The 144,179-nt window shown below is 40.8% G+C and overlaps 12 gene segments (V, D, J or C); 8 read left to right on the top strand and 4 right to left on the bottom strand.

The window, feature by feature from the left end:
- Nucleotides 1–865, top strand: part of LOC139634479 (Ig kappa chain V-III region MOPC 63-like) — a 4,192-nt gene extending 3,327 nt beyond the window's left edge. The window contains 1 exon segment of the V gene segment in view: nucleotides 101–865. Coding sequence covers nucleotides 101–429 — 329 coding nt within the window.
- A 15,009-nt stretch (nucleotides 866–15,874) lies between these two features.
- Nucleotides 15,875–26,598, top strand: LOC139634476 (Ig kappa chain V-III region MOPC 63-like). The segment is given in 4 exon segments: nucleotides 15,875–15,968; nucleotides 16,076–16,396; nucleotides 24,626–24,661; nucleotides 25,523–26,598. Coding segments are annotated over 4 exon segments (738 nt in total).
- On the bottom strand, nucleotides 17,554–56,313 carry LOC139634465 (Ig kappa chain V-III region MOPC 63-like). The segment is given in 4 exon segments: nucleotides 17,554–18,046; nucleotides 18,908–18,945; nucleotides 55,830–56,139; nucleotides 56,247–56,313. Coding segments are annotated over 4 exon segments (729 nt in total).
- Nucleotides 40,498–43,708, top strand: LOC139634475 (Ig kappa chain V-III region MOPC 63-like). The segment is given in 4 exon segments: nucleotides 40,498–40,574; nucleotides 40,682–41,002; nucleotides 42,331–42,366; nucleotides 43,213–43,708. Coding segments are annotated over 4 exon segments (738 nt in total).
- A 9,066-nt stretch (nucleotides 56,314–65,379) lies between the features above and the next one.
- On the bottom strand, nucleotides 65,380–86,676 carry LOC139634477 (Ig kappa chain V-III region MOPC 63-like). The segment is given in 4 exon segments: nucleotides 65,380–65,866; nucleotides 67,027–67,064; nucleotides 86,164–86,482; nucleotides 86,590–86,676. Coding segments are annotated over 4 exon segments (738 nt in total).
- Nucleotides 81,322–83,862, top strand: LOC139634200 (Ig kappa-b4 chain C region-like). The segment is given in 3 exon segments: nucleotides 81,322–81,369; nucleotides 81,569–81,644; nucleotides 82,494–83,862. Coding segments are annotated over 3 exon segments (453 nt in total).
- Nucleotides 86,677–89,713: 3,037 nt separating the features above from the next.
- Nucleotides 89,714–93,628, bottom strand: LOC139634473 (Ig kappa chain V-III region MOPC 63-like). The segment is given in 3 exon segments: nucleotides 89,714–90,200; nucleotides 91,062–91,099; nucleotides 93,267–93,628. Coding segments are annotated over 3 exon segments (714 nt in total).
- A 5,848-nt stretch (nucleotides 93,629–99,476) lies between these two features.
- On the top strand, nucleotides 99,477–100,510 carry LOC139634481 (Ig kappa chain V region 120-like). The segment is given in 2 exon segments: nucleotides 99,477–99,571; nucleotides 99,679–100,510. Coding segments are annotated over 2 exon segments (384 nt in total).
- Nucleotides 100,511–105,399: 4,889 nt separating this feature from the next.
- On the top strand, nucleotides 105,400–109,357 carry LOC139634472 (Ig kappa chain V-III region MOPC 63-like). The segment is given in 4 exon segments: nucleotides 105,400–105,481; nucleotides 105,589–105,909; nucleotides 107,971–108,006; nucleotides 108,874–109,357. Coding segments are annotated over 4 exon segments (738 nt in total).
- A 7,266-nt stretch (nucleotides 109,358–116,623) lies between these two features.
- Nucleotides 116,624–126,305, top strand: LOC139634468 (Ig kappa chain V-III region MOPC 63-like). The segment is given in 4 exon segments: nucleotides 116,624–116,761; nucleotides 116,977–117,276; nucleotides 124,944–124,979; nucleotides 125,844–126,305. Coding segments are annotated over 4 exon segments (717 nt in total).
- Nucleotides 118,267–122,306, bottom strand: LOC139634466 (Ig kappa chain V-III region MOPC 63-like). The segment is given in 4 exon segments: nucleotides 118,267–118,755; nucleotides 119,620–119,657; nucleotides 121,823–122,132; nucleotides 122,240–122,306. Coding segments are annotated over 4 exon segments (729 nt in total).
- A 6,085-nt stretch (nucleotides 126,306–132,390) lies between the features above and the next one.
- Nucleotides 132,391–144,179, top strand: part of LOC139634471 (Ig kappa chain V-III region MOPC 63-like) — a 39,233-nt gene continuing 27,444 nt past the window's right edge. The window contains 1 exon segment of the V gene segment in view: nucleotides 132,391–132,754. Within this exon segment, the coding sequence occupies nucleotides 132,406–132,754 (349 nt within the window).

Genomic DNA, 144,179 nt, shown 5'->3' with positions numbered 1-144,179 from the left:
AAAGGAGAAAATCAACTCACACAGTAAAGGTGTCCAAGTGTCTGCTGTTTGATTGACAGCTGTGTGCTCCCTGTCCTCTAAGCTGATTGGTGTCTCCTAGGTAATACCCGTCCCATCCTGACGGTGCTGCCCCCCTCCCAAGAGGAGCTCCATCAGACGGAGGTCACGCTCATGTGCCTGGCCAACAAGGGCTTCCCCTCAGACTGGAGTCTGGCCTGGAAGGTGGGGGGCAGCAGGATCAGCAGCAGCTGGGAGGAGAGCAGGAGCCCCGTGGTGCTGGAGAAGGACGGCCTCTACAGCTGGAGCAGCACCCTGAGGCTCCCTGCAGACCAGTGGGGGAAGCTGGACTCTGTGACCTGTGAGGCCACCCAGGGCTGCCAGACTCTGGTCTCAGAGACGCTGAGGAGAGACCAGTGTTCCCAGTCCTGACCTGACTCACTGGGACTCTGCTACTGGTTTTACTCTGCTCACTGTGACACTGTCTCTCTCTCTCTCTGTTTCTTTCTCTTTTCTCTCTCTGATATGTTCCCTTGTTCTCTGTAATGTTTGTAATTTCATCATTTCCACAGAATAAAGATCTGTTCATCAAATAAATTATGCTTCCATCTGTAGTTTCATTACACCAGCAGGTGATTATGATACTTGCTCATTGACATGAAATTTTACTCAATTGATAACTCTCCCTGGTTTAAACTCTATGCTAATTGTGGGTTTTCAGGGACTTTTTACAAATTTGTTAAATGTTTTGGCCAATTGAAATTTTTTTCACCTCTACTCAAAAGCAGAGCTCTTAAAGTGATTGTTATATGTTGTCTGAGGGACAGAAATCTACTGAGTCTTTGTCTGACTTTCAGGGGCAGAAATATAAAGTCAGGTATCATCAGCATAAAGAGAAATCCAGTATCTCTGCACTCACTCTGCCACTCTCTCTCTCTCTGGGTCTCTGTTTAACATGGCTTTTATACATTTTAATAGTGCTATTTCTTTTCTAGTAATGCTGAAATATTCAATATTTCAATAAATATACTTTGATTACATGACTTTATTTCATCATTTTGTCTTTATTTGTGTGTCTTGTTTTCATCGTGATACATGTCCACACAGCTGATCCATGAAACCCAAAGTGACTACTGTCATTTCTGGATCAGGTCTCAGGGACATTGTCACTGCTTGGTGATGATCTGAGAAAAAGAAATGCAGGTCTGGACGGACAAATGAAAAGTAATTTTAACAGCAAGCAGTTCTGTGCATGATGTTCTTCACATGTGACCTTTGACCGTCTCCGTGCTGGATGCAGTGGTAAATTGTGAACTGTAGCTGCCCTGAACATACAATTGTGTTTCCCCTCAATGCTCAGAGAGAGGACTATTCATATTCTCAAAGACATAAGAGGGTATAAGGGTAAAAATGAAGGGTAAATTTAGTTTCCACCCAGCAGCTCAAAAGGATGATGTGAATTCTGTGATGTGAGAATTTTGATGCTCAACAGAATAGTTTTACTGTATTTGTCTTTCTGAGGTTTTGTTTTTCAGACATCACAGAACCTACAATGAGAGATGTGAAACCCGAGGTGCACCAAATGTTGAGAGATAAATACAGATGTTTTAATTCTATTTAAATCTGGTCAGACATGAGGAAATATCAATTCCAACTTTGCAACATCAGAAATCCTGATTTAGCTTCTGATCTGATTAACTTAAGCCAGTGAAGAAATGAAAACATCTGCGAGGAGGGTAATGCTGCTGCTGCTGCCGTGAGACGTCGCGAGATCCATGCGTAACCCAACATTGCGGCATCCATCTAAACGAAAACAACACAACTAGCTTCGATAGCCAGCTTAACTAAAGCCCAACAAACAAACTTACCGATAAACACTCCTCTGACGGTTTGATACCTCCATCAAACCGACTGTTTCTTCATCCTGGACGAAGAAACCTTGGAAAGCTTACAGGATTACGTGTTACCACCGGCTCGTCATGGGGAAAAAACAAACTCCCTCCTCGAAGAGAACCCGCTCGGAGTGTTCTTCCAATACACCTCCCTCACCCGATAGGGAATACGGGGATATCCTAGAGTCCATCGATAACAAACTAACCAGCTTTGATGCCCGACTGGCACTGGTCGAAGTCCTCCACAAGGAATTCCAAGCGCTGCGTGAATCTCTGGAGTTTAGCCAGCAACAGGTGGAATCGCTCGCTGCAGAGGACAAGTTTCTCAGAGACTCCGTCAAATCCCTTAATGATGGTGTGACGAAACTCTTCGAAGAGAATAAACGGATGAAAGAATCCATCCTGGATAGTCAAGTGCGCAGTATGCGGGACAACCTTGTTTTCTTCGGAATCCCAGAGCGCGCAGAGGAAGATCCTGAAACCACCATCAAAAGCTTTCTCCAGCAACAACTGAAGCTCCCGCCGGACGCCGTGGAAAACATCACTTTTCACCGGATCCACTGCCTAGGAGGGACGAGGCAAAAAGGTCAGCGCCCAAGACCTGTCGTCGCTAAGTTCGAGCACTACAAGCAAAAAGAGCTGGTGAAGAGCCGAGGCAGGGAGCTGAAAGGAACGGACTTCAGCATCAACGACCAGTTCCCGAAGGAAATCCTGGAGCGCTGCAAATCCCTGTTTCCCATCAGGAGGAAGTTCATCGCTGAGGGATCCTGGGCCGTCATCACGGTCGATAAATTTTACGTGAATGGCCAATTGTTTTGCGACCAGGAAATCACTCCTTGGCTCTACTGAAGTCACCTCTTCTTAAAAGGCAATCCCCGACTAAGGTAATACAATGTAGCATAATAAACAAAACTAAAGGTATGGGCATTTAATATAGGCTACTAACGCACGCCCCACATTGATGTAGTTTTGTTCACAGACTGCTAATGTTGGAATACCTGTTTCCCCTCACTACCTCCCATCACATTTGTCTTAAATTTAACTGTTGTCATTATTGTTGTTATTGTTATTACTGTTGTTGTTGTAACATATCCACACCGATGCTTAAGAACACTCTACATGTAAGATGCCCAACACATTCAACACGCACATACTTAGGCATACACGCACGTACACACACACACACACACACGTCCCCATTCAAACTTTAGATTATATTCAATAGCCACAAGTTAGTTTAGCATGAATTCATTATGCTTTGTCACTTGGAATGTGCGTGGAATTAACTCACAAGCAAAAAGACTTCAAGTTTTTGAACATCTAACAACATTACAGGCAGACATTGTCTTACTGCTGGAAACACACTTATCCAAAATAGGACATCATACACTTAGTTCATCACAGTTTTCTCATGTATATTTAGCCAACTATAATTCAAAACAAAGAGGAGTAGCAATTTTAATTAATAAAAGAATACATTTCACATGTAAGGATACCATCACAGACCCAGAGGGAAGATTCATAATTATCAACATATCAATAAATAATAAAGAGATATGTATCGCCAATATATATGGTCCAAATGGCGATGACCCATCCTTCTTTCACCGCTTCTTCACTGCAATTTCAGCACACTCAGACACAGCACTTATCGTGGGAGGAGACTTCAACTTGGTTCTTAATCAAGATTTTGACCGACTTAGTAGAGCAGCTAGTTACCGTAACTGCCAATCATCTGAAACAATAAAACAATATATGAACGATTTTGGTCTATGCGATGCTTGGCGCTCTTGTCACCCCATGCTCAAAGAATACACCGTCTTCTCACCAGTTCACCACTCTTACTCCCGTTTAGACTTTTTCCTAACCAGCAACTCTTTCATGAAGGATATATCTGATACACAAATTCACCCTATCACAATCAGCGACCATGCACCAGTCACTATGACAGTCATCAGGAAAATATGCACACCTCCAATTAGACACTGGAGATTGAACACATCATTACTTACAGACGTGGAATTTATTGATTTTTTCCAAAAAGAGTGGACAACTTTTTCTGAAACAAACGACCTGCCCGGCATCTCTCCTTGTGTTCTCTGAGAGATGGCTAAGGCTTTAATACAAGGCATAATAATTTCATACTCATCACACAAAAAAAAAGGATAAAGCACTTGAGATAGAACTAGATCAGAAAATTAAAACCTTGGAAGCAGCTCATGACGCCTCTCAAGAGGAACACCTGTTGAATGAGTTGAGAAAATATAAAATGAAACTAAAAGAATTAAGAGATATAAAAACCCAATTTCAGCTACAGAGATTGTGCCTGGAGAACTTTGAACATAGTAATAAATCAAGTAAATTTTTAGCAAACCAACTAAAACAAAACAAAGAAAAAGTAACAATCTTCTCAGTCTCAGTCCACTGGGAAAACAACTCAGGCCCCAGAGGAGATAAATAAAGCGTTTGGGGATTTCTATAAAAACTTATATTCATCTAACATTAACCCATCAAACTCTGAAATAGAGGAGTTTTTGAGCAATATCGATCTGCCAAAACTAAACAAAGAGCAAATTATGGCTCTGGAGGCACCTCTCTCAATTGCAGAACTCCACGATGCCCTCCAACGTATGCCTAACAGAAAAGCCCCAGGCCCAGATGGCTTTCCAGCAGAATTCTACAAAACATTCTGGCCTATGCTGGCATCAGTATTTCATAGAATGGTTACAGAAATTAATGAAACCACCAGACTTCCTCCAAACATGAACTGTGCAAATATTAATCTCCTCCTTAAACCAGACAAAGACCCTGCACTTACATCTAGTTATCGTCAATATCACAAATGCAGATCTTAAAATCATCAGCAAGGCGCTAGCTAGTAGAATTGAAAAAGTAACACCTTACATAATAGACCCAGATCAAAATGGGTTTATTAAAGGCCGTCGGTCCACTGACAACAAGCGGAGACTAATTGATCTAATAGACTTCTGCAACATCCAGAATAAGAAAGCTATAATTGTCTCACTGGACGCAGAAAAAGCCTTCGACAGGGTGAACTGGAAATTTCTTTTTGCAACCTTACAGAAATTTGGAGTCAGTGATAACTTCTTATCTTGGATTAAAACATTATACAGCTCACCTAGCGTTTGCGTCAAAACAAATGATCAAACTTCTCCACGCTTCAATCTCAAAAGAGGCAGCAGACAAGGTTGTTCACTCTCTCCCTCTATGTTTGCCATATATATAGAACCATTGGCAGCTGCAATTCGGCAAAACAATAATACTAAAGGTATTCAAACAGCAAATTTGATCCATAATATCAGCCTTTACACTGACAATGTATTACTTTTTCTTCAAGATGCACATGCCTCTCTTTCTGAGACTACAACAATCGTAGATAAATTCTCATCCATCTCAGGCTACTCTATTAATTGGAACAAATCGACTGTCCTTCCCATAGCTTTTGACCTCCAGTTCAACCCAACTATTCCACTACAACCTGGTGCAAACATTAAATACCTGGGCATCAACATTTCCACCAAGCTATCAGACCTGACACGATTAAATTACATTCCCCTACTTAAAAAAATAGAGGATGACCTCACTCGGTGGAGTACTCTGCCCACATCACTTATGGGAAGAGTAGCAACAATCAAAATGATGATCTTGCCAAAAATCAACTACATTTTCTCAATGGTCCTGACCCATCCTCCCAAGGCTTGGTTCAAATCACTGGACTCCATAATAATATCCAAATTTTTATGGAAATCGAAGTCACCACGAATAAGCCTTAAAACCCTACAAAAACCCAAAAATCGAGGTGGTCTGGAGCTTCCAAATTTCTACAATTATTTTCTTGCCAATAGACTACAATACATCTTAAAATGGACTACACAAAGTCAAATTGACCATACTTGGCTGGACATTGAACAAACTTTCTGCAACACCACCCAAATCCAAGACCTGCCATTTATTAGCCCCATCATCAAACAATATCCATGCTTTAAGAGTATCAATATCAGCACATCACTGATGGCCTGGTGGGAATTTCTAAAAATGAATGGGTCTTCACTGGTCCCGTGCAAACTCTCACCCATCTGGAACAATCCTGACATCCTGCAAAATAAAAAGACAATAAACTTTACAACATGGTATAGTAAAGGAATAAGATGCTTAGAACATATTCTCCAAGACAATCGTATGATACCATTTGACAAACTGGTAGAACTCTACGGCACTGACAAAAACAGATACCTAGAATATCTTCAGCTTAAATCCATCATTCAAGATAGGTTTAACCTTAAGCAATTAGACCTAGAACTCCCACCAAGAATAGCAAACTTTCTAAAACTTCCTTCCCAAAAACTACTCTCTAGAATTTATGTAAGTTTAGCCGAATTAGAGCCAACTCTCTCAATCCCGACTCTCAAATGGGAAAAAGACTTACTCATCAACCTAGACTCCAATTTCTGGACACAAATCTGCTCAAACACCTTCAGCATGACCCAAAACTCAAGTCTGCAGCTGATACAGTACAAAATCCTACACAGAACACACTACACAGGACAAAGGATGTTCCAGATGGGTATCAGAAATACTAACAGATGTATTAACTGCAAGAATGACTTACCAGATAACTATCTGCATGCTTTTTGGCACTGCACACCGGTCAGTAATTTCTGGCAGAGGATTTGTGAAGATCTATTGACACACCTCGGACATCCCATCCCTGTCTCCCCCTCACTTTGCCTGCTCGGTGACCTCACTAACATTAATATGGACACAAAAAAATCTCGCGTGCTTCTCACAGTCCTAACCTTGGCCAAGAAAACAATCCTCTTGAACTGGAAGTCAAAAGAGAACTCAAACATAACGCAGTTTAAAAATCTACTATTAGATCATATTTCCATGGAGAGGATGTCTGTCTGTAAAGAAAATCAATTAACAGAATTCGAACACATCTTGACTCCAATAATTAGTCTTAGTACATAGTGTTATTGAGGGTGGCGGGGCTCCGCCCCGTGCCTGCTGTGGCACTCTGGAGCAGTTGCGACCCCGGGCACTGTGGGGGTGGTGGGGGGGGGGGGGTCTCGGGGTATGGTGGGGACCCTGCCTCTCTGCCTGGGGGGATGCTGGGGGGGTGGGGTGTGCGGGTCGACCTGCCTGGCCGGACCAGCTCCCTGTTCGTCGGCAGGTCTGGATGTCCCATCCTGGACACCTGACTGGGGTCTCGCCATGCGTGGCGGGTCTGTGCCCCTCCAGCTTGTGCCTGCAGGGGTGGTGGCCCTACCACTTGGGCCGCCTCAAGGCATCTCTGGGCACCTCGGCTCGGCTCCCCGCTGGCTGGGCGGCGAAGGGATGGAGAACGTATTGGGGCCAGTCAGGGATCTGGCCCCACTGGGGAGGTGCATGCCTCGCCTGCCCTTGTTGCTCCACTACACCACATTCCACATGACTGTAGGGCCTCTGAGGGGCAGTGCGGGGATGAGGCAGGTTGGTTGGCAGGACTGCCCACCGGCCCTACTATTGTTGTTGTGCTGCTCCTCAATTTTAAATGCACATTAGATATCACATGACACTAGGGCCTTGGGGGGTGGGATGGGGCAGGTGAGACTCTGCCGTCTACCAGCGGTGGAGTACCCATGCCCTGTCTGCTCCCTTAATTTTAATACACCTTAGTCATCCACACGACCCACAAGCCATACGACACAAGGGCTTTGGGGGTAGGGAAGGGCAGGGAGGACCCAACCGCCTGCTAGCGGTGGGGCGCCCATGCCCTGACTGTTCCCCCAATTTTAAGGCACTATAGTCACCCACACATCCAACTCACTCACACACTCATACGCACCCACACATACACACCAGACGTAGGGTGGGGAGAGGATGACCCCCCCCCCCCGTCTATTGGTCCCTGATGCTGTGTGGACTGTGCGGGGAGCCTGCCATGTGGGGGAAGAAGATCCATTGCGGGGATGTCATGGGTGGCCCTGGTGGGGGTGGGCGGCCTCCTCTTGTGGGTGGCAGGCTGGGTGGGGGCTGTGGCCATTTGGCAGGGGTTCGAGGCTTTGGCGGGTAATCCGGGCATTTCTGGGATGCCCTGGGCCCCGCCGGCGGATTTGGGGGATTGGGTTTGGGGCTGGTCGGGGGGACCTGCTGTTCTCTGTCCCCCCAGGCTTGGCTTCCTGCCAGGGGGGTGGGGACTCCGTCTGCCCTTCTTCCCCCATTTGTCCTGCAGGGTCACTGGGGCTGGAATACCGGGCCGTCGCGGCTGGCTGGGGTCTTTCCCGCTGGGTGGGTGGGGGCTGGGGGGGTTGGGCCTCTCCGGTGTGTGGCGGGCTCTCCGCCGGGGGTGCCGGCGGGTCTGCAGTTGCCGGGGCCATTTGGCTCTGGGTCCAGCTCGCGCTGGGGTTGGTGGTCGCGGGCTGGCTCTGGGGCTTCCTGCCCGCTGTCCCTCTATGGGCCTCCTTGCGCTGGGGGCTGTTGCCTCTGTACTCCCTTGCGGGCTCCTCCTTGGGTCGGGCACGTGGGGGGCATGCTGCTGCGGGTCCTTGGGCTCTGGGGGTGGCTGGGAGTCTCAGTGGCCTGGTTTCTGGCCACCTGTGCCTTTGGTCTGGGGGGGCACTGTTACTGCAGCCCCCACATCAATTACCCACCACATCCAATGACAAATCGCTACACACTTGCATACACACATGAACACATACACACACATACACGAACACCTACCTACCCCTTCCCTCATACACACACACACACAGACAGATTCACACACAAACACACACACACACACACACACACACACACATATACACATATACACAAATACACATACGGAGCATCTAATAGTTAAGAACTATAGAGTGAACATAAATGTGGATATTATTAGCTATTGTTATTGTTACTGTGGTTGTTTTTCTGTTGTGCTGTTGTTGTTGTTTTTTCCCCGTCTCCCCACTCCCATTTTCCCTTTTCCCCATATATTCTCTCTGTTTTCCTCTTCCTGTCCACTCTCATTCCTGATGCGGTCCGGTTGTCTTAATAAAGTTAAAATATGCGATAGGAGGAGTATCCCACTCTCCTCCTTCGCACAGTAAATCTGCCCCAACAACACAAGGCATCCAGACCACTCATACTGCTTGACAATGATATTGGGACAGGACAAAAAAAAAAAAAAATTCACTTTCCCACACACTCTCAGACTACATTGTGCATATTCTCTCAAGGTCATGCTTTCCTCCTGGGTTTACTTGTGTTTATTGTCAACAGCATTAAAAATTAAGCAACCAAATAGTACTGGCAATCAAATAGTCGTCGGGCGAGGTGGCCGGCTTCTCAGCTGAGACAAACGTTTTTTTATTAGTGTTTCAGCCTTGCTCTCACAGGTGTACAATACTGTCACACAACAATAGGGGTCGCAAACTCAATTGATAGGAATTGAACTTCCTGGAAAAGTAGCAAACCGGCCTGTGTGCACCATCACTCTCCTGCAACAAAATGGCACCTGTGCCCACCTGACAGGAGTCCACCTGGATCTTAAAAGGCTCATTTAGCCACAGTGCAGGAAAGACAGGGGCAGAACACAGGAGAGATTTCACGTTCTCAAATGCACTTTGGCAATGAGGGAACCACACAAACTTTGTCTTGCCTTTCAAAAGACTTGTCAGGGGTGCAGCTACTGTAGAAAAGTTTTTTCAAAAACTGCAGTAGTAGCCTTCCATTCCCATTCTTTGTAGTAGGAGCTGGGTACTGTACCACACCCCTGATTTTAGCATCCACGGGACGCACCTGCCCATGCCCGACCACGTCATTGTCGCCCTGGCAAACTCACACTTTGCCAGATTGACAGTGAGACAAATCTTGTTGTTTAATATTTAGTTCACTTCAGCCTCCATAATTTTATGCTTGTGTGGTGCACACCTATAAAAGCGTTGTCTGATTGACATACTATCTCCAACGTTGATGTCATGTTCTATTAGGTGTGTGCGTGTCTGCGTATCACCAAACAAAACTGGAAAACCCCCAATTAATTCAGCCAATTCCATAGCCTGAGACTGCGTTAACAAACTGCACAAGTTAAGCAGCGTCTCAGAGTTCTTGAGCCTACTACAAACAACTGCATCGCGGGGCGCACCCAACTTAAAACCAGCATGTTTGCTTAGCAACCTGCAAGCAGGCCACAGCACAAGATCACATGGATGTGCCCCTGAGACAATTGCCCGAGGACAAGTGACACTAACCACGCTGTCACAACACTACAAATAAAACAAACTTACTCATCCCAAAGGAGAAACGCCACACAACCCGACAGGGGAAACTCCAAACCAGCGCACCAGGGCAGCAACACTTACCTTCTCTTCGAGCAAGAAAGACGCTTCCACAAACATTAACACATGGTCCATCTCCCAGGATCCATGTGCCAACCGAATAAAACCAAACTACTGACAGCCTCTAATGTGCACCAGGGCCCAATCACCTGATAGGTGCGCCATGTGCCACACAAAACATGTAACAGTTTCAATGATCAAACAAACATATCAGAAAGTCCGTTCACTTAACTATAGATGAGCCCCCACTTTGTCACAGCCTGGCTCTCACAGCCATGACAAGGAGGGAGACCAATGTCAACATTAAACAAGAATATTTACTGGGGAAACAGAAAAATTATAATTCCTAACAAATATGTGACACTCAGTAAGTCAGTGTGAAGTGCATGTTGTGTGAGTGGGCATGGGTGTAAGTGTTTTAAGGTGCATAAAATAAACTAAAGAATAACTGAGGACTTAAGGCAGCTCCCATCACCACCAGAGATGTTTACAAAGAGAGGGAGAGAGAGAGAGACATGAGTGACAGGGAGTGCCTTTTATAGGCTGGTGAACACTGGACCCAGGTGTCACCATGAAGCACTGATGACCAGAGGTGAACAATGATGTCACACAACAATAGGGGTCGCCATATTAGTGATTGGATGATGGGTTGAAACAATGCAAGTTCAGCATGTTTGTGACGTATAACAGGATGTCATCAGCATATGAACAGATTTCAGTGACTGATGCTAAAAAGGCGTCTGAGTGTGTGAACATCAGCAGCTGTCAGAAGCTGTCATGTGACTAGTGATTTCATGAAAAATGTAAAGATTCAAAACAACATAATAATAAAATATGAATGTCTAACAAACTGTATACATTTATTTCTAAAGATTCAAAGCATAAACTTTGTTCAATTAGAAATCAATGATCGTGTGTGTGTGTGTGTGTGTGTGTGTGTGTGTGTCCAGTGAACTGTATCAGTCACTTCAGTTTCTGCTCAGTGACTGAGGGAGGTTTTTGTACGGCGCTTTTTCACTGTGTGAACACATACTGACTGTCGATAACATGAAAACTCTGACAGTAGTAAACTGCTGCATCTTCAGCCTGGACTCCACTGATGGTCAGAGTGAAGTCAGAGTTTGATCCTCTGCCTGTAAAACGAGCTGGAATCCCTGATGCTCGAGTGGTAGCAAGGTAAATAAGCTGTTTAGGTTTTTCTCCATCTCTCTGTTGGTACCAGGCTAAACTGCTACCACCATAAACGTTCTGACTGGTCCTACATGTGATGGTGACGGAGGCTCCCAGAGCAGAGCTCACTGCTCCAGGCTGAGTCACTGTGACCTGTCCTCTGGACTCTGAGGAAACAGAGACACAAACATAAAGCAGAGTCATGGTTTTGTCGGCTTCATTTCAGAGGGACGGATGTTGATAGAGGAGAGGAGTTTGATTCTCTGGACTTTACCTGTGAAGCAGCAGCAGAGGAGAGTCCAGATGAGGATGGAGATCAAAGTCATGTTTTTGATGAGGAGGATTTGTGTGTCTTCTGTTGTGATGAAGGACAGTTGTCAGTCATCCAGTCTTCAACTCTCAGGAATATAAACTCTCCCAGAGCACTGGAGCATGGTGCTGCTGATGCAAAGTGGCTCTCTATGGAAATGCTCTGACTAAAATGTGTTCATCAAGTTAAAATGTCCCCAAAGTGATGGTTTCAAAAATAAAATGTATTGTCACAGCCATAGAAAAACATGTAAACACACTAACATACACACATGCAAACACACAAGTCAATTTTTGTATAATTATACAGATCTGTCTTTGTCATAAAATGTACGTGTATATTTTGATACCAATTAAATAACAAAATTCACTTGACATGAATGTCATTTTACTTTGGTTGTTTCCAGTCATCATTCAAACCTTAACTGCTTTTAACAGAAAATCCATCAACATCTCAGGAATTATTTCATGAACACATCATAAAATCAGCTTGTTGACTGATGATGTTTTGTTATACATCAAAATTGATTTCACTTGTAGTTTGTAATTGCCATATATTTGAAATTGCCTTCTTCCTGTTGTTCATCAGATGAGTTGAAGCAGGTTTTCTGGTGACTCGCTCCTGTTCTGAACATGGAGAAAATCCTGTAAATTGTTTAGAATCCACATTTCACCAAACTCAGGTAATGTAGTTAAATTCCAAGTATTTGTCTCATGTAAAAGTTGATCAAGATTTTGTGGAGGTCTGTTGGAGTCAGTCAGAGCATTTCCATAGAGAGCCACTTTGCATCAGCAGCACCATGCTCCAGTGCTCTGGGAGAGTTTATAGTCCTGACAGTTGAAGACTGGATGACTGACAGCTGTCCTTCATCACAGCAGAAGACACACAAATCCTCCTCATCAAAAACATGACTTTGATCTCCGTCCTCATCTGGACTCTCCTCTGCTTCACTCAGGGTGAGGAAAATCAGTTTTCATCATTTGGAGTGAAGCTGAGTTTAATTCCATCATCTCATGTCCAGTGTTTCTTTTCTGTCTTCAGGCTCTGTTGGACAAAATGTTGTCTTGACTCAGCCAGCAACTACATCAGTGCATCTTGGTCAAACTGCCTCTGTTGAATGTACGACCAGTAGACAAGTGGGCTCATGCTGTTCCCCCACAAAATACTACCTGGCCTGGTACCATCAGAAAACTGGAGAAGTTCCCAAACTTCTGATCTATTTCATATCAGATAGATTTTCAGGAATCTCCCCCAGATTCAGTGGAAGTGGAGCAGGGAATGGAGTTCACTTCACTCTGACCATCAACAGAGTCCAGGCTGAAGATTCAGGAGTTTACTACTGTCAGAGTGCACATTACATCAACAGTCAGTGGGTGTTCTCACAGTGAAAAAGTGTCATACAAAAACCTCCCTCTGTCAAAACAGCAGCTGGAAGCTACTGCAGGAACTGATACAGTTCACTGCAGATGTTCACAAACACACACACACACACACACACACACACAGAGAGAGACAGATGGTTTATGTTGTTCATAGTGTCTCTAGCATTTCTCCTCCTGAACTTCAAACGGTTCACCACCAACCTCAACTACCTGAAAGTTTCCTCAAATGAAGAGAACAGGTCCAGTTGAGAAGACCAATCAGACCAGTAACATCACAATATCTGCTCTATCTGTTGGAGTGATGAATGAAATGTCAAATGAAGAGTCATATTTCATCAGCACACGTGGAAAACATCGGTTCCACAATTCCTACTGTCAATCAACAGCAGCATCTAAAGTCAGACCAACAGAGGACCCAGGATGGAGCCTTGGGGAACACCAGAGTTTATACTGATAGTATCTGGTGAATGTTGAGCAAGTGAGTCAACATCATCTCTGCCTGACAGAAAAGGACTGAACCAGTTAACCACTGTGACACAGGAGGAACATATCTACAGTTTATATGTTAGTCTACTGGAGCTGACACATCAGTGGCTAAACTTAATTCTTTCTTTCATTCCTTTCACACATTTTCCTACATATAGACACAATTTCATAAAACACTTTGAAGAATAGTTTTAGCATTGTGCAATAGCATTGTGTGTGTGTGAGTATTGCAAGGTTATGATGCTTGCTTTTGATAACTATATGTTGGGGAGTTGCTGAAGTCTCAACAGGGACCAGGGTGTTACAGATAGTGAAGCCAAGGAGGCGTGAAGGGGTTGTTCTCTAGATGCGGGGTGGACATGCCACGGATAGACGGCATAGGTAAAGACGAGGACAGAAGTGTGCAAGGGCACGGTTAACTGATAGATGTGAGACAGCCCTGAGGAGGTGGGAGTGTTGTGTCTGTCTCTGTCTTCTTTTCTCTGTTTCATACAGAAAAAATCAGCTGTTCCCAGGCACGAGTGAAGGAGGTCAAATGGAGTCAGATAACCGTGAAAGAGGTGCCTGGGTGAAGGCCGGACGGGCAACAGCCAATGAAGAAGAGTTCAACCTACATTCTTTGCTTCCTTTGTGTAACAGTAATAAAAAGACAGGGCTAGGGGGAAGTTAATGTGTCAAACTTCGTGAACTGGCACATCTGCATGTTGTTGTCAGGGAAAGAGAGTTTGGCCCAGAGCTCTGTAATGATCTCCTTTTCTGAATGCTATTTTGCTGTTAGCTTTAATAAATGCTGGGATTTGAACTTTGAATGAGTTTCCTGTTTCCTTCATCAAACCAACATGCGAGTTCAGGTGACGAACACAACAACATTCCAGTTGTTTCTCGTCTCTGAAGCAGATGTCCACAACACTAAACACAATGCTTCACTTGTCTCACAGTTGTCATGACTTCATTACTTACTTACTAAATCTTGTCTGGTTAAACTCTCAACCCTACAGCACCACAGTGATCATTCAATGCTTTACCAATGGCCTAAAAATGTGAGAATAGTACCATGTGATACCATTGTATGCTGATGATGCTCTATTTCTAATCCATGAAACTCTATTCAGTATTAAATGTAAATGAAAAGGTTGAATTCACTTCATCCTTCCATTCACACCTTGTTTCTACCTGCTTTAGGAAACCACTGCTAAACACAGATAGTGTCAGGTTAAGAGTTTGTGGTTAAATTACAATACATGTAATGTAATCCCATAGTTCATTAATAAAATTGTTGAAAATCTGACTTTGTCATGAGTTACAATCCTGCAGCTACAGAAATATGGAAGAAGGCATCCGTTGTGGTATAAAATTATCCATGGAAAATATTTAATTTGAAGAAAATGATCTTTACTGTTATGAAGCAACAACACTGGTATCATTGTAACAGTGAAAATATCAGCATGAACTGAATAATGTGAAGTTGGTGTGATGATACAAACTTATTGAGCCGTTGTAGAAAAACCTCTAACTGTAGAGAGACATGGCTCTCTGTAATATTTTGTCAGGTGGTTGAAGAACTGACAAAAACACAGTTCAATCAGGAGAGACGAGTGAATGAAGTGAAAGTAAATATTTTAATTAGACAAGACATGTGATGATAGTGCTGAAGTTATAGACTTTGGTGCTTGGTCTTGTGGGGGGAGTAGTTTAGGGTTGGGATGAGCAGCAGCAAAATACTTACGTATGTATGTGTATATAATCCCCCCGAGACCAGACACTGGTGGAGGTGGTGGCTGACTATCCCTCTGATGCTGATGATGGCTGGAGAGCCTCTGATGCTGAAGATGGCTGAGAATGCTCTGAAACGGATAAATGATAGGCTAACGAGAAATTGTGTTGCCCTGCTATTGGTTTGTTGTGAACAGCTGTCTGAACAGCTGAAAGGACGGATGACAGCCATAGCCGGAAGGATGAGGGAATAATGTGTGAATATGTGAGAAGAGGTGGGCCTTAATTAGGATTATATACAGCATATGCATGCGAGAGGATAGGTCTTCCTGATTGAACTTACGCGAGAGCTTCATTACAACAATTTTAAGTTTGTCAATATTCAATATTCATCAATTTATCAAAGGAAAGATCAACCTTTTGCAGCAGCTTGTTAAAATATAAGAAAAGACACTCAGAATAAAAGTTACTCAAACATATAAACTGCATGAAAATAAGAATTTCCATAGAGAGCCACTTTGCATCAGCAGCACCATGCTCCAGTGCTCTGGGAGAGTTTATAGTCCTGACAGTTGAAGACTGGATGACTGACAACTGTCCTTCATCACAACAGAAGACACACAAATCCTCCTCATCAAAAACATGACTTTGATCTCCGTCCTCATCTGGACTCTCCTCTGCTGCTGCTTCACAGGTAAAGTCCAGAGAATCAAACTCCTCTCCTCTATCAACATCCGTCCCTCTGAAATGAAGCCGATAAAACCATGACTCTGCTTTATGTTTGTGTCTCTGTGTCCTCAGAGTCCAGAGGACAGGTCACAGTGACTCAGCCTGGAGCAGTGAGCTCTGCTCTGGGAGCCTCCGTCACCATCACATGTAGGACCAGTCAGAATGTTCATGTTTATAACAACAGGCACTACTTAGCCTGGTACCAACAGAGAGATGGAGAAAAACCTAAACTGCTTATTTACTATGCTACCACTGTAGCTTCAGGGATTCCAGCTCGTTTTACAGGCATTGGATCAAACTCTGACTTCACTCTGACCATCAGTGGAGTCCAGGCTGAAGATGCAGCAGTTTACTACTGTCAGAGTGTACATGTTATCAACAGTCAGGATGTGTTCACACAGTGAAAAAACGTCGTACAAAAACCTCCCACAGTCACTGAACAGAAACTGAAGTGACTGATACAGTTCACTGAGGACACACACACACACACACACACACACACACACACACACACACACACACACACACACACACACACAATCAATGATTTCCTACTGAACAAAGTTGAAATCACTAGTCACATGACAGCTTCTGACAGCTGCTGATTTTCGCACAATCAGACACCCTTTTAGCATCAGTCACTCTGTTCATATGCTGATGACATCCTATTATACATCACAAACATGCTGAACTTGCTCTGTTTCAATCCATCATCCAATCACTGATAGAAAAGTTTGTCTCAGCCAAGAAGCCAGCCACCTCACCTGACGACTGTTTGATTACAAGTAGATATATTCTGATTTCTTCACTGGTTTAAGTTAATCAGATCAGAAGCTAAATCAGGATTTCTAATGTTGGAAACATGAGACATATTTCCCCATGTCTGACAAGATTTAAATAGAATTAAAACATCTGTATTTATCTCTCAACATTTGGTGCATCTGGGGTTTCACATCACTCGCTGCATGTTCTGTATCATCAGATAGTGAAGGACATCATGCACAGAACTGCTTGCTGTTAAAAAGACTTTTCATTTGTCTGTCCAGACCTGTAGCAATGACCATGTCCCTGAGACCTGATCCAGAAATGAAAGTAGTCACTGTGGGTTTCATGGGTCAGTTGTTACGATAAAGACGTCAGCAGCAAGAAAGCAGACTTTTATCACAATGATAAAAAAACACATTGAAAATAAACTCATATAATTAAGGTATATTTATTGTCATAAAATATTGAATTTGTTGGATATCTCTTCATGCTGATGATACCTGACTTTATATTTCTGCTCCTCAAAGTCAAACAAAGACTCAGCAGATTTCTGTCCCTCAGACAACATATAACAATCACTTTAAGAGGTCTGCTTTTGAGTAGGGGTGACAAAATTTTCAATTGACCAAAACATTTAACAAATTTGTAAAAAGTCACTGAAAACCCACAAACAATTAGCATAGAGTTTAAACCAGGGAGAGTTATCAATCGAGTTGTATTTCATGTCACTGAGAAAGTATCATAATCACCTGCTGATGTAATAAAAACTACAGATGGAAGCAGAATTTATTTGATGAACAGATCTTTATTTTGTGGAAACAGTGAAATTACAAACATTAGAAAAAACCAGCAAACATATCAGAGAGAGAGAGAGAGAAGATGAGAAAGAGAGAGAGACAGTGTCACAGTGAGCAGAGTAAAACCAGTAGCAGAGTCCCAGTGAGTCAGGTCAGGACTGGGAACACTGGTCTCTCCTCAGCGTCTCTGAGACCAGAGTCTGGGAGCCCTGGGTGGCCTCACAGGTCACAGAGTCCAGCTTCCCCCACTGGTCTGCAGGGAGCCTCAGGGTGCTGCTCCAGCTGTAGAGGCCGTCCTTCCCCAGCACCCCGGGGCTCCTGCTCTCCTCCCAGCTGCTGCTGATCCTGCTGCCCCCCACCTTCCAGGCCAGACTCCAGTCTGAGGGGAAGCCCTTGTTGGCCAGGCACATGAGTGTGACCTCCGTCTGATGGAGCTCCTCTTGGGATGGGGGCAGCACCGTCAGGGTGGGACGGGTATCACCTAGGAGACACCAATCAGCTTAGAGGACAGGGAGCACACAGCTGTCAATCAAACAGCAGACACTTGGACACCTTCACTGTGTGAGAGTTGATTTTCTCCTTTAAGGAGTTTCTGTCAGATGGTGTTTCTGCTCCACCAGTCACTCACTCACACATTGTTTCACTTCCCTTTAAGAAGCCTCTCATGCACATCAGCACAGAGACAATCATCAGACACTTTGACCTGAAATACATCAAACTACACTGGAAACACAAGAAGCTGATTTTACATTTTAATAATTGCATTTTACTGTAGTCTATATTACACAATTTAATGGAAAGAATAAAATACTGTTTGGAAACATTTTCAGTTTTTTATGAATTTCTTCAAAGTCCTGATTCATTTATAGTGAAACACATTTACTGATAAAACTATCAAGAGCAAAACAGTTAAATCAGATCTAGTGATAAACGCCAAAATATCACATAATTACTGACAGCCATATTTAAAAATCAGACACAGATTAAAAAAATGATTACCATAAGTAACTATTAAATTCAGAAAATTTCAGTTCTATATTATTTTAGCTCAATTTCTAACCAGTTTAAACTTTAAAGAGGACTGCAGGATTGTTGCTGTTTAATCTTTGCTGCAGCTCAAATTGTTCACGTTCACAAATTAACTGCAACATGTAAAGAAAAATTCTGTGAATCTGCTTCAAGTTCAGCTTCACAGTTGAAGAGGAGAAATGAACAATAACACAGAGATTTTAAAGTGGTTTAGATCGGCCTCATGGAAATTTATATCTCTTACAGATGTTCAGACACAGAGATTAGAACCTGAACTCATCAGACAATATTTAATATTTGATCAGAAACTTACTTCCAACATCCAGTCTGGTTCCTCCACCAAAAGTCCACCACAGTGATACAAACTCATTGAGCCGTCGTACAAAAACCTCTCACTGTACAGAGACACGGCTCTCTGACTTTGTCTGACTAAAATAAAACTACAAGTCCTCAAGTTCCTGTCATCTAAACATTTGATTACATGATTGATATTATGAACCAAACACTGATCATGTTTGGATTCATCATTTACAGTTTAAACATAAAACTGTAGTTTCTGATATTGAAGCAGAAACTTTCAGGCAAAAATGTAACTGACAATGTAAAATCACATATTTTAGTTTCTAAATAAAAATGTAACAGTGAAACATAAAATATTCTATGTTACATCATGAAATATTTCAAAAATTAAACTTACTTCCAACATCCAGTCTGGTTCCTCCACCAAAAGTCAACCACAGTGATACAAACTCATTGAGCCATCGTACAAAAACCTCTCACTGTACAGAGACACGGCTCTCTGACTTTGTCCAAACTAAATCTACAAACCCTCAAGACGCTGCTTTAGTGTTAAATTTGGAAATGAGGTTTTTCTCTGCCTCAGTATTTAATTTTCATTATCATGAGTTTTTACAATTTCTACTGTTAAAACAAACTTTGTCTCAAGTTGGAAAACTTTTCTCTTAAAACTTTACATTGACATGGAAAGGTAACTTCTTTTCCTGGTTTGCTGAATGTAATAGAAATAAAACGAAAAACAGCTCCTGAAATAAAACAGTTAATAAAAATTTGACTTACTTCCAATATCCAGTCTGGTTCCTCCACCGAACGTGTACCACAGTGATACAAACTCATTGAGCCGTCGTACAAAAACCTCTCACTGTACAGAGACACGGCTCTCTGACTTTGAAACAAACAAACTCACCAAAATGAGTCTGTTTGTGATATTTCAACAGCTGATGTGAGAAATGACAATAGCCACAAAATCCCAGACTGTATATTTTTCTATTATATAGATTCATATTGAAATAAAAGTATTTGACTCTGCTGCTGCTTCACCTACATGTTCTCACTCCCAGCTCATCACATATGGACGTTTGGTCAGGAACCTTTAGCTTCATTGTTGAACATGAAATAAAACAGTACAGCATTACTAAATTCATTTAGAAACTCACAGCACTTGGTTAATGTTGGAGAGAGATTGTGGTGTGGTTTAATACAGAAAAAGTTCAGTGTGACTTCAAAACCATGATGTTGTCTCAGCTCATATACGTCTCTGACAAAAGGCTTTGGTCTGTTTGATTCATGCATCAACTTTCAACAAAGCACAGTCTGTATTTGTATCAGATAAACTGCATGATTAAAAATGATGCTAAAGGAGTTCAAAAGTGACACCAGGAGGTCCTGACCAAGTGACTGTGACGAGTTTGGGGTGAGAGCGTGTTGACTTCACAGGTAAAGTCCAGAGAATCAAACTCCTCTAACATCCGTCCCTCTCAAGAGAGACCAGGAGGAACTTTGTATTGAGGACCACCTGGACTTCTCAGCAGCTGAGGCTCAGGGTGTTAGAGGCTTTCTTCAGGGTGGACAACATAAACTGACAGCATGACACAGGATCTAAATGGGGAAAGTGAAGAACTGTGTGGTGCGGACACTCCCTCAACCAGGTACCATGAATATCTTTGCTGTTATTAGTCTATGGAGCGGTTTCTAAATAAACTACAGCTCCATTATTTTACTGAAATCCAGGAACATGTCACTCAGTGCAACAGTGTGGCTCACTCATGTTTTTTTAATAATTAACAGACAGCAATGGAGCTCTACAGCAAATCTAAAGATGTCATTCAGGTTTTGGATACACAGACAAGACTTGTTAGTTAGTTCCATTCACTGGTGGATTGATGGGATTTGTTTATAACATCATGTGAACATGACTGACATCACATTTCAACAACGAGCTGAAATGAGACCTATGATGTCAGACATGTTCAGTCAGGTCAGAGGCTGATGACATCTGTGTAATGTTATTGTCATCATGTGATCAGAGAGACCTGGATGTGGGTGGATCACACCTGGTCTGTGAGGGTCTGTGCTGGGACCTGGAACTTGGGACTGCTTTAGTGGAAGGATCAAGGTTTAAAGACACTGTAACATGTTGACACTCTTTATATTTACTTTTGACCATAATAGACATGGTCTCTGTATTTCTGATTTTCTGAATATAGGAAACAACAATCACAGAAGATCCTGGTGTAAGAAACAGGTGATCTAATCAGGGGATGATGACGTGACCTTTAATCACAAGTCCATCATATATATGTGTGTATGTTCACTTCTTCACCTGAGGACGACATCTGTGGTTGAAATGATCTCAGTCACATCCACATCAAAGAAGAGGAAAGGAAAAGACAGTAGGATGCTGCAGTTTCTAATTTGTCTTTTTTATCATTTAAAGACATTTACAAACTATGTCTGAGGTCATTTTTATAGTTGATGCCTTTGTTCTCTAACTTCAGTGTGTGTGTGTTTGTGTGTGTCCTCAGTGAACTGTATCAGTCAGTTCAGTTTCTGTTCAGTGACTGAGGGAGGTTTTTGTACGATGCTTTTTCACTGTGTGAACACAGCTTTACTGCTGATTTCATGATAACTCTGACAGTAGTAAACTGCTGCATCTTCAGCCTGGACTCCACTGATGGTCAGAGTGAAGTCAGAGTTTGATCCTCTGCCTGTAAAACGAGCTGGAATCCCTGATGCTACAGTGGTAGCAAGGTAAATAAGCAGTTTAGGTTTTTCTCCATCTCTCTGTTGATACCAGGCTAAACGGTCTGAGCCATAAACATTCTGACTGGTCCTACATGTGATGGTGACGGAGGCTCCCAGAGCAGAGCTCACTGCTCCAGACTGAGTCACTGTGACCTGTCCTCTGGACTCTGAGGACACAGAGACACAAACATAAAGCAGAGTCATGGTTTTGTCGGCTTCATTTCAGAGGGACGGATGTTGATAGAGGAGAGGAGTTTGATTCTCTGGACTTTACCTGTGAAGCAGCAGCAGAGGAGAGTCCAGATGAGGACGGAGATCAAAGTCATGTTTTTGATGAGGAGGATTTGTGTGTCTTCTGTTGTGATGAAGGACAGCTGTCAGTCATCCAGTCTTCAACTGTCAGGACTATAAACTCTCCCAGAGCACTGGAGCATGGTGCTGCTGATGCAAAGTGGCTCTCTATGGAAATGCTCTGACTGACTCCAACAGGGACCTGATCACTCTGATGATTTTGTTCAATAGTGGATGAGTCAAGTTTTCAGAATAATAATTAGAAACATGTCATTGTTCATTTGTGTGTGGTTTCTACTTGAGTTTGATGGAAAACAGAATATTTTCTTTCTTTTATTTTCTTTCTACTTCACTCACTCACATCATCATTATCAAACATCACTGTAGGATGTGATCTACAATACATATGTGTCTTATTTATTAATTATTTAAATGTGTCAGGATTGTCATTTAAATGTATTCCTAACACAAATTTAACTGAAACAAATATTGTAAAATTTGATGGTTGTCAGGTCATTATCATTATTTGTGCTTATTTACACAAAATACAAAAAATAAGTGATGTATGTTTACTCATATATACTTAGATTTTAATCTGTAATAAATATGAAAAGGTTTAAAAATCAATTCTCAATATTAGAAATAAAAAGAAGGACATCATCAGCATTAAGTGATCTGAGATTTTAAGACCAAGTATATTTAATTTTAGATTTACCAAATAATTTTCATTCATTTGTTCATTTATTTAGAAAAAAAATAATTTTCTATAGATTTTAACTTAATTTTAAAATGCACAGAATGTAAATGTCTATTACACACACCAGTCATTTCAGTTCAGTGTTTATTGGATCACATTTTCATGAAAAAGAATCACATATCACTGTTCCCTTTACATGAATCATTGTACATGTGATACTGTGTCAGCAACAAATAACAAGTCAGAGCATTTCCATAGAGAGCCACTTTGCATCAGCAGCACCATGCTCCAGTGCTCTGGGAGAGTTTATAGTCCTGAGAGTTGAAGACTGGATGACTGACAGCTGTCCTTCATCACAACAGAAGACACACAAATCCTCCTCATCAAAAACATGACTTTGATCTCCGTCCTCATCTGGACTCTCCTCTGCTGCTGCTTCACAGGTAAAGTCCAGAGAATCAAACTCCTCTCCTCTATCAACATCCGTCCCTCTGAAATGAAGCTGACAAAACCATGACTCTGCTTTATGTTTGTGTCTCTGTGTCCTCAGAGTCCAGAGGACAGGTCACAGTGACTCAGTCTGGAGCAGTGAGCTCTGCTCTGGGAGCCTCCATCACCATCACATGTAGGACCAGTCAGGATGTTTATTATGGCAGCCCATACCACCGTTTAGCCTGGTATCAAAAGAGAGATGGAGAAAAACCTAAACTGCTTATTTACTATGCTACCACTGGAGCATCAGGGATTCCAGCTCGTTTTACAGGCAGAGGATCAAACTCTGACTTCACTCTGACCATCAGTGGAGTCCAGGCTGAAGATGCAGCAGTTTACTACTGTCAGAGTTTTCATGTTATCAACAGTCAGTGGGTGTTCACACAGTGAAAAAGTGTCGTACAAAAACCTCCCTCAGTCACTGAACAGAAACTGAACTGACTGATACAGTTCACTGAGGACACACACACACACACACACACACACACACACTGAAGTTAGAGAACAAAGGCATCAACTATAAAAATGACCTCAGACATAGTTTGTAAATGTTTTTAAATGATAAAAAGAACAAATTAGAAACTGCAGCATCCTACTGTATTTTCCTTTCCTCTTCTTTGATGTGGATGTGACTGAGATCATTTCAACCACAGATGTCGTCCTCAGGTGAAGAAGTGAACATACACACATATATATGATGGACTTGTGATTAAAGGTCACGTCATCATCCCCTGATTAGATCACCTGTTTCTTACACCAGGATCTTCTGTGATTGTTGTTTCCTATATTCAGAAAATCAGAAATACAGAGACCATGTCTATTATGGTCAAAAGTAAATATAAAGAGTGTCAACATGTTACAGTGACAGTTTGATTCTCTGGACTTTACCTGTGAAGTCAACACGCTCTCACCCCAAACTCGTCACAGTCACTTGGTCAGGACCTCCTGGTGTCACTTTTGAACTCCTTTAGCATCATTTTTAATCATGCAGTTTATCTGATACAAATACAGACTGTGCTTTGTTGAAAGTTGACGCATGAATCAAACAGACCAAAGCCTTTTGTCAGAGACGTATATGAGCTGAGACAACATCATGGTTTTGAAGTCACACTGAACTTTTTCTGTATTAAACCACACCACAATCTTTCTCCAACATTAACCAAGTGCTGTGAGTTTCTAAATGAATTTAGTAATGCTGTACTGTTTTATTTCACGTTCAACAATGAAGCTAAAGGTTCCTGACCAAACGTCCATATGTGATGAGCTGGGAGTGAGAACATGTAGGTGAAGCAGCAGCAGAGTCAAATACTTTTATTTCAATATTAATCTATATAATAGAAAAATATACAGTCTGGGATTTTGTGGCAATTGTCATTTCTCACATCAGCTGTTGAAATACCACAAACAGACTCATTTTGGTGAGTTTGTTTGTTTCAAAGTCAGAGAGCTGTGTCTCTGTACAGTGAGAGGTTTTTGTACGACGGCTCAATGAGTTTGTATCACTGTGGTGGACTTTTGGTGGAGGAACCAGACTGGATGTTGGAAGTAAGTTTCTGATCAAATATTAAATGTTGTCTGATGAGTTCAGGTTCTAATCTCTGTGTCTGAACATCTGTAGGAGATATAAATTTCCATGAGGCCGATCTAAACCACTTTAAAATCTCTGTGTTATTGTTCATTTCTCCTCTTTAACCTTGAAGCTGAACTTGAAGCAGATTCACAGAATTTTTCTTTACATGTTGCAGTTAATTTGTGAAACGTGAACAATTTGAGCTGCAGCAAAGATTAAACAGCAACAATCCTGCAGTCCTCTTTAAAGTTTAAACTGGTTAGAAATTGAGCTAAAATTATTCTATGACTGAAATTTTCTGAATTTAGTATGGTAATAACTTATTTTAATCTGTGTCTGATTTTTAAATATGGCTGTCAGTTATTATGTGATATTTTGACGTTTAACAGTCGATCTGATTTAACTGTTTTGCTCTTGATAGTTTTATCAGTAAATGTGTTTCACTATAAATTAATCAGGACTTTGAAGAAATTAATAAAAAACTGAAAATGTTTCAGTAGAGTACAGTATTTTATTCTTTCCATTAAATTGTGTAATATAGACTACAGTAAAATGTAATTATTGAAATGTAAAATCAGCTTCTTGTGTTTCCAGTGTAGTTTGATGTGTTTCAGGTCAAAGTGTCTGATGATTGTCTCTGTGCTGATGTGCATGAGAGGCTTCTTAAAGGGAAGTGAAACAATGTGTGAGTGAGTGACTGGTGGAGCAGAAAAACCATCTGACAGAAACTCCTTAAAGGAGAAAATCAACTCTCACACGGTAAAGGTGTCCAAGTGTCTGCTGTTTGATTGACAGCTGTGTGCTCCTTGTCCTCTAAGCTGATTGCTGTCTCCTAGGTAATACCCGTCCCACCCTGACGGTGCTGCCCCCCTCCCAAGAGGAGCTCCATCAGACGGAGGTCACACTCATGTGCCCAGCCAACAAGGGCTTCCCCTCAGACTGGAGTCTGGCCTGGAAGGTGGGGGGCAGCAGGATCAGCAGCAGCTGGGAGGAGAGCAGGAGCCCCGGGGTGCTGGGGAAGGACGGCCTCTACAGCTGGAGCAGCACCCTGAGGCTCCCTGCAGACCAGTGGGGGAAGCTGGACTCTGTGACCTGTGAGGCCACCCAGGGCTGCCAGACTCTGGTCTCAGAGACGCTGAGGAGAGACCAGTGTTCCCAGTCCTGACCTGACTCACTGGGACTTTGCTACTGGTTTTACTCTGCTCACTGTGACACTGTCTCTCTCTCTTTCTCATCTTCTCTCTCTCTGTTTGCTATTTTTCTTTATTTTTGTAATTTCACAGTTTCAACAAAATAAAGATCTGTTCATCAACTAAATTCTGCTTCCATCTGTAGTTTTTATTACATCAGCAGGTGATTATGATACTTTCTCACTGACATGAAATACAGCTTGACTGATTACTCTCCCTGGTTTAAACTCTATGCTAATTGTTTGTGGGTTTTCAGTGACTTTTTATAAATTTGTTAAATGTTTTATTCAATTAATTTTTTTTTCACCTCTACTCAAAAGGAGAGTTCTTAAAGTGATTGTTATATGTTGTCTGAGGGACAGAAATCTGCTGAGTCTTTGTTGGACTTTCAGGAGCAGAAATATAAACTTAGGCATCATCAGCATAAAGAGATACCCAGTATCTCTGCACTCACTCTGCAACTCTCTCTCTGGGTCTCTGTTTAACATGGCTTTCATAGATTTCCATAGTGCTGTTTTCTTCTAGTAATGCTGACATATTCCATATTTTTTGACAATAAATATACTTTGATTATATTAGTTTACTTTCAGTGTTTTTTGTTGTCGTCACAATACATGTATGCTTTCTTGCTGCTGATGTCTTTATACTAACAGCTGATCCATGACACCCACAGTGACTACTGTCATTTCTGGATCAGGTCTCAGGGACATTGTCGTTGCTTGGTGATTATCTGAAAAAGAAATGATTGGACAAACTGATTCACTCAGACTCTCAGTGAAAGCAGACAGTGTCTTAGTGCAGCATCACATCCTAAAAAACAGCAAGCAGTTCTGTGCATGATGTCCTTCACATGTGACCTTTGACCTTCTCTGTGCTGATGTTAGAACATGTGGATTCAGTGGTAAATTGTGAACTATGAACTGTAGCTGCCCTGAACATATAATTGTGTTTCCCCTCAATGCTCAGAGAGAGGACTATTCATATTCTCAAAGACATAAGAGGTTATAAGGGTAAAAATGAAGGGTAAATTTAGTTTCCACCCAGCAGCTCAAAAGGATGATGTGAATCCTGTGATGTGAGAATTTTGATGCTCAACAGAATAGTTTTCTTTGTCTTTCTGAGGTTCTGTTATTCTGATGATACAGAACATGCAGTGAGTGATGTGAAAGGCCCCAGATGCACCAAATGTTGAGAGATAAATACAGATGTTTTAATTCTATTTAAATCTGGTCAGACATGAGGAAATATGTCTGACTTTCAGAAATCCTGATTTAGCCTCTTGTTAGCTTCTGCTTCTCTCCCTTCACTCTCACCTTCATATCTCTCCTTCTCCTCATCCTCCTCACTGGCCCTGCCACCACCATTATCAGCCACAGGTGCTGAACAAAGTCTGGCAGCATCTTCCTGAAGAGCCTGTGTTTTTTTTAGGTCACAGTTTCTCTTGTTTTGAAGATGCTGTTTAATGAAGGCACTGGGCTCAAAGGGAGAGAGGGAGAGAGGGAGGGGTTTAGAGATACTGGGCCAGTCCAGTGTCTATTAAGAAGAAAATGGCTGATCTACCTGTTTTGTGGGATGGTCCAGCAAATTATAAGGAAAAAAACAAAACAGTTGTGTGAGGCCGGAAGACTTGTTGACCAGCAAGCAAAGTGCCACATCTGACAGATGTCCAGCCAAGTCCTGATTTGACCTAGTTTGTGTTTTTCTCCTGCTATTTGTAGCATATCCCACCGAAAGATGGTCTGAACTGATGAATTAAATGATTGATTAAACTGATTAAATATATTGCAAAACTCCAAAATCAACGTAAGAGCTGATAATACAGAGAAAACAACAATGTAAAAACCGTTAGCTCCTTTCTCATACAGTTTCAGTTCATTACCATAAAATTACCTCAGTGAACTATAGAATTACCGTAGTTTGAAACTACTTAAACACACAAACCATCGTAATATTTCAGTAATGACAATAGATACTAACCTTGTGCCTTGTTGGGGGGTCGCTAATAATACATTCAAAGCTTCCTTGTCTGTGTTTGTCTTTTACGGTTTTATCCTTTTTTTCCATTTCTCCCTGAGTCAAGGTCCTGCTATGTAAACAGGAACTCTGTGTCTGTACCAGAAGATTTATTTACAAAATAAAAGCGCCCCTAACCAAATAAAGAAACCGGACAATATAAGCTTAAAAACAGGTGAAAATAATATAATAAATGTAACAAAATGATATTTCAGCAGGGCTATTTCATCTCTAGGCCCAAACCATGAACTGGGTTCCTCACACTATTAGCACCGATGCACCAAATTTTTCTCATTAATGCAGATGCTTTTGTCTTCCATTGAAATCTAATAAAATCACAGTTAATAGAGCAAAAATGATGGTGAAATGACAGCTGTGAAAAAAAAAACATTAATAAGTAATTCACAGACAAAAAGATTTTGGAGGAAAATGTTTTGAAATTGACATGTGGTAAAAAGTTGAGTTCAAGAAGATCTTGTCAGTTTATTGAAATGTGGATTCCAAACAATGTAAAAGATTTATTGCACATTTAAAACAGGGGGGAGAAGTCAGAAATCCTGATTTAACTTCTGGTCTTATCCATAATTTAATGAAGAGAAGATGAGGATTCTGTGATGTACAACAGGAAGTCATCAGCACATTATGTAAATAAATGAGGCCTGATGCTGATGGATTTCTTAAAGTATGAAAGCAGGGTTTGAATTAAGTATTTTAAGTAGTGTAAAAGCAAATCAGTGTCTGTTTAACATTTTGACATACATGTGTTTGAATTAACAATATTAAATTTCTATCTAGAGATATAGTGAATTTTCTGTACAAATTATACAGTACCAGCTACTACTGTGTGTGTGTGTGTGTGTGTGTCCTCAGTGAACTGTATCAGTCAGTTCAGTTTCTGTTCAGTGACTGAGGGAGGTTTTTGTACGACGCTTTTTCACTGTGTGAACAGATTCTGACTGTTGATAACATGATAACTCTGACAGTAGTAAACTGCTGCATCTTCAGCCTGGACTCCACTGATGGTCAGAGTGAAGTCAGAGTTTGATCCTCTGCCTGTAAAACGAGCTGGAATCCCTGATGCTCCAGTGGTAGCATGGTAAATAAGCAGTTTAGGTTTTTCTCCATCTCTCTGTTGGTACCAGGCTAAACGGTTTGAGCTATAAACGTTCTGACTGGTCCTACATGTGATGGTGACGGAGGCTCCCAGAGAGAGAGTTTAACCAGACAAGATTTAGTAAGTAAGTAATGAAGTCATGACAACTGTGAGACAAGTGAAGCATTGTGTTTAGTGTTGTGGACATCTGCTTCAGAGATGAGAAACAACTGGAATGTTGTTGAGTTTGTCACCTGAACTCACGTGTTGGTTTGATGAAGGAAACAGGAAACTCATTCAAAGTTCAAATCCCAGCATTTATTAAAGCTAACAGCAAAATAGCATTCAGAAAAGGAGATCATTACAGAGCTCTGGGTCAAACTCTCTTTCCCTGACAACAACATGCAGCTGTGCCAGTTCACGAAGTTTGACACATTAACTTCCCCCTAGCCCTGTCTTTTTATTACTGTTACACAAAGGAAGCAAAGAATGTAGGTTGAACTCTTCTTCATTGGCTGTTGCCCGTCCGGCCTTCACCCAGGCACCTCCTTCACGGTTATCTGACTCCATTTGACCTCCTTCACTCGTGCCTGGGAACAGCTGATTTTTCCTGTATGAAACAGAGAAAAGAAGACAGAGAGAGACACAACACTCCCACCTCCTCAGGGCTGTCTCACATCTATCAGTTAATCGTGCCCTTTCACACTTCTGTCCTCGTCTTTACCTATGCCGTCTATCCGTGGCATGTCCACCCCACATCTAGAGAACAACCCCTTCACACCTCCTTGGCTCTATCTGTAACACCCTGGTCCCTGTTGAGACTTCAGCAACTCCCCAACATATAGTTATCAAAAGCAAGCATCATAACCTTGCAATACTCACACACACACAATGCTATTGCACAATGCTAAAACTATTCTTCAAAGTGTTTTATGAAATTGTGTCTATGTGTAGGAAAATGTGTGAAAGGAATGAAGAAAGAATTAAGTTTAGCCACTGATGTGTCAGCTCCAGTAGACTAACATATAAACTGTAGATGTGTTCCTCCTGTGTCACAGTGGTTAACTGGTTCAGTCCTTATCTGTCAGGCAGAGATGATGTTGTCTCACTTGCTCAACATTCACCAGATACTATCAGTATAAACTCTGGTGTTCCCCAAGGCTCCATCCTGGGTCCTCTGTTGGTCTGACTTTAAATGCTGCTGTTGATTAACAATAGGCATTGTGGAAGTGATTTTTTACATGTATGCTGATGAAATATGACTCTTCATTTGACATTTCATTCATCACTCCAACAGATAGAGCAGATATTGTGATGTTACTGGTCTGATTGGTCTTCTCAACTGGACCTGTTCTCTTCATTTGAGGAAACTTTCAGGTAGTTGAGGTTGGTGGTGGACCGTTTGAAGTTCAGGAGGAGAAATGCTAGAGACACTATGAACAACATAAACCATCTGTCTCTCTCTGTGTGTGTGTGTGTGTGTGTGTTTGTGAACATCTGCAGTGAACTGTATCAGTTCCTGCAGTAGCTTCCAGCTGCTGTTTTGACAGAGGGAGGTTTTTGTATGACACTTTTTCACGGTGAGAACACCCACTGACTGTTGATGTAATGTGCACTCTGACAGTAGTAAACTCCTGAATCTTCAGCCTGGACTCCGTTGATGGTCAGAGTGAAGTGAACTCCATTCCCTGCTCCACTTCCACTGAATCTGGGGGAGATTCCTGAAAATCTGTCTGATATGAAATAGATCAGAAGTTTGGGAACTTCTCCAGTTTTCTGATGGTACCAGGCCAGGTAGTATTTTGTGGGGGAACAGCATGAGCCCACTTGTCTACTGGTTGTACATTCAACAGAGGCAGTTTGACCAAGCTGCACTGATGTAGTTGCTGGCTGAGTCAAGACAACATTTTGTCCAACAGAGCCTGAAGACAGAGAAGAAACACTGGACATGAGATGATGGAGTTAAACTCAGCTTCACTCCAAATGATGAAAACTGATTTTCCTCACCCTGAGTGAAGCAGAGGAGAGTCCAGATGAGGACGGAGATCAAAGTCATGTTTTTGATGAGGAGGATTTGTGTGTCTTCTGTTGTGATGAAGGACAGTTGTCAGTCATCCAGTCTTCAACTGTCAGGACTATGAACTCTCCCAGAGCACTGGAGCATGGTGCTGCTGATGCAAAGTGGCTCTCTATGGAAATGCTCTGACTGACTCCAACAGACCTCCACAAAATCTTGATTAACTTTTACATGAGACAAATACTTGGAATTTAACTACATTACCTGAGTTTGGTGAAATGTGGATTCTAAACAATTTACAGGATTTTCTCCATGTTCAGAACAGGAGGGAGTCACCAGAAAACCTGCTTCAACTCATCTGATGAACAACAGGAAGAAGGCAATTTCAAATATATGGCAATTACAAACTACAAGTGAAATCATTTTTGACGTATAACAAAACGTCATCAGTCAACAAGCTGATTTTATGATGTGTTCATGAAATAATTCCTGAGATGTTGATGGATTTTCTGTTAAAAGCAGTTAAGGTTTGAATGATGACTGGAAACAACCAGAGTAAAATGAGATTCATGTCAAGTGAATTTTGTTATTTAATTGGTATGAAAATATACACGTACTTTTTATGACAAAGACAGATTTGTATAATTATACAAATATTGACTTGTGTGTTTGCATGTGTGTATGTTAGTGTGTTTACATGTCTTTCTACAGTTGTGACAATACGTTTTATTTTTCAAACCATCACTTTGGGGACATTTTAACTTGATGAACACATTTTAGTCAGAGCATTTCCATAGAGAGCCACTTTGCATCAGCAGCACCATGCTCCAGTGCTCTGGGAGAGTTTATAGTCCTGAGAGTTGAAGACTGGATGACTGACAACTGTCCTTCATCACAACAGAAGACACACAAATCCTCCTCATCAAAAACATGACTTTGATCTCCGTCCTCATCTGGACTCTCCTCTGCTGCTGCTTCACAGGTAAAGTCCAGAGAATCAAACTCCTCTCCTCTATCAACATCCGTCCCTCTGAAATGAAGTCGACAAAACCATGACTCTGCTTTATGTTTGTGTCTCTGTGTCCTCAGAGTCCAGAGGACAGGTCACAGTGACTCAGTCTGGAGCAGTGAGCTCAGCTCTGGGAGCCTCTGTCACCATCACATGTAGGACCAGTCAGAACGTTTATGACTCAAACTATTTATCCTGGTACCAACAGAGAGATGGAGAAAAACCTAAACTGCTTATTTATGGTGCTACCAGTCGACCATCAGGGATTCCAGCTCGTTTTACAGGCAGAGGATCAAACTCTGACTTCACTCTGACCATCAGTGGAGTCCAGGCTGAAGATGCAGCAGTTTACTACTGTCAGAGTTTTCACTATATCAACAGTCAGTATGTGTTCACACAGTGAAAAAGCATCATACAAAAACCTCCCTCATTCACTGAACAGAAACTGAACTGACTGATACAGTTCACTGAGGACACACACACACATACACACACACACACACACTATACATTTTATTCTTCTATTGTTTAAATCTCTGGATGAAGGTTCATTAGACATTTGTATCTTGTTTATCCATCATGTTTCTTATGAAACACTGGCTCCTCCCTCCTTAAACCTGAAATAAATCTTTGACATTGTTTGGAATTCACCTTTCTGAGACAATGAATTGAACAAGTTAAAATTGATTCTGTGTCATCAGCCTCGAACTTCACACATCACAGAAACCAGTGTCATAGCTGGTTGGTGGAAATTAAATCACATTTTTATTTTACATTTTTACCAGACACACCATCTTTTGTCTTTGAAGATTTAAAGTCACTCTCGGCGCTGAGGGGAAACATCCTGATGTGATACCAGGTTCACACCATGATGTTCTGCTGTGATGGAGAAAGACTGAAACAAGCAGCATTGACCTTCTTCATCTATTCTCCATGTTAAAGAAATGATCCTCTTCTGTTTGGATGTTGATCATTTATCATTAAAAAAAAATCACATTTTTTACAGTTGATACCTTTGTTCTCTAACTTCAGTATTCATGTTGTTGGCTACGTTTACTTTCCTGTTTTTCTGCAGTAACTGTACTTTTACTTCAGTCATGTTTGTGATACTTTATCCACCTCTTTTTGTGTGACTCTGATCAGATGCTTGAAATTAGATAATTGTATTAAGAAACGTTTTCATGTTAATGTATTACCACACATCTGTAGATATAGTGGATGAGGTGTATGTTTTTAAACAAAACAGATTATGTGTGTGTGTGTGTCTGATAATACATTTCTGAATATAAGATTAGATTAGAAGATGCATCAGAATTTGATTTGATTTGATTATAATCATTTCCTGTTTGATTTTGATAGTCAGCTGTCATCTTGTTACAAACACTTCATCATTGAGTACTAAACAAATTCAGTATATGAAAGAGAAAGTCTCATAACTCAAGAATTTCAAAACAGTAAAATGAAATATATTAATGTTAATAGAAATGTGGACCAAAAAAGACCACATTGTGCTTCATTGTTAGAAACTCAAACATGCAAAGCAGAAGCACAATGTATAAAATACATATTTCTGTCTGACAGAATAAAAGCAAACAACAAACTAGACCTGCATGTAAGTATATGAGGGCAGTGACTACTGTCGTTTCTGGATCAGGTCTCAGGGACATTGTCAATGCTTGGTGATGATCTCACAAAGAAATGATTGGACAAACTGATTCATTCAGACTCTCAGCATCACATCCTCAACCTGGTGGGAGCTGCAGGTATGGATGGTCATATGAAAGACTTTTTACTAACAAGCAGCTCTGTGCATGATGACCTTCACATATGACCTTTGAACTTCCTGTTGTGATGTTAGAACATGTGGATGCAGTGGAGAGACTGTCAGCTCTTTTGGGTTTTATCTTTCCAGTTAATAGACTGAAGCATCAACATGTTGACATGAGTGCAGCAGTTTCAGTTCAGTTTCTGTTCAGTGGCTGAGGGAGGTTTTTGTACGACGCTTTTTCACTGTGTGAACACCCACTGACTGTTGATAGAGTGTAAACTCTGACAGTAGTAAACTGCTGCATCTTCAGCCTGGACTCCACTGATGGTCAGAGTGAAGTCAGAGTTTGATCCACTGCCTGTAAAACGAGCTGGAATCCCTGATGCTCGACGGGTAGCAGCATAAATAAGCAGTTTAGGTTTTTCTCCATCTCTCTGTTGGTACCAGGCTAAACGGTTTGAGCCATAAACATCCTGACTGGTCCTACATGTGATGGTGATGGAGGCTCCCAGAGCAGAGCTCACTGCTCCAGGCTGAGTCACTGTGACCTGTCCTCTGGACTCTGAGGACACAGAGACACAAACATAAAGCAGAGTCATGGTTTTGTCGGCTTCATTTCAGAGGGACGGATGTTGATAGAGGAGAGGAGTTTGATTCTCTGGACTTTACCTGTGAAGCAGCAGCAGAGGAGAGTCCAGATGAGGACGGAGATCAAAGTCATGTTTTTGATGAGGAGGATTTGTGTGTCTTCTGTTGTGATGAAGGACAGCTGTCAGTCATCCAGTCTTCAACTGTCAGGACTATAAACTCTCCCAGAGCACTGGAGCATGGTGCTGCTGATGCAAAGTGGCTCTCTATGGAAATGCTCTGACTGACTCCAACAGGGACCTGATCACTCTGATCATGCTGTTTATCAATGGATCACTTTATTGGAATATTGATGATGAATGTGCTAATGCTCATTTCTATGTGAATGTGGTCAGATATCAAAGGATTTCAGAAAAACCTTTGTCATAAAAATCTCTCAAATTTCACAACTAAACAATCAACATCAGTGTCACTGATATTTCAAATAAATGATTTTTAAATGTCATCACTTTGCATATTTTAAGTTTAAGAGTAAAAATTTCATTTTTATATTTTCTGCATTCATAAAATGTACAGTTTATTTCAATCAATATCTTATCTCATATCTTTATTTCACTGCAAGAGAAATTTAATAATTTTGAGTCATTGAAAAGTTCTGGGTCAGATTATTATTTTATAAATAACTTTCAGCATTATTTTCATATTTCAGCTGTTTTTTGGTATTGAATGTAAGTGCAGTGATTTAGTTGAAGTGGATCTGGGACTGAATTCACTGAAATGTTCTTCAATGAAACGTTTTGTTGGTGAAATTTAAATTTCAAGAATTTCTAAGAGAAATACAGACACAAAAACAAAAGTACTCTCTATGGATAAACTATTATTTAAAGTCTTTACTTTTCAGCTCATGTGCTGTGCCAAATATTTTTGCCTTTTTTCTTTGATCTCCTCAAAGATTAAAGATTAAAACATCACTGATCTATTTAAAAAGCTTTTAGTATGAGTGGGATTCATTTGACGAGTTTAAATGTAAATCTGTATTTTAACAAATTTCATTTTGAATGAACAATATCAACAGACTGTTTCTGTTTTAGATAAGAAATCTTTCAGATGCTGTAAAAATATTTAAAACTGACATTTTCACATTTGTCAATATAATTTTTTTAGTTTAAAACTTGGTTCAAAGTTAGTATTTTACAGATGAAACAGTGACACATCAGCGGAACCTTAAACTTTTTTTCTTTAGTCCTGAAACTTGTCTGTTGTCATGGTTCAGCTGTGATGCCTGTCTGTTGCCATGGTTACTGAGCTCAGAGAGGGAAGCAAGAAACTGACGAGCAGTTTCATCCAATCTGAGGACGACCAACAGAAGGAGTCGTCTCCTCTGCTGCAGTCCACAGAAAAACTTTGTTCATCTCTCTCTCTGCAGTGGGTTGAGTTGGCCCCACCCTGACAGTGCTGCCCCCCTCCAATGAGGAGTCCACAGTCTTGACCTGACTCACTGGGACTCAGCTACTGTTTCACTCTGCTACTGATCTCAGTCTGCAACTTTCTCTCTCTCTCTCTTTCTCTCTCTCTCTCTCGATGAAACAGAACAAATAAAATGAAATAAAGATTTCACCACATTAGCAGTTTCTGTGTGTATTATTTTACATGTCATGTCTCACGTCATATAACTTAAAAAAAACTGTGGAAATGAAGAACTTTTTTTTTACATTTTCCTATCGTAGGCCTCGTCATCCTCACTGGAGCCTATACATCAAATCACCAGATGTTCTTTTTCATTACTTATCGTGATGCTGATGAACTTCATGTGTTAATCATTAAACACCTATTGATAAATTCAGTAGTGAATAACTACCCTGCTCCTGTCCATCTGCTCTTCATACTGTAGTGTTTGCTGGCCGGCGGGCTGCTCCAGCGGAAGTGCTTCATCTTGTATGTGCTGTCTTTTTTCTCCTGGACATCATGGAGCTGCTCCTGCTCCTCCTCTGCTGCCTTCTCCTTGTCTTCTGCTTCCCGCCTCCTCATTTCTCCAGGGAAAACCTCAGCTGACTCCTCCTCCAAGCCACTGGAGGTGGACAGTCGATCAGGCAGCACTTTCCCCCAACAGGTTCTCCCCAATGGAAATGCTCCATGGAGTAGGAGCCCTTGGCCTGAGGGGAGGAGGAAGAGGAGGGAGGTCAAAGAGAGAGGGAGGACTATTTAAATCTGTCAGCCCATTGTAAGCCTCTGCTTCTCTCCCTTCACTCTCACCTTCATCTCTCTCCTCCTCATCCTCCTCACTGCCCCTGCCACCACCATTATCAGCCACAGGTGCTGAACAAAGTCTGAACTGTAGCTGTTCTGAATATATAATTGTGTTTCCCCTCAATGCTCAGAGAGAGGACTATTCATATTCTCAAAGACAGAAGAGGGTATAAGGGTAAAAATGAAGGGTACATTTAGTTTCCACCCAGCAGCTCAAAAGGATGATGTGAATCCTGTGATGTGAGAATTTTGATGCTCAACAGAATAGTTTTCTTTGTCTTTCTGAGGTTTTGTTTTTCTGATGATACAGAACATGCAGTGAGTGATGTGAAAGGCCCCAGATGCACCAAATGTTGATACAAATACAGATGTTTTAATTCTATTTAAATCTGGTCAGACATGAGAGAATATTAATACCAACTTTGCAACATCAGAAATCCTGATTTAGCTTCTGATCTGATTAAAAAGGCGTCTGAGTGTGTGAACATCAGCAGCTGTCAGAAGCTGTCATGTGACCAGTGATTTCATGAAAAATGTAAAGAGTGGTGGAGAAATAAAACATTAATGTCTAATGTAATCAGGGTTAGTTAAACCCCAGATTATTTCTAAACTGCTCTGAGAATTTAGCTGTATATCATGTGTTGTCTTCTAAATGTTTCTCTCAAGTGAAAATTTATGACTATTTCCCCATGAGAAGGAAGCAGTAAAAGCATCTTCTCCTAAGCCTTAAGTTAAATCACAAACTGTATATGTGTTACTGTCCTTTAATTCAGGTGGCAGTTGTTACGCACTGTTTTCAGTGTGCAAAAAAAACTGATAGGAGTAGTCATCTTATCTTGGTACCCATCTCTGTGCGTTCCCCTCGACCAATGCATGGTGTGTGTAGATGCTGAAAAAAATAGAATTGAACTGATAAAACTGATAAAAAGTCATAAGTCAGAAATCTGACAGATAAGTTGAACACGGATGTATGGCGTAGAACTGTTAGAGCTGTAAACAATTGATTTCCTGGTGAGTAATGATCAATATGCTAACTCGCTAAGTGTTACACGCTGTCAAAACTTAAAGATGAGCCTTCTACTCTCACTAAAACCAGTCGGGATACATTTGAAGCAGGTTAGAGTAATCCATTGATGTCTGAAGCTTGTGTTTATGTGCTTTATGAATCCTGTGCTGTTGTTAATTGACTAATTACTATGTGTGAATGCTTGAAAACTGCTTGGTGCAGGCTTATTAGGTGTTGCACCGGTGTTAGGCCGGCAGGAATTTCATGCAGCTAAGCTTATCTGAGTGCGTTGAGTTCTTGGAGTGGTGTTCTGCACTGTCAGCAGCAGTAAAATGAATGTACATGGGTTACAGTATGAGTTGTATGCTAAGGAAACAGAGTTTATTTTGAAATGTTTATGTGAATTCATGTTCATGTACTGTGAGTTATGATGGCTATCAAGAATTCATGGAAAAAAGTAAAATGGACACTGTAAAGCAGTAACTTTATTTAAATATGTCCAAGTGTACCTTTATTACGGACGCGATGAATAATTGTCTTGCTGTGCAGGCTGGTTTTTTAGAATCCTTCGATTGGGCCTCAGTCCTCGGTTCCTCTACCATCTTCTGCTGTCATCCATCTGCATCTCCATCTTGGTTGCCACTCACCTTCGGAAAAGGAGTCATCCACATCTCCATATCCTCCCCATCGCAATACTCGCCTTGGACACTCACTGTGAAAGAGGGCGGTAGGACTTTCTGAGTGCACTCATTTTATTTCCCTTACTTTTTATTTATTTATGTTTCTATTCATTTGAACTTTGGGGACAATTTCCTTTCCCACACCTGAGATGTCAGAGGGTTTTTTTTTTGTTTTTTTTGGCTCAAAATATTAAATTGGCCAATTGTGGTTCAAACAAAGGTAGTAAATAGAACTGTGTATTGTGAGTCCAACTTTGAGCTGATGATATAGGTACTGTAGTATTTTAATCCAGTACTCACTTTAATTTATTTACCTTTTTGAGATATTGTCTTATGAGGGATCTTTACTGGGTTCAATATATCTCCCTTAAAACTTTCAGTCTGTGTGTGTGTGTAGTATTTGTGGTGGATATTAAAGGTCTAACTCGACATTTAGACAGGTGAAGTGCAGGCAGTCTCCTCATTGAATCTAGACTCAGGGTTAACCATTTATTTCCCTGATACATTTCACACTATCTTAAAGTGACAGGTGCAAGTAGGGGTTACACTAACAAACTGGATACATTTAATTTTAAAGATTCAAAGTGTGAACATTCTGTTTGTTCAATGCGAAATCAATGATCATGTGTGTCTGTGTGTGTGTCTGTGTGTGTGTCTGTGTGTGTGTGTGTGTGTGTGTGTGTGTGTGTCCTCAGTGAACTGTATCAGTCAGTTCAGTTTCTGTTCAGTGACTGAGGGAGGTTTTTGTACGACACTTTTTCACTGTGTGAACACATACTGACTGTTGATGTAATGAAAACTCTGACAGTAGTAAACTGCTGCATCTTCAGCCTGGACTCCACTGATGGTCAGAGTGAAGTCAGAGTTTGATCCTCTGCCTGTAAAACGAGCTGGAATCCCTGATGCTCCAGTGGTAGCATAGTAAATAAGCAGTTTAGGTTTTTCTCCATCTCTCTGTTGGTACCAGGCTAAATAGTGCTTGTTGTTGTAAACATAAACGTTCTGACTGGTTCTACATGTGATGGTGACGGAGGCTCCCAGAGCAGAGCTCACTGCTCCAGGCTGAGTCACTGTGACCTGTCCTCTGGACTCTGAGGACACAGAGACACAAACATAAAGCAGAGTCATGGTTTTGTCGGCTTCATTTCAGAGGGACGGATGTTGATAGAGGAGAGGAGTTTGATTCTCTGGACTTTACCTGTGAAGCAGCAGCAGAGGAGAGTCCAGATGAGGACGGAGATCAAAGTCATGTTTTTGATGAGGAGGATTTGTGTGTCTTCTGTTGTGATGAAGGACAGCTGTCAGTCATCCAGTCTTCAACTGTCAGGACTATAAACTCTCCCAGAGCACTGGGGCATGGTGCTGCTGATGCAAAGTGGCTCTCTATGGAAATGCTCTGACTTGTTATTTGTTGCTGACACAGTATCACATGTACAATGATTTATGTGAAGGGAACAATGATATATCATATTTTTAATGAAAATGTGATCCAATAAACATAATCTGAAAAGACAGGTGTGGGGAATGGACATTTATATTCTCTGTTACAATCTGTAGAAAGAAAAAAAACACTGTTTGTGACTGAACAATCAGATTTTTCACATAATCTTTTCACTTTAAAAAAAAAAAGTAAAAACGACAAATAAACAATCATTGATATGTTTCACTGAGACACACTCTACCTCTGTAGATTTAATCAATCTACTCTGATCATTTCAGACAGCAACATATGACACCAGTTATTGTTTTATTCATAAATATAATATATTCATTGGTGAATTGGTCTCTATTTATTGTAAATGTCATCAAGTTATTTGGTGAATCTATCTGCTGAAAATTAAACTTACTTGAACTTTAAAGATTTCTTGATGCTAATGATGTCCCACATTTTATTTATAAACTTTAGAGGTGATTTTCAAACCTTTTCACATTCATTACAGATTAAAATCTAAGTATATATGAGTAAAAACAACACATAAATGAACAATGGCATGTTTCTAATTATTATTCTGAAAACTTGACTCATCCACTATTGAAAAAAATCATCAGAGTGATCAGGTCCCTGTTGGAGTCAGTCAGAGCATTTCCATAGAGAGCCACTTTGCATCAGCAGCACCATGCTCCAGTGCTCTGGGAGAGTTTATAGTCCTGAGAGTTGAAGACTGGATGACTGACAGCTGTCCTTCATCACAACAGAAGACACACAAATCCTCCTCATCAAAAACATGACTTTGATCTCCGTCCTCATCTGGACTCTCCTCTGCTGCTGCTTCACAGGTAAAGTCCAGAGAATCAAACTCCTCTCCTCTATCAACATCCGTCCCTCTGATATGAAGCCGACAAAACCATGACTCTGCTTTATGTTTGTGTCTCTGTGTCCTCAGAGTCCAGAGGACAGGTCACAGTGACTCAGTCTGAAGCAGTGAGCTCTGCTCTGGGAGCCTCCGTCACCATCACATGTAGGACCAGTCAGAACGTTTATTATACTGGTTCATACCACCTCTTAGCCTGGTACCAACAGAGAGATGGAGAAAAACCTAAACTGCTTATTTACTATGCTACCACTGGAGCATCAGGGATTCCAGCTCGTTTTACAGGCAGAGGATCAAACTCTGACTTCACTCTGACCATCAGTGGAGTCCAGGCTGAAGATGCAGCAGTTTACTACTGCAAGAGTCAACATTATATCAACAGTCAGTGGGTGTTCACACAGTGAAAAAGCGTCGTACAAAAACCTCCCTCAGTCACTGAACAGAAACTGAACTCACTGTTCCAGTTCACTGAGGACACACACACACACACAGACACACACACACACACACACACACTGAAGTTAGAGGATAAGGGAATCAACTTTGAAAATGACATCAGACGTGAGTTTTTATATGAATGTTTCTTACACCAGGATCTTCTGTGATTGTTGTTTCCTATATTCAGAAAATCAGAAATACAGAGGCCATGTCTATTATGGTCAAAAGTAAATATAAAGAGTGTCAACATGTTACAGTGTCTTTAAACCTTGATCCTTCCACTAAAGCAGTCCCAAGTTCCAGGTCCCAGCACAGACCCTCACAGACCAGGTGTGATCCGCCCACATCCAGGTCTCTCTGATCACATGATGACAACAACATTACACAGGTGTCATCAGCCTCTAACCTGACTGAACATATCTGACATCATAGGTCTCGTTTCAGCTCGTTGTTGAAATGTGATGTCAGTCATGTTCACATGATGTTATAAACAAATCCCATCAATCCACCAGTGAATGGAACTAACTAACAAGTCTTGTCTGTGTATCCAAAACCTGAATGACATCTTTAGATTTGCTGTAGAGCTCCATTGCTGTCTGTTAATTATTAAAAAACATGTGTGTGAGCCACACTGTTGCACTGAGTGACATGTTCCTGGATTTCAGTAAAATAATGGAGCTCTCGCCCCAAACTCGTCACAGTCACTTGGTCAGGACCTCCTGGTGTCACTTTTGAACTCCTTTAGCATCATTTTTAATCATGCAGTTTATCTGATACTAATACAGACTGTGCTTTGTTGAAAGTTGATGCATGAATCAAACAGACCGAAGCCTTTTGTCAGAGACGTATATGAGCTGAGACAACATCATGGTTTTGAAGTCACACTGAACTTTTTCTGTATTAAACCACACCACAATCTTTCTCCAACATTAACCAAGTGCTGTGAGTTTCTAAATGAATTTAGTAATGCTGTACTGTTTTATTTCACGTTCAACAATGAAGCTAAAGGTTCCTGACCAAACGTCCATATGTGATGAGCTGGGAGTGAGAACATGTAGGTGAAGCAGCAGCAGAGTCAAATACTTTTATTTCAATATGAATCTATATAATAGAAAAATATAAAGTCTGGGATTTTGTGGCGATTGTCATTTCTCACATCAGCTGTTGAAATATCACAAACAGACTCATTTTGGTGAGTTTGTTTGTTTCAAGGTCAGAGAGCCGTGTCTCCGCACAGTGAGAGGTTTTTGTACGACGGCTCGATGAGTTTGTATCACTGTGGTGGACTTTTGGTGGAGGAACTAGACTGGATGTTGGAAGTAAGTTTCTGATCAAATATTAAATATTGTCTGATGAGTTCAGGTTCTAATCTCTGTGTCTGAACATCTGTAGGAGATATAATTTCCATGAGGCCGATCTAAACCACTTTAAAATCTCTGTTTTATTGTTTAACTGTGAAGTTGAACTTGAAGCAGATTCACTGAACTTTTCTTGACATGTTGCAGTTCATTTGTGAAATGTGAACAATTTGAGCTGCAGCAAAGATTAAACAGCAACAATCCTGCAGTCCTCATTAAAGTTTAAACTGGTTAGAAATTTAGCTACATTTTTTAAGTGAGAGACATTTTTTAATTTAATAGTTACTTTCTTTTTTAGTGGCTGATTATTAAACATGTCTGAATTTTAAATATGGCTGTCAGTTATTATGTGATATTTTGATGTTTAACAGTTGATCTGATTTAACTGTTTTTCTCTTGATAGTTTTATCAGTAAATGTGTTTCACTATAAATGAACCAGAACTTTGGAAACATTTTCAGTTTTTTATGAATTTCTTCAAACAGTATTTTATTCTTTCCATTAAATTGTGTAATATAGACTACAGTAAAATGTAATTATTAAAATGTAAAATCAGCTTCTTGCGTTTCCAGTGTAGTTTGATGTATTTCAGGTCAAAGTGTCTGATGATTGTCTCTGTGCTGATGTGCATGAGAGGCTTCTCATGCTTCTCAATGTGTGAGTGAGTGACTGGTGGAGCAGAAAAACCATCTGACAGAAACTCCTTAAAGGAGAAAATCAACTCTCACACAGTAAAGGTGTCCAAGTGTCTGCTGTTTGATTGACAGCTGTGTGCTCCCTGTCCTCTAAGCTGATTGGTGTCTCCTAGGTAATACCCGTCCCACCCTGACGGTGCTGCCCCCCTCCCAAGAGGAGCTCCATCAGACGGAGGTCACACTCATGTGCCTGGCCAACAAGGGCTTCCCCTCAGACTGGAGTCTGGCCTGGAAGGTGGGGGGCAGCAGGATCAGCAGCAGCTGGGAGGAGAGCAGGAGCCCCGTGGTGCTGGAGAAGGACGGCCTCTACAGCTGGAGCAGCACCCTGAGGCTCCCTGCAGACCAGTGGGGGAAGCTGGACTCTGTGACCTGTGAGGCCACCCAGGGCTCCCAGACTCTGGTCTCAGAGACGCTGAGGAGAGACCAGTGTTCCCAGTCCTGACCTGACTCACTGGGACTCTGCTACTGGTTTTACTCTGCTCACTGTGACACTGTCTCTCTCTCTCTCTCTGTTTCTTTCTCTTTTCTCTCTCTGATATGTTTCCTTGTTCTCTGTAATGTTTGTAATTTCATTATTTCCACAAAATAAAGATCTGTTCATCAAATAAATTCTGCTTCCATCTGTAGTTTTTATTACATCAGCAGGTGATTATGATACTTTCTCATTGACATGAAATTTTACTCAGTTGATAACTCTCCCTTGTTTAAACTTTATGCTAATTGTGGGTTTTCAGGGACTTTTTACAAATTTGTTAAATGTTTTGGTCAATTGAAAATTTTGTCACCTCTACTCAAAAGCAGAGCTCTTAAAGTGATTGTTATATGTTGTTTGAGGGACAGAAATCTGCTGAGTCTTTCAGAAAGTTTGTTGGACTTTCAGGGGCCGAAACATAAAGTCAGGTATCATCAGCATAAAGAGAGATCCAGTATCTCTGTACTCACTCTGCCACTCTTTTTCTGAGAAAAAGAAATGATTGGACAAACTGATTCACTCAGACTCTCAGTTCAAGCAGGCTGTGTCTCCATGCAGCATCACATCCTAAACCCTGGTGGAACTGCAGGTCTGGACGGACAAATGAAAAGTCTTTTTAACAGCAAGCAGTTCTGTGCATGATGTCCTTCACATGTGACCTTTGACCATCTTTGTGCTGGATGCAGTGGTAAATTGTGAACTGTAGCTGCCCTGAACATACAATTGTGTTTCCCCTCAATGCTCAGAGAGAGGACTATTCATATTCTCAAAGACATAAGAGAGTATAAGGGTAAAAATGAAGGGTAAACTTAGTTTCCACCCAGCAGCTCAAAAGGATGATGTGAATTCTGTGACGTGAGAATTTTGATGCTCAACAGAATAGTTTCACTGTATTTGTCTTTCTGAGGTTTTTTGATTTTCAGACATCACAGAACCTACAATGAGAGATGTGAAACCCCAGATGCACCAAATGTTTATAGATAAATACAGATGTTTTAATTCTATTTCAATCTGGTCGACATGAGGAAATATCAATTCCAACTTTGCAACATCAAAAATCTTGATTTAGTTTCTGATCTGATTAACTTAAACCAGTGAAGGAATTAAAACATATTTACAGGCAATCAAACAGTCGTCGGGCGAGGTGGCTGGCTTCTTGAGACAAACTTTTTTTATTAGTGTTACAGCCTTGCTCTCACAGATGTACAATACTGTCACACAACAATAGGGGTCGTGAACTCAATTGATAGGAATGGAACTTCCTGGAAAAGTAGCAAACCGGCCTGTCTGCACCATCACTCTCCTGCAGCAAAATGGCACCCGCACCCACACGACTGGAATCCACCTGGATCTAAAAAGGCTCATTTAGCCACAGTGAAGCAAGGACAGGGGCAGAACACAGGAGAGATTTCACGTTCTCAAATGCACCACAACCAACCAATTTCCTCAAAGAGCAAGAAAGACACTTCCACAAACATTAACACATGGTGCATCTCCCAGGATCCATGTGCCAACCGAACAAAACCAAACTACTGACAGCCTCTAATGTGCACCAGGGCCCAATCACCTGATCAGTACACCATGTGCCACACAAAACATGTAACAGTTTCAACGATCAGACAGACATATCAGAAAGTACGTTTACTTAACTATAGATGAGCCCCCACTTTGTCACACCCTGGCTCTCACAGCCATGACAAGGAGGGAGACACACCAATGTTAACGTTAAACAAGAATATTTACTGGAGAAGCAGAAAAATTATAATTCCTAACAAATGTGTGACAATCAGTAAGTGTCAGGTTTAAACATCCCAAAACATTATTAAAATACAAAGAGAGAAGACACAGAGTTAGAGCTCTTTTTACTCGCGAGGAGAACGGACAGAGATGCACTCAGTTACACTCTCCAAACCGCTCTGAGTACATCTTGCCGTCTCCTCTTTTTTATTTCCTTAGGGTGGTCCGATTAACATTACATGAGAGATGCAGCCTCTAAAGGATGGGGAAAACACAGGCTGCACTCCTTATCTGAAAAACGTTATGAGAATGCTTTCTATTCTAGCAGGTGTGTTCAAGGTCTAAGACCGTGCTATTCTATCAGTTGCATAGTTTCTCAGTACATCCCTCTGCTCTAATTAAAAAGGAGTTTCATGTTTATCTCTTCAGTGTGGTTTCACTCTGTGCCCCGTCCTTGACTCTGCATGTGAGTCCTCCTGATGAATCTGAAAGACAGCTTGCACAACATTCTACATAGTCACACACACACAGGCATATGTTTAACTCTTAAACAGTGTAAGCAAATGTAAGATAACTTTTATGTATAATAATTCCAACTTTTCCCTCCTGTTTATCATATATTTGCTTAAATTCTCATATCACTTATTTTTAGCCACTTCACTTAGATTTTCAGCTGTAAGGTCATTGTTATAAGAACAAATACATTTATACTCAGAGGAAAATGTTGCATGCAAACGACGGTTTTACTCATAATCTCCTGGATCAGGAAAGAGATCAGGAAGATGCATGGAGTCGTCTTCGTCCTCTCCGGAGTCATGATCTGTACCTAGCAGGGGATACAGCTGCGCCACACGTTGTTCCATAGGTGATATAGCTGTGGTAATGAGACGGTTAAGCAGAGAACGCAAACAAGGAATACAACAACAACCACACAATGTCAGAACTGCTGCAAACACAGCCAATGATACTAAAATTGAGGAAATTAACACTCGATACTTTCCAAAGGCATCCATCCATGACTCCCACATCGTGGTGTCGACACCAGAATGCTCTTTCATCTTGCTGTTAAGAGTGCGTAAGCCTTCAATGGCCTTTGTCAGGCTGCCATCAGCAGCGGTGTTGTTTGGTATAAATGAACAACACTGTTCACCAAACATCGCACAAACGCCTCCCTTTTCAGCAAGTAACATATCCATGGCTATTCTGTTTTGGAAAGACATGAGTGACGTTGCTGACAATTGTCCATGAACGGCCTCAAAACCGCTTTGAGCCCAATTTCCAAGTTTCTGAACATTGTAGTGGATGTAATTGATTCTGTCAACGTTCTTGTTAATTGTACACCACCAACAGATAAAAGACTCGAACCCTGCTGCAATTTGATCAGCTAATTTGTACTCGTCAGGTACTCCACGTGGAACTCCTATTGCATCTATGTAAGTCGGATCATTATCAGTCAACCAGGTTGTAGAACGTTTGTCTCTATGCCATTGTTCAGGAATTACACTTGACAAAGTATTAATTAATTGAGCAGTGGACATTGGGTAAACAGACACTGGAAGGAGTAACGACACTAAGGCACAGTATCCTGTTGTATTCACGGGTAAACGGTCAAAGATTCTGTCATCTCCACACCACCACCAGATGTCGCTACGAGACACTGGGGTGAAAAGTGCTGATACCGTCAGTGTGGTTGCACACCATGATCTTGACAAATTTCCTAATTGTTCTCCAGCACCAGTTCTATTAATACAAGAGAAATTACCTGGTGCCACAGTTTTTGAGAATATTGTTTTTTTCTTTTCAGGCCCAGTATTGGGGAACACTTCATCCCAGTACTGGCATGCAGCATTCGGATTAGTGTTACTCATTATGTCAAAGATGCACTCATCAGAGATAACAGCTGGTACTATCTGGAGTACGGGTCTTGGACCCATACAGACCACGCAATCTGTTTTTGTTAGATTCGCAGCTTGTTCTACCATTAATAGCCAGTTGTTGTTATAACCAGATACTCCAGTTGTGACACGAAACCATTCATCAACACTATCAAGCATAACACTGACAGCTCTCACACCAGCTTGTCGAGTATATCTATTCAATCTAGGCTGCTCTGTGGTTTTCATGGTGCTATTGACACATACAACAATCAGAAAGTAGGGGTCAGGCCCTGATGACCACGCCCACAGCAGCAGTCCTCCTGGATGACTGAGAATTACTCTGTCTTTAAAGAATTTAGCCTCTTCGCTATGCCCCGGTGGCCAATATTGTCCTGCCTGTGTCGTAATGAGAGCACTCCAATCAAGTCGCAACACGTGTCCAGTTAGGTACCACCAATGACCCAACCAATCTTCGCCTGTGGTCCGTACAGTGCCCCGAAACCCTTTTAATGCTTTTATAGGAATATCTACAGCCGTGGTTGTATTGGGAGACACTGTGACAGTGATCGAGTTATTATACGTCCAGGATATTATCCATGGGATTCTGTTCAATCCTGGAACATTACTTCTTTTAACCTGCTCGGTGGAATTGACAGCCTGGTTTTGTTTGGGCGGCTCCCAGAGATACCATACCAGTAGAAAGGTCAGGATAAAAAACACAGTTGTTATCCAACAACAGATAGACTGATTTAACCATCTTGGAGTCATCTTAGCTAAAGGATTTTCCTCTACTTGGTTTGGTGGCTTGGAAAACTTTTCACTTATTTTCAGGTCTTACCAGACTCTACACGTCTGGCACCACCCTATTATCAGACTTCTGCTCACCTCCCCTATCGGAATCTTCAACTGAGATGACTCTTTTACAGTGTGTTAGATGTATCCAAGTACCTCTCTCCGCTATTTTAACTGCAGTAGGAGTAGTTAGCAATACCTGGTAAGGTCCTTCCCATTTGGGAGAGTACCAGTGTTTCTTCTTGATGCTCTTTATTAGAACCCAGTCTCCTGGTTCCACTAATTGGGTGACCTGCTGGGAGACAGAGGGAACGTCATCAGTGTTATCTTTCTTCTGTCTCTCCAGTATTTTTCTCATATAATCTGCAAGATTTGTTTCATCATCAGTTTCCCATTCGTTTTTAAACTGAGGCAATCTATAAGGTCGCCCAAACAGTGTTTCATATGGTGTCAGACCAGTAGTGCTGGTAATGTTTATGTACAGTTTTACTAAATCTAAACAGCCCGTCCAGGGTCTGCCAGTTTCTTCAATGCACTTTTTTAATCTATTTTTTATTGTCCCATTCATTCTTTCTACTAGACCTGCGCTTTGTGGATGATAAGCACAATGGTTTTTTAAGTCTATGTGGAACATTACACCTATTCTTTTTATTATTTGATTTACAAAGTGTGTTCCATTATCACTGTAGATTTTTTCCGGTATGCCATAGCGAGGAATTACGTCTTTGCATAATGCTTTTGCTACTGTTAGAGCATCTGGGTGTTTAGTTGGGAACAACTCTATCCATTTGGAGAATGCATCTATTATTACTAGACAAAACTTTTTTCCTTCACTTTGATTAAGTTCAATAAAGTCCATATGGATTATTTGGAACGGATATTGGGGTGTTGGAAACTTACCCCTCTTTGGTCTCATATTTCCCTGTGAGTTATGTTTAGCGCATATCAAACATGCCTTACAAAAATTTTTTGAATACGAGTTAAACCCATAAGTAGTATAATGTTGTTGTATCTGTCCTACCATCCCTCCTGTTGAGACATGTGTAGAACCATGGCTCAATATGGCTGCCCATTTGTATAGATTCTTTGGTAGGATGGGTTTATTTTCTGGTCATTTATAGATCTCGTCAGTCAGTTTAGCACCATTTTTTATCCATTGATCTTTTTCGTTTTGTGGACTTTGATGTTGCATATCTTTTAGCACATCAACTGTTATTGAGTCATTTTGTTCACTTTGTTCACTTTGGTGCCTTCTGCTGCTTTTTTAGCTGTTTTATCAGCAAATGCATTTCCTAATGAGACTATGTCTTTATTTCTAGTATGTGCCGCACATTTGCATACTGCTAATTCTTTAGGAAGTTTTACTGCTTGTAATAATTCAGTTAACAACTGAGCATGTGTCACAGGTTTTCCTACTGAGGTCACCATTCCTCTGTTTTGCCAGTATTGAGCAAATGTATGCACTGTAGCATAAGCATATTGACTATCAGTATAGATTGTTACTGTTTTGTTTTTCATTAGCTTACATGCTTCAGTTAGTGCCACTAGTTCTGCTGCTTGTGCTGAGTAATTTGAAGGTAGTTGTCCTGCCTTTAATACTTTATCTTGCATTACTATAGCGTAGCCTGTTAAAGTTTTCCCTTGTTCGTTCTTTTTTGATGATCCATCAACATAAAGAACTTCCCCTTTTCCTAAAGGTTGGTCTTTTAGATCACTTCTGCTTTTAGTCATGGTTTCAGCTAATTCCTGACAGTCATGCTTTGTGCCATCATTAGGTAGTGGCATTAATGTGGCTGGATTTAAGGTTGTACACCTCTCAATTGTTAGGTGAGGTTGCGATAGCAATGTTGACATGCATGATAGATGTCTAGCTGGTGACAAAAATGTCATGTTTGTCTGCAGGAGGAGTGCAGAAACTGCATGTGGAACTCTAAGTGTTAGTGGATGGAACAATACTATTCCTGCACTAACTTCAACTGCCATAGACGCTGCAATTACTGCTCGAACACAGTGGGGCAACGCACATGCCACACTGTCCATTTTGGATGAGAAGTAAGCAATTGGTTTCATCTTTTCTCCATGTTGTTACACCAGTACAGAAGTCATAAAATAGCCTTTGCAATCTACCATTTGTATAAAAGGTTTCTTATAGTCTGGTAATGCTAAGGCCGTACTCGAAACCAATACTTGTTTGATTTTGCAAAATGCTTCCTCTGCCTCCTCAGTCCACTTCAGTGGAGTCGTCATGTTGATACTTTCTTCGTACATAAGTTTATTCAATGGAGCTGTAATTTCAGCGTAATTTGGAACCCAATTCCTACAATAATTTGTCAATCCTAAGAATGACATTTGTTTCTTTGTTAATGGTTTTGGTGCTTGTAGAATTGCTGATTTTCTGTCTTCCACAATAGTTCTTCCTCCTGCACTCAAATTATGACCTAGGTATTTTACTTGCGTTTTACATACTTGTAGCTTATTTTTACTGACCTTATGACCTTCTTTAGCTAAATGCTTTAGCAACGCTATGGTATCTAATTTACAAGTTTCCTCATCGGGGGAGGCCAGCAGCACGTCATCTACGTAAAGTAGTACTTGGCTGCCTCCTGGAGGTTGGAATTTGGACATGCTAGCACTCATCACTTGGAAATATATTGTGGGACTTTCACAATAACCTTGTGGCAATCTAGTATATGTATAACGTTGTCCTCCGAATGTAAAAGCAAACCAAAATTGACTTTCCTTATCTACAGGAACGGAGAAGAACGCATTACTGATGTCTACCACAGTGAAAAACTTAGCATCTGGTCTTAATGAGTTTAGCAAGGTGTACGGGTCAGGACACTTCGCTTTCTTTACTGAAAAAGGTGTCGACAGATTTTGTTTTGTTCAATTTCTTTTCTCTCATCACCTTTTCAGCATGAATGGCGTGACTTATATATTCATCTAGTGTTCCGTTTGCTAGCTCCACATAGTGTTTCTCTACCCAATGGCATAAGCCATCTTTTGAGCCAGCGTGCAGGGCATTTTTCAACTGTTGCTTATACACACCATTGTCCCCCCCGTCATCGAGTCCACTATGAGCTTTAAACACTTTCTCCATTCTTACTCTATAAACCTCAAAGCTTTCATTTTCTAATTGCTTAGTTCTCCCTATTTCTGTATAATTTGCGCTCCTCAAAAATCTTGCAGTTGCCCGTTGCTCCAGGGCACGGACTCGATTATCTAACTCTTGAGAATCATGATTCATGACTTCACCACCATGTAGAGGGTCCCAATTTCCCCTTATGTAATGCCAGTCTGGACCAAAAGCCTGCATCCACACCTGCTGCACCTCTTGTCCATTCAAATGATATGACTTTCTCAGATTTTCCATATCAATCACAAATTGGTGTATATCCTCTTTGTAGGGTGTTACGCCCTCTATAGCCTTTTTTGCATCGTCAACCGTCCAGGTTCGGTATACCAGAATGGTTCTATTTCTTGCATCAGCATTAGGATTTGCTACCTCAATCATTGGGTAGGCGTCTGCCTCATTTGCATGTAACAAGGGTGGAGCAGATGGCAACTTAGGACTAAATATTTTGCCCAGGGTCTTAGACCATGGGGCGGATTCTCCTGCTGTGGCTCTGGTCTGTCTTTGTGGTGTGACTTCCTCGTAATTTGGAGGTAAAGTTGGATACCTCCTGTTCTCAACTTAACATGTTCACCTTGTGTCGGCGCTGCTACTGCTGCTGCGCCCTCTTCCTCAACCTCTTCCTCAACTACTTCCTGCCTACGTCGCCTACTGGAGGTTGTGTCATCATCCTCCTTTCTGTGAAACATTATCTGTTTGCCTTTTTCTATTTCTACACTTTCCTTTCTCTTAGCCTTCCTATCACCTTCTTTTCCCTTAGCCTTCCTCTCACCTTCCTCTCTGATCTGTGCTGTTTCCAGCCAGTATTTAACATCCTCATATCCATCTTTGCACATTTTCTTTAAATTATTTTTATTAGTTTTTGCAATCGCTTCTTGTAATTTAATTAATTTCTGAGTGCTCAATTTACCATCATAGTTATATTTTTTGATCCATTTTTCAAGGTATTTTGTTTTTTGAGGATCTTTCATTTCGATATATTTCCAGTCTTTGCATTGCAATGCTTCTCTAGATTGATATTTACTGTTTCCTTTTCCCATTTTATATGTGTTTTAGTCCAGTGTAATAACACCTAGGGTGTTCTAAACACTGGGAAAATAAGCAGGACAGTGATTCAAATTTCCTTCTGTGGTAATTCTCACTTCAACTCTTTTAGAGTGGAGAATTCTTGCCTTTGCATCCACAAAAGTCCACTGTTTGATTCCTGCTTTTTGGTATGAGACAAAGCACCTAGTGGTATTTTATCTCCAATCACACTCACAATCACTCATTCAGTTTTTTTTTTTTTATCGTTTTTACGCTGCGTTTCTTTTTCTCACGGAATTTAAGTGCATCAGAGGGCTCCGCCGCCCCGCGGAATTTAACTGCCTCGCAGGGGACTCCGCCGTCCCACACGGAATTTAACTGCCTTACAGGGGACTCCGCCGTCCCATGCGGAATTTAACTGTGTCACAGGACTCCATCGTCCTAATTTACCTGCCAGTGCCTAGGATATTCAGGGTTTTTCTCTAAGCGCGCAATGACCTTCAGTCATTCCATTTTTCTCAGTTTTTTTTTGTCTTTTAAAAAAAAAAAAAATTTTTAAAGAAAGCTGTAACTCACCGATATGTCTTTTCCCTCTCGGACTACCGTCAACCATTGGATTCCAGCCAGCGGGTCGGAACTCCCAGTCCCGGAAAGGGTCTTTAAGAAGACTCACTCTATGGAGTCCACCGTGGCCACGGTTTTTTCCTGGGGTCCACCTCGCCCGCTGGAATCCTCAGGTGTATTGGCATCCGGCTCGAAGGACCCAGTTAATGTCAGGTTTAAACATCCCAAAACATTATTAAAATACAAAGAGAGAAGACACAGAGTTAGAGCTCTTTTTACTCGCGAGGAGAACGGACAGAGATGCACTCAGTTACACTCTCCAAACCGCTCTGAGTACATCTTGCCGTCTCCTCTTTTTTATTTCCTTAGGGTGGTCCCTAGTTACATGAGAGATGCAGCCTCTAAAGGATGGGGAAAACACAGGCTGCACTCCTTATCTGAAAAACGTTATGAGAATGCTTTCTATTCTAGCAGGTGTGTTCAAGGTCTAAGACCGTGCTATTCTATCAGTTGCATAGTTTCTCAGTACATCCCTCTGCTCTAATTAAAAAGGAGTTTCATGTTTATCTCTTCAGTGTGGTTTCACTCTGTGCCCCGTCCTTGACTCTGCATGTGAGTCCTCCTGATGAATCTGAAAGACAGCTTGCACAACATTCTACATAGTCACACACACACAGGCATATGTTTAACTCTTAAACAGTGTAAGCAAATGTAAGATAACTTTTATGTATAATAATTCCAACAGTAAGTCAGTGTGAAGTGCATGTTGTGTGAGTGGGCATGGGTGTAAGGTGCATAAAATAAACTAAAGAATAACTGAGGACTTAAGGCAGCTCCCATCACCACCGGAGATGTTTACAAAGAGAGGGAGAGAGAGAGACATGAGTGACAGGGAGTGCCTTTTATAGGCTGGTGAACACTGGACCCAGGTGTCACCATGAAGCACTGATGACCAGAGGTGAACAATGCTGTCACACAACAATAGGGGTCGCCACATTAGTGATTGGATGATGGATTAAAACAATGCAAGTTCAGCATGTTTGTGACATATAACAGGATGTCATCAGCATATGAAAAGATTTCAGAGTGATTGATTCTAAAAAGGTTTCTGAGTGTGTGAACTTCAGCAGCTGTCAGAAGCTGTTATGTGACTAGTGATTTCATGAAAAATGTAAAGATTAAATAAAACATAATAATAAAACATTAATGTCTAACAAACTGTATACATTTATTTTTAAAGATTCAAAGTATAAACTTTGTTCAATAAGAAATCAGTGAACGTATGTGTGTGTGTGTGTCCTCAGTGAACTGTATCAGTCACTTCAGTTTCTGCTCAGTGAGTGAGGGAGGTTTTTGTACGACGCTTTTTCACTGTGTGAAGAGATTCTGACTGTTCATATAGTGAAAACTCAACGGTAGTAGTAAACTGCTGCATCTTCAGCCTGGACTCCACTGATAGTCAGAGTGAAGTCAGAGTTTGATCCACTGCCTGTAAAACGAGCTGGAATCCCTGATGCTCCAGTGGTAGCATAGTAAATAAGCAGTTTAGGTTTTTCTCCATCTCTCTGTTGGTACCAGGCTAAATATTTTGAGCCATAAACGTTCTGACTGGTCCTACATGTGATGGTGATGGAGGCTCCCAGAGCAGAGCTCACTGCTCCAGGCTGAGTCACTGTGACTTATACAGTTCACTGGACACACACACACACACACACACACACAAGTAAAGTAGAATGTGGTAAAATGAGGCCACACATTCCTGAGCCCCTTACCTTAACCTTAACCTTCACAAACAAATGCCAAACCAAACCTAATTCAAACTCTAACCCTACAACCAAGTCTGAACCCACAAAAATCACATTAAATTTGTGTGAATTGGGCAAAATGTCCTTACAAGATCGAAGTGTCCTCACAATGATGGTCTCAAAACAAAATGTGTTCTCACAGGGCGTTTAGCTCAGTGGGTAGCACACCCACCCCATGTGTTGAGGCTATAGCCCTCGCTGCAGGTGGTCCTGGTTGGAGTCCTTCTCCGGGCGTCCCTTTTCTGCGTGTCATTCCCCCTCTCTCTGCCTCCCCGTTTCCTGTCTCTCTCGACTGCCCTATCAATAAAGGCATAAAGGCCAAAAAAAAAGAATGTGTCCTCACAGCCATAGAAAGATGTGTGTGTGCAGTATTTGGACATTGACATTGTATAGATCTGTGTCTTTAAGAAAAATGTACCTGTATATTTTTATACTAATCAAATGAAAAAAATCACTAGAAATGGACGTTGTTTTACTCCTCTGATGATTGATTCACAACTGAAACCTTAAAGGCCCCATGGCATGAAAAATGTGATTTTGGTTATTTTATCATGCTTTGGGAGGTCTCTGGGCCACATATATACTGCCCCATGCATCAAACTGGTCATAAACGGAGAAACGCACACCGCCCATTTGTAGGAACTGTTTCTTTAAGACGAGCAGATAGCACTTCCTCCTTTGTGTGATGTCACACACAAGGTAACTCCGGCCACCGCAACCTGTTGGCCTGCCTCCACTGTAGGTTCCAGGTGTGAGTGAATAACTGCACGGTGAGATGTCAAAGAAACGGTGTTGCGCTATTAAGGGATGCAAGGAGGGCGATGTGTCCTTGCACAGTCTGCCAAAAGCCAAGTCGTCAGAGACCAGTGGCCCCTTTTTATTATATTTTATTTGTAGCCATTAATTGAATCGCTGTTCACTGTAGCCGTTAACTGGATCACTGTTAATGCCTTCACAAACGTTAATTCAAGAAAATACAAATGTAACCGTCACACAGCTTTGTTCATTACTACGTTTTTTTTTAATGGTCTTCCAGTGTTTCCCACAGACCAGAGAGCAATCTGTGGTGCTCCACTAACACCGTTGGGGGAATCGAGTGTCACAGTGTCGTGGCGGTCGGTGGAGTCAGTCATTGTATGCAGAGTGTCTGCAGACGAGTGTAGTTGGTGAGGTTTATGTTTTTATACAGATCAGATTGTGTGTGTGTGTGTGTGTGTGTGTGTGTGTGTGTGTGTGTGTGTGTGTGCTCAGTGAACTGTATCAGTTCAGTTTCTGTTCAGTGACTGAGGGAGGTTTTTGTACGACACTTTTTCACTGTGTGAACACATTCTGATTATTCAACCAGTGATAACTCTGACAGTAGTAAACTGCTGCATCTTCAGCCTGGACTCCACTGATGGTCAGAGTGAAGTCAGAGTTTGATCCTCTGCCTGTAAAACGAGCTGGAATCCCTGATGCTACAGTGGTAGCATAGTAAATGAGCAGTTTAGGTTTTTCTCCATCTCTCTGTTGGTACCAGGCTAAATAGTTTGAGTTATAAACGTTCTGACTGGTCCTACATGTGATGGTGACGGAGGCTCCCAGAGCAGAGCTCACTGCTCCAGACTGAGTCACTGTGACCTGTCCTCTGGACTCTGAGGACACAGAGACACAAACATAAAGCAGAGTCATGGTTTTGTCGGCTTCATTTCAGAGGGACGGATGTTGATAGAGGAGAGGAGTTTGATTCTCTGGACTTTACCTGTGAAGCAGCAGCAGAGGAGAGTCCAGATGAGGACGGAGATCAAAGTCATGTTTTTGATGAGGAGGATTTGTGTGTCTTCTGTTGTGATGAAGGACAGCTGTCAGTCATCCAGTCTTCAACTGTCAGGACTATAAATTCTCCCAGAGCACTGGAGCATGGTGCTGCTGATGCAAAGTGGCTCTCTATGGAAATGCTCTGACTGACTCCAACAGGGACCTGATCACTCTGATCATGCTGTTTATCAATGGATCACTTTATTGGAATATTGATGATGAATGTGCTAATGCTCATTTCTATGTGAATGTGGCCAAATATCAAAGGATTTCAGAAAAACCTTTGTCATAAAAATCTCTCAAATTTCACAACTAAACAATCAACATCAGTGTCACTGATATTTAAAATAAATGATTTTCAAATGTCATCACTTAGCATATTTTAAGTTTAAAATATTTTATATTTTCTTCTGCATTCATAAAATGTACAGCTTATTTCAATCAATATCTTATCTCATATCTTTATTTCACTGCAAGAGAAATGTAATTGTCATTGAAAAGTTCTGGGTCAGATTATTATTTTATAAATAACGTTCAGCATTATTTTCATATTTCAGCTGTTTTTTGGTATTGAATGTAAGTGCAGTGATTTAGTTGAAGTGGATCTGGGACTGAATTCACTGAAATGTTCTTCAATGAAACATTTTGTTGGTGAAATTTAAATTTCAAGAATTTCTAAGAGAAATACAGACTGGAAACAAAAGTACTCTCTATGGATAAACTATTATTTAAAGTCTTCACTTTTCAGCTCATGTGCTGTGCCAAATATGTTTGCCTTTTTATTTGATCTCCTCAAAGATTAAAGATTAAAACATCACTGATGTATTTAAAAAGCTTTTAGTATGAGTGGCATTCATTTGACGAGTTTAAATGTAAATCTGTATTTTAACAAATTTCATTTTGAATGAACAATATCAACAGACTGTTTCTGTTTTAGATAAGAAATCTTTCAGATGCTGTAAAAATATTTAAAACTGACATTTTCACATTTGTCAATATATTTTTTTTAGTTTAAAACTTGGTTCAAAATAAGTATTTTACAGATGAAACAGTGACACATCAGCGGAACCTTAAACTTTTTATCTTTAGTCCTGAAACTTGTCTGTTGTCATGGTTCAGCTGTGATGCCTGTCTGTTGCCATGGTTACTGAGCTCAGAGAGGGAAGCAAGAAACTGACGAGCAGTTTCATCCAATCTGAGGACGACCAACAGAAGGAGTCGTCTCCTCTGCTGCAGTCCACAGAAAAACTTTGTTCATCTCTCTCTCTGCAGTGGGTTGAGTTGGCCCCACCCTGACAGTGCTACCCCCCTCCAGTGAGGAGTCCACAGTCTTGACCTGACTCACTGGGACTCAGCTACTGTTTTACTCTGCTACTGATCTCAGTCTGCAACTTTCTCTCTCTCTCTCTTTCTCTTTCTCTCTCTCTCTCTCTCTCTCTCTCTCTCTCTCTCTCTCTCGATGATACAGAATAAATAAAATGAAATACAGATTTCACCACATTAGCAGTTTCTGTGTGTATTATTTTACATGTCATGTCTCACGTCATATAACTTAAAAAAAACTGTGGAAATGAAGAACATCTTTTTTTACATTTTCCTATCGTAGGCCTCGTCATCCTCACTGGAGCCTATACATCAAATCACCAGATGTTCTTTTTCATTACTTATCGTGATGCTGATGAACTTCATGTGTTAATCATTAAACACCTATTGATAAATTCAGTAGTGAATAACTACCCTGCTCCTGTCCATCTGCTCTTCATACTGTAGTGTTTGCTGGCCGGCGGGCTGCTCCAGCAGAAGTGCTTCATCTTGTATGTGCTGTCTTTTTTCTCCTGGACATCATGGAGCTGCTCCTGCTCCTCCTCTGCTGCCTTCTCCTTGTCTTCTGCTTCCCGCCTCCTCATTTCTCCAGGGAAAACCTCAGCTGACTCCTCCTCCAAGCCACTGGAGGTGGACAGTCGATCAGGCAGCACTTTCCCCCAACAGGTTCTCCCCAATGGAAATGCTCCATGGAGTAGGAGCCCTTGGCCTGAGGGGAGGAGGAAGAGGAGGGAGGTCAAAGAGAGAGGGAGGACTATTTAAATCTGTCAGCCCATTGTTAGCTTCTGCTTCTCTCCCTTCACTCTCACCTTCATCTCTCTCCTCCTCATCCTCCTCACTGCCCCTGCCACCACCATTATCAGCCACAGGTGCTGAACAAAGTCTGAACTGTAGCTGTTCTGAATATATAATTGTGTTTCCCCTCAATGCTCAGAGAGAGGACTATTTATATTCTCAAAGACATAAGAGGGTTTAAGGGCAAAAATGAAGGGTACATTTAGTTTCCACCCAGCAGCTCAAAAGGATGATGTGAATCCTGTGATGTGAGAATTTTGATGCTCAACAGAATAGTTTTCTTTGTCTTTCTGAGGTTTTGTTTTTCTGATGATACAGAACATGCAGTGAGTGATGTGAAAGGCCCCAGATGCACCAAATGTTAATACAAATACAGATGTTTTAATTCTATTTAAATCTGGTCAGACATGAGAGAATATTAATACCAACTTTGCAACATCAGAAATCCTGATTTAGCTTCTGATCTGATTAAAAAGGCGTCTGAGTGTGTGAACATCAGCAGCTGTCAGAAGCTGTCATGTGACCAGTGATTTCATGAAAAATGTAAAGAGTGGTGGAGAAATAAAACATTAATGTCTAATGTAATCAGGGTTAGTTAAACCCCAGATTATTTATAAACTGCTCTGAGAATTTAGCTGTATATCATGTGTTGTCTTCTAAATGTTTCTTTCAAGTGAAAATTTACGACTATTTCCCCATGAGAAGGAAGCAGTAAAAGCATCTTCTCCTAAGCCTAAGTTAAATCACAAACTGTATATGTGTTACTGTCCTTTAATTCAGGTGGTAGTTGTTACGCACTGTTTTCAGTGTGCAAAAAAAACTGATAGGAGTAGTCATCTTATCTTGGTACCCATCTCTGTGCGTTCCAATGCATGGTGTGTGTAGATGCTGAAAAAAATAGAATTGAACTGATAAAACTAAATCATAAGTCAGAAATCTGACAGATAAGTTGAACACGGATGTATGGCGTAGAACTGTTAGAGCTGTAAACAATTGATTTCCCGGTGAGTAATGATCAATATGCTAACTCGCTAAGTGTTACACGCTGTTAAAACTTAAAGATGAGCCTTGTACTCTCACTAAAACCAGTCGGGATACATTTGAAGCAGGTTAGAGTAATCCATTGATGTCTGAAGCCTGTGTTTATGTGCTTTATGAATCCTGTGCTGTTGTTAATTGACTAATTACTATGTGTGAATGCTTGAAAACTGCTTGGTGCAGGCTTATTAGGTGTTGCACCGGTGTTAGGCCGGCAGGAATTTCATGCAGCTAAGCTTATCTGAGTGCGTTGAGTTCTTGGAGTTGTGTTCTGCACTGTCAGCAACAGTAAAATGAATGTACATGGGTTACAGTATGAGCTGTATGCTAAGGAAACAGAGTTTATTTTGAAATGTTTATGTGAATTCATGTTCATGTACTCTGAGTTATGATGGCTATCAAGAATTCATGGAAAAAAGTAAAATGGACACTGTAAAGCGGTAACTTTATTTAAATATGTCCAAATGTACCTTTATTACGGACGCAATGAATAATTGTCTTGCATGGCTGTGCAGGCTGGTTTTTTAGAATCCTTCGATTGGGTCCTCAGTCCTCAGTCCTCGGTTCCTCTACCATCTTCTGCTGTCATCCATCTGCATCTCCATCTTGGTTGCCACTCACCTTCGGAAAAGAACTGTGTATTGTGAGTCCAACTTTGAGCTGGTGACATAGGTACTGTAGTATTTTAATCCAGTACTCACTTTAATTTATTTACCTTTTTGAGATATTGTCTTATGAGGGATCTTTACTGGGTTCAATATATCTCCCTTAAAACTGTCAGTCTGTGTGTGTGTGGTATTTGTGGTGGATATTAAAGGTCTAACTCGACATTTAGACAGGTGAAGTGCAGGCAGTCTCCTCACTGAATCTAGACTCAGGGTTAACCATTTATTTCCCTGATACATTTCACACTATCTTAAAGTGACAGGCACAAGTAGGGGTTACACTAACAAACTGGATACATCTATTTTTAAAGATTCAAAGTGTGAACATTCTGTTTGTTCAATGCGAAATCAATGATCATGTGTGTCTGTGTGTGTGTCTGTGTGTGTGTGTGTGTCTGTGTGTGTGTCTGTGTGTGTGTGTGTGTGTGTGTGTGTCCTCAGTGAACTGTATCAGTCAGTTCAGTTTCTGTTCAGTGACTGAGGGAGGTTTTTGTACGACGCTTTTTCACTGTGTGAACACATACTGACTGTTGATATAATGAAAACTCTGACAGTAGTAAACTGCTGCATCTTCAGCCTGGACTCCACTGATGGTCAGAGTGAAGTCAGAGTTTGATCCACTGCCTGTAAAACGAGCTGGAATCCCTGATGCTCGACGGGTAGCAAGGTAAATAAGCAGTTTAGGTTTTTCTCCATCTCTCTGTTGGTACCAGGCTAAATAGTGCTTGTTGTTATAAAAATTGACGTCCTGACTGGTCCTACATGTGATGGCGACGGAGGCTCCCAGAGCAGAGCTCACTGCTCCAGACTGAGTCACTGTGACCTGTCCTCTGGACTCTGAGGACACAGAGACACAAACATAAAGCAGAGTCATGGTTTTGTCGGCTTCATTTCAGAGGGACGGATGTTGATAGAGGAGAGGAGTTTGATTCTCTGGACTTTACCTGTGAAGCAGCAGCAGAGGAGAGTCCAGATGAGGACGGAGATCAAAGTCATGTTTTTGATGAGGAGGATTTGTGTGTCTTCTGTTGTGATGAAGGACAGCTGTCAGTCATCCAGTCTTCAACTGTCAGGACTATAAACTCTCCCAGAGCACTGGAGCATGGTGCTGCTGATGCAAAGTAGCTCTCTATGGAAATGCTCTGCTTGTTATTTGTTGCTGACTCAGTATCACATGTACAATGATTTATGTGAAGGGAACAATGATATATCATGTTTTTAATGAAAATGTGATCCAATAAACATAATCTGAAAAGACAGGTGTGGGGAATGGACATTTATATTCTCTGTTACAATCTGTAGAAAGAAAAAAAACACTGTTTGTGACAGAACAATCAGATTTTTCACATAATCTTTTCACTTTAAAAACGACAAATAAACAATCATTGATATGTTTCACTGAGACACACTCTACCTCTGTAGATTTAATCAATCTACTCTGATCATTTCAGACAGCAACATATGACACCAGTTATTGTTTTATTCATAAATATAATATATTCATTGGTGAATTGGTCTCTATTTATTGTAAATGTCATCAAGTTATTTGGTGAATCTATCTGCTGAAAATTAAACTTACTTGGACTTTAAAGATTTCTTGATGCTAATGATGTCCCACATTTTATTTATAAACTTTAGAGGTGATTTTCAAACCTTTTCACATTTATTACAGATTAAAATCTAAGTATATATGAGTAAAAACAACACATAAATGAACAATGACATGTTTCTAATTATTATTCTGAAAACTTGACTCATCCACTATTGAAAAAAATCATCAGAGTGATCAGGTCCCTGTTGGAGTCAGTCAGAGCATTTCCATAGAGAGCCACTTTGCATCAGCAGCACCATGCTCCAGTGCTCTGGGAGAGTTTATAGTCCTGACAGTTGAAGACTGGATGACTGACAGCTGTCCTTCATCACAACAGAAGACACACAAATCCTCCTCATCAAAAACATGACTTTGATCTCCGTCCTCATCTGTACTCTCCTCTGCTGCTGCTTCACAGGTAAAGTCCAGAGAATCAAACTCCTCTCCTCTATCAACATCCGTCCCTCTGAAATGAAGCCGACAAAACCATGACTCTGCTTTATGTTTGTGTCTCTGTGTCCTCAGAGTCCAGAGGACAGGTCACAGTGACTCAGTCTGGAGCAGTGAGCTCTACTCTGGGAGCCTCCGTCACCATCACATGTAGGACCAGTCCGAATGTTTATGGCTCAAACTATTTAGCCTGGTACCAACAGAGAGATGGAGAAAAACCTAAACTGCTTATTTACCGTGCTACCAGTCGACCATCAGGGATTCCAGCTCGTTTTACAGGCAGTGGATCAAACTCTGACTTCACTCTGACCATCAGTGGAGTCCAGGCTGAAGATGCAGCAGTTTACTACTGTCAGAGTTTTCATGTTATCAGCAGTCAGTATGTGTTCACACAGTGATACAGCATCGTACAAAAACCTCCCTCAGCTGCAGAGGAACTGATCTGACTCAACAGCTGCACTGAAACTACAACAATACTCAACAGTGTTTTAAAAAAAAGCAGTAGGACAAGCCTGTAAAACAATGACAGAAATTCAGGATTTCATGAAGTACTTTTATTCATAGTCTGTAAAGTAAGTTTTAATGACTTCTTAATGAATTTGACATCAGTAATAAACAAAACAGGATGATACTGTTGATGAAATATTAACAAAAAATATTGATGAATTTTAGACACAATGACATTTATTCCTCGTGGCAGTAAAAACACGATTTAAAAATAATTCAACAATCAAATGAAAGAATTTCGAATCAAACCATAATCATATGAATTAGAAATAATCCCAGAAAGTGAAACATTTTAAAGCCATATTTCAACTAACACCCATCACAATGATACAGTAAAATCTAATCTAATATCGTAACACATTAGTGGTACCACAAATTGCATAGATAAAATTATAATCATGTTTTTTCAGGTGGCACAGTGGTGCAGTGGTTATCAGTGTTGTCGCACAACAAGAAGGTTCTGGGTTTGAACCTCGGGCCTGGGGCTGTTCTGTTGGTTCACTCCAGGTACTCCAGCTCCCACAGTCCAAAGACATGAGCATTGGGTTGATTGGTGACTCTAATTTGACCAAAGGTGTGTGTGTGTGGTTGTTTGTCTCTATGTGTCGTCCCTGCAATGGACTGGTGACCTGTCCAGACTGTACACCGCCCTCGTCCAGTGTCAGCTGGGACTGGCTCCAGCCCCCCCTGCAACCCGGTTTCGGATAAGTGGTATAGAAGATGGATGGATGGATGGATCATGTTTTGCTATTTTCATATATAGATTCATTATTATATTATTTAAAAAATATAATTAAAAAAATTACATGACTGTAGATTTATTTTCTGGATTATGCAGATTAGTTTGATACAAAATAAAACTTAATAAAGTCTGTTCTCTGCAGAGTTTAAGTTTCATCATGTCATATAACTTGTAAAATAATAGACAAGGAAAATGATGATTTTGGGAAATTTTTATTTTATTTGTGCTTTATTGTCAAGCGAGAGAGAGAGAGAGAGAGAAAGAGAGAGAGAGAGAGAGAGAGAGTTGCAGACTGAGATCAGTAGCAGAGTAAAACCAGTCTCAGAGTCCCAGTGACTCAGGTCAGGGCTGGGAACTTGGGACTTGATCACGCTGATGATGCTGTTTATCAATGGATCGATCACTTGATCAGAACATTCATCATGATGTGTGTATTCTTATTTTTATATTGTTTAGCTGATTTCGCGTTCTGCGAGGATGAGCGCCGACTTTGTTAAAGACAGAACAAAGTTCACCATCTCTCATCAGTGATCTTCCCGCTGCCGCCGAGGAACCCATTCCAGTCATCGCCAGAAAAGCGGGACACGACCTGTTTTCTTCTTCCTAGGGGGGCGTAACAGAAAATAATTGAGAAGCACTGGGAGAACCAGAGCAGACTTTCTTTTCTAACTCCAAAGGATCGGAGCAACTCACAGTAAGAGGCTGATGTCTGGGCAGAGACACAATTAGTGTAGCGTGTTGTATTTGTAATCTGATTTATAAGTGCTGCAGATCCTGTTGTTTAGATCGTTCACTGTGATCAGCTTAATAAGCCAAATATCACTATTTAAAGGACCAATATCTGACCAGACGAGCTCCGGTTCGCTGGCTCCGTTATTGTGTAGTGATATTGTGGTGATAATTAACTGTGGTGACGATCTCTTGTGGACTCTTTCCTCTCTTCACCTTTATTCTCCCTCTTTTCTCCCAATCACACATCTCATCTACATCTCTCTCACATTCAGGCCCTAGAGTGTGATCGCGTCATACACGTAAAGCTCAAGGGCCCTCCCTTTGTTCTCGTTGTTCACGCCATTCACACTATTTAAACAATACAAGTTGATCATTATTATGATGTATAATAGGATGTCATCATCGTATGAGCAGATTTTAGAGTAACTGATCCTGAAAAGGCATCTGAGTGTGTGAACATCAGCAGCTGTCAGAAGCTGCAGGTAACTAGTGATTTCATAAGAAATGTAAGAAGTGGATTCACGAGGTGAACTTTCTGATTGTTCACAGGAACAATAGGAAATCAATGATTGTGTGTGAGTGTGTCAGACACAGTGCCTGTGTGTGTGTGTATGTGTGTGTTACACCCGCAAGGGAAGCGGGTGGAAAAATAGTAAAAACATGCACACGTGGAATTTCCACAGCGAGCGTTTTTTATTACCACCACGCAAGCTAGCGTTACATGCTTCCTTTTCTTTTGTCTTTCTCCTTCGTTTTTTTTCCTCTCGCCCGTGGCGCAGAAAACAGCAACAACAAAAAAAACCCCACTGATCTCAGACTTTCAAAACAAGACCTCTTTTCAGATCACGAATAATACTTTCTGGTGAAAGCCATGTTAAACAGAGACCCAGTGAGAGAGAGATGCAGAGTGAGTGCAGAGTTACTGAATATCTCTTTATGCTGATGATACCTGACTTTATATTTCTGCTCCTGAAAGTCCAACGAAGACTCAGCAGATTTCTGTCCCTCAGACAACATATAACAATCAGTTTAAGAACTCTGCTTTTGAGTGGAGGTGACAAAATTTTCAATTGACTAAAACATTTAACAAATTTGTAAAAAGTCACTGAAAACCCACAAACAGTTAGCGTAGAGTTTAAACCAGGGAGAGTTATCAATCGAGTTGTATTTCATGTCAGTGAGAAAGTATCATCATCACCTGCTGATGTAATAAAAACTACAGATGGAAGCAGAATTTATTTGATGAACAGATCTTTATTTTGTTGAAACTGTGAAATTACAAACATTACAGAAAAATAGCAAACATATCAGAGAGAGAGAAGATGAGAAAGAGAGAGAGACAGTGTCACAGTGAGCAGAGTAAAACCAGTAGCAGAGTCCCAGTGAGTCAGGTCAGGACTGGGAACACTGGTCTCTCCTCAGTGTCTCTGAGACCAGAGTCTGGGAGCCCTGGGTGGCCTCACAGGTCACAGAGTCCAGCTTCCCCCACTGGTCTGCAGGGAGCCTCAGGGTGCTGCTCCAGCTGTAGAGGCCGTCCTTCTCCAGCACCACGGGGCTCCTGCTCTCCTCCCAGCTGCTGCTGCTCCTGCTGCCCCCCACCTTCCAGGCCAGACTCCAGTCTGAGGGGAAGCCCTTGTTGGCCAGGCACATGAGCGTGACCTCCGTCTGATGGAGCTCCTCTTGGGAGGGGGGCAGCACCGTTAGGGTGGGACGGGTATCACCTAGGAGACACCAATCAGTTTAGAGGACAGGGAGCACACAGCTGTCAATCAAACAGCAGACACTTGGACACCTTTACTGTGTGAGAGTTGATTTTCTCCTTTAAGGAGTTTCTGTCAGATGGTGTTTCTGCTCTTTGACCTGAAATACATCAAACTACACTGGAAACACAATAAGCTGATTTCACATTTTAATAATTACATTTTACTGTAGTCTATATTACACAATTTAATGGAAAGAATAAATTACTGTTGGGAAACATTTTCAGTTTTTTATGAATTTCTTCAAAGTCCTGATTCATTTATAGTGAAACACATTTACTGATAAAACTATCAAGAGCAAAACAGTTAAATCAGATCAACTGTTAAATGTCAAAATATCACATAATAACTGACAGCCATATTTAAAAATCAGACACAGATTAAAATACGTTATTACCATAAGTAACTATTAAATTCAGAAAATTTCAGTCATAGAATAATTTTAGCTCAATTTCTAACCAGTTTAAACTTTAAAGAGGACTGCAGGATTGTTGCTGTTTAATCTTTGCTGCAGCTCAAATTGTTCACGTTCACAAATTAACTGGAACATGTCAAGAAAAATTCAGTGAATCTGCTTCAAGTTCAACTTCACGCTTAAAGAGGAGAAATGAACAATAACACAGAGACTTTAAAGTGTTTAAATCGGCCTCATGGAAATTTATATCTCCTACAGATGTTCAGACACAGAGATTAGAACCTGAACTCATCTGACAATATTTAATATTTGATCAGAAACTTACTTCCAACATCCAGTCTGGTTCCTCCACCAAATGTCCACCACAGTGATACAAACTCATTGAGCCGTCGTACAAAAACCTCTCACTGTACAGAGACACGGCTCTCTGACTTTGAAACAAACTAAATCTACAAACCCTCAAGATGATGCTTTAATGTTAAATTTAGAAATGAGGATTTTCTCTGCCTCAGTATTTAATTTTCATTATCATTAGTTTTTACAATTTCTGCTGTTAAAACAAACTTCGTCTCAAGTTGAGAAAGGTTTCTTTTAAAACTTTACATTAACATGTAAATGTAACTTCTTTTCCTGGTTTTCTGAATGTAATAGAAATCAAATGAAAAACAGCTCCATAAGTAAAACAATTAATAAACATTTGACTTACTTCCAATATCCAGTCTGGTTCCTCCACCAAAAGTCCACCACAGTGACACAAACTCATTGAGCCGTCGTACAAAAACCTCTCACTGTACAGAGACACGGCTCTCTGACTTTGAAACAAACAAACTCACCAAAATGAGTCTGTTTGTGATATTTCAACAGCTGATGTGAGAAATGACAATAGCCACAAAATCCCAGACTGTATATTTTTCTATTATATAGATTAATATTGAAATAAAAGTATTTGACTCTGCTGCTGCTTCACCTACATGTTCTCACTCCCAGCTCATCACATATGGACGTTTGGTCAGGAACCTTTAGCTTCATTGTTGAACGTGAAATAAAACAGTACAGCATTACTAAATTCATTTAGAAACTCACAGCACTTGGTTAATGTTGGAGAAAGATTGTGGTGTGGTTTAATACAGAAAAAGTTCAGTGTGACTTCAAAACCATGATGTTGTCTCAGCTCATATACGTCTCTGACAAAAGGCTTTGGTGTGTTTGATTCATGCATCAACTTTCAACTTTTGAATACACAGAGAAGACTTGTTAGTTAGTTCCATTCACTGGTGGATTGATGGGATTTGTTTATAACATCATGTGAACATGACTGACATCACATTTCAACAACGAGCTGAAATGAGACCTATGATGTCAGACATGTTCAGTCAGGTTAGAGGCTGATGACATCTGTGTAATGTTGTTGTCATCATGTGATCAGAGAGACCTGGATGGGGGCGGATCACACCTGGTCTGTGAGGGTCTGTGCTGGGACCTGGAACTTGGGACTGCTTTAGTGGAAGGATCAAGGTTTAAAGACACTGTAACATGTTGACACTCTTTATATTTACTTTTGACCATAATAGACATGGTCTCTGTATTTCTGATTTTCTGAATATAGGAAACAACAATCACAGAAGATCCTGGTGTAAGAAACAGGTGATCTAATCAGGGGATGATGATGTGACCTTTAATCACAAGTCCATCATATATATTCAATTCATTTCAATTTTATTTGTATAGCGCCAAATCATAAAATACATTATCTTGTGGCACTTTATAGGGTAAGGTCAAGACCTTACTTTGTTATAGAGAAAAACCCAACAGTTCCCACAAAGAGTAAGCACTTCGCGACAGGGGGGAGGAAAAACTCCCTTCTAACAGGAAGAAACCTCCAACAGAACCGGGCTCAGGGTGGGCAGCCATCTGCCTCGACCGGTTGGTTTTAGGAGGAGAAAAGGGGGATGGGGGGCGGAGAGAGGAGAAAAGAGAGAGAGAGAGAGAGAGAGAGACCAGGAACAGCTGTAAAGGTCATGGTATTATCAATAATAATGACTGATATATGTGTGTATGTTCAATTCTTCACCTGAGGACGACATCTGTGGTTGAAATGATCTCAGTCACATCCACATCAAAGAAAAGAAAAGGAAAAGACAGTAGGATGCTGCAGTTTCTAATTTGTTCTTTTTTTCATTTAAAAACTCACGTCTGACATCTGACATTTTTTACAGTTGATATCTTTGTTCTCTAACTTCAGTATTCATGTTGTTGGCTAATTTTATTTTCTTGTTTTTATGCAGTAACTTTTAATTCAGTCTTGTTTGTGATACTTTATCCACCTCTTTTTGTGTGACTCTGATCAGATGCTTGAAATTCAGATCCATGTACTGATCTTGGCAGACAAGGGGTTAATGATCATGAAAAAATAAATAATTATTCATGGGTTTAGCTCATTGTATTAAGAGTTGTGTTAATGTCTTATCACATATCTGTAGATATAGTGGGTGAGGTGTATGTTTTTATACAGATCAGATTGTGTGTGTGTGTGTGTGTGTGTGTGTCCTCAGTGAACTGTATCAGTCAGTTCAGTTTCTGTTCAGTGACTGAGGGAGGTTTTTGTACGACGCTTTTTCACTGTGTGAACAGATCCCAGCGACTGGCATCAAATTCACCCACACAGTAGTAAACTGCTGCATCTTCAGCCTGGACTCCACTGATGGTCAGAGTGAAGTCAGAGTTTGATCCACTGCCTGTAAAACGAGCTGGAATCCCTGATGCTCGAGTGGTAGCAAAGTAAATCAGCAGTTTAGGTTTTTCTCCATCTCTCTGTTGGTACCAGGCTAAGAGGTGGTATGAACCAGTATAATAAACGTTCTGACTGGTCCTACATGTGATGGTGACGGAGGCTCCCAGAGCAGAGCTTGCTGCTCCAGACTGAGTCACTGTGACCTGTCCTCTGGACTCTGAGGACACAGAGACACAAACATAAAGCAGAGTCATGGTTTTGTCGGCTTCATTTCAGAGGGACGGATGTTGATAGAGGAGAGGAGTTTGATTCTCTGGACTTTACCTGTGAAGCAGCAGCAGAGGAGAGTCCAGATGAGGACGGAGATCAAAGTCATGTTTTTGATGAGGAGGATTTGTGTGTCTTCTGTTGTGATGAAGGACAGCTGTCAGTCATCCAGTCTTCAACTGTCAGGACTATAAACTCTCCCAGAGCACTGGAGCATGGTGCTGCTGATGCAAAGTGGCATAGCTGGTTGGTGGAAATTAAATCACATTTTTATTTTACATTTTTACCAGACACACCATCTTTTGTCTTTGAAGATTTAAAGTCACTCTCAGCGCTGAGGGGAAACATCCTGATGTGATACCAGGTTCACACCATGATGTTCTGCTGTGATGGAGAAAGACTGAAACAAGCAGCACTGACCTTCTTCATCTATTCTCCATGTTAAAGAAATGATCCTCTTCTGTTTGGGTGTTGATCATTTATCATTAAAAAAAATCATCTCATTTTTTACAGTTGATACCTTTGTTCTCTAACTTCAGTATTTATGTTGTTGACTACATTTACTTTCCTGTTTTTATGCAGTAACTGTACTTTTACTTCAGTCATGTTTGTGATACTTTATCCACCTCTTTTTGTGTGACTCTGATCAGATGCTTGAAATTAGATAATTGTATTAAGAAACGTTTTCATGTTAATGTATTACCACATATCTGTAGATATAGTGGATGAGGTGTATGTTTTTAAACAGAACAGATTATGTGTGTGTGTGTGTCTGATAATACATTTCTGAATATAAGATTAGATTAGAAGATGCATCAGAATCTGATTTGATTTGATTATAATCATTTCCTGTTTGATTTTGATAGTCGCCTGTCATCTTGTTACAAACACTTCATCATCGAGTACTAAACAAATTCAGTATATGAAAGAGAAAGTCTCATAACTCAAGAATTTCAAAACAGTAAAATGAAATATATTAATGTTAATAGAAATGTGGACCAAAGAAGATCACATTGTGCTTCATTGTTAGAAACTAACTGAAACATGCAAAGCAGAAGCACAATGTATAAAATACATATTTCTGTCTGACAGAATAAAAGCAAACAAGAAACTAGACCTGCATGTAAGTATATGAGGGCAGTGACTACTGTCGTTTCTGGATCAGGTCTCAGGGACATTGTCAATGCTTGGTGATGATCTGACAAAGAAATGATTGGACAAACTGATTCATTCAGACTCTCAGCATCACATCCTCAACCTGGTGGGAGCTGCAGGTATGGATGGTCATATGAAAAGACTTTTTACTAACAAGCAGCTCTGTGCATGATGACCTTCACATATGACCTCTGACCTTCCTGTTGTGATGTTAGAACATGTGGATGCAGTGGAGAGACTGTCAGCTCTTTTGGGTTTTATCTTTCCAGTTAATATACTGAAGCATCAACATGTTCACATGAGCGCAGCAGTTTCACTTCAGTTTCTGTTCAGTGACTGAGGGAGGTTTTTGTACGACGCTTTTTCACTGTGTGAACACAGCCTGACTACTGATAGAGTGATAACTCTGACAGTAGTAAACTGCTGCATCTTCAGCCTGGACTCCACTGATGGTCAGAGTGAAGTCAGAGTTTGATCCACTGCCTGTAAAACGAGCTGGAATCCCTGATGCTCGACGGGTAGCCCAGTAAATAAGCAGTTTAGGTTTTTCTCCATCTCTCTGTTGGTACCAGGATAAACGGTTTGAGTTATAAACAGCCTGACTGGTCCTACATGTGATGGTGACGGAGGCTCCCAGAGCAGAGCTCACTGCTCCAGGCTGAGTCACTGTGACCTGTCCTCTGGACTCTGAGGACACAGAGACACAAACATAAAGCAGAGTCATGGTTTTGTCGGCTTCATTTCAGAGGGACGGATGTTGATAGAGGAGAGGAGTTTGAATCTCTGGACTTTACCTGTGAAGCAGCAGCAGAGGAGAGTCCAGATGAGGACGGAGATCAAAGTCATGTTTTTGATGAGGAGGATTTGTGTGTCTTCTGTTGTGATGAAGGACAGCTGTCAGTCATCCAGTCTTCAACTGTCAGGACTATAAACTCTCCCAGAGCACTGGAGCATGGTGCTGCTGATGCAAAGTGGCTCTCTATGGAAATGCTCTGACTGACTCCAACAGGGACCTGATCACTCTGATGATTTTGTTCAATAGTGGATGAGTCAAGTTTTCAGAATAATAATTAGAAACATGTCATTGTTCATTTATGTGTTGTTTTTACGCATATATACTTATATTTTAATCTGTAATGAATGTGAAAAGGTTTGAAAATCACCTCTGAAGTTTATAAATAAAATGTGGGACATCATTAGCATCAAGAAATCTTTAAAGTCCAAGTAAGTTTAATTTTCAGCAGATAGATTCACCAAAGAACTTGATGACATTTACAATAAATAGAGACCAATTCACCAATGAATATATTATATTTATGAATAAAACAATAACTGGTGTCATATGTTGCTGTCTGAAATGATCAGAGTAGATTGATTAAATCTACAGAGGTAGAGTGTGTCTCAGTGAAACATATCAATGATTGTTTATTTGTCGTTTTTACTTTTTTTTTTAAAGTGAAAAGATTATGTGAAAAATCTGATTGTTCAGTCACAAACAGTGTTTTTTTTCTTTCTACAGATTGTAACAGAGAATATAAATGTCCATTCCCCACACCTGTCTTTTCAGATTATGTTTATTGGATCACATTTTCATTAAAAATATGATATATCATTGTTCCCTTCACATAAATCATTGTACATGTGATACTGTGTCAGCAACAAATAACAAGTCAGAGCATTTCCATAGAGAACCACTTTGCATCAGCAGCACCATGCTCCAGTGCTCTGGGAGAGTTTATAGTCCTGACAGTTGAAGACTGGATGACTGACAGCTGTCCTTCATCACAACAGAAGACACACAAATCCTCCTCATCAAAAACATGACTTTGATCTCCGTCCTCATCTGGACTCTCCTCTGCTGCTGCTTCACAGGTAAAGTCCAGAGAATCAAACTCCTCTCCTCTATCAACATCCGTCCCTCTGAAATGAAGCCGACAAAACCATGACTCTGCTTTATGTTTGTGTCTCTGTGTCCTCAGAGTCCAGAGGACAGGTCACAGTGACTCAGTCTGGAGCAGTGAGCTCTGCTCTGGGAGCCTCCGTCACCCTCACATGTAGGACCAGTCAGAACGTTTATGTTGACAGCAACGGGCACCACTTATCCTGGTACCAACAGAGAGATGGAGAAAAACCTAAACTGCTTATTTACTGGGCTACCACTGTAGCATCAGGGATTCCAGCTCGTTTTACAGGCAGTGGATCAAACTCTGACTTCACTCTGACCATCAGTGGAGTCCAGGCTGAAGATGCAGCAGTTTACTACTGCCAGAGTTATCACTATATCAACAGTAAGGATGTGTTCACACAGTGAAAAAGCGTCGTACAAAAACCTCCCTCAGTCACTGAACAGAAACTGAACTGACTGATACAGTTCACTGAGGACACACACACACACACACACTGAAGTTAGAGAACAAAGGCATCAACTATAAAAATGACCTCAGACATAGTTTGTAAATGTTTTTAAATGATAAAAAGAACAAATTAGAAACTGCAGCATCCTACTGTCTTTTCCTTTTCTTTTCTTTGATGTGGATGTGACTGAGATCATTTCAACCACAGATGTTGTCCTCAGGTGAAGAAGTGAACATACACACATATATATGATGGACGTGTGATTAAAGGTCACATCATCATCCCCTGATTAGATCACCTGTTTCTTACTCCAGGATCTTCTGTGATTGTTGTTTCCTATATTCAGAAAATCAGAAATACAGAGACCATGTCTATTATGGTCAAAAGTAAATATAAAGAGTGTCAACATGTTACAGTGACAGTTTGATTCTCTGGACTTTACCTGTGAAGTCAACACGCTCTCACCCCAAACTCGTCACAGTCACTTGGTCAGGACCTCCTGGTGTCACTTTTGAACTCCTTCAGCATCATTTTTAATCATGCAGTTTATCTGATACAAATACAGACTGTGCTTTGTTGAAAGTTGATGCATGAATCAAACAGACCAAAGCCTTTTGTCAGAGACGTATATGAGCTGAGACAACATCATGGTTTTGAAGTCACACTGAGCTTTTTCTGTATTAAACCACACCACAATCTTTCTCCAACATTAACCAAGTGCTGTGAGTTTGTGGTGGCAAAAATGTTTTACCTTGTTCAATTATTGAAAAAAAAGATCTTCACGCGTCAGCTGTCTTTCTTGAGTTTAATAAACATTCATGAATGGAGTCACACAAACACAACCGAACAGTAGTACAGTCAGTGAGTGAGTGGCCTGAGGATGTTACCCAGGGCCACAGTCTTATAGTTCCAAAAACACATTCCACAAAGACAAAATACGATACTCTCTCTCACGGGATTTTCTCTGTGCTGAGTCTTCACCTGCTTGCCTCTCCCCCAACGCAATGTATGAACAACACACTTATCACAACGAGAAGGGCAAAGACATCCACATATATTGTCTACATGTGTTCTTCATTAGTGCACACAGAGGTCTTTCACACAACCATAAAGGATGTACAAAGGTTAGGTTCAAAAATTTCATTAGAACTATCCGCACTGTCATTGGTTACACAGTTTTGAATAGGCACACATGAGTTATACCAAAATTTCCCATTACATTCCACCCTTTTTAGCATTCTTATGCTAAACCATAATAAATGGAAAATTTTGAACTTATCTAGCTCATGTCCCCTGTTTTCTGCCTCGCACCAGCCAAACGCTAGCGCTCCCAGTCTCCAACATAGGAGTTGAAACCCCAGGCAGAAGAACACAGGCCATAAGCACAGAGGAGCCAAAAGTCCCCCCCCATTTGACAAGAGGGGGCAAAAAGACCCATCTGTCTAACTACACTTAGTCTAAGGAAAAGGGAAAAACCTCAGATATGATGAGGAAAAAGCCCTGTTTCTACTACTGAGCTAATCTACTTCAAATAATATGGCAAAGATAACTCAAACATAACACACAATGAATACAAGACAAAAACCCTCTGGTTTTTGGAACTCACACTGTCCTGTACTTACTGTCGTATAATAATGAGAATTAATCAAGAAAAGGATTACAATGAATTATAACAAATTGAATAACATGAGAATAAAAAAGGAAAAATAAAATCAAACCATGATTATATATATATATATATATATATATAAAATTGATTGGCTCTATTTGAGATATTGAAGAATCAACTTGATTGGATAAGAAAAATAAAAACTTTAAAGGAGTCCGTCTTCCAGTCTCGATGTTGTGGTGGGAGAAAGCACAGCAGATCTCCTCACCTTCCGGTGAGGTGTGTGTGCTATTTCAGATTCATTGTCAGGATGAGGTGAGACTGTTGTGCTGTTGTTCTTTACCCTCTGACGTTGGATTTCCTCCACGCACAGCACAATCACTCCCACCCAGATGGAAATGACCAGCAGGATGCCAGTCGCCACCCTTAGGCCGCATCCGAGCCGCCTAAGGGGATGGGCCGGTCTTGGCCTCTCGATCAGGTGCATGTTGTGCGTTTGGATCCGGAACCCGTCTGCAGTGACTGGCGTGTATCCACGTAGCCCTCACTGCAACCTTTACCGCTGTCTCCGTCACCAAAAGCACCTGGAACGGTCCGTTCCACCTGCGAGCTTTCCAGTTCTTTCGTCGGAAGTCCTTCACCACAATGTAGTCGCCCACATTGAGGTCATGGAGTTTCGTCTCTGCTGGTCTGGGCAGGGCAGCTTTCACCTGCTTGTGAATATCAGACAAAACAGACGACAAGGTTGCACAATATCGTAACATTTCATCTTCACACAGGCCAGTGTCTGGCAGCTGTCTCTTAGCGGGCCCAATCCCAGTGTTCAGAGGCCTCCCAAACAGGATTTCAAATGGGCTTAAACCGCTCCTGCTTCTCCTTCTGGCCCTCATATGCATTAGCACAATGGGGAGGGCTTTAGTCCAGGACACTTTAGCGGCCTCACACACTTTTGCGAGTTTGTTTTTCAAAGTGCCATTTTCTCTTTCACATGCTCCACCTGAGGCTGGGTGGTATGCACAATGTTGTCTTAAATCAATGCCCATGTAATCACCAACCAATTTCAGTGCCCCACTTACAAAAGGAGTTCCATTGTCTGAGCTGATTTTTGCTGGAATTCCCCATCTGGGAATTATCAGGTGCATCAAGGCCTTTGCCACTGCTGCTGCGTCCTGTTTTGCTGTGGGAAAAGCCTCAACCCATTTTGAAAACATGCACACAATAACCAAAACAAACCTTTTCCCTTCACTTGGTGTTAGTTCAATGAAATCCATTTGCAGGTGTTCAAAAGGTTTGTCTGGTGGTGGGTGAGCAACCTGTGGAAGTTTTAAACCTCTTCCCACATTGTTTGTGGAACAAATCACACATCTTTTACAGAAATCAGTGGCAAAGGCTGTGAACCCTCTTGTGAACCAATGTCTCCGTACCTCACTTACCATTCCCCCCTTTGACACATGATCCAATCCATGTGTCAATTTCGCATAGTGAGGGAAAAGATACCTGGGGAGACAAGGCAGGCCATCAGGCCCTGTCCACACCCTGTCTACTACAGAGCAGCCTGCTTTCTTCCAACAGTGTTTTTCAGCCTGTGAGGCTCTTATCTGCAGGTCCGCTATCTCCACTGTAGTCACAACAGGGGGAGTAAAGTTGAAGGTTAGTGAGGCGCCCAGTGAGACACTGGCCGCTTGGAGGCTGCTTTTGCAGCTGCGTCTGCTCGTGCATTACCTAGAGAGATGGAGTCAGTGTTGTTAGTGTGAGCCTCATATTTACACACAGCAATTTGTTTAGGTAACAAAATGGCGTCGAGGAGAGCAGCAACTAGCACATGATGAGCTATCGGTCTCCCTGTGGAAGTGAGAAAATCTCTGTTTTTCCACATCTGCCCAAAGTAATGAACCACACCCCAAGCATATCTGCTGTCTGTGTAAATATTAACAGATTTTCCTTTAGTCATCTTGCATGCCTCTGTCAAAGCCACCAACTCAGCCGCCTGAGCTGAGTGTGAAGAAGACAGAGGTTTTGCCATGACAGTGTCATGTAGAGTTGTGACAGCAAAACCTGCGATGTTTTTCCCCGTGTCTGGAATCCTAGAAGCAGAACCATCAACAAAGAAATCAAAATCAGCATTTTCAATGGGCACATCAGTCAAATCAGGTCTCGGGGAACAAATAGATGTTATTGTTGCCACACAGTCGTGTGGTTCTCCGTCCTCAGCTGTTGGTAAAAGAGTAGCAGGGTTAAGAACAGGACATCTCTTTACCTTAGCGTTAGGCAGTTCTAACAAAACAGCATTATATCGCAGCCACCTCGCAGCAGACAAATGTGAAGTTTTCTGCTCGAGGAGGATGAGAGACACTGCATGTGGGACTAGCAAGGTCAAGTCAGAGTATCCCACTATGTCACGTGACAGTATGACTGCCTTCTCTGCAGCTGCTACAGCTCTGAGGCAGTGAGGCAGACCTGCAGCTACAGAATCAAGCTTAGATGAGAAATAAGCTATAGGTCTTGGTTTGCCCCCGTGGTCTTGCAGTAACACAGAAGTCATGAAACCCCCCTTTTCGTCAACAGTCTGAGTGAAAGGTCGTGAGCAGTCAGGTAACCCAAGTGTCGGAGGTGTCTGTAAAGTCAATTTCAAGTCAATGAAAGCTCTTTCAGCCTCCACAGTCCAGGTGACAGGGTCTGATGCTTTCAGGCCTTTCCCATGAGCGATTGCTGCTAATGGTGCCTCAATTTCAGCATAATGAGCGACCCAGTTTCTGCAATAGCCTGTCATGCCCAAAAATGACATCACCTGTTTCTTTGTCACCGGTTTCAGAATTTTTTGAATTACTCCAATTCTCTTTGATGAGAGGGCTTTTCCCTCAGCGAAGATCACGTGACCCGGAAATGTGACCTCTGTAGCAACAAACTGCAGTTTGGACAGGCTGGCTTTGTGCCCCTGTTCAGCCAAATGGGTCAGAAGAGCCAGAGTAGCTTTAACGCATCCCTCTCTGGTCTCACTTGCAAGCAAAATATCATCAACATACTGCAACAAAGCGCTTCCTTCTGGCAACACCAGAGTCTCGAGACTATCCCTCAGGGCAGCGTTATAAATCGTTGGAGATTCACAATAGCCCTGGCACAGACGGGTGAACGTGTACATTTTCTCATCAAAACAAAAGGCAAACCAGAATTGACTGTCAGGATGCACAGGAACACTGAAAAAAGCATTTGAGAGATCAACAACTGAGAACCATTTGCTATTAGATGGAATTTGAGACAAAATGGTGTGTGGATTTGGTACCGTTGGCGCTCTGGCCTGCACAGCTGAATTTACGGCCTGCAGGTCTTGCACAAATCTCCACTCTGGAAGCACGCCTTCCGGTTGAATCTGACGTACTGGAAAAATGGGGGTTCTCACTGGAGAACCAGCACATGGTACAATCACACCAGCTTTTAGCAAAGCATCAAACACAGGCCTGATGCCTTCAATTGCTTCACGTCTGAGAGGGTATTGGTTACGACAGGGTCTGTAGTCTGTTTTTGGAGTAATGATGACAGGCTCACAATTCTTAATCAGGCCTACATCATGTTTACTTTTTGCCCAGAAATGGTCAGGAATCTGTTTTAATTCTGGGACCTCTTTAACAGACTGCAGCATGCTGTTATCAGTGCCAGAATCAGGAAATACAAAACAAACAGTTACATTTGTGATTAGCACATCACAATCCAACAACTTGCGTTTCGCCCCTAGGGTTTCATTTAAGTACAACTGAGGCTCTGTTGTAGCCTTCCAGTCTGTAGAGGCATTTAATTTTTTCACCCAATGATCCAACTTTGTACATGCAGGATTCTCCAATGCGATGTGTGGTTCAGATTGTTGTAAATCTACACTTTTTCCCACTTGCGGTGGCAATGTCAGTGAAGCAGCACATTTTATATCATCCCAATACAGCCAGTCCAAATGCAAAAAGGTATTCTCATGCATCAATTCATTCACAATGTTCTCAATATCACAACCGGAGTGTGTGTGTGCAGTGCAGCACGGGAGAGTGACGTCAATGTGTCTGTGTGTGCTCAGGAGCTGTGTGAAAACAGGGGGGTGGGGGGGGGTGTTACCTCCCAGTCTACACTGACCACAGGGTCTGGGTGTTGAAAACATTGGTATTTTTCTTCTACTATCCTCTCCACGTGTACCCCGTCTGGTGTGCAAGTTAAAGAAATACTCAGCAGACACATGAGATCCCTCCCCAACAAATTAACTGGACATCTGTCAGAGATGAGAAAAGAGTGTTTGAAAGTCTCCCCAAAATCAGGATCAGTGCATTTCAGCGGAGCCGTGTACCGCTCTATGAAAGGCTTCCCACCCACACCCACTGTCTTCTGATACCTGCCGCTTAGTTTAGGCTGCAGTTCACCAAATTCACAGCTCCGTATCACAGATTCAGTAGCACCGGAGTCGACCAAAAAAGAGATTGTGACATTTTTTACTACCAAAGTGTAGTTGGGCATGTGTTTGTATGCCTCTGCTAGAAATGAAGCAGACATCTCATTCTGCTGCTTATGGTTTTGTTCTGCTTCAAGGCGTTGAATCGTGTCATGTACTCGCTTCACTTCAGTGTCAGTGACAGGTTCTGCAGCGTGTGTGTGTGTATCAGTGTGTGTGGGTGTGTGTGTGTTTGTGTGGGTGCGCTCACGTGTTTTCAGTGTGTTCCCAGCTGCCGGCCCAGTGTCTCCACTAGATCCTTCCTGACTCTCACCTCCACCATATACTCAGTCTCTATTGTCCCCCTCATCTTTCTCTGTCGGGCAGTCGCGAGCCCAGTGTCCTCTCTTCCCGCACAGGAACCACCGGTCCCCCTCATGTTCCCTTTTGATGGCCTGCTCAGCTCCAGGCCTGAACGGGTCATGGAGCTGAGGTCGGGATAGAGATGTGGTGTTACCTCACGCCTCCTGCGTGGTGGTTCGGGGCCGCCTTGTCCTGTCCCCGTGAGGTTCCCTCTTAACATGTCGTTAAAAGGAGATCTAGGCACCGGTGAGGAGTGTGAGGCAGCAGGGCCGTAGCCATGCTGTGGTGCGGAGGCAGCAGCCCCAGCGACCTCTCAGTGCAGCTCAGGTATAGGGAGGGGGCCAACATAAGGCGGGGGCACAGTTCCTTCCCGGAGAGAGAGAGAGCTGGTGCGGAGCAGCTGGAGGTGTAGGTGGAGTCCAGGTCCGGATCCAGCTTCACACACTGGGGCGCAGTTTCTCTGGGAGTCTGCCTACGCTTTGCCTCACCCATCCACATATCAAAAACTTTCCAGTCTGGCTCACTTCCCTTCTTGCTCCTAGTCTTTTGATCAGTGCATTTCTTCTCTATTTTTAAGCACTGCACACAGACCCTCGAGCTGTTTAACACTCAGGCTGCCTGTCCTTGGGAAACTACACTCCCTGACCCACACATCTAACTGGGCTATGGCTTCTTTTCCATAGTTTACTGTCATGTACTTCACATTTGGGGCATGATAATCTGGTCCCTCAGAGGGTTTACTTCGTTCTGATCCCATAATTATTTCCTCTCAGACGTTTCAGCAATCTTTCAATCAAATCTAGATTATTTTATACTACTTACCGTTAGTTGTATTTTAACAATACAATTGTTGACTCTGCTCTTGGCTTATCTTATTTTATTATTAAATTATTTTTTTTTTTGCAAACTGAATTAAATTCTCCTAAGACAGTCAAAAATGTTAGCCAAAACAAGAGAAACGTAACACACTAAACCCTCTTCCTCTCCCTTCACGGAGGCTGGTAAGTCCAACTTACCCTTTAGATCCCAGATCTACTTCTCCCTTCACGGAGGCTGGTAAGTCCAACTTACCCTTTAGATCCCAGATCTACTTCTCCCTACACGGAGGCTGGTAAGTCCAACTTACCCTTTAGATCCCAGATCTAACCGCTAGATCCCAGATCTAGACGCCCTGGTTCCCTACACCGGGCTCGTACGCTCCCTCAAACACCGTTTTTAATTTTTCCCCAGGAAAAAAAAACCCGGTGCCCGGCACGTCTGCCGGCACTACTTTCCATTAGCAGGCAGAGGAGCACAGCTTCTGCGCAGTCAGGCCTTCCACAACCTAGGTCCACACTGTCAACAATAACAGCAAAAAACTCTCAGAAAAACAGCGAGGCATTTACAGCCACCGGGTTCGTTGGACTCCAACAGTGAGGGGACTCCGCTCCTCCAGACTTCAGGCCCTCCTCTCAACCTTCCTTTTCTGGGGAGTTAGAGGTTTTCCAAGAGCCTGGCTCTTGGCGTGCACATTGTAACACCCTCGGTCTAGAGGTCCTGGAGCCCGCTCACGGATGGAGTCCCTTCGTGGTCGCCAAAATTGTGGTGGCAAAAATGTTTTACCTTGTTCAATAATTGAAAAAGAAGATCTTCACGCGTCATCTGTCTTTCTTGAGTTTAATAAACATTCATGAATGGAGTCACACAAACACAACCGAACAGTAGTACAGTCAGTGAGTGAGTGGCCTGAGGATGTTACCCAGGGCCACAGTCTTATAGTTCCAAAAACACATTCCACAAAGACAAAATACGATACTCTCTCACGGGATTTTCTCTGTGCTGAGTCTTCACCTGCTTGCCTCTCCCCCAACGCAATGTATGAACAACACACTTATCACAACGAGAAGGGCAAAGACATCCACATATATTGTCTACATGTGTTCTTCATTAGTGCACACAGAGGTCTTTCACACAACCATAAAGGATGTACAAATGTTAGGTTCAAAAATTTCATTAGAACTATCCGCACTGTCATTGGTTACACAGTTTTGAATAGGCACACATGAGTTATACCAAAATTTCCCATTACAGTTTCTAAATGAATTTAGTAATGCTGTACTGTTTTATTTCACGTTCAACAATGAAGCTAAAGGTTCCTGACCAAACGTCCATATGTGATGAGCTGGGAGTGAGAACATGTAGGTGAAGCAGCAGCAGAGTCAAATACTTTTATTTCAATATGAATCTATATAGTAGAAAAATATACAGTCTGGGATTTTGTGGCTATTGTCATTTCTCACATCAGCTGTTCAAATATCACAAACAGACTCATTTTGGTGAGTTTGTTTGTTTCAAAGTCAGAGAGCCGTGTCTCTGTTCAGTGAGAGGTTTTTGTACGACGGCTCAATGAGTTTGTATCACTGTGGTGGACTTTTGGTGGAGGAACCAGACTGGATATTGGAAGTAAGTTTCTGATCAAATATTAAATATTGTCTGATGAGTTCAGGTTCTAATCTCTGTGTCTGAACATCAAAGTTCCATGAGGCTGATCTAAACCACTTTAAAATCTCTGTTTTATTGTTCATTTCTCCTCTTTATCTTTGAAGTTGAACTGAAAGCAGATTCACTGAACTTTTCTTGACATGTCGCAGTTAATTTTTGAAACGAGAACAATTTGAGCTGCAGCAAAGATTAAACAGCAATAATCCTGCAGTCCTCTTTAATGTTTAAACTGGTTAGAAATTTAGCTACATTTTTTAAGTGAGTGAAATTTTTTAATTTAAGAGTTACTTTCTTTTTTTAGTGTCTAATTTTTAAACATGTCTGATTTTTAAACATGGCTTATTATGTGATATTTTACTGTTTAACAGTAGATCTGATTTAACTGTTTTGCTCCTGATAGTTTTATCAGTAAATGTGTTTTGCTATAAATGAATCAGGACTTTGAAGAAATTAATAAAAAACTGAAAATGTTTCCAAACAGTATTTTATTCTTTCCATTAAATTGTGTAATATAGACTACAGTGAAATGTAATTATTAAAATGTAAAATCAGCTTATTGTGTTTCCAGTGTAGTTTGATGTATTTCAGGTCAAAGTGTCTGATGATTGTCTCTGTGCTGATGTGCATGAGAGGCTTCTTAAAGGGAAGTGAAACAATGTGTGAGTGAGTGACTGGTGGAGCAGAAAAACCATCTGACAGAAACTCCTTAAAGGAGAAAATCAACTCTCACACAGTAAAGGTGTCCAAGTGTCTGCTGTTTGATTGACAGCTGTGTGCTCCCTGTCCTCTAAGCTGATTGGTGTCTCCTAGGTAATACTCGTCCCACCCTGACGGTTCTGCCCCCCTCCCAAGAGGAGCTCCATCAGACGGAGGTCACACTCATGTGCCTGGCCAACAAGGGCTTCCCCTCAGACTGGAGTCTGGCCTGGAAGGTGGGGGGCAGCAGGAGCAGCAGCAGCTGGGAGGAGAGCAGGAGCCCCGTGGTGCTGGAGAAGGACGGCCTCTACAGCTGGAGCAGCACCCTGAGGCTCCCTGCAGACCAGTGGGGGAAGCTGGACTCTGTGACCTGTGAGGCCACCCAGGGCTGCCAGACTCTGGTCTCAGAGACGCTGAGGAGAGACCAGTGTTCCCAGTCCTGACCTGACTCACTGGGACTCTGCTACTGGTTTTATTCTGCTGACTGTGACACTGTCTCTCTCTCTTTCTGTTTTTCTCTTCTTTCTCTTTTCTCTCTCTGATATGTTTCCTTGTTCTCTGTAATGTTTGTAATTTCATTATTTCCACAAAATAAAGATCTGTTCATCAAATAAATTCTGCTTCCATCTGTAGTTTTTATTACATCAGCAGGTGATTATGATACTTTCTCACTGACATGAAATTTTACTCAACTGATAACTCTCCCTGGTTTAAACTCTATGCTAACTGTGGGTTTTCAGTGACTTTGTTAAATGTTTCTGTCAATTGAAAATTTTTTCACCTCTACTCAAAAGCAGAGCTCTTAAAGTGATTGTTATATGTTGTCTGAGGAACAGAAATCTGCTGAGTCTTCGTTGGACTTTCAGGAGCAGAAATATAAAGTCAGGTATCATCAGCATAAAGAGAGATCCAGTATCTCTGCACTCATTCTGCCACTCCCTCTCTCTCTCTGGGTCTCTGTTTAACATGGCTTTTATACATTTTAATAGTGCTGTTTCTTTTCTAGTAATGCTGAAATATTCAATGTTTCAATAAATATACTTTGATTACATGACTTTATTTAGTCATTTTGTCATTATTTGTGTGTCTTGTTTTCATCGTGATACATGTCGGCTTTCTTGCTGCTGACGTCTTTATACTAACAGCTGATCCATGAAACCCAAAGTGACTACTGTCATTTCTGGATCAGGTCTCAGGGATATTGTCATTGCTTGGTGATGATCTGAGAAAAAGAAATGCAGGTCTGGACAGACAAATGAAAAGTAATTCTAACAGCAAGCAGTTCTGTGCATGATGTCCTTCACATGCGACCTTTGACCGTCTCTGTGCTGGATGCAGTGGTAAATTGTGAACTGTAGCTGCCCTGAACATATAATTGTGTTTCCCCTCAATGCTCAGAGAGAGGACTATTCATATTCTCAAAGACATAAGAGAGAATAAGGGTAAAAATAAAGGGTAAATTTAGTTTCCACCCAGCAGCTCGAAAGGATGATGTGAATTCTGTGACGTGAGAATTTTGATGCTCAACAGAACAAATTCACTGTATTTGTCTTTCTGAGGTTTTGTTTTTCAGACATCACAGAACCTACAATGAGAGATGTGAAACCCCAGATGCACCAAATGTTTATAGATAAATACAGATGTTTTAATTCTATTTCAATCTGGTCGACATGAGGAAATATCATTTCCAACTTTGCAACATCAGAAATCTTGATTTAGCTTCTGATCTGATTAACTTAAACCAGTGAAGGAATTAAAACATATTTACAGGCAATCAAATAGTCGTCGGGCGAGGTGACTGGCTTCTCGGCTGAAACGTTTTTTTATTAGTGTTACAGCCTTGCTCTCACAGGTGTACAATACTGTCACACAACAATAGGGGTCGGGAACTCAATTGATAGGAATTGAACTTCCTGGAAAAGTAGCAAACCGGCCTGTCTGCACCATCACAGTGAAGCAAGGACAGGGGCAGAACACAGGAGAGATTTCACGTTCTCAAATGCACTTTGGCAATGAGGGGACCACACAAACTTTGTCTTGCCTTTCAAAAGACTTGTCAGGGGTGCAGCTACTGCAGAAAAGTTTTTTCAAAAACTGCAGTAGTAGCCTTCCATTCCCAAAAATCACATCAGCTCTTTCTTTGTAGTAGGAGCTGGGTACTGTACCACAGCCCTGATTTTAGCATCCACGGGACGCACCTGCCCCTGCCCGACCACGTCATTGTCGCCCTGGCAAACTCACACTTTGCCAGATTGACAGTGAGACAGTGAGACAATGTTTAACATGTAGTTCACTTCAGCCTCCATGATTTTATGCTTGTGTGGTGCAAACCTATAAAAGCGTTGTCTGATTGACATACTATCTCCAACGTTGATGTCATGTTCTATTAGGTGTGTGCGTGTCTGCGTATCACCAAACAAAACTGGAAAACCCCCAATTAATTCAGCCAATTCCATAGCCTGAGACTGCGTTAACAAACTGCCCAAGTTAAGCAGCGTCTCAGAGTTCTTGAGCCTACCGCAGACTACTGCATTGTCGAGCATGCCACACTTAAAACCAGCGTGTTTGCTTAGCAACCTGCAAGCAGGAAACAGCACAAGATCACATGGATGTGCCCCTGAGACAATTGCCTGAAGACAAGTGACACTAACCACGCTGTCACAACACTACAAATAAAACAAACTTACACATCCCAAAGGAGAAACGCCACACAACCCGACAGGGGAAACTCCAAACCAGTGCACCGGGGCAGCAACACTTACCTTCTCTTCGAGCAAGAAAGACGCTTCCACAAACATTAACACATGGTGCATCTCCCAGGATCCATGTGCCAACTGAACAAAACCAAACTACTGACAGCCTCTAATGTGCACCAGGGCCCAATCACCTGATCAGTGCGCCATGTGCCACACAAAACATGTAACAGTTTCAACGATCAAACAAACATATCAGAAAGTCTGTTCACTTAACTATAGATGAGCCCCCACTTTGTCACAGCCTGGCTCTCACAGCCATGACAAGGAGGGAGACACACCAGTGTTAACATTAAACAAGAATATTTACTGGAGAAGCAGAAAAATTATAATTCCTAACAAATATGTGACAATCAGTAAGTCAGTGTGAAGTGCATGTTGTGTGAGTGGGCATGGGTATAAGTGTTGCAAGGTGCATAAAATAAACTAAAGAATAACTGAGGACTTAAGGCAGCTCCCATCAGCACCGGAGATGCTTACAAAGAGAGGGAGAGAGAGAGACATGAGTGACAGGGAGTGCCTTTTATAGGCTGGTGAACACTGGACCCAGGTGTCACCATGAAGCACTAATGACCAGAGGTGAACAATGATGTCACACAACAATAGGGGTCGCCACATTAGTGATTGGATTATGGATTGAAACAATGCAAGTTCAGCATGTTTGTGATGTATAACAGGATGTCATCAGCATATGAACAGATTTCAGGGACTGATGCTAAAAAGGGTCTGAGTGTGTGAACATCAGCAGCTGTCAGAAGCTGTCATGTGACTAGTGATTTCATGAAAAATGTAAAGATTAAATAAAACATAATAATAAAATATGAATGTCTGACAAACTGCATACATTTATTTTTAAAGATTCAAAGCATAAACTTTGTTCAATTAGAAATCAATGATCGTGTGTGTGTGTGTGTGTGTGTGTGTGTGTGTGTGTGTGTGTGTGTGTGTGTCCAGTGAACTGTATCAGTCACTTCAGTTTCTGCTCAGTGAGTGAGGGAGGTTTTTGTACGACGCTTTTTCACTGTGTGAACACATACTGACTGTTGATGTAATGTTGACTCTGACAGTAGTAAACTGCTGCATCTTCAGCCTGGACTCCACTGATGGTCAGAGTGAAGTCAGAGTTTGATCCTCTGCCTGTAAAACGAGCTGGAATCCCTGATGCTCGAGTGGTAGCCCAGTAAATAAGCAGTTTAGGTTTTTCTCCATCTCTCTGTTGGTACCAGGCTAAGATGTGGTAGTTGTTCCAAACACGAACATCTTGACTGGTCCTACATGTGATGGTGACGGAGGCTCCCAGAGCAGAGCTCACTGCTCCAGGCTGAGTCACTGTGACCTGTCCTCTGGACTCTGAGGACACAGAGACACAAACATAAAGCAGAGTCATGGTTTTGTCGGCTTCATTTCAGAGGGACGGATGTTGATAGAGGAGAGGAGTTTGATTCTCTGGACTTTACCTGTGAAGCAGCAGCAGAGGAGAGTCCAGATGAGGACGGAGATCAAAGTCATGTTTTTGATGAGGAGGATTTGTGTGTCTTCTGTTGTGATGAAGGACAGCTGTCAGTCATCCAGTCTTCAACTGTCAGGACTATAAACTCTCCCAGAGCACTGGAGCATGGTGCTGCTGATGCAAAGTGGCTCTCTATGGAAATGCTCTGACTAAAATGTGTTCATAAAGCTAAAATGTCCTCAAGGTTTCAAAAATAAAATGTGTTCTGGCAACCATAGAAAGACTTGTACACACACGAACACACACACATGCAAACACACAAGTCAATACTTAGACATAAACATTATATAGATCTTCTCTCCATCATAAAATGTACGTGTATATTTTGATACCAATTAAATAACAAAATTCACTTGACATGAATTTCATTTTACTCTGGTTGTTTCCAGTCATCATTCAAACCTTAACTGCTTTTAACAGAAAATCCATCAACATCACAGGAATTATTTCATGAACACATCATAAAATCAGCTTGTTGACCGATAATGTTTTGTTATACATCAAAAATGATTTCACTTGTAGTTTGTAATTGCCATATATTTGAAATTGCCTTCTTTCTGTTGTTCATCAGATGAGTTGAAGCAGGTTTTCTGGTGACTCCCTCCTGTTCTGAACATGGAGAAAATCCTGTACATTGTTTAGAATACACATTTCACCAAACTCAGGTAATGTAGTTAAATTCCAAGTATTTCTCCTATTTAAAAATTAATAAAGTTGTTGTAGATGTCTGTTGGAGTCAGTCAGAGCATTTCCATAGAGAGCCACTTTGCATCAGCAGCACCATGCTCCAGTGCTCTGGGAGAGTTTATAGTCCTGACAGTTGAAGACTGGATGACTGACAGCTGTCCTTCATCACAACAGAAGACACACAAATCCTCCTCATCAAAAACATGACTTTGATCTCCGTCCTCATCTGTACTCTCCTCTGCTGCTGCTTCACAGGTAAAGTCCAGAGAATCAAACTCCTCTCCTCTATCAACATCCGTCCCTCTGAAATGAAGCCGACAAAACCATGACTCTGCTTTATGTTTGTGTCTCTGTGTCCTCAGAGTCCAGAGGACAGGTCACAGTGACTCAGTCTGGAGCAGTGAGCTCTGCTCTGGGAGCCTCCGTCACCATCACATGTAGGACCAGTCAGAACGTTTATGTTTTGAACAACTACCATTATTTAGCCTGGTACCAACAGAGAGATGGAGAAAAACCTAAACTGCTTATTTACTGGGCTACCACTGTAGAATCAGGGATTCCAGCTCGTTTTACAGGCAGAGGATCAAACTCTGACTTCACTCTGACCATCAGTGGAGTCCAGGCTGAAGATGCAGCAGTTTACTACTGTCAGAGTTTTCATGTTATCAACAGTCAGAATGTGTTCACACAGTGAAAAAGCGTTGTACAAAAACCTCCCTCAGTCACTGAACAGAAACTGAACTGACTGATACAGTTCACCGAGGACACACACACACACACACACACACACACACACACACACACACACACACAATCATTGATTTCCTACTGAACAAAGTTTACCCTTTGAGTCCTTAAAAATAAATATGTAATATTTGTTAAACATTAATGTTTTATTTCTCCACCACTCTTTACATTTTTCATGAAATCACTAGTCACATGACAGCTGCTGATTTTCGCACAATCAGATGCCTTTTTAGCATCAGTCACTCTGTTCATATGCTGATGACATCCTATTATACATCACAAACATGCTGAACTTGCTCTGTTTCAATCCATCATCCAATCACTGATAGAAAAGTTTGTGTCAGCCAAGAACCCAGTCACCTCACCTGACGACTGTTTGATTACAAGTAGATATATTCTGATTTCTTCACTGGTTTAAGTTAATCAGATCAGACGCTAAATCAGGATTTCTAATGTTGGAAACATGAGACATATTTCCTCATGTTTGACCAGATTTAAATAGAATTAAAACATCTGTATTTATCTCTCAACATTTGGTGCATCTGGGGTTTCACATCACTCATTGCATGTTCTGTATCATCAGAAAAACAAAACCTCAGAAAGACAAAGAAAACTATTCTGTTGAGCATCAAAATTCTCACATCACAGGATTCACATCATCTTTTTAAGCTGCTGGATGGAAACTAAATTTACCCTTCATTTTTACCCTTATACCCTCTTATGTCTTTGAGAATATGAATAGTCCTCTCTCTGAGCATTGAGGGGAAACAATTATATGTTCAGGACAGCTACAGTTCATAGTTCACAATTTACCACTGTATCCACATGTTCTAACATCAGCACAGAGAAGGTCAAAGGTCACATGTGAAGGACATCATGCACAGAACTGCTTGCTGTTAAAAAGACTTTTCATTTGTCTGTCCAGACCTGCAGCTCCCACCAGGGTTTAGGATGTGATGCTGCACTGAGACAGTGTCTGCTTTAACTGAGAGTCTGAGTGAATCAGTTTGTCCAATCATTTCTTTTTCTCAGATCATCACCAAGCAATGACAATGTCCCTGAGACCTGATCCAGAAATGACAGTACTCACTGTGGGTTTCATGGATCAGCTGTTACTATAAAGACGTCAGCAGCAAGAAAGCAGACTTGTATCAATGATAAAAAAACACATTGAAAATAAACTAATGTACTTAAAGTATATTTATTGTCATAAAATATTGAATTTGTCAGCATTACAAAAGAAAACAGCACAATTAAAATTTATAAAAGCCATGTTAAACAGAGACCCAGAGAGAGAGAGAGAGAGTTGAAGAGTGAGTGCAGAGATACTGGATCTCTCTTCATGCTGATGATACCTGACTTTATATTTCTGCTCCTGAAAGTCCAACAAAGACTCAGCAGATTTCTGTCCCTCAGACAACATATAACAATCACTTTAAGAGCTCTGCTTTTGAGTAGGGGTGACAAAATTTTCAACTGACCAAAACATTTGACACATTTATAAAAAGTCACTGACCCACAAACAATTAGCATAGAGTTTAAACCAGGGAGAGTTATCAATTGAGTTGTATTTCATGTCACTGAGAAAGTATCATAATCACCTGCTGATGTAATAAAAACTACAGATGGAAGCAGAATTTATTTGATGAACAGATCTTTATTTTGTTGAAACTGTGAAATTACAAACATTATAGAAAAATAGCAAACATATCAGAGAGAGAGAAGATGAGAAAGAGAGAGAGACAGTGTCACAGTGAGCAGAGTAAAACCAGTAGCAGAGTCCCAGTGAGTCAGGTCAGGACTGGGAACACTGGTCTCTCCTCAGCGTCTCTGAGACCAGAGTCTGGGAGCCCTGAGTGGCCTCACAGGTCACAGAGTCCAGCTTCCCCCACTGGTCTGCAGGGAGCCTCAGGGTGCTGCTCCAGCTGTAGAGGCCGTCCTTCCCCAGCACCCCGGGGCTCCTGCTCTCCTCCCAGCTGCTGCTGCTCCTGCTGCCCCCCACCTTCCAGGCCAGACTCCAGTCTGAGGGGAAGCCCTTGTTGGCCAGGCACATGAGTGTAACCTCCGTCTGATGGAGCTCCTCTTGGGAGGGGGGCAGCACCGTTAGGGTGGGACGGGTATCACCTAGGAGACACCAATCAGCTTAGAGGACAGGGAGCACACAGCTGTCAATCAAACAGCAGACACTTGGACACCTTTACTGTGTGAGTTGATTTTCTCCTTTAAGGAGTTTCTGTCAGATGGTTTTTCTGCTCCACCAGTCACTCACTCACACATTGTTTCACTTCCCTTTAAGAAGCCTCTCATGCACATCAGCACAGAGACAATCATCAGACACTTTGACCTGAAATACATCAAACTACACTGGAAACACGAGAAGCTGATTTTACATTTTAATAATTACATTTTACTGTAGTCTATATTACACAGTTTAATGGAAAGAATAAAATACTGTTGGGAAACATTTTCAGTTTTTTATGAATTTCTTCAAAGTCCTGATTCATTTATAGTGAAACACATTTACTGATAAAACTATCAAGAGCAAAACAGTTAAATCAGATCAACTGTTAAACGTCAAAATATCACATAATAACTGCCAGCCATGTTTAAAAATCAGACACAGATTAAAATAAGTTATTACCATAAGTAACTATTAAATTCAGAAAATTTCAGTTCTATATTATTTTAGCTCAATTTGTAACCAGTTTAAACTTTAAAGAGGACTGCAGGATTGTTGCTGTTTAATCTTTGCTGCAGCTCAAATTGTTCACGTTTCACAAATTAACTGGAACATGTAAAGAAAAATTCAGTGAATCTGCTTCAAGTTCAACTTCACAGTTAAAGAGGAGAAATGAACAATAAAACAGAGATTTTAAAGTGGTTTAGATCGACCTCATGGAAATTTATATCTTCTACAGATGTTCAGACACAGAGATTAGAACCTGAACTCATCAGACAATATTTAATATTTGATCAGAAACTTACTTCCAACATCCAGTCTGGTTCCTCCACCAAAAGTCCACCACAGTGATACAAACTCATTGAGCCGTCGTACAAAAACTTCTCACTGTACAGAGACACGGCTCTCTGACTTTGAAACAAACTAAATCTACAAACCCTCAAGACGCTGCTTTAATGTTAAAGTTAGAAATGAGGATTTTCTCTGCCTCAGTATTTAATTTTCCTTATCATGACTTTTTACAATTTCTACTGTAAAAACAAACTTTGTCACAAGGTGTGAAAGTTTTCTTTTAAAACTTTACATTGACATGGAAAGGTAACTTATTTTCCTGGTTTGCTGAATGTGATAGAAATAAAAAGAAAAACAGTTCCTGAAATAAAACTGTTAATAAAAATTTGACTTACTTCCAACATCCAGTCTGGTTCCTCCACCGAACGTGTACCACAGTGATACAAACTCATTGAGCCGTCGTACAAAAACCTCTCACTGTACAGAGACACGGCTCTCTGACTTTGAAACAAACAAACTCACCAAAATGAGTCTGTTTGTCATATTTCAACAGCTGATGTGAGAAATGACAATAGCCACAAAATCCCAGACTGTATATTTTTCTATTATATAGATTCATATTGAAATAAAAGTATTTGACTCTGCTGCTGCTTCACCTACATGTTCTCACTCCCAGCTCATCACATATGGACGTTTGGTCAGGAACCTTTAGCTTCATTGTTGAACGTGAAATAAAACAGTACAGCATCACTAAATTCATTTAGAAACTCACAGCACTTGGTTAATGTTGGAGAAAGATTGTGGTGTGGTTTAATACAGAAAAAGTTCAGTGTGACTTCAAAACCATGATGTTGTCTCAGCTCATATACGTCTCTGACTAAAGGCTTTGGTCTGTTTGATTCATGCATCAACTTTCAACAAAGCACAGTCTGTATTTGTATCAGATAAACTGCATGATTAAAAATGATGCTAAAGGAGTTCAAAAGTGAAACCAGGAGGTCCTGACCAAGTGACTGTGACGAGTTTGGGGTGAGAGCGTGTTGACTTCACAGGTAAAGTCCAGAGAATCAAACTCCTCTAACATCCGTCCCTCTCAAGAGAGACCAGGAGGAACTTTGTATTTGTAGACCACCTGGACTTCTCAGCAGCTGAGGCTCAGGGTGTTAGAGGCTTTCTTCAGGGTGGACAACATAAACTGACAGCATGACACAGGATCTAAATGGGGAAAGTGAAGAACTGTGTGGTGCGGACACTCCCTCAACCAGGTACCATGAATATCTTTGCTGTTATTAGTCTATGGAGCTGTTTCTAAATAAACTACAGCTCCATTATTTTATTGAAATCCAGGAACATGTCACTCAGTGCAACAGTGTGGCTCACTCATGTTTTTTTAATAATTAACAGACAGCAATGGAGCTCTACAGCAAATCTAAAGATGTCATTCAGGTTTTGGATACACAGACAAGAATTGTTAGTTAGTTTCATTCACTGGTGGATTGATGGGATATGTTGATAACATCATGTGAACATGACTGACATCACATTTCAACAACGAGCTGAAATGAGACCTATGATGTCAGACATGTTCAGTCAGGTCAGAGGCTGATGACACCTGTGTAATGTTATTGTCATCATGTGATCAGAGAGACCTGGATGTGGGCGGATCACACCTGGTCTGTGAGGGTCTGTGCTGGGACCTGGAACTTGGGACTGCTTTAGTGGAAGGATCAAGGTTTAAAGACACTGTAACATGTTGACACTCTTTATATTTACTTTTGACCATAATAGACATGGTCTCTGTATTTCTGATTTTCTGAATATAGGAAACAACAATCACAGAAGATCCTGGTGTAAGAAACAGGTGATCTAATCAGGGGATGATGACGTGACCTTTAATCACACGTCCATCATATATATGTGTGTATGTTCACTTCTTCAACTGAGGACGACGTCTGTGGTTGAAATGATCTCAGTCACATCCACATCAAAGAAGAGGAAAGGAAAAGACAGTAGGATGCTGCAGTTTCTAATTTGTTCTTTTTATCATTTAAAAACTCACGTCTGTGGTCATCTTTACAGCTGATTCCCTTGTTTTCTAACTGCAGTATGTGTGTGTGTGTGTGTGTGTGTGTGTGTCCTCAGTGAACTGTATCAGTCAGTTCAGTTTCTGTTCAGTGACTGAGGGAGGTTTTTGTACGACACTTTTTCACTGTGTGAACACCCACTGACTGTTGATAGAGTGAAAACTCTGACAGTAGTAAACTGCTGCATCTTCAGCCTGGACTCCACTGATGGTCAGAGTGAAGTCAGAGTTTGATCCTCTGCCTGTAAAACGAGCTGGAATCCCTGATGGTCGACGGGTAGCAGCATAAATAAGCAGTTTAGGTTTTTCTCCATCTCTCTGTTGGTACCAGGCTAAAGAGTTTGAGCCGTAAACATTCTGACTGACTCTACATGTGATGGTGACGGAGGCTCCCAGAGCAGAGCTCACTGCTCCAGGCTGAGTCACTGTGACCTGTCCTCTGGACTCTGAGGACACAGAGACACAAACATAAAGCAGAGTCATGGTTTTGTCGGCTTCATTTCAGAGGGACGGATGTTGATAGAGGAGAGGAGTTTGATTCTCTGGACTTTACCTGTGAAGCAGCAGCAGAGGAGAGTCCAGATGAGGACGGAGATCAAAGTCATGTTTTTGATGAGGAGGATTTGTGTGTCTTCTGTTGTGATGAAGGACAGCTGTCAGTCATCCAGTCTTCAACTGTCAGGACTATAAACTCTCCCAGAGCACTGGAGCATGGTGCTGCTGATGCAAAGTGGCTCTCTATGGAAATGCTCTGACTGACTCCAACAGGGACCTGATCACTCTGATCATGCTGTTTATCAGTGGGTCACCTTATTGGAATATTGATGATGAATGTGCTAATGCTCATTTCTATGTGAATGTGGCCAAATATCAAAGGATTTCAGAAAAACCTTTGTCATAAAAATCTCTCAAATTTCACAACTAAACAATCAACATCAGTGTCACTGATATTTCAAATAAATGATTTTTAAATGTCATCACTTCGCATATTTTAAGTTTAAGAATAAAAATTTCATTTTTATATTTTCTTCTGCATTCATAAAATGTACAACTTATTTCAATCAATATCTTATCTCATATCTTTATTTCACTGCAAGAGAAATTTAATAATTTTGAGTCATTGAAAAGTTCTGGGTCAGATTATTATTTTATAAATAACTTTCAGCATTATTTTCATATTTCAGCTGTTTTTTGGTATTTAATGTAAGTGCAGTGATTTAGTTGAAGTGGATCTGGGACTGAATTCACTGAAATGTTCTTCAATGAAACGTTTTGTTGGTGAAATTTAAATTTCAAGATTTTCTAAGAGAAATACAGACTGGAAACAAAAGCACTCTCGATGGATAAACTATTATTTAAAGTCTTTACTTTTCAGCTCATGTGCTGTGCCAAATATTTTTGCCTTTTTTCTTTGATCTCCTCAAAGATTAAAGATTAAAACATCACTGATGTATTTAAAAAGCTTTTAGTATGAGTGGGATTCATTTGACGAGTTCAAATGTAAATCTGTATTTTCACAAATTTCATTTTGAATGAACAATATCAACAGACTGTTTCTGTTTTAGATAAGAAATCTTTCAGATGCTGTAAAAATATTTAAAACTGACATTTTCACATTTGTCAATATATTTTTTTTAGTTTAAAACTTGGTTCAAAGTTAGTATTTTATAGATGAAACAGTGACACATCAGCAGAACCTTAAACTTTTTATCTTTAGTCCTGAAACTTGTCTGTTGTCATGGTTCAGCTGTGATGCCTGTCTGTTGCTGTGGTTACTGAGCTCAGAGAGGGAAGTGAGAAACTGACGAGCAGTTTCATCCAATCTGAGGACGACCAACAGAAGGAGTCGTCTCCTCTGCTGCAGTCCACAGAAAAACTTTGTTCATCTCTCTCTGTGCAGTGGGTTGTGTTGGCCCCACCCTGACAGTGCTGCCCCCCTCCAATGAGGAGTCCACAGTCTTGACCTGACTCACTGGGACTCAGCTACTGTTTTACTCTGCTACTGATCTCAGTCTGCAACTTTCTCTCTCTCTCTCTTTCTCTTTCTCTCTCTCTCTCTCTCTCTCTCTCTCTCTCTCTCTCTCTCGATGAAACAGAACAAATAAAATGAAATACAGATTTCACCACATTAGCAGTTTCTGTGTGTATTATTTTACATGTCATGTCTCACGTCATATAACTTAAAAAAACTGTGGAAATGAAGAACTTTTTTTTTACATTTTCCTATCGTAGGCCTCGTCATCCTCACTGGAGCCTATACATCAAATCACCAGATGTTCTTTTTCATTACTTATCGTGATGCTGATGAACTTCATGTGTTAATCATTAAACACCTATTGATAAATTCAGTAGTGAATAACTACCCTGCTCCTGTCCATCTGCTCCTCATACTGTAGTGTTTGCTGGCCGGCGGGCTGCTCCAGCAGAAGTGCTTCATCTTGTATGTGCTGTCTTTTTTCTCCTGGACATCATGGAGCTGCTCCTGCTCCTCCTCTGCTGCCTTCTCCTTGTCTTCTGCTTCCCGCCTCCTCATTTCTCCAGGGAAAACCTCAGCTGACTCCTCCTCCAAGCCACTGGAGGTGGACAGTCGATCAGGCAGCACTTTACCCCAACAGGTTCTCCCCAATGGAAATGCTCCATGGAGTAGGAGCCCTTGGCCTGAGGGGAGGAGGAAGAGGAGGGAGGTCAAAGAGAGAGGGAGGACTATTTAAATCTGTCAGCCCATTGTTAGCTTCTGCTTCTCTCCCTTCACTCTCACCTTCATCTCTCTCCTCCTCATCCTCCTCACTGCCCCTGCCACCACCATTATCAGCCACAGGTGCTGAACAAAGTCTGAACTGTAGCTGTCCTGAATATATAATTGTGTTTCCCCTCAATGCTCAGAGAGAGGACTATTCATATTCTCAAAGACATAAGAGGGTATAAGGGTAAAAATGAAGGGTACATTTAGTTTCCACCCAGCAGCTCAAAAGGATGATGTGAATCCTGTGACGTGAGAATTTTGATGCTCAACAGAATAGTTTTCTTTGTCTTTCTGAGGTTTTGTTTTTCTGATGATACAGAACATGCAGTGAGTGATGTGAAAGGCCCCAGATGCACCAAATGTTGATACAAATACAGATGTTTTAATTCTATTTAAATCTGGTCAGACATGAGAGAATATTAATACAAACTTTGCAACATCAGAAATCCTGATTTAGCTTCTGATCTGATTAAAAAGGCGTCTGAGTGTGTGAACATCAGCAGCTGTCAGAAGCTGTCATGTGACCAGTGATTTCATGAAAAATGTAAAGAGTGGTGGAGAAATAAAACATTAATGTCTAATGTACTCAGGGTTAGTTAAACCCCAGGTTATTTCTAATCTGCTCTGAGAATTTAGCTGTATATCATGTGTTGTCTTCTAAATGTTTCTCTCAAGTGAAAATTTATGACTATTTCCCCATGAGAAGGAAGCAGTAAAAGCATCTTCTCCTAAGCCTTAAGTTAAATCACAAACTGTATATGTGTTACTGTCCTTTAATTCAGGTGGCAGTTGTTACGCACTGTTTTCAGTGTGCAAAAAAAACTGATAGGAGTAGTCATCTTATCTTGGTACCCATCTCTGCGCGTTCCAATGCATGGTGTGTGTAGATGCTGAAAAAAATAGAACTGAACTGATAAAACTAAGTCATAAGTCAGAAATCTGACAGATAAGTTGAACACGGATGTACGGCGTAGAACTGTTAGAGCTGTAAACAATTGATTTCCCGGTGAGTAACGATCAATATGCTAACTCGCTAAGTGTTACACGCTGTTAAAACTTAAACATGAGCCTTGTACTCTCACTAAAACCAGTCGGGATACATTTGAAGCAGGTTAGAGTAATCCATTGATGTCTGAAGCCTGTGTTTATGTGCTTTATGAATCCTGTGCTGTTGTTAATTGATTAATTACTATGTGTGAATGCTTGATAACTGCTTGGTGCAGGCTTATTAGGTGTTGCACCGGTGTTAGGCCGGCAGGAATTTCATGCAGCTAAGCTTATCTGAGTGTGTTGTTCTTGGAGTTGTGTTCTGCACTGTCAGCAACAGTAAAATGAATGTACATAGGTTACAGTATGAGCTGTATGCTAAGGAAACAGAGTTTATTTTGAAATGTTTATGTGAATTCATGTTCATGTACTGTGAGTTATGATGGCTATCAAGAATTCATGGAAAAAAGTAAAATGGACACTGTAAAGCGGTAACTTTATTTAAATATGTCCAAATGTACCTTTATTACGGACGAGATGAATAATTGTCTTGCTGTGCAGGCTGGTTTTTTAGAATCCTTCGATTGGGTCCTCAGTCCTCAGTCCTCGGTTCCTCTACCATTTTCTGCTGTCATCCATCTGCATCTCCATCTTGGTTGCCACTCACCTTCGGAAAAGAACTGTGTATTGTGAGTCCAACTTTGAGCTGTTGATATAGGTACTGTATTATTTTAATCCAGTACTCACTTTAATTTATTTACCTTTTTGAGATATTGTCTTATGAGGGATCTTTACTGGGTTCAATATATCTCCCTTAAAACTGTCAGTCTGTGTGTGTGTGTGGTATTTGGGGTGGATATTAAAGGTCTAACTCGACATTTAGACAGGTGAAGTGCAGGCAGTCTCCTCATTGAATCTAGACTCAGGGTTAACCATTTATTTCCCTGATACATTTCACACTATCTTAAAGTGACAGGTGCAAGTAGGGGTTACACTAACAAACTGGATACATCTAATTTTAAAGATTCAAAGTGTGAACATTCTGTTTGTTCAATGCGAAATCAATGATCATGTGTGTCTGTGTGTGTGTCTGTGTGTGTGTGTGTGTGTGTGTGTGTGTGTGTCCTCAGTGAACTGTATCAGTCAGTTCAGTTTCTGTTCAGTGACTGAGGGAGGTTTTTGTACGACACTTTTTCACTGTGTGAACACATACTGACTGTTGATATAATGAAAACCCTGACAGTAGTAAACTGCTGCATCTTCAGCCTGGACTCCACTGATGGTCAGAGTGAAGTCAGAGTTTGATCCTCTGCCTGTAAAACCAGCTGGAATCCCTGATGCTCGACGGGTAGCAAGGTAAATAAGCAGTTTAGGTTTTTCTCCATCTCTCTGTTGGTACCAGGCTAAATAGTGCTTGTTGTTATAAAAATTGACGTCCTGACTGGTCCTACATGTGATGGCGACGGAGGCTCCCAGAGCAGAGCTCACTGCTCCAGACTGAGTCACTGTGACCTGTCCTCTGGACTCTGAGGACGCAGAGACACAAACATAAAGCAGAGTCATGGTTTTGTCGGCTTCATTTCAGAGGGACGGATGTTGATAGAGGAGAGGAGTTTGATTCTCTGGACTTTACCTGTGAAGCAGCAGAGGAGAGTCCAGATGAGGATGGAGATCAAAGTCATGTTTTTGATGAGGAGGATTTGTGTGTCTTCTGTTGTGATGAAGGACAGCTGTCAGTCATCCAGTCTTCAACTGTCAGGACTATAAACTCTCCCAGAGCACTGGAGCATGGTGCTGCTGATGCAAAGTGGCTCTCTATGGAAATGCTCTGACTTGTTATTTTTTGCTGACTCAGTATCACATGTACAATGATTTATGTGAAGGGAACAATGATATATCATGCTTTTAATGAAAATGTGATCCAATAAACATAATCTGAAAAGACAGGTGTGGGGAATGGACATTTATATTCTCTGTTACAATCTGTAGAAAGAAAAAAAAACACTGTTTGTGACTGAACAATCAGATTTTTCACATAATCTTTTCACTTTAAAAAAAAAAAAGTAAAAACGACAAATAAACAATCATTGATATGTTTCACTGAGACACACTCTACCTCTGTAGATTTAATCAATCTACTCTGATCATTTCAGACAGCAACATATGACACCAGTTATTGTTTTATTCATAAATATAATATATTCATTGGTAAATTGGTCTCTATTTATTGTAAATGTCATCAAGTTATTTGGTGAATCTATCTGCTGAAAATTAAACTTACTTGGACTTTAAAGATTTCTTGATGCTAATGATGTCCCACATTTTATTTATAAACTTTAGAGGTGATTTTCAAACCTTTTCACATCCATTACAGATTAAAATATAAGTATATATGAGTAAAAACAACACATAAATGAACAATGACATGTTTCTAATTATTATTCTGAAAACTTGACTCATCCACTATTGAACAAAATCATCAGAGTGATCAGGTCCCTGTTGGAGTCAGTCAGAACATTTCCATAGAGAGCCACTTTGCATCAGCAGCACCATGCTCCAGTGCTCTGGGAGAGTTTATAGTCCTGACAGTTGAAGACTGGATGACTGACAGCTGTCCTTCATCACAACAGAAGACACACAAATCCTCCTCATCAAAAACATGACTTTGATCTCCGTCCTCATCTGGACTCTCCTCTGCTGCTGCTTCACAGGTAAAGTCCAGAGAATCAAACTCCTCTCCTCTATCAACATCCGTCCCTCTGAAATGAAGCCGACAAAACCATGACTCTGCTTTATGTTTGTGTCTCTGTGTCCTCAGAGTCCAGAGGACAGGTCACAGTGACTCAGTCTGGAGCAGTGAGCTCAGCTCTGGGAGCCTCCGTCACCATCACATGTAGGACCAGTCAGAATGTCCATGTTAACAGCAACGGGCACCACTTAGCCTGGTACCAACAGAGAGATGGAGAAAAGCCTAAACTGCTTATTTACCGTGCTACCAGTCGACCATCAGGGATTCCAGCTCGTTTTACAGGCAGAGGATCAAACTCTGACTTCACTCTGACCATCAGTGGAGTCCAGGCTGAAGATGCAGCAGTTTACTACTGTCAGAGTTTTCATGTTATCAGCAGTCAGTATGTGTTCACACAGTGATACAGCATCGTACAAAAACCTCCCTCAGCTGCAGAGGAACTGATCTGACTCAACAGCTGCACTGAAACTACAACAATACTCAACAGTGTTTTAAAAAAAAGCAGTAGGACAAGCCTGTAAAACAATGACAGAAATTCAGGATTTCATGAAGTACTTTTATTCATAGTCTGTAAAGTAAGTTTTAATGACTACTTAATGAATTTGACATCAATTCTCCATAAACAAAACAGGATGATACAGTTGATGAAATATTAACAAAAAATATTGATGAATTTTAGACACAATGACATTTATTCCTCGTGGCAGTAAAAACACGATTTAAAAATAATTCAACAATCAAATGAAAGAATTTCGAATCAAACCATAATCATATGAATTAGAAATAATCCCAGAAAGTGAAACATTTTAAAGCCATATTTCAACTAACACCCATCACAATGATACAGTAAAATCTAATCTAATATCGTAACACATTAGTGGTACCACAAATTGCATAGATAAAATTATAATCATGTTTTTTCAGGTGGCACAGTGGTGCAGTGGTTATCAGTGTTGCCGCACAACAAGAAGGTTCTGGGTTTGAACCTCGGGCCTGGGGCTGTTCTGTTGGTTCACTCCAGGTACTCCAGCTCCCACAGTCCAAAGACATGAGCATTGGGTTGATTGGTGACTCTAATTTGACCAAAGGTGTGTGTGTGTGGTTGTTTGTCTCTATGTGTCGTCCCTGCAATGGACTGGTGACCTGTCCAGACTGTACACCGCCCTCGTCCAATGTCAGCTGGGACTGGCTCCAGCCCCCCCTGCAACCCGGTTTCGGATAAGTGGTATAGAAGTTGGATGGATGGATCATGCTCTTGCTATTTTCACATATAGATTCATTATTATATTATTTAAAAAATATAATTAAAAAAATTACATGACTGTAGATTTATTTTCTGGATTATGCAGATTAGTTTGATACAAAATAAAACTTAATAAAGTCTGTTCTCTGTGGAGGGTACCATTTAAGTTTCATCATGTCATATAACTTGTAAAATAATAGACAAGGAAAATGATGATTTTGGGAAATTTTTATTTTATTTGTGCTTTATTGTCAAGCGAGAGAGAAAGAGAGAGAGAGAGAGAGAGAGAGAGAGAGAGAGTTGCAGACTGAGATCAGTAGCAGAGTAAAACCAGTCTCAGAGTCCCAGTGACTCAGGTCAGGACTGGGAACTTGGGACTTGATCACGCTGATGATGCTGTTTATCAATGGATCAATCACTTGATCAGAACATTCATCATGATGTGTGTATTCTTATTTTTATATTGTTTAGCTGATTTCGCGTTCTGTGAGGACGAGCGCCGACTTTGTTAAAGACAGAACAAAGTTCACCATCTCTCATCAGTGATCTTCCCGCTGCCGCCGAGGAACCCATTACAGTCATCGCCAGAAAAGCGGGACACGACCTGTTTTCTTCTTCTTAGGGGGGCGTAACAGAAAATAATTGAGAAGCACTGGGAGAACCAGAGCAGACTTTCTTTTCTAACTCCAAAGGATCGGAGCAGCTCACAGTAAGAGGCTGATGTCTGGGCAGAGACACAATTAGTGTAGCGTGTTGTATTTGTAATCTGACTTATAAGTGCTGCATATCCTGTTGTTTAGATCGTTCACTGTGATCAGCTTAATAAGCCAAATATCACTATTTAAAGGACCAATATCTGACCAGACGAGCTCCGGTTCGCTGGCTCCGTTATTGTGTAGTGATATTGTGGTGATAATTAACTGTGGTGACGATCTCTTGTGGACTCTTTCCTCTCTTCACCTTTATTTTCCCTCTTTCCTCCCAATCACGCAACTCATCTACATCTCTCTCACATTCAGGCCCTAGAGTGTGATCGCGTCATACACGTAAAGCTCAAGGGCCCTCCCTTTGTTCTCGTTGTTCACGCCATTCACACTATTTAAACAATACAAGTTGATCATTATTATGATGTATAATAGGATGTCATCATTGTATGAGCAGATTTTAGAGTAACTGATCCTGAAAAGGCATCTGAGTGTGTGAACATCAGCAGCTGTCAGAAGCTGCAGGTTTCATTTCATAAGAAATGTAAGAAGTGGATTCAGGTGAACTTTCTGATTGTTCACAGGAACAATAGGAAATCAATGATTGTGTGTGAGTGTGTCAGACACAGTGCCTGTGTGTGTGTGTTATACCTGCAAGGGAAGCGGGTGAAAAAATAGTAAAAACATGCACACACATGGAATTTCCACAGCGAGCGTTTTTTATTACCACCACGCAAGCTAGCGTTACATGCTTCCTTTTCTTTTGTCTTTCTCCTTCGTTTTTTTTCCTCTCGCCCGTGGCGCAGAAAACAGCAACAACAAAAAAAACCCCACTGATCTCAGACTTAAAAAACAAGACCTCTTTTCAGATCACGAATAATACTTTCTGGTGAAAGCCATGTTAAACAGAGACCCAGTGAGAGAGAGATGCAGAGTGAGTGCAGAGATACTGGATCTCTCTTTATGCTGATGATACCTGACTTTATATTTCTGCTCCTGAAAGTCCAACAAAGACTCAGCAGATTTCTGTTCCTCAGACAACATATAACAATCACTTTAAGAGCTCTGCTTTTGAGTAGAGGTGACAAAATTTTCAATTGACCAAAACATTTAACAAATTTGTAAAAAGTCACTGAAAACCCACAAACAGTTAGCGTAGAGTTTAAACCAGGGAGAGTTATCAATCGAGTTGTATTTCATGTCAGTGAGAAAGTATCATAATCACCTGCTGATGTAATAAAAACTACAGATGGAAGCAGAATTTATTTGATGAACAGATCTTTATTTTGTTGGAACTGTGAAATTACAAACATTACAGAAAAATAGCAAACATATCAGAGAGAGAGAAGATAAGAAAGAGAGAGAGACAGTGTCACAGTGAGCAGAGTAAAACCAGTAGCAGAGTCCCAGTGAGTCAGGTCAGGACTGGGAACACTGGTCTCTCCTCAGTGTCTCTGAGACCAATCTCCCTCACCAACCCCCTTTTTTCCCTTTTTTTCCCAATATTAATAAAATAGATAAATAAATAATAAAATAAGATAAATAATATAATATAATAATATGTATAATAAGATAAATAATATTTAGAAATAATTAATAGAAATTAATTGGCTGTTCCTACACTTCCACCTAATATTAGACCAACCTGTCGTCTTCCACTGTCTCTCCTGATTCTATCTCTCCCTTCTTCTCTTCTTTCTCTCTATCCTCACACCTGAATCACATGAACTTTGTGTTAAGGAGGTTTAAAAATAGAGCAGTCAAACCACATATAAAAAACATGAAATTTTAATTTTAAATTATATCTGTATTGGATCAGTTTGGAAATCCTTTGGAGAAATCAGTTACTGATTGGACGCTGCATCTGATACAGTACATCACAACAGCACTGTTTACAAGCCTCCTCTTGATACACTGATATAACCCACTCACTGTCTTTCAACCACTTTGAAAAGCTTTTTTTCATCCCCTCAAAATCTTTCTCCTTCTCCCTCTTCCTCTTTCTGTTTTGTGCCCCCGAGAGCTTTCTCTTCTGCCTCTCCATCTTTGCTCCCCATCTGTCATTAGATGAAGCCACATTAACAACACCATTCAAAATGAAAAATAAAAAAAAAACCACGCTCCAGCGCGTGCTCGAGGGGGCGCGCACTGGAACATCTAGTGTGTGTGTGTGGGAGGGGGCAAGAGGAGGGGAGGAGAGGGAGCGGAGGGGCGCCTAACTAGTGACATGCCTCTCTGTTATTAATCATATCATTTACACATGCACAAACAGCTGTTAAATACAGAAAATGTCGACTCAAAATAGTTTTTCCCCCATCGCTTTGGCGCCCCCTCTAGCGCGACGCCCCCACTGGTCTGCAGGGAGCCTCAGGGTGCTGCTCCAGCTGTAGAGGCCGTCCCTCTCCAGCACCACGGGGCTCCTGCTCTCCTCCCAGCTGCTGCTGATCCTGCTGCCCCCCACCTTCCAGGCCAGACTCCAGTCTGAGGGGAAGCCCTTGTTGGCCAGGCACATGAGCGTGACTTTCCCCTGCTGTGGCTCCTCACTGGAGGGGGGCAGCACCGTCAGGGTGGGGGCAACTTGACCCACTGCAGAGAGAGATGAACAAAGTTTTTCTGTGGACTGCAGCAGAGGAGACGACTCCTTCTGTTGGTCGTCCTCAGATTGGATGAAACTACTCATAAGTTTCTCACTTCCCTCTCTGAGCGCAGTAACCATGGCAACAGACAGGCATCACAGCTGAACCATGACAACAGGCAGGTTTCAGGACTAAAGATAGAAAAGTTTAAGGTTCCTCCGTTGTGTCAATGTTTCATCTGTAAAATACTAATTCAGACTTTTAAACTAAAAATATCTGTATATTGGCAAATGTAAATAATGTCAGTTTTAAATACTTTTACAGCGCCTGAAAGATTTCTTATTTAAAACAGAAAATACTGAGATGGAGTCTGTTTATTTTGTTCATTCAAAATGAAATTTAGAGAAAGATTTACATTAAAACTCATCAAATGAATCACACTCAAACTGAATGATTTTTAAATATAACAGTTATTCAACACTCTTCTCAAATCTTTGAGGAGATCAAAGAAAAAAAAAGAAATATTTGGCCCAGTACTTGGGCTGAAATGGAAATACTTTGAATAATAGTTTATCAATAGAGAATACTTTTTTCGTACTCTGTATTTCTTTTAAAAATTTCTGAAATTAAAATTTCACCAACAAAATGTTTCACTGAAGAACATTTTAGTGAATTCAGTCCCAGATCCACTTCCACTAAATCACTGCAGTTACATTAAATACCAAAAATCAAATGACATATTTAAATAATGTCTAAAGTTATTTATAAAATACTGATCTGACCCTGAACTTTTCAATGACTCTAAATTATTACATTTCTCCTCCAGTGAAATAAAGATATGAGCTAAGATATTTATTGAAATAAACTGTACATATTATTGCAAATGAAAAAAAAAAAAAATTACTCTCAAACTTATAATTTGCTAAGTGACGACATTTAGAAATGGTTGAAATGTCAGTGACAATGATGTTGATTGTTTGGTTGTGAAATTTGCGAGATTTATATGACAAAGGTTTTTCTGAAATCCTCTGATATTTGGCCACATTCACATCAAAATGAGCATTAGCACATTCATCATCAATATTCCAATGAAGTGATCCATTGATAAACAGCATGATCAGAGTGATCAGGTCCCTGTTGGAGTCAGTCAGAGCATTTCCATAGAGAGCCACTTTGCATCAGCAGCACCATGCTCCAGTGCTCTGGGAGAGTTTATAGTCCTGACAGTTGAAGACTGGATGACTGACAGCTGTCCTTCATCACAACAGAAGACACACAAATCCTCCTCATCAAAAACATGACTTTGATCTCCGTCCTCATCTGGACTCTCCTCTGCTGCTGCTTCACAGGTAAAGTCCAGAGAATCAAACTCCTCTCCTCTATCAACATCCGTCCCTCTGAAATGAAGCCGACAAAACCATGACTCTGCTTTATGTTTGTGTCTCTGTGTCCTCAGAGTCCAGAGGACAGGTCACAGTGACTCAGCCTGGAGCAGTGAGCTCTGCTCTGGGAGCCTCCATCACCATCACATGTAGGACCAGTCAGAACGTTTATGTTTACAACAACAACCACCTCTTAGCCTGGTACCAACAGAGAGATGGAGAAAAACCTAAACTGCTTATTTACTGGGCTACCACTGTAGCATCAGGGATTCCAGCTCGTTTTACAGGCAGAGGATCAAACTCGGACTTCACTCTGACCATCAGTGGAGTCCAGGCTGAAGATGCAGCAGTTTACTACTGTCAGAGTGCACATTATATCAACAGTCAGTGGGTGTTCACACAGTGAAAAAGCGTCGTACAAAAACCTCCCTCAGTCACTGAACAGAAACTGAACTGACTGATACAGTTCACTGAGGACACACACACACACACTGAAGTTAGAGGATAAGGGAATCAACTATGAAAATGACATCAGACGTGAGTTTTTATATGAATGTTTCTTACACCAGGATCTTCTGTGATTGTTGTTTCCTATATTCAGAAAATCAGAAATACAGAGACCATGTCTATTATGGTCAAAAGTAAATATAAAGAGTGTCAACATGTTACAGTGTCTTTAAACCTTGATCCTTCCACTAAAGCAGTCCCAAGTTCCAGGTCCCAGCACAGACCCTCACAGACCAGGTGTGATCCGCCCACATCCAGGTCTCTCTGATCACATGATGACAATAACATTACACAGGTGTCATCAGCCTCTAACCTGACTGAACATGTCTGACATCATAGGTCTCATTTCAGCTCGTTGTTGAAATGTGATGTCAGTCATGTTCACATGATGTTATAAACAAATCCCATCAATCCACCAGTGAATGGAACTAACTAACAAGTCTTGTCTGTGTATCCAAAACCTGAAGGACATCTGTAGATTTGCTGTAGAGCTCCATTGCTGTCTGTTAATTATTAAAAAAACATGAGTGAGCCACACTGTTGCACTGAGTGACATGTTCCTGGATTTCAATAAAATAATGGAGCTCTCACCCCAAACTCGTCTCAGTCACTTGGTCAGGACCTCCTGGTGTCACTTTTGAACTCCTTTAGCATCATTTTTAATCATGCAGTTTATCTGATACAAATACAGACTGTGCTTTGTTGAAAGTTGATGCATGAATCAAACACACCAAAGCCTTTTGTCAGAGACGTATATGAGCTGAGACAACATCATGGTTTTGAAGTCACACTGAACTTTTTCTGTATTAAACCACACCACAATCTTTCTCCAACATTAACCAAGTGCTGTGAGTTTCTAAATGAATTTAGTAATGCTGTACTGTTTTATTTCACGTTCAACAATGAAGCTAAAGGTTCCTGACCAAATGTCCATATGTGATGAGCTGGGAGTGAGAACATGTAGGTGAAGCAGCAGCAGAGTCAAATACTTTTATTTCAATATTAATCTATATAATAGAAAAATATACAGTCTGGGATTTTGTGGCTATTGTCATTTCTCACATCAGCTGTTGAAATATCACAAACAGACTCATTTTGGTGAGTTTGTTTGTTTCAAAGTCAGAGAGCCGTGTCTCTGTACAGTGAGAGGTTTTTGTACGACGGCTCAATGAGTTTGTATCACTGTGGTACACGTTCGGTGGAGGAACCAGACTGGATGTAGGAAGTAAGTCAAATGTTTATTAACAGATTTATTTGAGGAGCTGTTTTTCATTTGATTTTTATTACATTCAGAAAACCATGAAAAGAAGTGACCTTTCCGTGTCAATGTACAGTTTAAAAAGAAAACTTTCGCAACTTGAGACAAAGTTTGTTTTAACAGTAGAAATTGTGAAAACTCATGAAAAGGAAAATAAAATACTGAGGCAGAGAAAATCCTCATTTCTAAATTTAACATTAAAGCAGCGTCTTGAGGGTTTGTAGATTTAGTTTGGACAAAGTCAGAGAGCCGTGTCTCTGTACAGTGAGAGGTTTTTGTACGACGGCTCAATGAGTTTGTATCACTGTGGTTGACTTTTGGTGGAGGAACCAGACTGGATGTTGGAAGTAAGTTTAATTTTTGACATATTTCATCATGTAACAAAGAATATTTTATGTTTCACTGTTACATTTTTATTTAGAAAATAAAATATGTGATTTTACATTGTCAGTTACATTTTTGCCTGAAAGTTTCTGCATCAACATCAGAAACTAAAGTTTTATGTTTTAACTTTAATGAAGCACAACATGATCAGTGTTTGGTGCATAATATAAATCATGTAATCAAATGTTTAGATGACAGGAACTTGAAGACTTGTAGTTTTATTTTAGTCAGACAAAGTCAGAGAGCCGTGTCTCTGTACAGTGAGAGGTTTTTGTACGACGGCTCAATGAGTTTGTATCACTGTGGTGGACTTTTGGTGGAGGAACCAGACTGGATGTTGGAAGTAAGTTTCTGATCAAATATTAAATATTGTTAGATGAGTTCAGGTTCTAATCTCTGTGTCTGAACATCTGTAGGAGATATAACTTTCCATGAGGCCGATCTAAACCACTTTAAAATCTCTGTTTTATTGTTCATTTCTCCTCTTTAACTGTGAAGTTTAACTTGAAGCAGATTCACTGAACTTTTCTTGACATGTTCCAGTTAATTTGTGAAATTTGAACAATTTGAGCTGCAGCAAAGATTAAACAGCAACAATCCTGAAGTCCTCTTTAAAGTTTAAACTGGTTAGAAATTTAGCTACATTTTTTAAGTGAGTGACATTTTTTAATTTAAGAATTACTTTCTTTTTTTAGTGTCTGATTTTTAAACATGTCTGATTTTTAAATATGGCTGTCAGTTATTATGTGATATTTTGATGTTTAACAGTTGATCTGATTTAACTGTTTTTCTCTTGATAGTTTTACCAGTAAATGTGTTTCACTATAAATGAACCAGGACTTTGGAAACATTTTCAGTTTTTTATGAATTTCTTCAAACAGTATTTTATTCTTTTCATTAAATTGTGTAATATAGACTACAGTAAAATGTAATTATTAAAATGTAAAATCAGCTTCTTATGTTTCCAGTGTAGTTTGATGTGTTTCAGGTCAAAGTGTCTGGTGATTGTCTCTGTGCTGATGTGCATGAGAGACTTCTTAAAGGGAAGTGAAACAATGTGTGAGTGAGTGACTGGTGGAGCAGAAAAACCATCTGACAGAAACTCCTTAAAGGAGAAAATCAACTCTCACACTGTAAAGGTGTCCAAGTGTCTGCTGTTTGATTGACAGCTGTGTGCTCCCTGTCCTCTAAGCTGATTGGTGTCTCCTAGGTAATACCCGTCCCACCCTGACGGTGCTGCCCCCCTCCCAAGAGGAGCTCCATCAGACGGAGGTCACACTCATGTGCCTGGCCAACAAGGGCTTCCCCTCAGACTGGAGTCTGGCCTGGAAGGTGGGGGGCAGCAGGATCAGCAGCAGCTGGGAGGAGAGCAGGAGCCCCGTGGTGCTGGGGAAGGACGGCCTCTACAGCTGGAGCAGCACCCTGAGGCTCCCTGCAGACCAGTGGGGGAAGCTGGACTCTGTGACCTGTGAGGCCACCCAGGGTTGCCAGACTCTGGTCTCAGAGACGCTGAGGAGAGACCAGTGTTCCCAGTCCTGACCTGACTCACTGGGACTCTGGTTTTACTCTGCTCACTGTGACACTGTCTCTCTCTCTGTTTCTTTCTCTTTTTTCTCTCAGATATGTTTCCTTGTTCTCTGTAATGTTTGTAATTTCATTATTTCCACAAAATAAAGATCTGTTCATCAAATAAATTCTGCTTCCATCTGTAGTTTCATTACATCAGCAGGTGATTTTGATACTTTCTCACTGACATGAAATTTTACTCCCTGGTTTAAACTCTATGCTAATTGTGGGTTTTCTGGGACTTTTTACAAATTTGTTAAATGTTTTGTTCAATTGAAAATTTTGTCACCTCTACTCAAAAGCAGAGCTCTTAAAGTGATTGTTATATGTTGTTTGAGGGACAGAAATCTGCTGAGTCTTTCAGAAAATTTATTGGACTTTCAGGGGCCCAAATATAAAGTCAGGTATCATCAGCATAAAGAGAGATCCAGTATCTCTGTACTCACTCTGCCACTCTTTTTCTGAGAAAAAGAAATGATTGGACAAACTGATTCACTCAGACTCTCAGTTCAAACTGGCTGTGTCTCCATGAAGCATCACATCCTAAACCCTGGTGGAACTGCAGGTCTGGACAGACAAATGAAAAGTCTTTTAACAGCAAGCAGTTCTGTGCATGATGTCCTTCACATGTGACCTTTGACCATCTTTGTGCTGGATGCAGTGGTAAATTGTGAACTGTAGCTGCCCTGAACATACAATTGTCTTTCCCCTCAATGCTCAGAGAGAGGACTATTCATATTCTCAAAGACATAAGAGAGTATAAGGGTAAAAATGAAGAGTAAACTTAGTTTCCACCCAGCAGCTCAAAAGGATGATGTGAATTCTGTGACGTGAGAATTTTGATGCTCAACAGAATAATTTTACTGTATTTGTCTTTCTGAGGTTTTTTGATTTTGAGACATCACAGAACCTACAATGAGAGATGTGAAACCCCAGATGCACCAAATGTTTATAGATAAATACAGATGTTTTAATTCTATTTCAATCTGGTCGACATGAGGAAATATCAATTCCAACTTTGCAACATCAGAAATCTTGATTTAGCTTCTGATCCGATGAACTTAAACCAGTGAAGGAATTAAAACATATTTACACGCAATCAAACAGTCGTCGGGCGAGGTGGCTGGCTTCTTGAGACAAACTTTTTTTATTAGTGTTACAGCCTTGCTCTCACAGATGTACAATACTGTCACACAACAATAGGGGTCGCAAACTCAATTGATAGGAATGGAACTTCCTGGAAAAGTAGCAAACCGGCCTGTCTGCACCATCACTCTCCTGCAGCAAAATGGCACCTGCACCCACACGACTGGAATCTACCTGGATCTAAAAAGGCTCATTTAGCCACAGTGAAGCAAGGACAGGGCCAGAACACAGGAGAGATTTCACGTTCTCAAATGCACCACAACCAACCAATTTCCTCAAAGAGCAAGAAAGACACTTCCACAAACATTAACACATGGTGCATCTCCCAGGATCCATGCGCCAACCAAACAAAACCAAACTACTGACAGCCTCGAATGTGCACCAGGGCCCAATCACCTGATCAGTACACCATGTGCCACACAAAACATGTAACAGTTCCAACGATCAAACAAACATATCAGAAAGTACGTTTACTTAACTATAGATGAGCCCCCACTTTGTCACAGCCTGGCTCTCACAGCCATGACAAGGAGGGAGACACACCAGTGTTAACATTAAACAAGAATATTTACTGGATAAGCAGAAAAATTATAATTCCTAACAAATGTGTGACAATCAGTAACTCAGTGTGAAGTGCATGTTGTGTGAGTGTTGTAAGGTGCATAAAATAAACTAAAGAATAACTGAGGACTTAAGGCAGCTCCCATCACCACCGGAGATGCTTACAAAGAGAGGGAGAGAGAGAGACATGAGTGACAGGGAGTGCCTTTTATAGGCTGGTGAACACTGGGCCCAGGTGTCACCATGAAGCACTAATGACCAGAGGTGAACAATGATGTCACACAACAATAGGGGTCGCCACATTAGTGATTGGATTATGGATTAAAACAATGCAAGTTCAGCATGTTTGTGACGTATAACAGGATGTCATCAGCATATGAACAGATTTCAGAGTGATTGATGCTGAAAAGGTGTCTGAGTGTGTGAACATCAGCAGCTGTCAGAAGCTGTTATGTGACTAGTGATTTCATGAAAAATGTAAAGATTAAATAAAACATAATAATAAAACATTAATGTCTAACTATACATTCATTTTTAAAGATTCAAAGTATAAACTTTGTTCAATAAGAAATCAGTGAACGTATGTGTGTGTGTGTGTCCTCAGTGAACTGTATCAGTCACTTCAGTTTCTGCTCAGTGAGTGAGGGAGGTTTTTGTACGACGCTTTTTCACTGTGTGAAGAGATTCTGACTGTTCATATAGTGAAAACTCTGACAGTAGTAGTAAACTGCTGCATCTTCAGCCTGGACTCCACTGATGGTCAGAGTGAAGGCCGAGTTTGATCCACTGCCTGTAAAACGAGCTGGAATCCCTGATGCTCGAGTGGTAGCAAGGTAAATTAACAGTTTAGGTTTTTGTCCATCTCTCTGTTGGTACCAGGCTAAATATTTTGAGCCATAAACGTTCTGACCGGTCCTACATGTGATGATGATGGAGGCTCCCAGAGCAGAGCTCACTGCTCCAGGCTGAGTCACTGTGACTTATACAATTCACTGGGGACACACACACACACACACAAGTAAAGTAGAATGTGGTAAAATGAGGCCACACATTCCTGAGCCCCTTACCTTAACCTTAACCTTAACCTTCACAAACAAATGCCAAACCAAACCTAATTCAAACTCTAACCCTACAACCAAGTCTGAACCCACAAAAATCACATTAAATTTGTGTGAATTGGGCAAAATGTCCTTACAAGATCGAAGTGTCCTCACAATGATGGTCTCAAAACAAAATGTGTCCTCACGGGGTGGTGTTTAGCTCAGTGGGTAGCGCACCCGCCCCATGTGTTGAGGCTATAGCCCTCGCTGCAGGCGTCCCTTTTCTGCGTGTCATTCCCCCTCTCTCTGCCTCCCCGTTTCCTGTCTCTCTCGACTGCCCTATCAATAAAGGCATAAAGGCCAAAAAAAAAAATGTTGTGTGTGCAGTATTTGGACATTGACATTGTATAGATCTGTGTCTTTAAGAAAAATGGAGCTGTATATTTTTATACTAATCAAATGAAAAAAATCACTAGAAATGGACGTTGTTTTACTCCTCTGATGATTGATTCACAACTGAAACCTTAAAGGCCCCATGGCATGAAAAATGTGATTTGGTTATTTTATCATGCTTTGGGAGGTCTCTGGGCCACATATATACTGCCCCATGCATCAAACTGGTCATAAACGGAGAAACGCACACCGCCCATTTGTAGGAACTGTTTCTTTAAGACGAGCGGATAGCACTTCCTCCTTTGTGTGATGTCACACACAAGGTAACTCTGGCCACCGCAACCTGTTGGCCTGCCTCCACTGTAGGTTCCAGGTGTGAGTGAATAACTGCACGGTGAGATGTCAAAGAAACGGTGTTGCGCTATTAAGGGATGCAAGGAGGGCGATGTGTCCTTGCACAGTCTGCCAAAAGCCAAGTCGTCAGAGACCAGTGGCCCCTTTTTATTATATTTTATTTGTAGCCATTAATTGAATCGCTGTTCACTGTAGCCGTTAACTGGATCACCGTTAATGCCTTCACAAACGTTAATTCAAGAAAATACAAATGTAACCGTCACACAGCTTCGTTCATTACTACGTTTTTTTTTAATGGTCTTGAGTGTTTCCCACAGACCAGAGAGCAATCTGTGGTGCTCCACTGACACCTTTGGGGGAATCGAGTGTCACAGTGTCGTGGCGGTCGGTGGAGTCAGTCATTGTATGCAGAGTGTCTGCAGACGAGTGTAGTTGGTGAGGTTTATGTTTTTATACAGATCAGATTGTGTGTGTGTGTGTGTGTGTGTGTGTGTGTGTGTGTGCTCAGTGAACTGTATCAGTCAGTTCAGTTTCTGTTCAGTGACTGAGGGAGGTTTTTGTATGACACTTTTTCACTGTGTGAACACATTCTGATTATTCAACCAGTGATAACTCTGACAGTAGTAAACTGCTGCATCTTCAGCCTGGACTCCACTGATGGTCAGAGTGAAGTCAGAGTTTGATCCTCTGCCTGTAAAACGAGCTGGAATCCCTGATGCTCGAGTGGTAGCACCATAAATAAGCAGTTTAGGTTTTTCTCCATCTCTCTGTTGGTACCAGGCTAAGAGGTGCTTGTTGTTCAAAACACCAACATTCTGACTGGTTCTACATGTGATGGCGATGGAGGCTCCCAGAGCAGAGCTCAGTGCTCCAGGCTGAGTCACTGTGACCTGTCCTCTGGACTCTGAGGACACAGAGACACAAACATAAAGCAGAGTCATGGTTTTATCGGCTTCATTTCAGAGGGACGGATGTTGATAGAGGAGAGGAGTTTGATTCTCTGGACTTTACCTGTGAAGCAGCAGCAGAGGAGAGTCCAGATGAGGACGGAGATCAAAGTCATGTTTTTGATGAGGAGGATTTGTGTGTCTTCTGTTGTGATGAAGGACAGCTGTCAGTCATCCAGTCTTCAACTGTCAGGACTATAAACTCTCCCAGAGCACTGGAGCATGGTGCTGCTGATGCAAAGTGGCTCTCTATGGAAATGCTCTGACTAAAATGTGTTCATAAAGCTAAAATGTCCCCAAGGTGATGGTTTCAAAAATAAAATGTGTTTTGGCAACCATAGAAAGACTTGTACACACACAAACACACACATGCAAACACACAAGTCAATACTTAGACATAAACATCATATAGATCTGTCTCCATCATAAAATGTACGTGTATATTTTGATACCAATTAAATAACAAAATTCACTTGACATGAATCTCATTTTACTCTGGTTGTTTCCAGTCATCATTCACACCTAAACTGCTTTTAACAGAAAATCCATCAACATCACAGGAATCATTTCATGAACACATAATAAAATCAGCTTGTTGACCGATAATGTTTTGTCATACATCAAAATTGATTTCACTTGTAGTTTGTAATTGCCATATATTTGAAATTGCCTTCTTTCTGTTATTCATCAGATGAGTTGAAGCAGGTTTTCTGGTGACTCCCTCCTGTTCTGAACATGGAGAAAATCCTGTAAATTGTTTAGAATCCACATTTCACCAAACTCAGGTAATGTAGTTAAATTCCAAGTATTTCTGTTATGTAAAAGATCTTGTGGAGGTCTGTTGGAGTCAGTCAGAGCATTTCCATAGAGAGCCACTTTGCATCAGCAGCACCATGCTCCAGTGCTCTGGGAGAGTTTATAGTCCTGACAGTTGAAGACTGGATGACTGACAGCTGTCCTTCATCACAACAGAAGACACACAAATCCCCCTCATCAAAAACATGACTTTGATCTCCGTCCTCATCTGGACTCTCCTCTGCTGCTGCTTCACAGGTAAAGTCCAGAGAATCAAACTCCTCTCCTCTATCAACATCCGTCCCTCTGAAATGAAGCCGACAAAACCATGACTCTGCTTTATGTTTGTGTCTCTGTGTCCTCAGAGTCCAGAGGACAGGTCACAGTGACTCAGCCTGGAGCAGTGAGCTCTGCTCTGGGAGCCTCTGTCGCCATCACATGTAGGACCAGTCAGAATGTTTATGTTAACAGCAACGGGCACTTCTTAGCCTGGTACCAACAGAGAGATGGAGAAAAACCTAAACTGCTTATTTACCATGCTACCAGTCGACCATCAGGGATTCCAGCTCGTTTTACAGGCAGAGGATCAAACTCTGACTTCACTCTGACCATCAGTGGAGTCCAGGCTGAAGATGCAGCAGTTTACTACTGTCAGAGTTTTCACTATATCAACAGTCAGTATGTGTTCACACAGTGAAAAAGTGTTGTACAAAAACCTCCCTCAGTCACTGAACAGAAACTGAACTGACTGCTGCAGCTGGAAGTTGCTGCTGTACACACACACAAACACACACACACACACACTCCTAGTAGTATAGTTGGGTAAAGTCTATGGGGATAATTCACTCTTTCTCATGATCAATTTTACATATATATTGATTCAAATATATTTACAAATGTGAATTAGACATGTGTAGTTCATTTCTACATCACTCTGAAACACTTTGCTTTCAGTCTTTCAATCCATCAGCACCAGGTATCATTTATGACACATCATCATCAAATCAGCCTGTGTGCTGATGACTTCCTATTATACGTCACAAATCCTCATCTTCCCATCTTTAAGTTACTAATAAGATCAGAAGTTCAATTAGGATTTCCGGCTTCACCCTCACATCTTAATGTGCAAAAAGTCCTTTACTTCTCTTGGAATCCACATTCGAATAAACTGAGATTATCTATATAAACCCCTCCCCCATCTGTGCTGCAAAAAGCACAGAAACTGCAGCCCCAACAGAAAGACAGGCCTTTTAGCAAGATGCTGCCTTCTTCAGCACCTGCGGGTGATGCTGGTGGTGGTGAGCAGAGTGAAGATTATGAGGAGAAGGAGAGAGATGATGGTGAGAGTGGAGGGAGAGTAGAACTTGCAGTAAGCAGATGATAACAATGGGCTGACTGCCTGGGTCAACAATATGTATTGAGAGAGGATGATGCATTAGCCTATATGCTACCCTGGAGTCCAGTCCCATTAAGATCCACTTAATGATATTGAGCAAAAATCTGATAGTGGTGAACAAACTAAGTGGTGTCTGAAAAGTTATGTTGTAAACAAAAAAATAAAACTAATTCTGCTTTGCTGTACATTCAGTTTGGCTGGTTTGCTACTGTTATGAAAAGCAGGTGTAGTTTGCTATCTAGTTATTTACAACATCAATATCATTTTGTAAAGAGATCACAGTAGCTATGTGCACACTGACTAAGAAAATTAATATGAATGTGCCTCTTGGATGAGAGGTGAAATGTCTTCCTAAGACAAATAACTAAGTCCAGTTGCTTTCGATTTAAAATTCCTTTGAGATACTATGACCTGGACTAATGAGAATATTCACAGGCTCAATATGAATGTGCTAGCAGCTAACAAACTAGCTCACTTATGTTTTCACTGCTGAGCTAGAAAGGTTCTTTATTAAGTGTAAAAAGCCAGAGCTGATAGTTTGTCCCAGTCCAGTCCTGTTAGAAAATGTTCTGTTTAATCATCCTCAAAAATCTTTTTTCATAAAATTCATATCAGCTTGTTGAGCTGCTTTATTGGAAATCAAATTAAAATTTCTACCAATATATCATTTCAATAGTGACCTCTCTCAGTGCTGATGGGAAACATGATGATATGTTGAGGACAGCTACAGTTCACTGACTCTGTGTGTTTGCATATGTGTCCTCCCTCTCTGCCCCCAGCTGTTAAGAGGCCAGTGTTGATCAGTGGCTGTCCAGGCCTTTCAGAGCCACTGACACGCCGGCAGCACAATGATGATGTCTCTGACTCTACTGCTGGTCACCCTGGGGCTCCTTGTTCAGGGTGAGACTCTCTTCTGAAAACTTGGCTTCAGGATGCAACCAGGTTCACCACAATGATGTTCTGCTGTGATGGAGAAAGACTGAAACAAGCAGCATTGACCTTCTTCATCTATTCTCCATGTTAAAGAAATGATCCTCCTCTGTTTGGATGTTGATCATCTTTCTCCAAGCTGGATTTGTGTCAATAACCCTTCTCCTCTTTTTCATGTTTTCCAGGTTCATCAGGAGAAATCATCCTGACTCAGTCTCCTGGATCTCAGTCTGTTGTTTTAGGTCAAACTGTCTCCCTCAGATGTAAATCTAGCACATATCTTGAGGATGACATCCACTGGTACCTTCACAAACCTGGAGAAACTACTAAACTCTTGATTTATGATGATACAAACCGTTACTCTGGAGTTCCAGATCGTTTCAGTGGAAGTAAATCAGGTGGGACTGACTTCACTCTGACCATCAGTGGAGTCCAGGCTGAAGATGCAGGAGTTTACTACTGTCAGCAGGATGAAGCATTCCCGTTCACACAGTGATACAACGTCGTACAAAAACCTCCCTCAGCTGCAGAGGAACTGATCTGACTCAACAGCTGCACTGAAACTAAAACACCAGAGTTTGCTGCAACATGTTCTCATGTTGTAAGAAGTGTTGTCTATAGAAATACTGTATTTATGAAATTTATTAATAAAGATAATGAAGACTTTACCTTCTCCAAATGCATAGAGCAACACACAAAACAAACAGCACTTTTTGACAGTAACAGTTGTAAGTTGTAGTTGTGAGTAAACATTTATATTTTTGATGTTATTTTAAACACACTGAGTAGACAGTCAGTCAAAACAGTCAGTCAAAACCAAACTCACAGTTTAAAATGACAGAAATTTGAACTGAAATGAAAAAGTCATGTAGAAAATCAAATAATAAAAAAAATGTTAATTTCAAATTCGAAATAATCAAAATGTGCAAATTATGAAATTTAACTCAAAATGTGCATCAAATATAAGAAGAGAGTTTCACACAGACGATGTTACACTTTTCAATTTTTCAACATCCATTCATTCTGATGACGTAGTACATCTTACACAATCTATAAAATCATTCATACATAATCAAATGTAACTTTTTTTATGACAAAGGCATCTACACACGATTGAAAACAAATACTCTACTAATAGTAACAATAATAGCACAGACTGATTGTGTTAACATTTGACAACAGTTTATTAAATAAATGAGACACATTTTTGGTTCCAGAGTTACTGGATATCTCTTTATGCTGATGATACCTGACTTTATATTTCTGCTCCTGAAAATCCAACAAAGACTCAACAGATTTCTGTCCCTCAGACAACATATAACAATCACTTTAAGAGCTCTGCTTTTGAGCAGAGGTGACACAGAAACAATTAGAGTTTAAACCAGGGAGAGTTATCAAACGAGCTGTATTTCATGTCAGTGAGAAAGTATCATAATCACCTGCTGATGTAATATAAAATACAGATGGAAGCAGAATTTATTTGATGAACAGATCTTTATTTTGTTGAAACTGTGAAATTACAAACATTACAGAAAAATAGCAAACATATCAGAGAGAGAGAGAAGATGAGAAAGAGAGAGAGACAGTGTCACAGTGAGCAGAGTAAAACCAGTAGCAGAGTCCCAGTGAGTCAGGTCAGGACTGGGAACACTGGTCTCTCCTCAGTGTCTCTGAGACCAGAGTCTGGGAGCCCTGGGTGGCCTCACAGGTCACAGAGTCCAGCTTCCCCCACTGGTCTGCAGGGAGCCTCAGGGTGCTGCTCCAGCTGTAGAGGCCGTCCTTCCCCAGCACCCCGGGGCTCCTGCTCTCCTCCCAGCTGCTGCTGCTCCTGCTGCCCCCCACCTTCCAGGCCAGACTCCAGTCTGAGGGGAAGCCCTTGTTGGCCAGGCACATGAGCGTGACCTCTGTCTGATGGAGCTCCTCTTGGGAGGGGGGCAGCACCGTTAGGGTGGGACGGGTATCACCTAGGAGACACCAATCAGCTTAGAGGACAGGGAGCACACAGCTGTCAATGAAACAGCAGACACTTGGACACCGTTACTGTGTGAGAGTTGATTTTCTTCTTTAAGGAGTTTCTGTCAGATGGTGTTTCTGCTCCACCAGTCACTCACTCACACATTGTTTCACTTCCCTTTAAGAAGCCTCTCATGCACATCAGCACAGAGACAATCATCAGACACTTTGACCTGAAATACATCAAACTACACTGGAAACACAAGAAGCTGATTTTACATTTTAATAATTACATTTTACTGTAGTCTATATTACACAATTTAATGAAAAGAATAAAATACTGTTTGGAAACATTTTCAGTTTTTTATGAATTTCTTCAAAGTCCTGATTCATTTATAGTGAAACACATTTACTGATAAAACTATCAAGAGCAAAACAGTTAAATCAGATCTAGTGATAAACGCCAAAATATCACATAATTACTGACAGCCATATTTAAAAATCAGACACAGATTAAAATAAGTTATTACCATAAGTAACTATTAAATTCAGAAAATTTCAGTCATAGAATAATTTTAGCTCAATTTCTAACCAGTTTAAACTTTAAAGAGGACTGCAGGATTGTTGCTGTTTAATCTTTGCTGCAGCTCAAATTGTTCACGTTTCACAAATTAACTGCAACATGTAAAGAAAAATTCAGTGAATCTGCTTCAAGTTCAGCTTCAAGGTTAAAGAGGAGAAATGAACAATAACACAGAGATTTTAAAGTGGTTTAGATCGGCCTCATGGAAATTTATATCTCCTACAGATGTTCAGACACAGAGATTAGAACCTGAACTCATCAGACAATATTTAATATTTGATCAGAAACTTACTTCCAACATCCAGTCTGGTTCCTCCACCAAAAGTCCACCACAGTGATACAAACTCATTGAGCCGTCGTACAAAAACCTCTCACTGTACAGAGACACGGCTCTCTGACTTTGAAACAAACTAAATCTACAAACCCTCAAGACGCTGCTTTACTGTTAAAGTTAGAAATGAGGATTTTCTCTGTCTCAGTATTTAATTTTCATTATCATGAGTTTTTACAATTTCTACTGTAAAAACAAACTTTTTCACAAGGTGCGAAAGTTTTCTTTTAAAACTTTACATTGACATGGAAAGGTAACTTCTTTTCCTGGTTTGCTGAAGGTGACAGAAATAAAAAGAAAAACAGCTCCTGAAATAAAACTGTTCATAAAAATTTGACTTACTTCCAACATCCAGTCTGGTTCCTCCACCGAACGTGTACCACAGTGATACAAACTCATTGAGCCGTCGTACAAAAACCTCTCACTGTGCAGAGACACGGCTCTCTGACTTTGAAACAAACAAACTCACCAAAATGAGTCTGTTTGTGATATTTAAACAGCTGATGTGAGAAATGACAATAGCCACAAAATCCCAGACTGTATATTTTTCTATTATATAGATTAATGTTGAAATAAATGTATTTGACTCTGCTGCTGCTTCACCTACATGTTCTCACTCCCAGCTCATCACATATGGACGTTTGGTCAGGAACCTTTAGCTTCATTGTTGAACATGAAATAAAACAGTACAGCATCACTAAATTCATTTAGAGACTCACAGCACTTGGTTAATGTTGGAGAAAGATTGTGGTGTGGTTTAATACAGAAAAAGTTCAGTGTGACTTCAAAACCATGATGTTGTCTCAGCTCATATACGTCTCTGACAAAAGGCTTTGGTCTGTTTGATTCATGCGTCAACTTTCAACAAAGCACAGTCTGTATTTGTATCAGATAAACTGCATGATTAAAAATGATGCTAAAGGAGTTCAAAAGTGAAACCAGGAGGTCCTGACCAAGTGACTGTGACGAGTTTGGGGTGAGAGCGTGTTGACTTCACAGGTAAAGTCCAGAGAATCAAACTCCTCTAACATCCGTCCCTCTCAAGAGAGACCAGGAGGAACTTTGTATTGAGGACCACCTGGACTTCTCAGCAGCTGAGGCTCAGGGTGTTAGAGGCTTTCTTCAGGGTGGACAACATAAACTGACAGCATGACACAGGATCTAAATGGGGAAAGTGAAGAACTGTGTGGTGCGGACACTCCCTCAACCAGGTACCATGAATATCTTTGCTGTTATTAGTCTATGGAGCTGTTTCTAAATAAACTACAGCTCCATTATTTTATTGAAATCCAGGAACATGTCACTCAGTGCAACAGTGTGGCTCACTCATGTTTTTTTAATAATTAACAGACAGCAATGGAGCTGTACAGCAAATCTAAAGATGTCATTCAGGTTTTGGATACACAGACAAGACTTGTTAGTTAGTTCCATTCACTGGTGGATTGATGGGATTTGTTTATAACATCATGTGAACATGACTGACATCACATTTCAACAACGAGCTGAAATGAGACCTATGATGTCAGACATGTTCAGTCAGGTCAGAGGCTGATGACACCTGTGTAATGTTATTGTCATCATGTGATCAGAGAGACCTGGATGTGGGCGGATCACACCTGGTCTGTGAGGGTCTGTGCTGGGACCTGGAACTTGGGACTGCTTTAGTGGAAGGATCAAGGTTTAAAGACACTGTAACATGTTGACACTCTTTATATTTACTTTTGACCATAATAGACATGGTCTCTGTATTTCTGATTTTCTGAATATAGGAAACAACAATCACAGAAGATCCTGGTGTAAGAAACAGGTGATCTAATCAGGGGATGATGACGTGACCTTTAATCACAAGTCCATCATATATATGTGTGTATGTTCACTTCTTCACCTGAGGACGACATCTGTGGTTGAAATGATCTCAGTCACATCCACATCAAAGAAGAGGAAAGGAAAAGACAGTAGGATGCTGCAGATTCTAATTTGTTCTTTTTATCATTTAAAGACATTTACAAACTATATCTGAGGTCATTTTTATAGTTGATGCCTTTGTTCTCTAACTTCAGTGTGTGTGTGTGTGTGTGTGTCCTCAGTGAACTGTATCAGTCAGTTCAGTTTCTGTTCAGTGAATGAGGGAGGTTTTTGTACGATGCTTTTTCACTGTGTGAACACATACTGACTGTTGATATAGTCAAAACTCTGACAGTAGTAAACTGCTGCATCTTCAGCCTGGACTCCACTGATGGTCAGAGTGAAGTCAGAGTTTGATCCTCTGCCTGTAAAACGAGCTGGAATCCCTGATGCTCGATAGGTAGCAAGGTAAATAAGTAGTTTAGGTTTTTCTCCATCTCTCTGTTGATACCAGGCTAAACGGTCTGAGCCATAAACATTCTGACTGGTCCTACATGTGATGGTGACGGAGGCTCCCAGAGCAGAGCTCACTGCTCCAGACTGAGTCACTGTGACCTGTCCTCTGGACTCTGAGGACACAGAGACACAAACATAAAGCAGAGTCATGGTCTTGTCGGCTTCATTTCAGAGGGACGGATGTTGATAGAGGAGAGGAGTTTGATTCTCTGGACTTTACCTGTGAAGCAGCAGCAGAGGAGAGTCCAGATGAGGACGGAGATCAAAGTCATGTTTTTGATGAGGAGGATTTGTGTGTCTTCTGTTGTGATGAAGGACAGCTGTCAGTCATCCAGTCTTCAACTGTCAGGACTATAAACTCTCCCAGAGCACTGGAGCATGGTGCTGCTGATGCAAAGTGGCTCTCTATGGAAATGCTCTGACTGACTCCAACAGGGATCTGATCTCTCTGATGATTTTGTTCAATAGTGGATGAGTCAAGTTTTCAGAATAATAATTAGAAACGTGTCATTGTTCATTTGTGTGTGGTTTCTACTTGAGTTTGATGGAAAACAGAATATTTTCTTTCTTTTATTTTCTTTCTACTTCACTCACTCACATCATCATTATCAAACATCACTGTAGGATGTGATCTACAATACATATGTGTCTTATTTATTAATTATTTAAATGTGTCAGGATTGTCATTTAAATGTATTTCTACCACAAATTTCACTGAAACAAATATTGTAAAATTTGATGGTTGTCAGGTCATTATCATTATTTGTGCTTATTTACACAAAATACAAAAAATAAGTGATGTATGTTTACTCATATATACTTAGATTTTAATCTGTAATAAATATGAAAAGGTTTAAAAATCAATTCTCAATATTAGAAATAAAAAGCAGGACATCATCAGCATTAAGTGATCTGAGATTTTAAGACCAAGTATATTTAATTTTAGATTTACCAAATAATTTTCATTCATTTGTTCATTTATTTAGAAAAAAAAATAATTTTCTATAGATTTTAACTTAATTTTAAAATGCACAGAATGTAAATGTCTATTACACACACCAGTCATTTCAGTTCAGTGTTTATTGGATCACATTTTCATGAAAAAGAATCACATATCACTGTTCCCTTTACATGAATCATTGTACATGTGATACTGTGTCAGCAACAAATAACAAGTCAGAGCATTTCCATAGAGAGCCACTTTGCATCAGCAGCACCATGCTCCAGTGCTCTGGGAGAGTTTATAGTCCTGACAGTTGAAGACTGGATGACTGACAGCTGTCCTTCATCACAACAGAAGACACACAAATCCTCCTCATCAAAAACATGACTTTGATCTCCGTCCTCATCTGGACTCTCCTCTGCTGCTGCTTCACAGGTAAAGTCCAGAGAATCAAACTCCTCTCCTCTATCAACATCCGTCCCTCTGAAATGAAGCTGACAAAACCATGACTCTGCTTTATGTTTGTGTCTCTGTGTCCTCAGAGTCCAGAGGACAGGTCACAGTGACTCAGTCTGGAGCAGTGAGCTCTACTCTGGGAGCCTCCGTCACCATCACATGTAGGACCAGTCAGGATGTTTATTATGGCAGCCCATACCACCGTTTAGCCTGGTATCAACAGAGAGATGGAGAAAAACCTAAACTGCTTATTTACTATGCTACCACTGGAGCATCAGGGATTCCAGCTCGTTTTACAGGCAGAGGATCAAACTCTGACTTCACTCTGACCATCAGTGGAGTCCAGGCTGAAGATGCAGCAGTTTACTACTGTCAGAGTTATCACTATATCAACAGTAAAGCTGTGTTCACACAGTGAAAAAGTGTCGTACAAAAACCTCCCTCAGTCACTGAACAGATACTGAACTGACTGATACAGTTCACTGAGGACACACACACACACACACACTGAAGTTAGAGAACAAAGGCATCAACTATAAAAATGACCTCAGACATAGTTTGTAAATGTTTTTAAATGATAAAAAGAACAAATTAGAAACTGCAGCATCCTACTGTATTTTCCTTTCCTCTTCTTTGATGTGGATGTGACTGAGATCATTTCAACCACAGATGTCGTCCTCAGGTGAAGAAGTGAACATACACACATATATATGATGGACTTGTGATTAAAGGTCACGTCATCATCCCCTGATTAGATCACCTGTTTCTTACACCAGGATCTTCTGTGATTGTTGTTTCCTATATTCAGAACATCAGAAATACAGAGACCATGTCTATTATGGTCAAAAGTAAATATAAAGAGTGTCAACATGTTACAGTGACAGTTTGATTCTCTGGACTTTACCTGTGAAGTCAACACGCTCTCACCCCAAACTCGTCACAGTCACTTGGTCAGGACCTCCTGGTGTCACTTTTGAACTCCTTTAGCATCATTTTTAATCATGCAGTTTATCTGATACAAATACAGACTGTGCTTTGTTGAAAGTTGATGCATGAATCAAACAGACCAAAGCCTTTTGTCAGAGACGTATATGAGCTGAGACAACATCATGGTTTTGAAGTCACACTGAACTTTTTCTGTATTAAACCACACCACAATCTTTCTCCAACATTAACCAAGTGCTGTGAGTTTCTAAATGAATTTAGTAATGCTGTACTGTTTTATTTCACGTTCAACAATGAAGCTAAAGGTTCCTGACCAAACGTCCATATGTGATGAGCTGGGAGTGAGAACATGTAGGTGAAGCAGCAGCAGAGTCAAATACTTTTATTTCAATATGAATCTATATAATAGAAAAATATACAGTCTGGGATTTTGTGGCTATTGTCATTTCTCACATCAGCTGTTGAAATATCACAAACAGACTCATTTTGGTGAGTTTGTTTGTTTCAAAGTCAGAGAGCCGTGTCTCTGTACAGTGAGAGGTTTTTGTACGACGGCTCAATGAGTTTGTATCACTGTGGTGGACTTTTGGTGGAGGAACCAGACTGGATGTTGGAAGTAAGTTTCTGATCAAATATTAAATGTTGTCTGATGAGTTCAGGTTCTAATCTCTGTGTCTGAACATCTGTAGGAGATATAAATTTCCATGAGGCCGATCTAAACCACTTTAAAGTCTCTGTTTTATTGTTCATTTCTCCTCTTTAACTGTGAAGTTTAACTTGAAGCAGATTCACTGAACTTTTCTTTACATGTTCCAGTTAATTTGTGAAATGTGAACAATTTGAGCTGCAGCAAAGATTAAACAGCAACAATCCTGCAGTCCTCTTTAAAGTTTAAACTGGTTAGAAATTGAGCTAAAATTATTCTATGACTGAAATTTTCTGAATTTAATAGTTACTTATGGTAATAACTTATTTTAATCTGTGTCAAATTTTTAAATATGGCTGTCAGTTATTATGTGATATTTTGGCGTTTATCACTAGATCTGATTTAACTGTTTTGCTCTTGATAGTTTTATCAGTAAATGTATTTCACTATAAATGAATCAGGACTTTGAAGAAATTCATGAAAAACTGAAAATGTTTCCAAACAGTATTTTATTCTTTTCATTAAATTGTGTAATATAGACTACAGTAAAATGTAATTATTAAAATGTAAAATCAGCTCCTTGTGTTTCCAGTGTAGTTTGATGTATTTCAGGTCAAAGTGTCTGATGATTGTCTCTGTGCTGATGTGCATGAGAGGCTTCTTAAAGGGAAGTGAAACAATGTGTGAGTGAGTGACTGGTGGAGCAGAAAAACCATCTGACAGAAACTCCTTAAAGGAGAAAATCAACTCTCACACAGTAAAGGTGTCCAAGTGTCTGCTGTTTGATTGACAGCTGTGTGCTCCCTGTCCTCTAAGCTGATTGGTGTCTCCTAGGTGATACCCGTCCCACCCTGACGGTGCTGCCCCCCTCCCAAGAGGAGCTCCATCAGACGGAGGTCACGCTCATGTGCCTGGCCAACAAGGGCTTCCCCTCAGACTGGAGTCTGGCCTGGAAGGTGGGGGGCAGCAGGAGCAGCAGCAGCTGGGAGGAGAGCAGGAGCCCCGGGGTGCTGGGGAAGGACGGCCTCTACAGCTGGAGCAGCACCCTGAGGCTCCCTGCAGACCAGTGGGGGAAGCTGGACTCTGTGACCTGTGAGGCCACCCAGGGCTCCCAGACTCTGGTCTCAGAGACGCTGAGGAGAGACCAGTGTTCCCAGTCCTGACCTGACTCACTGGGACTCTGCTACTGGTTTTACTCTGCTCACTGTGACACTGTCTCTCTCTCTTTCTCAACTTCTCTCTCTCTGTTTGCTATTTTTCTTTATTTTTGTAATTTCACAGTTCCAACAAAATAAAGATCTGTTCATCAACTAAATTCTGCTTCCATCTGTAGTTTTTATTACATCAGCAGGTGATTATGATACTTTCTCACTGACATGAAATACAGCTTGATTGATTACTCTCCCTGGTTTAAACTCTATGCTAATTGTTTGTGGGTTTTCAGTGACTTTTTATAAATTTGTTAAATGTTTTATTCAATTAATCTTTTTTTCACCTCTACTCAAAAGGAGAGTTCTTAAAGTGATTGCCATATGTTGTCTGAGGGACAGAAATCTGCTGAGTCTTTGTTGGACTTTCAGGAGCAGAAATATAAACTTAGGCATCATCAGCATAAAGAGATACCCAGTATCTCTGCACTCACTCTGCAACTCTCTCTCTGGGTCTCTGTTTAACATGGCTTTCATAGATTTCCATAGTGCTGTTTTCTTCTAGTAATGCTGACATATTCCATATTTTTTGACAATAAATATACTTTGATTATATTAGTTTACTTTCAGTGTTTTTTGTTGTCGTCACAATACATGTATGTTTTCTTGCTGTTTATGTCTGTACACTAACAGCTGATCCATGACACCCACAGTGACTATGTCATTTCTGGATCAGGTCTCAGGGACATTGTCGTTGCTTGGTGATTATCTGAAAAAGAAATGATTGGACAAACTGATTCACTCAGACTCTCAGTGAAAGCAGACAGTGTCTCAGTGCAGCATCACATCCTAAAAAAATGAAAAGTCTTTTAACAGCAAGCAGTTCTGTGCATGATGTCCTTCACATGTGACCTTTGACCATCTCTGTGCTGATGTTAGAACATGTGGATACAGTGGTAAATTGTGAACTATGAACTGTAGCTGCCCTGAACATATAATTGTGTTTCCCCTCAATGCTCAGAGAGAGTGCTATTCATATTCTCAAAGACATAAGAGGGTATAAGGGTAAAAATGAAGGGTAAATTTAGTTTCCACCCAGCAGCTCAAAAGGATGATGTGAATCCTGTGATGTGAGAATTTTGATGCTCAACAGAATAGTTTTCTTTGTCTTTCTGAGGTTCTGTTATTCTGATGATACAGAACATGCAGTGAGTGATGTGAAAGGCCCCAGATGCACCAAATGTTGAGAGATAAATACAGATGTTTTAATTCTATTTAAATCTGGTCAGACATGAGGAAATATGTCTGACTTTCAGAAATCCTGATTTAGCCTCTTGTTAGCTTCTGCTTCTCTCCCTTCACTCTCACCTTCATATCTCTCCTCCTCCTCATCCTCCTCACTGGCCCTGCCACCACCATTATCAGCCACAGGTGCTGAGCAAAGTCTGGCAGCATCTTCCTGAAGGGCCTGTGTTTTTTTTAGGTCACAGTTTCTCTTGTTTTGAAGATGCTGTTTAATGAAGGCACTGGGCTCAAAGGGAGAGAGGGAGGGGTTTAGAGATACTGGGCCAGTCCAGTGTCTATTAAGAAGAAAATGGCTGATCTACCTGTTTTGTGGGATGGTCCAGCAAATTATAAGGAAAAAAACAAAACAGTTGTGTGAGGCCGGAAGACTTGTTGACCAGCAAGCAAAGTGCCACATCTGACAGATGTCCAGCCAAGTCCTGATTTGACCTAGTTTGTGTTTTTCTCCTGCTATTTGTAGCATATCCCACCGAAAGATGGTCTGAACTGATGAATTAAATGATTGATTAAACTGATTAAATATATTGCAAAACTCCAAAATCAACGTAAGAGCTGATAATACAGAGAAAACAACAATGTAAAAACCGTTAGCTCCTTTCTCATACAGTTTCAGTTCATTACCATAAAATTACCTCAGTGAACTATAGAATTACCGTAGTTTGAAACTACTTAAACACACAAACCATCGTAATATTTCAGTAATGACAATAGATACTAACCTTGTGCCTCGTTGGGGGGTCGCTAATAATACATTCAAAGCTTCCTTCTCTGTGTTTTTCTTTTACGGTTTTATCCTTTTTTTCCATTTCTCCCTGAGTCAAGGTCCTGCTATGTAAACAGGAACTCTGTGTCTGTACCAGAAGATTTATTTACAAAATAAAAGCGCCCCTAACCAAATAAAGAAACCGGACAATATAAGCTTAAAAACAGGTGAAAATAATATAATAAATGTAACAAAATGATATTTCAGCAGGGCTATTTCATCTCTAGGCCCAAACCATGAACTGGGTTCCTCACACTATTAGCACCGATGCACCAAATTTTTCTCATTAATGCAGATGCTTTTGTCTTCCATTGAAATCTAATAAAATCACAGTTAATAGAGCAAAAATGATGGTGAAATGACAGCTGTGAAAAAAAAACATTAATAAGTAATTCACAGACAAAAAGATTTTGGAGGAAAATGTTTTGAAATTGACATGTGGTAAAAAGTTGAGTTCAAGAAGATCTTGTCAGTTTATTGAAATGTGGATTCCAAACAATGTAAAAGATTTATTGCACATTTAAAACAGGGGGGAGAAGTCAGAAATCCTGATTTAACTTCTGGTCTTATCCATAATTTAATGAAGAGAAGATGAGGATTCTGTGATATACAACAGGAAGTCATCAGCACATTATGTAAATAAATGAGGCCTGATGCTGATGGATTTCTTAAAGTATGAAAGCAGGGTTTGAATTAAGTATTTTAAGTAGTGTAAAAGCAAATCAGTGTCTGTTTAACATTTTGACATACATGTGTTTGAATTAACAATATTAAATTTCTATCTAGAGATATAGTGAATTTTCTGTACAAATTATACAGTACCAGCTACTACTGTGTGTGTGTGTGTGTGTGTGTCCTCAGTGAACTGTATCAGTCAGTTCAGTTTCTGTTCAGTGACTGAGGGAGGTTTTTGTACGACGCTTTTTCACTGTGTGAACAGATTCTGACTGTTGATAACATGAAAACTCTGACAGTAGTAAACTGCTGCATCTTCAGCCTGGACTCCACTGATGGTCAGAGTGAAGTCAGAGTTTGATCCTCTGCCTGTAAAACGAGCTGGAATCCCTGATGCTACAGTGGTAGCATGGTAAATAAGCAGTTTAGGTTTTTCTCCATCTCTCTGTTGGTACCAGGCTAAACGGTTTGAGCTATAAACGTTCTGACTGGTCCTACATGTGATGGTGACGGAGGCTCCCAGAGAGAGAGTTTAACCAGACAAGATTTAGTAAGTAAGTAATGAAGTCATGACAACTGTGAGACAAGTGAAGCATTGTGTTTAGTGTTGTGGACATCTGCTTCAGAGATGAGAAACAACTGGAATGTTGTTGAGTTTGTCACCTGAACTCACGTGTTGGTTTGATGAAGGAAACAGGAAACTCATTCAAAGTTCAAATCCCAGCATTTATTAAAGCTAACAGCAAAATAGCATTCAGAAAAGGAGATCATTACAGAGCTCTGGGCCAAACTCTCTTTCCCTGACAACAACATGCAGCTGTGCCAGTTCACGAAGTTTGACACATTAACTTCCCCCTAGCCCTGTCTTTTTATTACTGTTACACAAAGGAAGCAAAGAATGTAGGTTGAACTCTTCTTCATTGGCTGTTGCCCGTCCGGCCTTCACCCAGGCACCTCCTTCACGGTTATCTGACTCCATTTGACCTCCTTCACTCGTGCCTGGGAACAGCTGATTTTTCCTGTATGAAACAGAGAAAAGAAGGCAGAGACAGACACAACACTCCCACCTCCTCAGGGCTGTCTCACATCTATCAGTTAATCGTGCCCTTTCACACTTCTGTCCTCGTCTTTACCTATGCCGTCTATCCGTGGCATGTCCACCCCACATCTAGAGAACAACCCCTTCACACCTCCTTGGCTCTATCTGTAACACCCTGGTCCCTGTTGAGACTTCAGCAACTCCCCAACATATAGTTATCAAAAGCAAGCATCATAACCTTGCAATACTCACACACACACAATGCTATTGCACAATGCTAAAAATATTCTTCAATGTGTTTTATGAAATTGTGTCTATGTGTAGGAAAATGTGTGAAAGGAATGAAAGAAAGAATTAAGTTTAGCCACTGATGTGTCAGCTCCAGTAGACTAACATATAAACTGTAGATGTGTTCCTCCTGTGTCACAGTGGTTAACTGGTTCAGTCCTTATCTGTCAGGCAGAGATGATGTTGTCTCATTTGCTCAACATTCACCAGATACTATCAGTATAAACTCTGGTGTTCCCCAAGGCTCCATCCTGGGTCCTCTGTTGGTCTGACTTTAAATGCTGCTGTTGATTAACAATAGGCATTGTGGAAGTGATTTTTTACATGTATGCTGTTGAAATATGACTCTTCATTTGACATTTCATTCATCACTCCAACGGATAGAGCAGATATTGTGATGTTACTGGTCTGATTGGTCTTCTCAACTGGACCTGTTCTCTTCATTTGAGGAAACTTTCAGGTAGTTGAGGTTGGAGGTGGACCGTTTGAAGTTCAGGAGGAGAAATGCTAGAGACACTATGAACAACATAAACCATCTGTCTCTGTGTGTGTGTGTGTGTGTGTGTGTGTGTGTGTGTGTGTGTGTGTGTGTGTGTTTGTGAACATCTGCAGTGAACTGTATCAGTTCCTGCAGTAGCTTCCAGCTGCTGTTTTGACAGAGGGAGGTTTTTGTATGACACTTTTTCACGGTGAGAACACCCACTGACTGTTGATGTAATGTGCACTCTGACAGTAGTAAACTCCTGAATCTTCAGCCTGGACTCCGTTGATGGTCAGAGTGAAGTGAACTCCATTCCCTGCTCCACTTCCACTGAATCTGGGGGAGAGTCCTGAAAATCTGTCTGATATGAAATAGATCAGAAGTTTGGGAACTTCTCCAGTTTTCTGATGGTACCAGGCCAGGTAGTATTTTGTGGGGGAACAGCATGAGCCCACTTGTCTACTGGTTGTACATTCAACAGAGGCAGTTTGACCAAGCTGCACTGATGTAGTTGCTGGCTGAGTCAAGACAACATTTTGTCCAACAGAGCCTGAAGACAGAGAAGAAACACTGGACATGAGATGATGGAGTTAAACTCAGCTTCACTCCAAATGATGAAAACTGATTTTCCTCACCCTGAGTGAAGCAGAGGAGAGTCCAGATGAGGACGGAGATCAAAGTCATGTTTTTGATGAGGAGGATTTGTGTGTCTTCTGTTGTGATGAAGGACAGTTGTCAGTCATCCAGTCTTCAACTGTCAGGACTATAAACTCTCCCAGAGCACTGGAGCATGGTGCTGCTGATGCAAAGTGGTTCTCTATGGAAATGCTCTGACTGACTCCAACAGACCTCCACAAAATCTTGATTAACTTTTACATGAGACAAATACTTGGAATTTAACTACATTACCTGAGTTTGGTGAAATGTGGATTCTAAACAATTTACAGGATTTTCTCCATGTTCAGAACAGGAGGGAGTCACCAGAAAACCTGTTTCAACTCATCTGATGAACAACAGAAAGAAGGCAATTTCAAATATATGGCAATTACAAACTACAAGTGAAATCATTTTTGACGTATAACAAAACGTCATCAGTCAACAAGCTGATTTTATGATGTGTTCATGAAATAATTCCTGAGATGTTGATGGATTTTCTGTTAAAAGCAGTTAAGGTTTGAATGATGACTGGAAACAACCAGAGTAAAATGAGATTCATGTCAAGTGAATTTTGTTATTTAATTGGTATGAAAATATACACGTACTTTTTATGACAAAGACAGATTTGAATAATTATACAAATATTGACTTGTGTGTTTGCATGTGTGTATGTTAGTGTGTTTACATGTCTTTCTACAGTTGTGACAATACGTTTTATTTTTGAAACCATCACTTTGGGGACATTTTAACTTGATGAACACATTTTAGTCAGAGCATTTCCATAGAGAGCCACTTTGCATCAGCAGCACCATGCTCCAGTGCTCTGGGAGAGTTTATATTCCTGACAGTTGAAGACTGGATGACTGACAGCTGTCCTTCATCACAACAGAAGACACACAAATCCTCCTCATCAAAAACATGACTTTGATCTCCGTCCTCATCTGGACTCTCCTCTGCTGCTGCTTCACAGGTAAAGTCCAGAGAATCAAACTCCTCTCCTCTATCAACATCCGTCCCTCTGAAATGAAGCCGACAAAACCATGACTCTGCTTTATGTTTGTGTCTCTGTGTCCTCAGAGTCCAGAGGACAGGTCACAGTGACTCAGTCTGGAGCAGTGAGCTCTGCTCTGGGAGCCTCTGTCACCATCACATGTAGGACCAGTCAGAACGTTTATGACTCAAACTATTTATCCTGGTACCAACAGAGAGATGGAGAAAAACCTAAACTGCTAATTTATGGTGCTACCAGTCGACCATCAGGGATTCCAGCTCGTTTTACAGGCAGAGGATCAAACTCTGACTTCACTCTGACCATCAGTGGAGTCCAGGCTGAAGATGCAGCAGTTTACTACTGTCAGAGTTTTCACTATATCAACAGTCAGTATGTGTTCACACAGTGAAAAAGCGTCATACAAAAACCTCCCTCAGTCACTGAACAGAGACTGAACTGACTGATACAGTTCACTGAGGACACACACACACATACACACACACACACACACTATACATTTTATTCTTTTATTGTTTAAATCTCTGGATGAAGGTTCATTAGACATTTGTATCTTGTTTATCCATCATGTTTCTTATGAAACACTGGCTCCTCCCTCCTTAAACCTGAAATAAATCTTTGACATTGTTTGGAATTCACCTTTCTGAGACAATGAATTGAACAAGTTAAAATTGATTCTGTGTCATCAGCCTCGAACTTCACACATCACAGAAACCAGTGTCATAGCTGGTTGGTGGAAATTAAATCACATTTTTATTTTACATTTTTACCAGACACACCATCTTTTGTCTTTGAAGATTTAAAGTCACTCTCGGCGCTGAGGGGAAACATCCTGATGTGATACCAGGTTCACACCATGATGTTCTGCTGTGATGGAGAAAGACTGAAACAAGCAGCATTGACCTTCTTCATCTATTCTCCATGTTAAAGAAATGATCCTCTTCTGTTTGGATGTTGATCATTTATCATTAAAAAAAATCACATTTTTTACAGTTGATACCTTTGTTCTCTAACTTCAGTATTTATGTTGTTGGCGACGTTTACTTTCCTGTTTTTATGCAGTAACTGTACTTTTACTTCAGTCATGTTTGTGATACTTTATCCACCTCTTTTTGTGTGACTCTGATCAGATGCTTGAAATTAGATAATTGTATTAAGAAACGTTTTCATGTTAATGTATTACCACACATCTGTAGATATAGTGGATGAGGTGTATGTTTTTAAACAAAACAGATTATGTGTGTGTGTGTGTCTGATAATACATTTCTGAATATAAGATTAGATTAGAAGATGCATCAGAATTTGATTTGATTTGATTATAATCATTTCCTGTTTGATTTTGATAGTCGCCTGTCATCTTGTTACAAACACTTCATCATTGAGTACTAAACAAATTCAGTATATGAAAGAGAAAGTCTCATAACTCAAGAATTTCAAAACAGTAAAATGAAATATATTAATGTTAATAGAAATGTGGACCAAAAAAGACCACATTGTGCTTCATTGTTAGAAACTCAAACATGCAAAGCAGAAGCACAATGTATAAAATACATATTTCTGTCTGACAGAATAAAAGCAAACAACAAACTAGACCTGCATGTAAGTATATGAGGGCAGTGACTACTGTCGTTTCTGGATCAGGTCTCAGGGACATTGTCAATGCTTGGTGATGATCTCACAAAGAAATGATTGGACAAACTGATTAATTCAGACTCTCAGCATCACATCCTCAACCTGGTGGGAGCTGCAGGTATGGATGGTCATATGAAAGACTTTTTACTAACAAGCAGCTCTGTGCATGATGACCTTCACATATGACCTTTGAACTTCCTGTTGTGATGTTAGAACATGTGGATGCAGTGGAGAGACTGTCAGCTCTTTTGGGTTTTATCTTTCCAGTTAATAGACTGAAGCATCAACATGTTGACATGAGTGCAGCAGTTTCAGTTCAGTTTCTGTTCAGTGACTGAGGGAGGTTTTTGTACGACGCTTTTTCACTGTGTGAACACCCACTGACTGTTGATGTAATGTTGACTCTGACAGTAGTAAACTGCTGCATCTTCAGCCTGGACTCCACTGATGGTCAGAGTGAAGTCAGAGTTTGATCCTCTGCCTGTAAAACGAGCTGGAATCCCTGATGCTCCAGTGGTAGCCCAGTAAATAAGCAGTTTAGGTTTTTCTCCATCTCTCTGTTGGTACCAGGCTAAGAGGTGCCCGTTGCTGGTAACATAAACGTTCTGACTAGTCCTACATGTGAGGGTGACGGAGGCTCCCAGAGCAGAGCTCACTGCTCCAGACTGAGTCACTGTGACCTGTCCTCTGGACTCTGAGGACACAGAGACACAAACATAAAGCAGAGTCATGGTTTTGTCAGCTTCATTTCAGAGGGACGGATGTTGATAGAGGAGAGGAGTTTGATTCTCTGGACTTTACCTGTGAAGCAGCAGCAGAGGAGAGTCCAGATGAGGACGGAGATCAAAGTCATGTTTTTGATGAGGAGGATTTGTGTGTCTTCTGTTGTGATGAAGGACAGCTGTCAGTCATCCAGTCTTCAACTGTCAGGACTATAAACTCTCCCAGAGCACTGGAGCATGGTGCTGCTGATGCAAAGTGGCTCTCTATGGAAATGCTCTGACTAAAATGTGTTCATAAAGCTAAAATGTCCCCAAAGTGATGGTTTGAAAAAAAAAAAGTTTTCTCACAACCATATAAAGACATGTACACACACTAACACACACACATGCAAACACACAAGTCAATATTTGGACATAAACATTATACAGATCTGTTTCTGTCATAAAATGTACGTATACATTTTGATACCAATTAAATAACAAAATTCACTTGACATGAATCTCATTTTACTCTGGTTGTTTCCAGTTATCATTCAAACCTTAAGTGCTTTTGACAGAATGATTTTATGATGTGTTAATTAAATGATTCCTGAGATGCTGATCTCATTAACACATCATAAAATCATCAAATCATAAAACTTGAAGTTTGTTATTGCAATATATTTGATATTTCCATCTTTCTGTTGTTCATCAGATGAGTTGAAGCAGGTTTTCTGGTGACTCCCTCCTGTTCTGAACATGGAGAAAATCCTGTAAATTGTTTAGAATCCACATTTCACCAAACTCAGGTAATGTAGTTAAATTCCAAGTATTTCTGTTATGTAAAAGATCTTGTGGAGGTCTGTTGGAGTCAGTCAGAGCATTTCCATAGAGAGCCACTTTGCATCAGCAGCACCATGCTCCAGTGCTCTGGGAGAGTTTATAGTCCTGACAGTTGAAGACTGGATGACTGACAACTGTCCTTCATCACAACAGAAGACACACAAATCCTCCTCATCAAAAACATGACTTTGATCTCCGTCCTCATCTGGACTCTCCTCTGCTGCTGCTTCACAGGTAAAGTCCAGAGAATCAAACTCCTTTCCTCTATCAACATCCGTCCCTCTGAAATGAAGCCGACAAAACCATGACTCTGCTTTATGTTTGTGTCTCTGTGTCCTCAGAGTCCAGAGGACAGGTCACAGTGACTCAGTCTGGAGCAGTGAGCTCTGCTCTGGGAGCCTCTGTCGTCATCACATGTAGGACCAGTCAGAACGTTTATGTTGACAGCAACGGGCACCGTTTAGCCTGGTACCAACAGAGAGATGGAGAAAAACCTAAACTGCTTATTTACCTTGCTACCACTCGAGCATCAGGGATTCCAGCTCGTTTTACAGGCAGTGGATCAAACTCTGACTTCACTCTGACCATCAGTGGAGTCCAGGCTGAAGATGCAGCAGTTTACTACTGTCAGAGTCAACATTACATCAACAGTCAGTGGGTGTTCACACAGTGAAAAAGCGTCGTACAAAAACCTCCCTCAGTCACTGAACAGAAACTGAACTGACTGATACAGTTCACTGAGGACACACACACACACACACACACACACAGACACACAGACACACACACACTATACATTTTATTTTTCTATTGTTTAAATCTCTGGATGAAGGTTCATTAGACATTTGTATCTTGTTTATCCATCATGTTTCTTATGAAACACTGGCTCCTCCCTCCTTAAACCTGAAATAAATCTTTGACATTGTTTGGAATTCACCTTTCTGAGACAATGAATTGAACAAGTTAAAATTGATTCTGTGTCATCAGCCTCAAACTTCACACATCACAGAAACCAGTGTCATAGCTGGTTGGTGGAAATTAAATCACATTTTTATTTTACATTTTTATCAGTCACACCTTCTTTTGTCTTTGAAGATTTAAAGTCACTCTCGGCGCTGAGGGGAAACATCCTGATGTGATACCAGGTTCACACCATGATGTTCTGCTGTGATGGAGAAAGACTGAAACAAGCAGCACTGACCCTCTTCATCTATTCTCCATGTTAAAGAAATGATCCTCTTCTGTTTGGATGTTGATCATTTATCATAAAAAAAATCACATCTCATTTTTTACAGTTGATACCTTTGTTCTCTAACTTCAGTATTCATGTTGTTGGCTACGTTTACTTTCCTGTTTTTCTGCAGTAACTGTACTTTTACTTCAGTCATGTTTGTGATACTTTATCCACCTCTTTTTGTGTGACTCTGATCAGATGCTTGAAATTAGATAATTGTATTAAGAAACGTTTTCATGTTAAATATATTACCACACATCTGTAGATATAGTGGATGAGGTGTATTTTTTTAAACAGAACAGATTACGTGTGTGTGTGTGTGTGTGTGTGTGTCTGATAATACATTTCTGAATATAAGATTAGATTAGAAGATGCATCAGAATTTGATTTGATTTGATTATAATCATTTCCTGTTTGATTTTGATAGTCGCCTGTCATCTTGTTACAAACACTTCATCATTGAGTACTAAACAAATTCAGTATATGGAAGAGAAAGTCTCATAACTCAAGAATTTCAAAACAGTAAAATGAAATATATTAATGTTAATAGAAATGTGGACCAAAAAAGACCACATTGTGCTTCATTGTTAGAAACTAACTGAAATATGCAAAGCAGAAGCACAATGTATAAAATACATATTTCTGTCTGACAGAATAAAAGCAAACAACAAACTAGACCTGCATGTAAGTATATGAGGGCAGTGACTACTGTCGTTTCTGGATCAGGTCTCAGGGACATTGTCAATGCTTGGTGATGATCTCACAAAGAAATGATTGGACAAACTGATTCATTCAGACTCTCAGCATCACATCCTCAACCTGGTGGGAGCTGCAGGTATGGATGGTCATATGAAAGACTTTTTACTAACAAGCAGCTCTGTGCATGATGACCTTCACATGTGACCTTTGACCTTCCTGTTGTGATGTTGGAGCATGTGGATGCAGTGGAGAGACTGTCAGCTCTTTTGGGTTTTATCTTTCCAGTTAATATACTGAAGCATCAACATGTTGACATGAGCGCAGCAGTTTCAGTTCAGTTTCTGTTCAGTGACTGAGGGAGGTTTTTGTACGACACTTTTTCACTGTGTGAACACCCACTGACTGTTGATAGAGTGTAAACTCTGGCAGTAGTAAACTGCTGCATCTTCAGCCTGGACTCCACTGATGGTCAGAGTGAAGTCAGAGTTTGATCCTCTGCCTGTAAAACGAGCTGGAATCCCTGATGCTCGACGGGTAGCCCAGTAAATGAGCAGTTTAGGTTTTTCTCCATCTCTCTGTTGGTACCAGGCTAAGAAGTGCCCATTGCTGGTAACATAAACGTTCTGACTGGTTCTACATGTGATGGCGACGGAGGCTCCCAGAGCAGAGCTCACTGCTCCAGGTTGAGTCACTGTGACCTGTCCTCTGGACTCTGAGGACAGAGACACAAACATAAAGCAGAGTCATGGTTTTGTCGGCTTCATTTCAGAGGGACGGATGTTGATAGAGGAGAGGAGTTTGATTCTCTGGACTTTACCTGTGAAGCAGCAGCAGAGGAGAGTCCAGATGAGGACGGAGATCAAAGTCATGTTTTTGATGAGGAGGATTTGTGTGTCTTCTGTTGTGATGAAGGACAGCTGTCAGTCATCCAGTCTTCAACTGTCAGGACTATAAACTCTCCCAGAGCACTGGAGCATGGTGCTGCTGATGCAAAGTGGCTCTCTATGGAAATGCTCTGACTGACTCCAACAGGGACCTGATCACTCTGATCATGCTGTTTATCAATGGATCACTTGATTGGAATATTGATGATGAATGTGCTAATGCTCATTTCTATGTGAATGTGGCCAAATATCAAAGGATTTCAGAAAAACCTTTGTCATAAAAATCTCTCAAATTTAACAACTAAACAAATAACATCAGTGTCACTGATATTTCAAATAAATGATTTTAAAATGTCATCACTTAGCATATTTTAAGTTTAAGAATAAAAATTTCATTTTTATACTTTCTTCTGCATTCATAAAATGTACAGCTTATTTCAATCAATATCTTATCTCATATCTTTATTTCACTGCAAGAGAAATGTAATTGTCATTGAAAAGTTCTGGGTCAGATTATTATTTTATAAATAACGTTCAGCATTATTTTCATATTTCAGCTGTTTTTTGGTATTGAATGTAAGTGCAGCGATTTAGTTGAAGTGGATCTGGGACTGAATTCACTGAAATGTTCCTCAATGAAACGTTTTGTTGGTGAAATTTAAAGAATTTCTAAGAGAAATACAGACTGGAAACAAAAGTACTCTCTATGGATAAACTATTATTTAAAGTCTTTACTTTTCAGCTCATGTGCTGTGCCAAATATTTTTGCCTTTTTTCTTTGATCTCCTCAAAGATTAAAGATTAAAACATCACTGATGTATTTAAAAAGCTTTTAGTATGAGTGGGATTTATTTGATGAGTTTAAATGTAAATCTGTATTTTAACAAATTTCATTTTGAATGAACAATATCAACAGACTGTTTCTGTTTTAGATAAGAAATCTTTCAGATGCTGTAAAAATATTTAAAACTGACATTTTCACATTTGTCAATATAATTTTTTTAGTTTAAAACTTGGTTCAAAGTTAGTATTTTACAGATGAAACAGTGACACATCAGCGGAACCTTAAACTTTTTATCTTTAGTCCTGAAACTTGTCTGTTGTCATGGTTCAGCTGTGATGCCTGTCTGTTGCCATGGTTACTGAGCTCAGAGAGGGAAGTGAGAAACTGACGAGCAGTTTCATCCAATCTGAGGACGACCAACAGAAGGAGTCGTCTCCTCTGCTGCAGTCCACAGAAAAACTTTGTTCATCTCTCTCTCTGCAGTGGGTTGTGTTGGTCCCACCCTGACAGTGCTGCCCCCCTCCAGTGAGGAGTCCACAGTCTTGACCTGACTCACTGGGACTCAGCTACTGTTTTACTCTGCTACTGATCTCAGTCTGCAACTTTCTCTCTCTCTCTCTTTCTCTCTCTCTCTCTCTCTGATACAGAACAAATAAAATAAAATAAAGATTTCACCACATTAGCAGTTTCTGTGTGTATTATTTTATATGTCATGTGACACGTCATATAACTTCAAAAAAACTGTGGAAATGAACATTTTTTTTACATTTTCCTATCATAGGCCTTGTCATCCTCACTGGAGCCTATACTGTAAAGAATTGACTGTAGAATTTACAGTAAATACCTGGCAAAAAAGTTGCCAGCTAATTATTTTAAAATTGCAGTTTATTACTGTAAAATTATATTACAACATATTACTGTAAATCTTTTACATGTTTTTGTTGTATATAAATTACAGTAACTTGCTGTTTTTCTTTTTTAGAAAACAGCAGTTAAATGTAATTTAGTTTACAGCTTGTTCTTGTATTCTAGTAAATTACAGTAATTACCTGGCAACTAAAGTTGTCAGTAAATACCTGTAAATAAATAATACCATATGTTGTTGTAAAATGTTTTTACAGTTAATATTGGTTTTTACATTAGCTGCTTTGCAAATTATGCAGACTGTGAATAAAAAAAATAATAACACAGTGTCATAGTTGTTATAAAATACTTTTATTAAAATTTACATTTGGACTTGCATGAAACTTGCATTTGAAGAACAATGAAAGGGATAGTTCAACATTTTGTCAAATTGGCCCATTGCCATTAGTATAGGTTAATTGCCTTTATTCGTCAGTACAAGCTGTTTTTAGATCAGTGGAGCAGAGACGTGAGCTGCTCATCTACCGTTATGGAGTAATGGAATTTCTTGGTTTCTCTCATCAAACTCATCAAATACACAATCCAACAACTCCACAACACTCTGGTGGACAAGTTGTGACCTGCACATTCCCCACACTATGAGATAATAACGTTACCAGACAGAGTTGTTTTCAAGGTAAATTCATGCAAAATTGCTGATGCGTTTCCCTGTCAGGAGCAGTTTTTCAGCCAGAAGTCACTCTCTTTGCCTCTAAAACAACTCTGTCTGTCTGTCGGGTCCAAGCTTTAACAACTGCGGGTCGGATCTGTTACATCCATGGATGTATTTAGATCCATGGTTACAACTCAGCTTGATGAGCAGAGCGACTGTAGCTGTAGCAGCTTGTGATGCGGTGCTGTGTGAGCCTGCACGCAAACAGCGCGGAGGAGAGGACCAAAGAAGAGATGAAACCTATCATCTCTTTTGTGCCTTTTCCAGCGGATTTTTCAACTACTGTAGTATTCAGTTTGTGGTTAATCTACTATTTTCTTTGATTTACGGGGGCAGGACGGTTGTTTAAAGGGGCATTGCCCCCTCTTGCCCCATTCTACAGCCAGCCTCGGTATTTTTGTATTAAGAACTTTAATTTTTGCTGGGGAAAACCGTTCGGGGCTAGGTTTAAAACATTCGGGGCTCTAGCCCTGGAAGCCCAGGGCTAACGACGCTCCCGGAGAGGAGAGGAGAGGAGAGGAGAGCGCCAGGTTGGGGTGTTTAACCCAGGTTCGGGAAGATGGAAAATTGTTTTAAACCCAATTTCTATGAAGCGAGCTTTTCCAGCTTGGTCCAAAACTGTAGGACCACTAATCATTAAAGTTAACCGAATACAGCTTTCACTGCCGACATCAACGTTAGCTGTAATGTTACCTTCACTGGCTTGTGTTAGTCTGTTTATCAGAGAAAAAAATGCGTTGTGAAGACGATGCAGACTGTCCTCGTGCTAAATGCTAAATCTGTCTTAGCTAAAGTTATGGGAAATTACCGTCACTGAAACAAATATTACTCACCAATCTGCTGACTTCTTAGCCTTGCTCTGCCATTGCTCCTCTCCTCTCGGAGTTAACCGCCAAAATCAGAATATCAACTTGCTGTAAATTCTACAACATGTAACCGCGGAGTTATGCAGCAGGTTACTGTAATTAGTTTTGACCCATGATGCATTGCGGTATACAGTTAAAATTTGTAAAATGACAGAACAAGAAGATACTGTAAAATTTTACTGTAGATATTACAACAATTTGTTACAGTGTATACATCACCACCAGATGTTCTTTTTCATTACTTATCGTGATGCTGATGAACTTCATGTGTTAATCATTAAACACCTATTGATAAATTCAGTAGTGAATAACTACCCTGCTCCTGTCCATCTGCTCCTCATACTGTAGTGTTTGCTGGCCGGCGGGCTGCTCCAGCAGAAGTGCTTCATCTTGTATGTGCTGTCTTTTTTCTCCTGGACATCATGGAGCTGCTCCTGCTCCTCCTCTGCTGCCTTCTCCTTGTCTTCTGCTTCCCGCCTCCTCATTTCTCCAGGGAAAACCTCAGCTAACTCCTCCTCCAAGCCACTGGAGGTGGACAGTCGATCAGGCAGCACTTTCCCCCAACAGGTTCTCCCCAATGGAAATGCTCCATGGAGTAGGAGCCCTTGGCCTGAGGGGAGGAGGAAGAGGAGGGAGGTCAAAGAGAGAGGGAGGACTATTTAAATCTGTCAGCCCATTGTTAGCCTCTGCTTCTCTCCCTTCACTCTCACCTTCATCTCTCTCCTCATCCTCCTCACTGCCCCTGCCACCACCATTATCAGCCACAGGTCCTGAACAAAGTCTGAACTGTAGCTGTCCTGAATATATAATTGTGTTTCCCCTCAATGCTCAGAGAGAGGACTATTCATATTCTCAAAGACATAAGAGGGTATAAGGGTAAAAATGAAGGGTACATTTAGTTTCCACCCAGCAGCTCAAAAGGATGATGTGAATCCTGTGATGTGAGAATTTTGATGCTCAACAGAATAGTTTTCTTTGTCTTTCTGAGGTTTTGTTTTTCTGATGATACAGAACATGCAGTGAGTGATGTGAAAGGCCCCAGATGCACCAAATGTTGATACAAATACAGATGTTTTAATTCTATTTAAATCTGGTCAGACATGAGAGAATATTAATACCAACTTTGCAACATCAAAAATCCTGATTTAGCGTCTGATCTGATTAACTTAAGTGAAGAAATTAAAATATATTTACTGACAATCAAACAGTCGTCAGGTGAGGTGGCTGGCTTCTTGGCTGAGACAAACTTTTCAATTAGTGATTGGATGATGGATTGAAATGATGCAAATTCAGCATGTTTGTGATGTACAATAGGATGTCATCAGCATATGAACAGATTTCAGAGTGATTGATGCTGAAAAGGCGTCTGAGTGTGTGAACATCAGCAGCTGTCAGAAGCTGTCATGTGACCAGTGATTTCATGAAAAATGTAAAGAGTGGCGGAGAAATAAAACATTAATGTCTAATGTACTCAGGGTTAGTTAAACCCTAGGTTATTTCTAATCTGCTCTGAGAATTTAGCTGTATATCATGTGTTGTCTTCTAAATGTTTCTCTCAAGTGAAAATTTATGACTATTTCCCCATGAGAAGGAAGCAGTAAAAGCATCTTCTCCTAAGCCTTAAGTTAAATCACAAACTGTATATGTGTTACTGTCCTTTAATTCAGGTGGCAGTTGTTACGCACTGTTTTCAGTGTGCAAAAAAAACTGATAGGAGTAGTCATCTCATCTTGGTACCCATCTCTGCGCGTTCCAATGCATGGTGTGTGTAGATGCTGAAAAAAATAGAATTGAACTGATAAAACTAAGTCATAAGTCAGAAATCTGACAGATAAGTTGAACACGGATGTATGGCGTAGAACTGTTAGAGCTGTAAACAATTGATTTCCCGGTGAGTAACTTTGCTAACTCGCTAGCAAAGTGTTACACGCTGTCAAAACTTAAAGATGAGCCTTGTACTCTCACTAAAACCAGTCGGGATACATTTGAAGCAGGTTAGAGTAATCCATTGATGCCTGAAGCCTGTGTTTATGTGCTTTATGAATCCTGTGCTGTTGTTAATTGACTAATTACTATGTGTGAATGCTTGATAACTGCTTGGTGCAGGCTTATTAGGTGTTGCACCGGTGTTAGGCTGGCAGGAATTTCATGCAGCTAAGCTTATCTGAGTACGTTGAGTTCTTGGAGTGGTGTTCTGCACTGTCAGCAACAGTAAAATGAATGTACATAGGTTACAGTATGAGCTGTATGCTAAGGAAACAGAGTTTATTTTGAAATGTTTATGTGAATTCATGTTCATGTACTGTGAGTTATGATGGCTATCAAGAATTAATGGAAGAAAGTAAAATGGACACTGTAAAGCAGTAACTTTATTTAAATATATCAAAATGTACCTTTATTACGGACGAGATGAATAATTGTCTTGCATGGCTGTGCAGGCTGGTTTTTTAGAATCCTTCAATTGGGTCCTCAGTCCTCAGTCCTCGGTTCCTCTACCATCTTCTGCTGTCATCCATCTGCATCTCCATCTTGGTTGCCACTCACCTTCGGAAAAGGAGTCATCCACATCTCCATATCCTCCCCATC

Source organism: Trachinotus anak, unplaced genomic scaffold, assembly GCF_046630095.1.
Source record: "Trachinotus anak isolate AG129_WGS33_773 ecotype Australia unplaced genomic scaffold, CSIRO_AGI_Tana_v1 ptg000016l, whole genome shotgun sequence".
Classification (NCBI taxonomy): Eukaryota; Metazoa; Chordata; class Actinopteri; order Carangiformes; family Carangidae; genus Trachinotus; species Trachinotus anak.
Note: the sequence above shows the minus strand (reverse complement) of the source record. Positions and strands in the feature narration are given on the sequence as shown.